Here is a 129,692-nt window from a genome sequence, read left to right as displayed (position 1 = left end):
AAGTCCCCTTTGTATGATCCAGGGACATGCTCTAACCTGCAAGTTGCTAGTGATGAATTTGATGAGGAAGCTGGAACAGCACAAGTTCATCTCATTGGAAGCCAGCAAACAGCTATTAAGCTAGGTCCATGCTGACAAGGTTTCCTAATGTAGTGGTCTTGGCAAAGTCTCCCTAGAATAGATGCTGCTGAATTTGGCCAAAAAATGCTCAGAGGGCTTCCCCAGGTAAAACTGACTTCTGTGCACTAAACTGGGCCTACAGCAGAGCTGCTGTAAGAGTGAAGAGCCTTTGTGACACTGAACCCCAAGTGAGTGATCATTGGTGAGATCTTAGAAAACAGACTGAGTTCACACCTAACAGTACCATCTCATGGTAAGTACATAAATCCAGTGTAAGAAGCAGAGTAGCTGTTGCTAGGAAAAGTTTGAATTGGGAAAACTCTGCTTCTGTAGTACCTGTTTCATGTCCCGCCAGTCTAATGAGCTGTGAGGGCAAAGGGCAGTTCTGCTGCTGCAGTGCAGCTCCAGCAGAGGGTTTTTGACAGCCCAGTCAGTCAGGGATCACACCTCCCACATCCCTGACTCAGGGCAGGGCTGCCACAAAGTCTGTAGCCTCATCTTGGTCTCACTAAAGGTGGTCTCACCTAGGGAGTATTAATCCTCCTTACACTGATTTAAAATGGGCAGTTCTGATTATTAAAACAAAATTCTTATATTTTTGAGGTTTACAGACTCCACTTTCACTGGAAAGAAGCAACATTTCTTAAGCACACAGAATTAACTCAATTGTTTCTTGGCTGTACTGAGTGGAACAAAAAATTTTGTATTTAAAAAAAATATTGTATTGTTGAGGGAAAAGTATAGCAGTATACATTTTGATTTAGTCTATTGTACCTAGGATTTTTTTCACTTGCTAATTAAAAAAGTATAAGAAAACAGCTTGGGAGTATGGTGAGGCAATCAATAAAGCTACAGACAAATGAAAGTTAAATAAAGTTAAATCCTTCCCAAGAATTTCAGATAGCACAATGTGGAAGCATCATCTTCGTGTAACTAAGGAATTTTAAAAATATTTAAATGGCTTATTTGGAACAATAAGTTCTTATTCAACTTGCAGTGGCCTTGCAACTAAAAATACACTCTATTTAGTATTTCTTTCAACTTGTTTTAGAGCACATCAATAGTTTTCTCAGAAGATACTATCACTGTTTGGCAGAAACATTCTTGCAAAAATAAACTAAGTCCAGAAAAAGTTTCCAGGGATGTTTTGGGATGCAAATGTGGATAGTGACTCTGCCCACATCAAAAATAAAACACACTAGCTCTACAATGTTCTTTGCTAAATATAAACATCCTAACATTGATAAGCTTTACAGAAAAAGAAACTGATTGCCATATATTATTACTGTCTCCAGTATTTTAAGAGCACCCTCTACAGTCACAAAACACTAACCAGGAAGAGTTCTTCCTAAAGAAAATAGTATTAGCTGAGAACTGGAGTAGCAGTTTAGCTCATTAGCCTAGTGCCAGATCTATATAAACATATCTCCCCTGGTAAAAAGGAGCAGACTTTGCACAAATGCCAAAGATAGAATCTATTGCATCACCAAAGCCTCCATCTTTGAGAATGCAAAATACCTTATATATTCTGTGCTGACTCATAATTAGGCTGTAAGCTTCCTCTCTTAAAACAATGGATGGCTGTGGGATCTGAAATGGAAACACATAAAATACACTGTTATTTTCAAAGGAGAACAAGGAACAAACCATGGTAAAGGCCAGGATGAACTACTTCCCCTGAGTTCATTTAATTTGTTTGTTCAACTCTTTTAAAAGAGTTGTGAAAAACTGAGCACTTAGTTCATAAATGGAACTTAAAAATTAAAAAAAATACATTTGTCTATGAAATGCTTATTATACACATGTACATTCTAGTGTTGAAAACTCCAATTCTCCAAACCTGCCTTTAAGTTTTCTTTCTGTTTTTCCTAGATTATAGATACAGTTATTTTCTTAAGTATTCAGTGCATCAGTAGCTAAATTACTGCAGGCGAATCAGGAGTGATGTTTTTCTTTCAAGGAGAAGGTGCAGTATCTCTTAAGTTGACTCTTAAACTTATTGGACATCACTAAAATGTTTACATCTCTTTGTAAATATTGCTTCGTGAAACTGCTTAAATGGTCAAATTTAAACTGGTTTAAATGGTACTGCCTCACCCAATTAAGAAAAGTAGCTGGAAATAAAAACAAATGTGAAGATATTAAAGATAATACTTTTTTCCCTGGTCTTTATTTTCAAGCTACTCGGGAACGTGTCGAAGGCCCGAAGTGTTACAATTACCGAGCCCACCAGGTGGTGCCATTGCCCCACGGCACGAAAGGACCGCGGCAGCTGCCCCCAAAGCCAGCCGGAGAAGGGCTCGGACCAGGACGGCTTCAGGCTTCCACAAACGGTTCCTTATCTTTCTCCAAAAGTAGGAAAAAACCCACCCCAAACCGTAATTGCTAACACATCCATTAAGGCGCCTATAAGAAAAAAAAATAGTTAATTTTCACTTGGGATAGTGATGCTTGGATTTAGACCCAGGTAATTTAACATTTCACCTCTCTATTGATATAATAAGAGCTACATGCATAAAGAGCACAGAAGCCATTTCATTTACCACATTACTATTTCTGTGATAAATAAATCAATGTTTACATCTGCAGTGACTGAAACAATACACCCTTAAAGCTTTCTTCAAATAAATACATTGACAATGCCAACAAATCACTATGTATTTGTGGAAATAGAGGCTCAGACTCTTAAAAAATTAATTTGTTCCTGCAGCCTGGGCTTGGCCAAGGAGAGCTGCACAGACCACAGCCAAGCAGGTAATGACTACGATGGTTTCTGGAAGTTTTTTTGGTAGTACTTAGGCTTTTTGCAGGCTCTTTCTGGAAAGAAAAAAAACTTTTTTCATTGCTAGGATTACTGAAATAAGACTAGTGGGAGCAAGACTGTGTCGCTAAGGTGTAGGAAGAAACATGGATTTAGCCAAAAGTTATCCAAGGAGAAGAATGGGAAATCAGAGATCCTCATTGTGCAAGATGCTGAACAGTGTCCAAAATCTTCAACTTAAATTCATGTCAGTTGACTACGTATTTTTTCTTGAATGAATATTGAAACTGTCATATTATTTATGATCAGACTTTCTGTTGTGCGTATTTTTCCCTCAGCAGCTTTTAAATTCAATGGTATCTTCATCTCACTCTTGATTTCTATGTACATAAGTAAGGTTAATAATTGTACAGTCTTATATTCAACATGAAGAGTATTTGTAAACTTGAGCTAAGACGAAATTAAATTCTGCAGAAGATAAGTTACAATTTAAATCTTCATCTCCTAAGTTTTTCGTTACCATGCATTAGCTAATATAAAGTGTTTTCCAGTGTTTAAGTGATCTGAAAATAGAAATCTCTTGTTTCACAATATAATTTGTCATTTTCTACATTTTATTTAATAAGTCTTATTCTCCTGCAATGTAAATATGTTCTTGAATATATGGCTAGGATTATTCAGGCTGTTTTAGAGCCCATGGAATGCTAGGGTTAGAGATAGAGAGAACCCTGTGCTCTGGGTTCTGTCAGCAGTACCCTGTGTTTGACAGCTGCATGTGGGAGAAGACAGAAATGGGAGAAATGTAAAAGATGGGCTACCCCCAAAACAGGAAAGGAGGAGAGGGGGGAAGGAGGAAGGCAGAGCCAGAGAAGAGGACGAGAGAGAAGGTCCCCTGTGAAAAGGGAGGAGAGGTGGGGAATATAAGAAAGGTAGAAAATGAAAGGTCTCCTTTTTGGGTTACTTGTATTTGAGGAAAAACCAGAGATCATACATTAAAAAGCATCTGAGTGTATCATTAAAATGAAAGGTCTCCTTTTTGGGTTACTTTGAGGAAAAACCAGAGATCATACATTAAAAAGCATCTGATATGAGTGTATCATTGCATTTCTTCAAATGCCTCATTTCTTTCTCTGAAAGTAAAGACTTGAATTTTTAAGATTGTGTTTCTTGAAATAAGAAATAGATAAAAATGTCTACTTAGTAGCTTACTGAATATAGTAGTAAGAAGGATAACTGCTATTTCTTAAGCAACAGACACCTAATCTTTGATAATAAAGAAAATTTCCAACACATATAGTAAAAGATAAGTCAGAAACATACTTCAATGGAATTATATACCAGATTTCCCCCCACCCCTACTTTCTACTGTGTTTATTGGATTAGATCCTTTCCTGAAAGGAAACGGGGGACTATAATGAAGTGCCAATACTCAGTTAAGTGTGTAAGGAAGAGCAGAGAGACAGAGCTGCATCCTGCTAGGAGCCAAGCACAGCACTGATACACCAGGCTTCCAACACAGACACTCACTGCACAAATGCAGGAGAGCTGCTCAGCTCCTGAGGTGTGCTGGAGCAGCCAGCAGCTGGAATTCATCTCCAGCACAGGCTGCTGGGGCAGTACTGTTTGTTTTTGCTTGAGCTGCAAACTCCATTTTGTATTGTGTTTCACAAGTGCCTGATAATGCACTGCCTGAACAGAGAGACATCAATCATAGTGTCGAACCAGTTTTGTAAACAAGGACCAAAACCTTTACTTAAAGGCAAGGAAAAGAAAAATAACTGGCTGAGGGGTGGGAAAGGAAATGGCAGCCGGCAAAGGGATGATATTCTGTATGTGACCTCTGTCCTCAGTGCAATTTTAGCTTATTGCTGGGTTTGTATACATTCCTTCAAAAAAGTCTTACCTCACTGGATAACCTTGTACTTTTGCAGTATTACAGCTGGACTATGGCTCTTGCTGAACAGTTCATGCTTGCAGCATTACTACAACTAAGTACCTGCAAAACTCATGTTCAAAGTATGCCAAAGATCTGAAAGAAACTGTTTGACATAATGTTTGACCTAAACTACAGTTTTTATTAAATATTAAAGGCTCAAAGGTTCAAAATAAACTTCCCTCAAAGGCTCAAGAAGGGTAGGATAGAGCTTTAAGGAAATGTAGGATAGAACTCATGAAAATCCAGTCAAAACTTTGGTTTGGGAGGCTCACAGCCAATACAAGTAATTTAGCAATTGTGCTTGTCCCACCTTTTTCTTTTTTTTTCATCCCCTCCATCTTTGATACAGAAAAATAAAGTTAAATGAAAGAAAAATAAAAGAAAGAAAAATGCCATGGCATAGTTTTCTGAAACTCAGTGACAAAGGTTTTCTGAGCAGTTAATGCTGAGCATGACAGATAGCAGCTGAACTGTCTCCTAAGCTGTTACCTGAGAGGTATATAATGAAAAAAATTAATTATAGACTATATATATAGTACGACTAGTAGTCATCACAGACTGGTTGTTTTAGCAAGAAATTATTATTGTTTTCTTCTTTTTCTGCTTTGCATCTAAATTCAATGAAAATGTCTTGTACAACATCATTGATTAAGTCTTCATTAACCTTTAACAATAATGTGAAAATTACAGGTGTATACACCTCTTTAATTAAGCATTTTGTTTTCTATTAAGTGCAATTCCTTCACATCTTACCAAACAACAGTATGAGGCTTAACAAACTGTCAGCATGTTTCTTAACACTCTAATTGTAATAAAATACAGCCATTATAAATGTCTGTATAATATCTGTGACTTCAACTGAAATGTTGCCACACAACTCATGTAACTGAGGGAAAAAAATTTAATTACTTTGTTTTCTGTTCATTGTTTCCCAGTTTTTCAGGTAGGGTGAGGGTATAAGCTTCATGTGCTTTCTCAAAAACTGCAGGGAAAGCAACTAAGCAAACTTTATGCATCTTTTACTTAAACAGTTCCAAGATTACGGGGTTATATGGAAAAAATGCATATGAAAAACAAAAGTTAAATGGCAAAGTATATAAAAATCAGGTGGCAGCACAAGTTTGGGTTGTTCTGTCTCATTAACATATTTTTTGTTAATATTAAGGGCAGAAAATTCCATACATCTATGACTTTCTTCTCAATAACCATTTTGAGGGAGAATTAACTTAGTGTGTTATCTAGACATGTAACAGAAGTCTTTAGAGACCCTGTGCCACTGAATACTTCCATCCTCTCAGCAAACACTGTCAGTTGTCTGCAAACACCTCACTAGCTGCCTCCTTAGAACCGTTTATAATTTGTGCAATTCCTACAGTTTACAGCTCCTTCTACTGATTAACCATCAAGATAGTATTTCATCATGAGTAGTTGCTGCCAGACACTACTGTCTCATTGTTTTGATTTTGACTGTTTCTTCCAGGACCCAACAGATCCTTATGGAATACTGATTTGTAATACCACTGAAATACATATTTTTTAAAAGATTCTTAGAATGCATTTCATTTTCTGGGGTAGATTTGTGAGAACTTTACCTTTTTTTTCCCTAACAGAACCCAAAGCTGGATACAGTGTCCCAGCAGTGTTAATACTGATGTTATGTTTGGACCACTGCCTTTTCCAGTTGGACCTCTTCTGTTTATACATTCTAATTAAGACAGGGCTATTCTCTACAGAAAATCCATACAATTATATAAAATTCCACATCTGTATACACAGTAGTCTTTGCTAATTTGGCTTGTTTTCACACACATATAACAGGTCTCAGAGCAGCTCTGACAGAAATTTGAGCAGTAACTTCCAGCACTGCTGGATTTGAAAAGAGGATGTGTTCCTATCCATGCTCCTCCTGTTGAACAACTTTGACATGGCTTTCATGACTCATATACTAAATTTTTCCTTCTCTTGTTCACTGCCCAGCATTTTTTCTGTAGTAGGCAAGGCTATATCACATTTTGTTGTGGTTTTTTTCTCCTTGTATATTCACTAGAACCGCTAAATTTTTCCTTCTCTTGTTCACTGCCCAGCATTTTTTCTGTAGTAGGCAAGGATATATCACATTTTGTTGTGCTTTTTTTTCTCCTTGTAGATTCACTAGAACCCATCTTCTGACTATGCTCCTTGGTTAAGGTTGTTCAAACCTTGAGAACAACTTTATAAGCATGGAAAGGAACTATCTGATGCCATTTCTTGTGACACGGTTGCAGAGACTGTTTTTTGGGTTTTTTTTGGTCAACACCTGTGAGCCCTCACCTACCTTTCCTTCACTGAGGGATGAGGGAAAGAGACATGCTGTGGGTACGGCACCACTTCAGCACTCTATGTGTAGAATATTCTGGAATCACCTTGTGATATTTCCAGTCTAGCTGAAGTCAGCGTGGAAATCACCCGAAGTGCCCGAGGCACCAAGGTGTGCCCGAGGTGCTTGTGCCGCCGCTCCGGGAGCAGCACTGCTCCGAGCCCCGCTCCGCGCTGCCCTCACGGACAGAGGCGCGCCCGCCCTGCCCCGGCCCTGCGCTGCCTCAGCCCTTCCCGCCGGGCGGGCGGCTCGCCAGCCGCCTCCACACGGCGAGGGAAAACAACCCCGACTGTCAGGCGGCCTCCAGCCGACAGTACCCGGGCCCGGGGCTGGGTTTCTTCTTCAGAGGGCTGTTGTGGCCACCCCGTTCCGTCCCGGCGCGGTTCGCCGCAGCCCTTAGCTCAGCAGGAGCGGGGCGCCCTCCCCTCAGCTCGCGGCTGCAGGCGGCCGTCGGGGGGGCCCGAGCGCGCCGCGCGCTCCCTCACGGAGACCAAAGGCCGCGGCCGGGCGGGGAAGCGACGGGAAGCCCCGGGCTCACCTGCGGGACGCCCCCCGCCTGGCTCCTCCCCGGCCCGGCCGCGGCGCCCCCACCCCCGCTGGAGGGGGCGGGCAGTGCGCGCTCGGCTGCGGCTGGTGGGGCGGCGGAGAGAGCGGCGCGGAGTTGGCGGGGATCCCCCTGCGACACACAGGCGGCTCGGGACGGGTGAGGAGAACGGCGGCGGGCGGTCTGGGAGCTGAGGGGGGCACCGCGTCTCCCGCTTTTCCCTGCCGCGATGGCCGGGACCGGGCGGGCACAGGACTGTAGCGCGACCGGACCGGAGCGCGGCGGGCACGGGAGCCGTTGCCGTGCGGTGCCGCAGGCGCTGCTGCCCACGGCTGTGGCAGTGGCTCCCGGCGCCGAGGCGCTCTCAGCTCCGTTAAACACACGCCTTTCCAAAGGCCGAGGGCGCCGGGCCCTCCCGGGCGTGAGGCGAGAGCACGGCGGCTCTCCCCGCACGGCCGGCGGGTGACGCGCGGGGAGCTGGCGGAGCGCCGGCCGTGCCGGGGCAGCCCTTCCCCCGGGCGCTCCTCGGGGCTGCGCCGGCCAGCGGAGCGGGGCCGCCCCGGGGCCGAGCCGAGAGGGAGCTGCCGGGAGAACAGACTGTTCCCGGAGTGCTTCGTTTGCTCTGCGGCTGTCGGGAGCCAGGCTCTTGCCCCGAGCCGGGCCGGCCGCGGCCGCCCCGGAGCTGCGGTGCCGCAGCTGGAGGTGCTGCCGGCCTTGGCGCCCAGGTGGGCGGGCGCGGCCCGGAGCCCCCGCGGGGCGCCCAGACCGCCTGCTCGCTGCATTCCTCCGGGGATTCCTGGCATTCCTGGGCAGAGGGCACTCTTCACTTCTTTATCTCCCTTTTATTCCGCGAATTAACGTAGTTTTTGCGAAAGGGTGTGTCCGCCTGGTGTGTGTTCTTTTTCATGGGAAAAGTTTCGAATGGCAGCTCTGCCATTTGTTCTTCTTCCAATTAACTTTGCATCTGATATAATTTATATCCTTCCAATTTGATGACAACTTTATGGGGAGATCAGTGCTGCGATAAAACTTCTGTGGTGAGTTTGCCTAAGATTAGCATCTGACAGAACGATTGTTGCGGATTTTATCTTTCCCTTTTTTTTAGCATGCAGATATTTTTAAAAAACTGTTGCAGTGAAGTTGAATGATTATCGGAATAGAAATAGTGGGAACCCGTTGTTGAAAGCTGTTCTGTTTTTCTGAACATCTCCGCTGTGTTTATCTTGTGCAGACTCCTAGAAGTGAGTCCTGTAGGTGAATCAGAAACCCCATGGTGTGTCCTGACTTCTGGTGCTCCCATGGGAACTTGATAGATTCAGTGTCTGACACCTATGCTGACAACCGTCACATGTGTTGTAGTTATAAATCTCTTTATGGAGCTTGTTTTAACAGACCTTTAAAACTTATATAAAAATATAATTTAAATGGCAAAACCAAGCTCCTGTTTACTTTTTAAAGGTGCTTTGTAAGAACTTGTTTGACTAGCAATTATATTTAGAAGTGTCATAGTCATTGAATTGTCTTGGGTTTTTTTCTGATGTTAGACCCAGAAGAAATCTGCTTATGCTCACACTGTGTTCTGAGCCAGATGTGGTTACTGATGATTAATGTAAAAGTGTAACAAGTTCTATAAGTTTTTGTTTGGTTGGTTTTTTTATAATTAGTTTGAACTTGGGTCTTTTCTTTTGGAAAAAGACAATAAATTGAAATGAAAGCTTTCATACAGTATTGAAGCCTATGATTAAGAGTGTAGTTTAGAAGTTATGTTTTAGAAGTTTTTCATGTTATGGAAAGCAATTAAACTGCTTTTTATTTTATGTTATTAATTTTGCGACACAGCTACATTTTTAAAATAGAAAGCTCTGTAAAATAGGAAAGCAATGCTTCTAGTTTTTGTTAAAATTCTCTTAGGATATTTAAGATAATCTTTCACTTAAGAGAAGATGGTTGTTTTTACCAGACAGTTGGTTGTTTAATATTAATGCTTTTTAAAAAATAATCTGAGATAAAAAATGCAGTGCTTCAAATGAAGTATCTTATAAAGGACTGATATTTTTACATGTGTGTTTGCAACTTAGAGGTGTTTCTGAAATATGTTAATCATAGGAAAAGTATTCCTAGTTGGTTTACATACACCTTGAACTGCAACTGACATGAAGTGTTTCTGAATGCCACCTAAATGCAAATGCACACTACAAAGGTAACTAATGTTGTGACAGTACTAAAAAGGCCTTATATTGCTAACCCCCTTGATTACTGAGTTTGTGTTGATATTTCCAAGAGCCTGTCTACTCCATGAGTGTATCACACAACTGTTTGGGTTTTTTGTTTTGTTCTCATTATCTGATTTAGTTACATTTTGCTGTTAAATCTAATGAATCTAGTCTGCTTGAATTCCCTCCAAGCAAACCAGCTTATTTTAATTTCTTTTAATTGCATTATTAGATCTCACTGTCATTACTAAAATGTCTGAGAAGGCACTTAGGTTCCCCTGGCAGGGTTTTTATGGGAGATGTGGAATTGCATTTTCTGCAGAAATAGTCTACAGGATGTCCTGTATAAGGAATTTTACCTCAGTAAAAGATGACAAAGTTGCAGAAGATAATTGGTGACAGTTCCTTCTTCTGGTGTACATTGTGTAATAGGAAGTTGATCTTTCTGGGAGTATTGGTGAAACTGGTTTGTCTGGGTTCTGTAGTGTCATCTGAAATGTGCAGGTGAAACGACATGACCTCAAATGTGAGTTTTTAAATGTTTTGTCATGGAGTGATGCAAGATGAGCATATGTGCTATGTTTATTAATAAACTGCCGAGTTTATTCAGCTTGGATCATAGTGGACACATTTTTATTTAAAAATAGCTATTGAAGTATTTTGAGGCCCAATAATTCTGCAGATGCAAAAATGTAAACAAAAGCAGACCATCACAGTTTCATTCTATAGTCTGCTGCTTTACCATTTCTGCTTTTTGAAGTCATAGTGATGATGATGTCATTATTATTAGAGCCTTTTTACTGTGGAGGTCACCTGAAATCTGTATGTTCATACCAAGCACACAAGCCTGATTATGCAAAACAACATTCAGCCTATGGCAGCATCTACCTGTGCTCATAGAAGGGAACTGCAAAGTATCTGCTGAGGATCACTGGTACTAATGGATTTCTGAGAAATAGCAATGAACACTGAAATAATGGGGCCTTTTTTTCATTTCTGCACCCTCTCTGCAACTCTGAATGGCATCAGAAATGTTGCAGCAACCTATTGCCCATGTGTTCAGATAAGCAGGCTTAAGAAATTTGTGTTTCTTCTATCTGTCCCCCTTTTTATTTTTTAGAGGTAGGAGGAGGTTATCTTCTACCTGATCAGTTCAGTGATACCATTCAGAGGCAGGCTTTGCAAGGAATTACATCCTTACAGTATTGAGATTAACAAATGCTTTGAATGGCCAGGATGAGATGAAGGTGTTAGAAATTCTCTGATTTTGTTGCTAGGTCTCAACAAACTGCACAGAGGAAGGTAGTACAGACTTGACCCATCCTGAACTTAGGTTTGGTAATTCTGTTTTTAATGTATCTTGAATGATGTGTTGGATGTGCAAAACACAATAAATAGGTTATTTTTTTTGCTATTTCTGTTTTTTAATTGGCAGAAGAATGGAGAATCCACTCACTCACTGACCAGGTTAATGTATGAGGAAAGGTGTTTCACGTGCCCATGGAGTGTTTATTCCAGGCATGTTTATCTGGAAACATGGACACATTTCAGAAACTGCTTTGACCTTGGCTCTGAATGGTGTTAAATCAAAATGGTAATATTTTTCAGTGTAGCCAAGTATGAAGATTTAATTTTAAACCCCAAAAATTGACGTGTTAAGAATGCATGTGCTAAAGATTTAGTGGAGTGGTAGTCATGGAGTCACCACTGTTTGGGATTAGAGCTCACTGTATTTTTTTGATCTTGTACCATCTCTGCCAACATAGCTGGCAGCCTCCATGGAGGAGTTTGTCCAAATGTAGGCTTAGAACCTTTCATTTTAGGTGAAATAAAGTGGATAGCAAGATTCATAACCAGACATTTTAGGTACATAGTTTCATTTTTTGAAGAATGCCTCCAAATTTTTAGCCGAATGAAGTATTTTAATTTCTATTGGTTCCTCATTTTGTGTTTATGAGTTTCATTAACCAGGCTGACAGTATGAGATCTGAAATTAATATTCTGTAATAAATTTCCACTTTTTTCTTGATTTTGGTAAAAAAAAGGGGAGCAATGAGGAATAAATGTGATTGGAGAAATGTCTCAGAAAGCACTTAGACTGCAAAAAGCCACCAGGGAGCTTGGCAAGACTGAAGTGCTGCAGTGATTACGCGGTGGCCCCTTTCTGTGAGCGTCCCCAGGCATGCAGGGAGCCATGGCCACTCAGATGTGACTCTCAGCACTCTGAGCATGAGCATACTTTGACTCCAGGCGTTTGCAGCAGTTCATGCTACTTCAGTTGCATGTGCATTGCACACACCATTCAAAAGTAGCTACAGTGTGGAGGTGGAAGCTAAATCAGTGGGAAAAGGAGATGTGTTGTCTGGGCTGCCCATGCTTACCTCCTCATGCTGATATGTGTTTATGTGTTTCTGTGAGTGTATATATAAACTCTCATACACACTTGCAGAAGCCCGGTAAGTAATTACCAGCCTTTAGGAAAGTTTTAACCCTATTCTGAATTCTGTTGAAAGATACCTCTAAGAACTGTTGGAGTTTATTAGAATGGGAGGTGTATTTCATGTAGATAAACATGTGCAAAAGGGGGTAGTTATTTACAATCTGCTTCAACATGAGCATAATGCAGAAGTAGGGTAAAATGTAAGCTTTTCTATAGAGATGGGGGAGTGTTTTCAGTGAGTAAATCAAGCTCAGTATATTTTGTTGGCCTTGTTGAAAAAGGTTGGGATTTGCCTTCATGCATTTATTTGCACACGATTAGCTGTTACATGCAGGGAGCAAATGTTCAGCAGTAGCAGCCTTTATTTACAAAAACAATTGGCATGTAATGTTACATTGTAATTCCACAAACACTTCAAGCTTCATCCAGAAGCAGCCCTACCTCTCTCATTTCCCTGGTAATTATGCTGTTCCAGTGTGAAGGTGAGAAGTGTGGCAGCTGGTTAAACCTGTGCTTGCAGGGCCCACACCAGGCCCCTGTGGCTGCACAGGCTTTGTGAGCCCTTCCAAGTGCTTCAGTCCTGCTCCATGGAAGCTCCTTTCCTCTGTGGAGTTTTTGAACCTCTCTCTTCTATACTCAGCTCGTGTCTCTCAGACAGTGAGATGATATCATCTTGTCTGGTGGGGCCTGGGCTCAGGGCCTGCAGTTCTGACTGCATATTTCAATTTGAAAACGCATGGCTGAGCTAGTTGAAAGAAACTAGATGGGTGTGAAGCCAAGTGTTTAAGGAATACAATGTAATTAAGACAAAGTTTAACAGTACAAAAATGGAAGGCATAACTAGCTTGAATACACATGAAGCTGTGGCCTTATGTTGGCTGTGTAAATATGACTCCTACAGCCTATTTGACATGTAGATTTTGTACTTAAAATACTTAATCTCCATAGAGATTAACCCTGCTCTGTGTGCCTTTGTATAGGTGAGACATGGGTCTTTGCAAGCAGCTGTACTCATAGCTCATTATTAATTTTGCTCAGGAATAAGTTACATGTATATAATCAAGGTCATGCAAGTTGCATCTGTTGGGTTGCTGTAAAAGTAGTTCCTGTACAAAAGATTATAGTTTTTGCATGGGAATAATGAGAAGAACGTCCCCTGAAATGTCACATTTGAAGTGAAGGAAAAATTTTGGAGTGTAGGAACCTTTTACTATTTAATTATGTTAGATAAATTTATAAATAAACATGTTCCTGAAGCACTTGTAAAAGTGCTTAACAAAGGTTGCCCTAGCTCCGTCCATTCCTTTGAGAAGGGCTTTCTAAGAGACTCTTAACAAACTTGAGATTTTTTGCTCAAGCCTCTAAAAGGATACTCTCTTCTGTTTAGACAATAATGATATCATTGGGATGTACTAAGATAATTTCCTTTGGAACAAAATACAGTTTCTAACACTGACAATTGGAGGAAAATGCAATGAAACAACACAGAATCTCTTGTGGAGTAAATGTATTCATGTCAGATGTTTGGATGCAAACCAGCTATTGTATTTGAAATCACAAACCACTTTTAGAATCTGTGAGTAGCCTCATGTCTCTTGGCCACCTTTTCTGTCAATACATAAAGATACTAACATCAAGAATTTGGTAAAGTAGAAGAGTATATATAATAACACTTCATCTTAGTGACTTCATGACTTTTTTTTTCTTGTTTTTAACCTTTTTTGCAAGTTTTAAAGAAAAGTGAGGGAAAATTGAGTATTGTGCATATATAGTCAACTCTGAAATAAATGTTTATAAGGTTTTGTTGTTTGCTTGCTTTTTGTATTTGAAGTTTGTAAATATTAATTATAGTGCAGTACTGTCAGATACAAGATAACCCCAGTAACTGGATCCTGTTAGTGGCAAACCCCAACTTGTTTAGGAGCTTTATCTGAGCCTGTATGGGAGATGAAAGGGTAGCATGCCCCAAATACACTCAGGCAGGTGTTTGTGCCACAGGAACCATGAATAAACGAGTGCAGCTCCCCATCTCCCTCTGTGACTTGAGACTGTCACAGTCTGCACTGGGACTGCTCACTACAGATCACATGAATTTGTATTTCAGATACAAGTTGACTTCTGTTTTAGTATACTTTGAATGTGTTTGATTCTGATTCGTTTTTGTTTATGATTTGGGAAAATCTGGAAACATTACTTCAGTAAAGAAAAAGAGAGCTCTTAAATAATGATACAAAGTATATAATGCTGTGGTAATAGTTTATAATATTACAAGAGAAATTTGGAGGTTTTTTAGCATTTACATCATAAACAAAATGAAGACTTTACTTTGCACTCAGTAAATGAAGTTAGCAGTTCATGTGTTGTTTCCTGTGGGGATAAATCCTGTAAAATTCTGACTACATGAATTCATACATAGCAGATAAAGAAAATTGGATATATGTATTATGTCCTTGTTTTCAATAAAACTCTGAAAAATTTTGAGACCTGAGTATCTGCCAAAATATGTTGTTGTTGACTTACAGCCATTGAAGCAGATTTTGTTTTGGAAAACAAAAAAAACCAACCAACCAACAAATAGGCCAACAAAACCTGTTAGTTGTCACACAGCTCAAGCATTTGGCTGATCTGTCACATACTTTCATAGGACTAACAAGATGTTTTACATTTCAAACACTGAGACTTCCTCACACACAACATTTTTCAGCCAGAGGGAGTATGAACCCAGCTGTAACCAAGTGAACAGTATCTTTTGCTCTAACTGCTTTTAATTGTTCCTTCTACTGGCAGTCCTTATTAAATACAGCCTCTTCCTCTCCTTGAAAAGGTGGCTACTGATACTCTGTTTTGTTGGCTGTCTGAGTAAGGTTGTTCAATACTTAGGTGGAACTGAAACTGAAATTCTCCTTTCTAAGGCAGCAAGCCCAAAGATCATCCACTTTGCTGTACTGCATTTTGGGAGAAATTAATAAAATAATATCTGTAATGCATACTAACTGAAGCATGGCTGTTGGCTTTCCCTAACAGCTATGGAAGAAAAGTATTTTTTGGAATTTTCATCCTGCAGGAAGTTCTAACTTGTCATGTCTAGACTGCCATCTGAAATCAGAAAAGAGCGAGGTTTTTTTTTCACAGAATAAAAATGAAAGCAATTAATTGAGAAATGTTGAAATACTTCCTATAAAAAGGTATTTCTCTGAGTCAGTGTTCCTGGCTGGACTTCATGTTTCATTATGCACCCAAAGCTGTATGACTCCCATACTTAATCACAGCTTGGTTAAAGAGAAAGAAACCAACTCCTGTCGTGTTCATGGCAGGCACAGACCTCCATGGCTGCTGGTGTGGGGCTGGAATTGCTGCTCTCAGAGGGAGGCCTGGCAGTGTGGCTGGGTGTCCTCCAGCAGTCACTTTCTCCATGGCACTGTGCACAGCCTGGGCTGGCAGTGGCTGTGATCTCCCTGCAGCAGCACTGCAGGGTTGGATGCATGGCCCTGCTCCCATGGTGGGATGCAGCAGCTCAATCCTGCTGCTCCTCTCTGCACTGCAGCAGTCACTGATGCAGGGGCATGGGGGGACTGGAGCTAAGGGGGTGCAGGGCATGTGCTAAGTGCATTTAGACTGGTTTTGGAAGAGTATCATTTGCTAGCTTTTTATGAAATATGTAAGACAAATTCTGCCTACAGTGATAGGTCAGCCCTGCCTTGGATGCTGAAGAGATGCCTTGATTTGGTCTTGTGTCTGTGTGATACCAAGCATGTCTGTGTGGTACCTTGCAGTCTAACGCTGGTATATGGAGTTTTGAAGAATACATGCTGTGTGGCTTAGGTTCACAGAAACTCCTGATGGTTTTCAAGTATAGAATTTGTCACCATATCTTTCCTTCCAACAAGTAGAAAGAAAGAGATTGGACATGAAGCTTTTGGGCTGGTTTAAAAGGGAATGAATATTTGAAAACTCAGTGGTTTTTTATTTCATTTATAAAAATTTTAGGTAGGTCTTTGATGCTGACATCAGAAACACCAATAGCAATAATAAAATAAATCTGAGTAAGTTTTTTTTTCCTCACTGATACCTGCAGATATAGAATGACATGATATATTGTTAGAAAATCCTTTTTTATAAACTTTTGGAAGTTTTGAATTTTGACCACTAGACGGGGAGTGGCGGTTTACAGACAGTCCTGGGGAAAACCAAAATGTGACAGTTTCATTGTATACTGTAACTATCATAATTTTCTTTCTAATAACTGGGAGGAGTAACTGCCATATGTGCTATAAATATAATTTTCTATACACAAAGAAACCTCAAGTAGGAAAAAATCTAAAATGGCAATAAGGAATGTGTTGGAAAAATGGCAGGCTGTTTTCAGATGTCTTTCTATTGCTGGATATTGTCAGTTTGCTCTTAAATGACTTTCACTGTCTTTTTTTACTGCCCCGTACATAGAATTTTAAAATTGCACTTTTCTGCCTTCTGCTCTCTGGAAGCAGTAGATCAAATAAATTTATCCTCCTGCAGAGCTATCTTCCACATGGACTAAAAGGGACAGCAGCCCAGGCCCATTTTTCTTTGGCAGAAACAAATTGTCAGTAGGATTGACAATGATGAAGTTTCCCCTCATACTTGCAAGGCATGTTTGTGAGAATGTTTTCCATCAAGTGTGAAAACATTACAGTTTTGGTCTTTCCATGAATTATCCTGTCTGCTTCCTTTTCTTTACCCTCCCAGTATGTAAGTTTTCCTTCCTCTTCTCTCGTAAAGTTATTTCCTGTCCTTTTTCCATTACACTGTCATTTATTATTGACCTAACACCCACTTTGTGTGATGTTGCTGATACTTTCTGAATAGTCAGCTGCACAGAGAATCCATTATTTAGCTTGGAGAGCAAGCTCAGTGTTATGTAAGGCTGGAGAACAAATTTTATAGTTCCTTCCTGACATTTTGCTGTGCATGTGAAATATCTGAAGTAAACATTCATAAATTGTTACATCCCGCTTTTTCAAAAAAGACACTGATTAAATAATGTGGGCCATGAGGATTTTTTTTTTCTTATGGTAATAAAAATTTGGAAATAATTTACATGGAACCAAGTATCATTTGTAATTTAGCCTGAAATAGTTTAAAATTTTCAGAATTCTCAAAGTTCTCTCATCCAAAGAGGAGATAATGGGATATGCCCACATCTTCCTTGAAAGAAAAATCCTCAGGTAATCCAGTCTCAGGAGACTCAGGATTGTGATATTGGATGTGGGGGAGTTCCTGGTTTTCTGGCATTAAGGGAGCCAGGGAGGAGTCCTAGTGCCATATAAAACTCAGATCTCTTTTATTCCTCCATATTCCCTCCCTAGATGTATGCAAAAGGAGCATACATGTGGTGTGAGGCTGTACCTTTGAAGGATGTGTGGCTCCTTCAGGAGGCCAGGGAACATATCCATTGGTGGGACAGTGTGTCCCCCATGCTGGTCACCATCTCTGCCTGGACTGTCTGTCTGTCTGTCTGTCCGTCCAGAGCAGGTGCTTGGCTCACAGGCTGGAGCACAAGGTGAGATGTGCTTTGTAGTGAGGGCGTGTGGGCAGGATACAGGAGAGCAAGCTTCTCATGCAGTTTGGCATTTAACAGGATTGGGAAAGCAATTTTTCTGAATAAATCTGCCTTGTCAATTTGGCTAAAGAACTGAAACGGGTGGTGGAGACAATTCCATGCCTTTGTGATGCTGTAATGTTAAGAAGGGAAGAGACATGTCTGGCACAGGAGTATGTTTCTCAAAGGCTCTCTTTTCTGCCCATGTTTTCAGGGAGAGCAGGCAGGGTTCCACATGACAGAGGTTTTCTTTATTGTGAGCAGGTCTCACGTAGCTCCTGTTAGCTAGCTATAAAGTAGCTGTGAAAGGAAATGTTTTTAAGGAATTAGAAAAAAAGGTTTTGACCTGTTAAACCTTCAGTGTTCATCTCCTGTGGTTCTTTGTAGAGTATCATATCACCACTGAACAACAAAGTGCTACAGAAGAACATGCAGAGTATTGGATTTTCAGGTATGAAAACCTCTGCTGACAAGTTCTCTTTATAAGCAAAAAAAGTTATAGTTTCTGGTTTTGGCAAAAAGAAGTTGTTCAGAAAAATTGAACCATTTCTGAGTAATGATAAAATGTGGGACTTCCATACCCACTGAAGTCAATATTTAGAATGAGTGTTTAAACACCTTTATGAAGTCTTACTTTAGGAAGAAGTTTCAAAACTGAAAGGCTTGAGCAGCTTTGAGTTCCAGTTTTGTTTATTTGTTCACAGAAGTTTTTAAAGGTTGCTATCCCTGATGATGAAGTTAAAACATAAATTCAATTTGAACTTTTCTGCTCACCTCAAGCAGTCCAAGGCCGTGTTGCTGACCAAATAGGTGATCCCATCATTCTGTGGTACCTTACTTGCTGACCTGATAGCAAGATCCTGGTGATTGTGTGTCCTCGACTATATTATCTGTTTTAGCAAGTAGGATATTTTCAAAAGAAAATAATTCACTGAACTAGTCTTTTCTTACATCCTGATTAATTTGTATGTGGTGTTGTAATGATGCTTCAAGATAGGAGATAGGAACTGGTTTCGTAATAGAATGACAGTCTTTCACCTATTTAAAACTTCAATAGAGTCATTGCTTCTGTTTTCTGAAAATTGTATTTTTAAACTCTGAGATAGCAAATAAAATTACTAGCAAGACAGTATGGTTTGAAATTTAAAGAATTACTTTGGTACAAAACCCGGAATTAGGATTTATGTCACTCTCTATGTAAAAAAAAAGCTTTATTTTTTTAACTACAAGTATGTAACAAAGAGCCACACAAACAGGGAAGTTGCCTTCCCAGCTGCCATTTAACTATCTAACCTCTTTTCATAAGCTGAAGAGTAAACAGACTGTTTTGTCATGCATTTGAGGGCTTCAGCAGCCTCCCAGAAGATTAAAACCGGGCAGTTGTAGCTGTCAGGGCCCCCGCTGTCAGCCCCTGCCCTGGATCCGATGTCAGGATTTCAGTCGCTCACAGCATGGAGCGCAAGCTGATTTCATTTACCCGAGTATGCCAACCTGCAGGTTTTCATGGCTGAGGTGTCTACTGAGCCAGCAGAGTTTTCAGATGTTCTCATTTTGGACATGGTGACATCTGTCAGAGGAGTGGGGCAGACAGATGGGAGAGGAGCAGCTTCAGTGCTCTTATCCTGCTCTGTTGCTGTAACCCTGCCAGAGCTGAGATGTGACTGTACAATGCGTGTGCAGGAGAATGACTGGAACTGTAATTAATCAATTAACATAGTTTCAGGATTTCCTCAGAAAGGCTGTGTATGATGAAAGCCAGTAATGCTTTTTCTTTAATTTAAAAATGCTTACAAAATTGCAAAACCACTTTATTGTGTATTGTAAAACAACTATTTGATATTATGTAGTTCATGTGAGTATTGCCCAATGCAGTTCAACATCCTATAAAATAGAAATTCTATGTAAAACCTTCAAATATTTGAATAGCAGGGTAATCTGTCTTGTTTTCTTGTTGAAGTAATGGGAATTTATAAAAGTAATCCTTTTTTCTCAGTTCCAGAAAGATAAAATGTGTTATTTAAAAAATTGTTTGTTCAGCTCTTTTATTTCTACAAGGTTTTATCCTTTTGTACTGTAAAATTAAGAGTTTTGTTGGTACAATGCATGTGAAGAAGACAAATACACATACTTCTTTATGGTTTTAGAGACAAATTAAACATTAAGGTAGATTATTAACCTAAATATTGTTTCCCCTATATAGTAGGGGAGTTGGTGTTCTGTGGTTATTTTTGAGGGGATGAGGATTGTTTGAGGTTTTTTGTGGTTATTTAATATTTTTAGCAACTTTGCAACAAGTTTGAAAGCACTTCTTTTGCAGTCACCCCCAAACAGACATATTGTAATTGTATTGTAATGTATTCCTTATCTGTTCCTTAAGCTGATTGATATAAATCCTTTTTAATTTTTGGCTTTTAGGTTTATTTTTATTGACTCCTTTTTATATTTTTTTTAGTTGTTGCCATTGTTGAAAAATTCAGATAAACTTTACTCTTTTTTATAGGTCTGCTAATACAGCTTGAAGGTGTAGTGTAAAGTTCCGTATACTCCTTGGTTTGTTTTAGTTTTAGGCATTTCTGATCTGGCTGGGATGTTAAGAGCTTTTTGTAAAGATGTTCACATACTCATCCACTACAGATGAGTGCTACCAACTGTGTGTAAATCAGGGGTTTCCACAAATGCTCACATGTGAATGTGCCATGGGAGTCGTCAATGTATAACCCTGCTGCTGAGGAGGAGCTGGAGTTGGTTTTTAGAGAGGAAGAGGCTTTTGAGGGAAACTTTCCTGCTAGGAGGAGGAATTGGGTAGAAATTAGTGTACTATGAATATTGAGCCAAACTTTTTCATTTGCTGTCAGGAAAAAATGAGAACTCTGCTCTCTTGACTAGAGTGTCTGAGGGAGGTGGTTCATGCTGAGATAGACAGGAGGGTGAAACTGGCTGCAGAGGGTTGTTTTTCCATGAGACATCCTGTTGTTTGGTTTCCTCTTGCTGATTACCATCGCTCAGTGATCTTGGGTTTGTCAGGCCGCAGTGATGACTCAACTCCCCAGCTCAGTTCAAAAGTTTATTCCCTCCAGGTTTTGTATCGGGCTCACAGTCTTGTGTTCCATTCTTTTATAGACACACTCGTACTGTCACTGCACTGCCTCTGCCTTTAGACAGTTGGCTCATAATCCACAACAGACTAAAGTAAATCTGCCTGCCAACCCAGCTGTTAGAGAAAGAAAGAATGGCATTTAACATTTAAAACACAGGTAGGGTTGAATTTATTGCTTCCTAGGTTGAAACAATTTTGGCACATATAGGCTGGAGTTAGCATTCCTGTTGGATCTATCTGAAAAAGGCACTGTCAGCCTTGGAAATGCTAGCAGTGTTTTTCCATTTTTGTTGCTCAGCAAATTATCTTGTTTTAAAATAGCGACTGGAGTTTTTTGGAACAAGCTTGCATTTGGGAGATTGTTAAATTAATCTGTAGGAAAGTTTATTCTTAGGGATGACAATGAGATAATAAATGAAAAAGTTTATTTTCAGATGTCCTTAGAAACAAATGTTGAAACCCATAACGTAAAAACCACAACTCAAAGGAATGAGGATGTTGATCTTCCTTGCAGTGCTTTAGTTACCTGAAACTCATAAAACCTTAGACTGCCTGGTTGTGTTTTGCTCTCATGGGCTTATGTTTAAATGTTAATATGGCTGGTACTAAATGCTAGCTTTAAAATGGTCACTGGTTTGTGAAGGGTACAGTCTTCAGTAAATATAGTGGAAATACTCAGAAGTCATGCTTTGACTCAAAAAATAGTACCAGAGTTGCTTATATATATAATTTGATTCCAAAGCAATGAGCACAAACTCTATGAAGGTAACATTCATACAATGACATTACATTGATCAGAATGTGTCAGTCTGACATTGTCTTTGTATCACAATGTATTCACTTTGGGCTTGGTAGAGCTTGGATATTGATTTCCCTGCGTTATTGCCATTAGTCTTCATCGTCACATTGAATGGTAGAATAAAGTAATTAATGAAATAATCTATGAGAATTTTCTCATTCTCTAATTTTTCTCCTGTTCAGATATAATCCTCTGATAGACATGGAGCCATATTTTGCTGGTTTTAAGCACATGCGGCAGGACTATGAAGTCACTCTTGAACTTGCAAGTGAAGAGACTCAAAAAACTAAAAATGTGCAAAATTCTAGGACGGGGTCTTACGGTGTCAGCATTAGAGTCCAAGGAATTGATGGACATCCTTACATAGTACTGAACAATACAGAAGGATGTTTGCCAGAAAATCCTCCTGCTCCTGGAAAAGAGCAGCAGGTCGTTCCTCACACTGTAAACAAGGCAGCCATGGACTCCAATACTGCTTTTAAGTTGGAGGACAAAATCAGTGAACATACAAAATCTGCTGGAACACAGCACGTGCAACCCTCTGTGCCTAAAAAACTGCAGATAACCAATGTCAATGAAAAGGAAAGTGGAATGCCAGATTTTAAAGATGAAACTATGAAATCCTCAAATTTGTTGAATTTTCAAAGACATCCTGAACTTTTGCAGCCTTATGATCCTGAAAAAAATAACTTGAACTTGGATGATTACCAGTCTTCTGTATGCAGTAAGTCTAAGTCTTTTGCAGATGAAAAAACTGAAGCACAGCCTTGGATTTCCTCATCTAAGGTAGTGTCCCTGCAGAAAACAAATACGTACTTTGCAGAGTCAACCAAAGCAAATTCAAAGAAAATACATCTGAACAGGTCAGTAGAAGATCTAAATAAGCAGCTGCAGGAGTGTCCCAGTAGCATGATTGGCCCCGGTGACGCGTGTGCTTCAGAGTCGTTTTCACCTGCAGGAGGATCCCCCTGTGTTAGTCCCACTGCTTATCCCGAGACAAAGAAACCCAGGCCAGATGTTCTTCCCTTCCGCAGGCAAGATTCCACTGGGCCAGTACTGAATGACTCCCGAAGATCCTCCTCCTCATCAGCTACCCCCACTTCTGCCAATTCCTTGTACAGATTTTTACTGGATGACCAGGAGTACGCCATCTACGCGGACAATGTTAACCGCCATGAAAACAGGAGATACATTCCATTCTTGCCAGGAACTGGTCGTGATATTGACACTGGTTCACTTCCAGGGGTAGATCAGCTAATTGAAAAGTTTGATAAGAAAGTTGATGCTCACAGAAGAGGCAGGTCAGGAAAAAGGAACAGAATCCATCCAGATGATCGTAAAAGATCAAGAAGCGTTGATAGTGCATTGTCATTAGGACTTGATGTAAATTCAGGTTATTTAGGTGAATTCAGTAAAAGCTTGGGTAAGTCAACTGAACACTTGCTGAGACCATCTAAAGTTTGCCTTCACAAGCAGTTATCCAGAGATCAAAAGTCACCTTCCAAAGAGACAAAGATTCCTGCTCGAAGTATTGGTAAACTGCAAATGCCCAATAAAGACACTCAGAGCAGCAGTTTCAGCTCTTTGCAACACCATAAACAGAATGGAACAGATACAGAGAGCTTGATGGGTAGATCGGCTACACTCCCAGGACAGAGTAAGAGAGAGGAAGTTAAAACAGTAACTTCTACTTTGTTGTTGCCAAACCGAATTACAATTACACCTGAATCAGGAGCCAAGAAGATTTCTGTAAAAACATGTTCATCTGTCCCTAATATACAGGTAATTTTGAATTCATTCTTTAAGCTGTCCTTTGCACACTAGCGTATGAAAGCTGCCATACTGTTAATTGTGAATTTTTCTGGTCTTCATTAGAACAAACTCCCATCATACAACACTTCCAGATGGGGTTGTTCTGGAGAAATGTAAATATAATTTTTGGTGTTGTTTTAAGTATAGAAAACATGATTGTAAAACAACTGTTTTTTGTATGGGTAAAGCAAGATGGTGAGGCCAAACAGACATAAAGATCCTTAAGCATAGATGCACAAAAGTAGAATGTGAAAAGATATGTATGCAAAATCAAGTTGTTTTCTTTTTTCTTTTGGTGTGAAATATGGTTACTTATTGCACTAAGGCAAAACTGCAGTGGATCTTTCAGAACTTCAGGTCCATAGCACATAAAAGTTTTCACTAATAGGGTAGAATGGGGAACTCCAATTATACTGTTTGTATTTACAACTCTCACAGGATTTTTATCTTTATCTTTTAGGCAACTCCTGATCTCCTAAAGGGCCAGCAAGATCTTGCACAGCAAACAAATGAAGAGACTGCTAAGCAGATTCTTTACAATTACCTTAAGGAAGGGTCAGTAAACGTGTAACTTTTGGATAAGAGACTGCATTTTCTCAATATTTGTCTGCTATTACATTTGAAATGTCAAACAGTAAAGTGAAAGCTATAATTAAATGAAGCATCTCTTTCACAATTCTGTATCTCAGCTGTGTCCTCTAAGGCATTATCTGATCTCAAAAGACCCAGGCTGCCAGGACTTACATAAGGTGTTGTACAGGATATGATTAAATATCCTTGAGACTTGTGAATGAGAATATGGTTTGCCTTTTAAATACATCTGGAATTAAACTTTGTATAATACAGAGGTTACTGCAGAATTCAAATTGTACCTCATGGAACTTTAAGCCTTTGGCTTTTTTAAACAACAATAATGAAGTGTTATTTCCTAAGGCTTGACAGAAACCCTCTGTGCTTTTAATACTTTGTGCACCTGTAACTCTGGGTATTTTCTACTGATAACTTACTGAAATGTAAAGGAAGATTAAATTAATTAAAAATACATGATGCATTTAAATTTCTTTTCATTCCTGATATAGCAGGTTCTGGGACCTGTTCAGGTGTTATTTTATGGTGCAGTAGTCTGGACTTCTAAAACCTAGAACTAACTACTTATTTCAGTATGTCTGAGTAATAGACATGCTGAATATCTGTCTTTCCACAGTCCCAATTTTACAGAAGAAATTTGCACTTCAAGAGTTCAGTGGTCTTTTTTGTTTGGTTGGCTTTTTAGAAAACATTTGGAATACAAAATGTAACTCCTCTCTTTGAAGATTTTTAGCAAGTCACAGTTAAGATAATTTCTGATTTGTTTGTATTATTTTGGGGGGTTTTGTGGAGATTTTTATTAGTTTGGACAGTCTGAATTTGGTCTGATGTTAACAAAATAGTAACTTTGATCATATCATTGCTTATTTGTACTGTCTGTTTTAGAAGTCCTGATAATGATGATGCAACAAAGAGGAAAGTAAACTTGGTTTTTGAGAAAATTCAGACTTTAAAGTCGAGAGCTGCTGGAAAGACACAGGTGAAGAATTTTTAATTTGCTTTGGCTTGTTTCAAAGTGGTGCAGTATTCAGACAGAGCCTTAAGAATCTGAATCCCCTTACTGGCTTTTACTAGGCTATTCATGTAGTCCCTCAGGAATATAGCTTAATTTTGATGGCATGAGAAGGATGAAATGCTTATTGTCTGTTATTTTATTCTGGGGTATAACTAGTGAAAATGAATTTTTTTTTCTTCATATTCTTAATCTAGATGTGCTTTTTCAGAAGATTTTAAATGTAGTTGCTTACAGCACAGTTAACCTTTTAAAGAAATCTCTTAGTATTTGAGAAGGAGCTTGGAGCAATGAAGAAAAATATTAGACACATTCATATATAATTTCTTGGGTAAAGATAAAATTTATTTGCAGAGATAAATGTTAATCTTTTGATTGCAGTGAGACAGATATAGCATGAGAGACTCATGTAGCTTTTGTTATTAATGACAGCATTATTTATTTGCAAAATAAATCCTAGGAAGTTACATAAAAAATGTATATGAAAACTTGTCTTAATGTATGAGCATGCTTTCTTTTGATATCTATTTTTCATAATTAGAGATATCTCAGTGAAATTGACCCAAAGTTCACATGATTTGAGTCATATGTTGCCTAATTTGAATTTTTCTTTACATTTCTATGTTTTCTGTTTTATTGTCAACATGCCTTGAGCAATTTCCAAGAAGTTTTATGAAAACCAAATCATGGTTCCTTTGAAAATCTTACCTTGTCCTGACCCATATGAAAAATCCCCAGTGAGCTCAAGCAGTTGATGCCACGCTTTGTTATTCTTGCTTGTAGCTTTGCTTGAGATTTAAAAAAAAAAGAAACTATTCTCAAAGAACATCTTGGCTTTGTGGGAATAAATGTCTCTATTTAATTGTAGGTTTCGGATTCTTCGGCTGAAGTGAAAGCATTGGTGGAACAAAAAGCAGAACTTGAAAGGAAAGTGGAAGAGTTAGAGAAAAAACTGGATCTGGAAGTTAGGGTACACCACTTTATTCTTATAAAGCTTCTGATTATTTCAAATACACTGTTTAAAATAAGTGACAACTGATCCTCCAGCTAAATACCTTTTGCTTCATATTCTTCTTAATCCAGATATACCTGTGCTTTTTCAGAAGACTTTTTATTTAAGGGGTGGTTGGTCACAGCATTGTTATCCTTTGTAACAAATCTGTTCTTGGTATTTGAGAGGGAGTTTGGAGCAGTGAATAAAAGTGTTAAGCACATGCACAATGCACTTCTTGGGTATCTGCTAAGGTAAATGTTAATCCGTTGATTGCAGTGAGACAGACATAGAGTGAGAGACAAACTGTATTAATCATGTAGCTGCTGTCTATTATTTTGCCTAACTTTTGGTGTACAAAATTCAGAATCAGCAAAATTCCAGAGAAGAGAGAGATGCTACACGAGCGAGTCTGAAAGATCTTCAGTTGCAGCTTGATCAAAGTACATGTGAAAAGGAAGCCTTAAAAAAGCAGTTGGAAGAAAACGAGAAGGAACTCAGGCAAAACCTGGAGGAGTGAGTTAATTCTAGCAAAGTTATCATTGAAATTTTACCTTTTCATAAACTTTTTAGATTAAAAGTACATGTGTCTCCAGAATATGTTGATGGAACTAGACAAGTGACATTTGTTACTGTAGGAAATGTTTCTACCATTTAAGAGTCATGTCTTTAGACTATCTGGAAGGAAGAGAAAGATTACTGAATTTATAATCTTCCTCTTAGTGCAAATTGCATTTAATATTTTACAGTCAAAATATATAGTTCAGGTCTTTGAAATGTAGAAACAGTTCAATGACTAGAGTACCTGTTCTGAAATAAAATGCAACTCCCCACTTAAAGACCTAGTTAGAAGGTTTCTCATTCTTACCCTTCTGACATTTAATTTTTCTGCCTCATTTTAGCCCATTCTCTTGTGGGCAACATGGGAATCTGTGTCTTTTTAGTACTTGAATGAACAAACTAGTATTTCTACAAGTTAAAAAACTCCTGTCTGATTTTTACTGATGAGGCTCTTTCAAGTGAAGATGGAGCAGGAAAAACACCAGACTGAGATCAGAGATCTTCAAGACCAGCTCTCTGAGATGCATGATGAACTGGATAATGCAAAACACACTGATGAAGGGGAGAAAGAGATTCTGATTGAGGTAAGTTGAGAAGTATCAGAAGGGGGATCAGAAAAATTGCATGAAAAGTGGAGACTAAGATACAGAAATACGTGCCTTTGCTTTTCCTCTGCTATTAATCCAAAACAATGTACCATTATTAGGGGTCCTAAGACGGCATGATAGCAACCTTAACCCTAAAAGGAATACAGAGTGTAAGTGCCATTGTTTTATGGAGCAGGAGAACAGGTATCTTAATGGTTGACAGACAGGTGAGTTATCCGCTCTTATCAGTCAGTTTTAGCAATTAGGAGTTGGGGTCAGAGCAGGGAAGATCAGTTTAAAAAAGATGTATGTATTATCAAAGCCAGATGAGATTCAGCTAAAAAAAATTAAAAGAACTCAAGAAAGCAGTCTCTAAATTGTTTACTTTCTGTTGGTGGGACCAGGGACAGAAGGGATGAGGCTGGAGAGGAGCAAAAGAGTTACTGTCACCTTGGGATGAAAGAGGAATTGGCTGGTTATACTGATATACTGATGATGAAATAGAGAACACAGCTTATTAAATTTGTTGATAAGGATGTGTAAGAGTATCAGTGCAGAAATATTAAAGATGTTTGCATGCAAGATCTGCTGAGTAGAATAACTACCTTGTTTTGTATGGGTGAGATTTGATTACTCTTAAATTACTGTCTTAAATCTCAGGCTGTAATTGAAAGCTGAAGAAAAGTAGGGAAATATCACAAATGATGATGATAGTACTGAAAAACATTACCTTTGAAGAAGGGCTTCAATCTGAATGGAGAAGTGAGGGAAGAGTCAAAAACACATCTTACAGAATGTTGCTGTAAAGGTGATAGTGATCAATTTTTCTGTGTTGTGTGGAGATAGAGTAAGAAATGACAGACTTAGCTCCAGAGATTTAAAGAAAGTGTTAGAAAAAGTTTCTCTTAATACTGTTAATTAAACAGAGGAAGATGGTGGCTGGGATGGTGATAGGATCCCTTCCATTGTAGGCTTTTCATGGCAGAGTAGGTGATGTGTGTCAGGAGTGGTTTAGATGTCCTCATCCTCCTTCAGTGCAGGGGAAGCCTGCATTCTTTTTGAATGTACAGTTATTCACAGTTGGAGAAGTACCAAATTAGAGAATTCTTGAAGCAGTACATTTTTCATTGTTTCTGTTATTCTCTGTTTCTATATGCATCTTTAGTCTTCAGATTCACTGACACTCCAGTTTCTTCCCACAGATTTGTAGAGGGGAAATAACTTCTAGGATTACCCTGGTGGGAGGAGGAAGGGGATAAAGACATGGACTTGGTTGGGAAGCACTTGTTTTGTCTTCAGCACTTGAAGAAGCAACTTTATTTATTCTTTCCAGTGGAAAAGAAAGCAAAGAATTATCACTGAGTTTGTTTCTCTTGCAGCTGGGGGAAAATGCTTTATCTTTGTTCTTATCTTCCTCCTTGCTAGTGAAAGCACAATGTAGGAGTGACTCCTGCATTATTTACAGATGGCATAACATATACCATTAAGATATTTTGATAGTTTTGCAGCATCAGATATGTTGACCTATTATGTAAAACATCAGCTATATGTTATACTTCTAATAATATTAGGGTTGAGCAAATTTTCAGCTTACTATAAAAGCTGTAAAAAATATGTCAGTCGTATGAAACCAACTTGTCCTTGGGGAGCTTAATTGCTTTCTTTCTGTGAGACATAAACAGAACATCCACAGGGGCTATTTGACACACAGTGTTTAATTTTGGGCTTTAGGAGCTGATGCAAATGAAGCAGAATCTGCAAGAAGTATTGATAGCAAAAGATCAACAAGAAGAGATTTTGAGAAAGAGAGAGAGAGAGCTCACAGCTTTGAAAGGAGCACTTAAAGAAGAGGTATCCAGCCATGACGCGGAGATGGACAAACTTAAAGAGCAACATGAAAAAGAATTGCTGGATCTACGACAGAGCCTGGAGAGAGCAACAGAGGTACATTAGTGCTAACAATTACCTCTATAGGGGAAGATTCTTCCTCTCTCAGATGCTGTATACCAGATGCTTTCAGATTCTCTTATTTTCTTAGCAAAATAGGCAAACATTTAGGCCAGGAGATTCTCGGTTGCTGAGATTTGTTTTATTTCATACACACCTCATGTTTTGATTGTTTGTCACAGCTGAAGCTGTGGTCCTTTCTTCAAGCACTTACTGCATTTGCTTAACTGCAAACTTTGAGGGAGAATGGGTGGGAGTATAGTGCAGAGAGCCATTTGCTTGTCCTGGGTTAAAGTGAGTCACCAAAACTTGAGAATGCCCTTGAAGAGCACCAGTGTGCTTTGCCTGTCATACTGTTAAAATATTTTCTAGTTCTCTGCAGTTCTTTGCAGGCCACTGTTCCTACATTCAGCTTCTTGTGTCATATCCTGTTCCCTGGTTGCATTGTTCCACCTTGCCCATTCAAATTCTCAATATCAGTGCAGTGTTTTGTGTTTAATTTTGTGTCCTTTTCATTTATTGAACTTACTCTTGTATACTGAATGGTCAAAGGATTGTGAGCACAAGAAAACAGCAGGGATTTGGATGTTTTGAATCAGACAGGAAGAAAACAGAACTGAAGGAATTGCCTCTTCAGCATCTGCAGGAAGTCTTTGTGAGAGGGAGAATAGGAACTGGTTTCAGTTGTGTGTATTTATTATTGTTTTCCAAAATATGTCCTTTGTTTTTCTTTATAGAGGAATTTTCTGTATAGAGACAGCAGGTAGAAACATATTGCAAGATTTTTTTGGTATGAGGACAATTCTCTTAAAGTTTTGAGCATTCTTTTTACAGTGAAGCTTTTTTGTATATTCCCTCATTTTATTTCTCAAATGTTTGAGAAAATTTCTGCAGGCAAACCATGCTTGCCCAGTATGTCAGAACTGCCAAGTTTTATGCTTAGAAATATCCATGCTAATTTATGTCTGTTACCTACACTGGTCTTAGGTGGCTTGTAGTTATCCTGCTGGTTGTGACCTAAAACATAACACAGAAAATTAAGGGAAAGTTAAGCTTGAAGCTGGAAAGAAGTTTCCAAAGCTTTATATGCTCTATGAGCATGTGGAAGATGCTGGATAGGTAATGTATTATTGAATTCTGACAAAAGATTATCCTTTTAAAGGTTTGTTTTAAATGTGCAATTTTCTTCAGAGGTTAGAAAATTTTATAAATGCTAGTTTGTTTATGCAGCCTAGGACTTGTACTAGAGGTTATTCAGCTTTGCTTAAATGTGTTGTTTCTCTTTGTTTTACATCATCATGAAGATATTTGACTTGTCTGAGCTGCATGAACTGAATTAGTTTTCTTCTTTGAGAAACAAGTAGAACATTTAAATTATCATTTTTATTACACAGTAATCGTAGTGACAGCTCAACCTCAATGAACCATCTTTTCAAAGTTAGTGCATGGTAATTTACTGTATTTCAATTATGGAGCTGTAATTACGACTGACAAGAAATGAAAGAGTAGTCTGTTTGGCATAACAATAACACAGTCTGGGAAATGGCTCTGTGACTGGGTTGCTGTGGCTTAGAGATATTTATAAATAGCATTTATTTACTTGCATGACATAGTCTATCTAATGGTAAATTTAATAACACGTACAAAAGTGAAATTTATTTGTTTAATGTTGGTCTAAGTACCAGTTCTTGTCCCATTTGAGTTGAAATTTTTGTTTTTATTTGAAGTAAAACTTTTAACATCTTTAATTGGGAGGTGGTGCTTCCTTTTGGTTTTGGGGTTTTTAAAAAATTTTGCTGGTATTTGTACTCAATGATTTCTTGAAGCACAGCATTATCTTTATGCCTGCTGGCTAAGATTTGTCGTTCAGTTTGATATGTCATTTATCAGAAGAGTATAACCATTCTCTGCAGGAAGTTTCCTGGCTGATCTGCTGTGGTCTTATATATATTGCTAATTGGTTAATAATTAATCTGAAATACCCAGGAGACATAAACAATTGAAGCTACTTGGCCTGGTAATTTAAAAAAAATATATATTACTGCCAGCTGAAAAAATTCATACCTGATGGCAGGACACAAGAAACCTACATCTAAGATTAGTGGGAAGGGCCATTGTGTTGTATTTTATGAGCAAAACTGGAGTCTAAATGCTGTAATAGTGGTTTCTCATACAAAAATGTGGCTATGGATGTGTGATACATCATGTTGTGTCAGGACCTCTATGTACAAGAGTTTGTACTCATGTTGCTTCTAAATCATCCAGATTGGTACAGTCAGTAAAGGTGTTTTGTGATATACAGGCTGTTAAGGAAGTTTTAGCATGGAGAAAGGAAGTAGTTTTTATGCCAGTGTTAAATCAACAGAATTTTCATCTGCTGGAGGTGTCAGATAGGCTGGCAAGTAATGTGCAGTGCATTTAGTCTGTGTGAATGCCACATAGATCTGTTTGCACATAATGTTAGAAACATACTCAAGGCTATCTGATAGAAGAACAGAGCAGGGTTGTTTGTCATCATGATTCTGTTCTCATGCTCACTAACATGCTGCTAGTTTGGGGTTTTTTTGTTGGGTTTTTATTGTTGTCATTATTTGTTTTCTGGTTCTTTTTAATAGAGAATTTGAAATAAAGTCACAAATATTAAGTTGTTCTTTTTCTTTGCTACACTTTACCATGTTAACTTATTTTTGTGTTATGTCTTTTGCTTGGGGTAGTATTGATATGGCTGGGACTGAAGAGTTTTGTTCTTCCATAACATACCTCAGTGGTATAATAATTGCCTTTAATTTAATAATAAATTTTAAAATTAATGTATTTCTGATTAAGAATATATTTCTCCATAACTGCAAGTGCTAGAACAGAGATTAATATGAATTCTACTCCAGTTTTAATGTAATAGAAAAAATTCTATTATTTAATCTGACTTGTCGTGGTTAACCATGAGTGCTCTGTCACTGTAGATGAAGTGCCATTGTTTCAGTAAAATTTGGAAATAGCTTTTGGAATGTAATGCTGCGGGTAAAAGGTTGTAGCACATTACAGCTAATACTGTTCTAATTCCGCTGAAATTGTATCAGCTCAGGAGGGCAGTTCCAAACTTCAAATTTTGTTGCACAGCACTTTAAATTTATATCTGTATTTAGAGAAGCTGGCTGAACGAATGATGTTGTTCAGAAAAAGCTGCAATCATCATGGTAGGAAGAGGCTTATCTAAGCCTGACCTTGACTGATTTATTTGGCATGTCATATGTCTGACCTTGTTCTCAGAATGATAATACAGACACTCAGAGTTTAGAGCTGATTAATTTATCAAGGCATTTAGGAATGCAATGAAGCTGATCGTGTTACCATTAACACGTGTGTGTGTTACATATGATTATGTTATAATTAAAGAGAAGAAGGAATTTTACCCGAGCAAATGTAGGAACAGCAATAGACAGTGGTTGCCTTCTGCACATGTTATGAACTAAAATGGTCCTCCTTTAAAATAAGAAAAAAAAGTATAAATCTCTGGTATTATACATGAGAAGAAGCTCTGGTTTTGATTTTTTTCCCATCTTGTTAATTTAGGTGAATCTAGCACAAACTGTAAAGACCTTTGAAATGAAAAGTAACTATTGAATTATTTTCTACCTAACCTTATAATATGATGTGTCTTCCTCAAAGCTAATAAAAATCTCCCATGTAGAGCAGAAACTTAAAAACTGGCTTAGCATTCCAAATGATACTGAGATATACTCTGTATGCCTTTTTTGTAGAAATGGCTTGGAATTAGTTGAAATATAAAATGAAACATAACTAAATCTAATATATTCTGAGAACCTGTTTTGGAATAATACTATACAGTGAACAGTGGTTACCCAAGTTACTCTGGGAAAAGTGAAGATGTAAGCGTGGAACATTGCAAAACCACTTTGGTATTTTAAGTGATTTAATGTATGTAACTGTAAAATTATATATATATCTGAAAAAACCCCAGTGCCTTGTTTCACACTGAAGTGAAATCTCAGGGCTATAAGGAATCATGCTAAAAACTCATGGGCCTGATAGCAGTAAAAGAAACAAATTATATAATAAGAATTACTTGGGCATGGAAACATCATATGTGCTCTTATCCATACATCCATAACTTATCTGAATCTGCATCCTGAATGCTGTGTCTGAGGCTGGTATGTTCACCTCAAGCAAGATACACAACAATTGAAAAAGATTTAGAGAAGGTAATCTAGGATTTGAAATGCCACAGTGGGTATTTTCTTTTCTGCCTGCCTGAGGCAGCTTTTGTCATGTTGAAATAACACTTTTTTGTTTCAGCTCTAGAAGCTGGTTAGTAACGGGTCTAAACTATGTACAGAGTCAAATGGTGGAATGAGTGGACCAAGTCAATGTTTCATCTTTCATGACCTAACCCTTCTCCCTCTTTCATTTTCTGCCCTTTTTAACCAGCTTTCTAAAAGCCTGGTGAGATTCTGATTGATTTTCAGTGTGGTACAAACACAGATGGAGTGGGGGAAAGAGAAGGAGGGTACACAGACAGAAGTATGATGGTGGAAGGAAAGCTGGAGACATTCCTTAAATAGGTATTGTTATTGGAAACACCTATTTTAGAACTGTATATGGAAAGTTTGGAAGACAGATTTAATTTGTTTTGCCCAACGTGTCTGTTCTGTGTGTGGAAAGGAAGTTGGTAATGGCATCATGCATGCTTTCAGGACCCATTTAATGAAGTACCAGACAAATTATAGAATATTAGTGTTGTCAACAAGAATATAAAATGCGCCTCTAAAGCACTCTGAATACGTAAGTTGGTGACTGTGTCTTTAAGTTCCATCTCCTCCAGTCCTTCATTTCTGTGCAGTTTACTCCTCCATTTATTTGGTGGATACCTGTGTAGGCTTGGGTGCAGTCAGTACCATGAAACTACAGCTAGTGGGTTTTATGCTGTATGTAGAGTCAAGAAAGCTTCTCAGCAAAATTGTCCTCCAAAGTTCTGTTTGAGTTGGATTGGACCACATCTATAGGATAATAAAAAAATAATCCTGTTTATCTGAAATAGTCATTTAACTATTGTGGACCTTCCTCTGCTAGGACTATTTCAGTAAGTCTGGGTTGGGAAGGGGGGTTGTTAGTGTGATTTTTCATTTTATTTGTTTCTGGAGCTTTGAGAGCTTGTACAGCCAGTTGCTTCTTTAATGCCGTCAGGAGAATCTCTAATCCTTGTTAGCAGAAGCCAGTTCACGTATTCAGGTGATTTTTCTCGTGACAGTGTGTGTTTATTTGTGTGTGTATGGGAAGTATTTGACTCTGTCAAACAGGAGGGAGCAATGTGAACAGAGAGTTAGTTAATATTTTACTCCAGTCTATCCAACAACTTCTGACCTTCAAAAGACTGTTAGTATAAGCCAATCTGAGTATGTCATGATACATAGCCAGGGGGATAACATGACATTGATGCAGGTACTGGTTGAGAGGTTAATACTTTCCTGGCCCTGGATTTTATAACTTATATAAATGTTAGGTCATGCCTGTATTGGAAAATTTTGTTTAATATGCTCTGTGTTAAAGAGGGCTGCATTCTCACTCTTCAAATGTAGGTATTTAAATCTTTCATTACACCTCATAAATGAAAACCTAAATGGTTTTGGAAGTAATATTAAATACATGGTACCATTTCAAGCAGTGAAAATGACCTTTTAAGAAAACAAACCTTTTCTCTAAGCTGTCACCAGTGAATTTTTAACGAGTTATAGAGTGGCTCTAGCTGGAATGAAATGAGAGACCAGTCTGACTTGCTTGTTAATTTGTGCACTTGCTTACTGAATAATCTCTCAAAGTACATCAGAGAATTTAAGCTGGTTGCAGTGTACCTTGCAAAGAGAGGGGAAAAAAAAAATCACTGACCCTTTTAATAGGTAACTAATAATAGTTAACTTTCAAAGGCATAGCCATGTGTTAAAGTTGGCTAGGCCTCAGTTTGAGATGATGGGAAGAATTAATATAATCAGTGTCAGGTAGAAAAACAGTAAGTGCAGCTATTTAGTCTTTTTTTTTTTTTCCAGAAGTTTTGTTGTTTTGTTCTTACCTTTTTTTGGAGAGTAGGTAGGATGGATTGGGTGGGTTGGTAGCCTAACACTCAATTTGTAAGGAATTTTGGTACTCCTTTTGTAGAGATACAAGATTTAATTATCCATGCTATCCTAGGGTTACTCTATTACTCATCCCAAGGCTTCCAGCTGCTTTAACAAATAGTGTCTGGGGTTAGAAGAATTGCCTAAAGGTGAACAGTGGGTAAAAATGCTGGAACTACAAGCAGAGGTACAAGCAGAAATAAAGACCTGTTATTTGCATTCATGAACTTTGAAAACTAGATGACTGTAGCTGAATAATACTGATTTCAGAAGCTCCCTTTACAGAAGTGCTAATAATGATTACAGTTAAAGAGTTGTCCCTATATGGAATACTCACTATTTGTGTTTTTCTTCCTCGGTTTCAGTCTTTGGGTGTAGAATGGTTTGGGGATTTTTTCTTTCTTTGGAAATCAACTGCATGTTACTATGGAAATCAGTGTCTAGTTTTATTTAAAATATTTTGTTTGTATACAAAAAGAAAAGGAAAAGACAATAGAAAGACATTTGAAATCTCCATCACTGCTATCCGCTCTGGATCATCTGAGGGAGCTGGGCAGATATGAATCCCTGAAGCTGCATGAAACTTCTTACATGTAGTTCAAGAACTTAAGCTAGTCCAGCATCAACCTAAAAAGATGAGTCCATGAGTCTTCAGAGCTGGTTTCAACAGCCAGTATCTTGATACCTGAAGTGTTCTACACCAGGAATCGAATGAAGTGAGCAGCAACACCATTTCCCTTTTTCAGAAGATTTTGCAAGATTGTCCTGTCATTTATTTAGATTGCACAATTATGAATACAAAAAAAAAAATTGAAAATCTGTTACTTTCATTTAAAAGCTCCAGTTTGTGCCCCAGCTCATTTTGAATGGAGATTTATTCCTCAAATATGGCTGTTAAAGAACAAACAGTTAGTTGGTTGAAACAGTTGTCACAGAATAACAGAATCAATTAGGTTGGAAAAGGCCTCTGACATGGAGTCCACCCTATGGCTGAACACCACAATGTCAGCAGGACCATGGCACCAAGTGGCACGTCCAGTCTTTGCTTAACCACCTACAGGGACAGTGGCTCCACCACCTCCCTGGGCAGCCCCTTCCAGTGTCTAATCATGATGGCTGAGAAGAAATTATTTCTGAAGTCAAACCTAAACCTGCCCTGGTGCAGCTTGAGGACACGTCCTGCTGTCCTGTCGCTGTTCCCTGGGAGAAGGGACCGACCCCACCCGGCTGCACCCTCCTGGCAGGGAGTTGGAGTGATAAGGTCACCCCTGAGCCTTCTCCTCTGCAGGCTGAGCCCCCAGCTCCCTGAGCCATTCCTCATCAGACTCATAGTCCAGACCCTTCCCCAGCTCTGAGCCCTTCTTTGGACCTGCTCCAGCCCCTCAGTGTCCATCCTGGACTGGCCAACCCAGACATGCAGTTCCTGATACTTGGTTGAACTGGATTCTGAAAAGAAATGTAAAGGTTTTTAGAAAAATTTGCTGACTGGCTGATCAACATTGGATTTAGCCAGAATGTAATGATTCTAATACATGGCAATGAGATACTTCCACACACTTTAAGTCTTCCTTTATTTTGTGAAAGGACTCTGAGGATACCATAGTGTGTAGTCACTGCCAAAGGGGAGTTTCACCAGCTGAAGTCAGCCAAAACTATTTTTTAATGATCAGTTACACAACTTCTCTCATGTCTTTGCCAATGCTGAGGGTGTGGTAAAAAAAAAAAAAAAAAAGGTGTGGAGCCACAGAATATTTTCTGCATTCCTATTCAAAAGTAATTTTTTTTGTATTCAGGTTTAAACGGAATGTTTCATTTACATCTCCAGGACCTTGATGGGTGTTCTGTCCAGTTTCTTTGGGTTTACAGAATAATCAGTGGTGGGAAAGATTTTGATGCCTTTTATACTATCTGTTCACTCCTTGCAACACAGTTCAGAGTAGAATGCTGTATAAATATATTTACTTGCTAAGGTTTCTGCAACATAGGAGTTGGAACAATATTTATTGCTTTATTTTAACTTGTAAGTTAAAATGACTAAATTTAATATGTTTAAAAATACTTCTGGATACATATATAAGTATATACAAGGACACAAACCCAAGCTTTATTAGATTAATTTATTGTCAGGCAAAACCCTGAAAGGAGCAGGATGAAAGGTGAGGGAAATGTGTTTTACTGCTGATGTTCCCTTCTGTGCTCCATAGGCCTAGAGCTGAAAATCAAATGCCACATGCATATAAATTCCAGCAGCTGGGACTGTGTGGCTCAGATAAGCAGACCCATGCTAGGTAAAACTTTATAGATCAGGTGTACGTGCCAAATCAAACAATACACACACATATATATGTATGTAAATATATGTGTGCTCACTTTCTTCTCATCTGCTAGGACTTAAGTGGAGCTTGCACGTACTGTTAAAAATCTTCTGGAGAAAGAATTATTGACATTTTTTCACAGATTTTTAATTCTTTTTCTCAACATTCCTTTTCCCTGACATCTTCTATGTAATGTTATTCCCTGTATTAAATACAGGAAAGAGGTAGTGAGATTGGTGTTGAGAGGATCCTTTAGTTTTGCATGTCTGAACTAAAGTACCAAGGTTAACATTGGTAGTATGAACTCCTTGATGTATTCAGGGTACAATTTTTGCTGATTTTAATTGCAACTGTGCAATTCTATGCAACTCAAATCTATGGAAACCAAGCCCCAGTGTCCCAAACACCAGGGAAGTTAAGGAGCATGTAGTTATTGATCCTCTGGAAAGATTTGGCTGAGTGACTTGCCTCAGGAGGTCTTTGGCAGAGAAAACAAGAGACTCCAGATTCTCTAGGGCTGGTTTTGGGTACCTTAGCTGTGAAACTGTCCTTTCTCTTTATTGCCTCACTGATTTCTGCTGTAAACTTTTAACATCTCAAGCTAATTGACTAATCCTTTAAGCTTTAGTATTGAAATGTATGAGAACTATTAAAAAGTCAGTGGTTATTGAACACCATGGATTATATTCTGCCATGTATGATCTATTTTTGTGGTCAGAAACAGATTTTTTTTAGTGCATCTTTCTTTAGGATTTGATAACTTGTTTTATTTGGTTTAAGTCCACTGCTGGACTAATAAGTAAAGTTACTGCATGTGTACTGTGGCACAATGACAACATCAAAATGCAGAAGCTTATCTTCAGTCAGTCACAGAGGACTTTGTATTGTGGGAACTTCTGTACAACTGTGTTTTCTTTCTTGTAGACAAACTTCTTTTTCTTTATTCTCAGCTTTTTATGGAAATTTGCAACCCATTTCCAGCTCCTTTTCCCTAATCTCTGTAGCTTAATGTTGCTGATAAGGTTTACATAGTCTTAATCAGAAGTTTAAACATGATCAAATTTGAGAAAGTATAATAAAATAAGGTGATATGAGTGTAGTTAAGAAGTCTTTGAATGATGTGGTTATTAAGAGAAAAGTATTGTTCCTTCAGAGATTGAGGAGATGAATATCTGAATGTAAAACAGTACAAATGTAGGGACTAGAAGGCACTGAATGCCCTGGAAGACAGAGCAAGGACAGGCAGATTGAACAGAAAGACAAAACAAACGCAAGTAAATAAGCATAATAAGCAAAACGCTATAGGGTATTTACTTACATAAATATAGTTCTGTAATACAATACAGTGAATAGTAACAATAAGAAGTTGGTTTACTAAAACATGCTGCCACAACTAGTAAGCGGGACTAAAAAGAAATAAACATTTTCTGTATCATAGGGAAGAATCTGCAAAATTGAGATTCACATATGTTAATTTTAAGATCCAAAAGAGCCCACTTCAATTTTTAATAAAATTGGGCCCCCCCTCCCGTTTTTTGAGGGGCTTGATATTTTGCAGAGGTGTTTTTTTTTTTTTTTTGTTTTTTTTGTTTTTTTTCTTCTTTGTGTGGCAAATATGTCTGAATATACAGTATTTCATTCCAGGTTTTGTTGACAAGAATCTTGTTTAACCAGTTTTGTCTGTTTTGTGCTCTGTATGTTTATGTGCATAATCTCCTTTAAACTTTCTGAAGAGACTGATCCACAGTTCTTTGAACTAAAGTTCTTATATTAACAATGTCTGTTAATGTTTTATATTCAACTTAAATCATTACTTTATGACCTTCACCTAGTTCTGTTACCATGGGTTAAATTATATAAACTTAGTTAAAATAATTGCCAAAACTTTTCCAACATCCCCAAATAAATAAATAAATGTAAAGGATTTATGAATGGGCACCAACAGGAGTCATTAATTGATGTCGTGTCATTAAGCCTTGAGGACCATTAGTTAACTTAACTCACACTATTTATATGCAGCAAAGTCACATGTGGACTGAGGGAGATGGATCCACAGCACAGTCTCTCCCTGTCTGGCTTTTTCCTCATTTGTACTTACTACCCCTTCAGTGTTCATTTTTCCTTCTTCTTTAGTCTTCATCACTCTAACTCGCTAGTTGAATGCTTTTGCAAACAGCCTTCAACTCCTTGTTTTGAATGTCAGCCAGTCCATGAATTTTCAGCGGAAACATGCATCCCTGCTCATGTAGGAGAGCCCCAGAGATTACCCCTGGCTGTTGGTAAATACTGTAGGACAGTATAACTGTCCTTGTTGTTGCCACATTCAGTTTTAGCCTATGAAGCACAGCAATATCCAGACTTTATCACCATACCTAGTAATTTCCCTGTCATTTCAATGCAGTGATTTTCATATCTTTTACTTCTATGTTTTGTTAGAGAAATCCTTTACAGAGTATAGTGAGCCATCCCTAATGGCAGTGTTGAATTGTACCTGTGGTCTGTACATGGTGATGTGCCTGCTGGCTGTGTGGGACTGCAGGAGCACACTGCCTGTGTGCAGGGGCTCACTGGCAAAGGACACACAATCCCTTTGTGCGTCAGCAGTGGCCCTGTATGATTTGACAGCTGCTGGCCTGAACCTTATGTAAGTGTTCAATATATGGACAGGGATCTCTGTCCACCAGGTTCTCTCCTAATGGTGTTGCTACAAGGTCTGTCAGAACTGCATTTCAGTGCTTGGATGCTTTGTGTATGCTCTGCAGTGATCCCTGGGCTTTTTGCTGTCATGTTCACGTGTCTTCCCAAGAGCAGGCCTGGAGGGGAGGTAGAAGGTGATGTGGGGTGCCAGAGGGGGCTAACAATGGAGAATACAAGGCAAGACCTGTGGAGACTTTTGATACCTTAACTTTCTGTGGTAATATGCTATAGGATATGGCATATATTGCCAAAAGTTTATAATCCAGAAACTTCATTTGTGCCAGTGAAGAAGCTCTGCATGAAGTTCTTAGTGCTCTAGGGAAAAATGAGTATGAACTTTTTACTGTATAAATCCACTGTGTAATTTGACTCTTGGAGAAATGATGCTATGTGTGCTTTTTCTTATACAAGAAACATCTAAACTGTATTTGTATAGCTTGACTTTGTTTAAACTTCACTATCAAATTGAAGATACTTTTGGATTGTTTTGTCTAGTATCCTCCTGAACAACATCCTTGGGGTGATCTTCCATGCCTTATGTGTGTAGTACAGTTGTGTAAAGTAAGCTGATAAGATAGATACTCCTGTGTTTCTTTTCAGTCTTGTCTGAAACAACTTGAAAAGATGTTGAAACAAGGTGAACAGTGAAACCACTTTGTAAAAAAAAAATTCCTTGTATTCTCCCCAGTTTATAAGTAAGAAAAGTGTTCACTCTCCAACTACAATACAGTGCAGCTCTCCATATATACCAAGAGAGTTTTCTACCATCTTTTAAAAGTATGTGTGTGTGACAGAAAGGAATTTTGTCCTTAACATGTTAGAGAATTTGCTTTGGCAGGTGTAACCTTTGTAATGATGCCAAGGTCATTAGAGACTTGTGAAGATCTGCTGGCTAAGTGCTGGTCATTCAATCAGCTGGAACTTCAGCAAGGTTTTATTTATATATCCAGTTTATTTCCAAAATTTTAATTAGGTTACTAAAGACAATACTTGCAACTTGCTTTTTACGCTTCTCTACATTTTACATGTATTTACCTCACTTATATTGAAAAAGTAGAGCAAATAATAGTTCAGTTTAATGGTAGTGTCTGTATCCTGAGATACATACTACAATAAGCAGACTGGAGCAGATCCCTAGATACGATGGCATCACTGTAATCTGAACTTAATGTTGAACCTCTTAGGTTAATGTATATAGACAGGTATTACTTCTGTGGTTTTTTATGTATATGGATATCTGGGGGGGTTGTTGGGTTGTTTGCTTTTGTGCATGTGTGGATCCACTTTTAGGTAAATACTGCTTCCTGTGTTGGGAAAGTAGAGCAAACCGTGGTTGATGTAGTGGAATCTCCAGGTCTGAGTGGGTCTACTGCAGTCCTCTCTTACTGTGCAGCCCCATGTAGGCAGTTGGATGAAAAAGAACAGACAAATCAACATTCCTTTCCCTGAACTCCCCAGCATGCCTCAGCTGCTTTCACTCAGCTCCAGAAAGGAGAAATTAGACTAAAAGGAGCCACTGGTGGAGTACTTGCTAATTAGTAAAACTTTGCTGCTTGCAGAAAGAAAAAAAATTAAAGGAATATATAAATACTATTGAAATTCTAGTACATGAAAACTTAAAGCATTGACAGAGATTTATTTCAGAGCTTTTAACTAGTCCTGTATTAGAAGAACAAGTATTTTCAGGATTTTCAAAAGACCAGAACTCGTCAGCCTGCTTATGCTGCCAGTTTTTGTATAATAAGTTCATTGACCCTGTAGACAGTCTGAGTGTTTTCTGAGTTACTGCTTTATCTAATTTGCATGATTTTAAAGCTGCTGCTTGCTAGAAAACAGTCTAGTGAGGGCACTCTTTGTAAACACCCTTTTATATAACTTTGCTTATTCCTTTTGGGTAAGGAGAGGGGAAGATCAGGAACGACAATCAAAAATAGTGTAAATGAAAAGTGATTTACACGCTTCCATAAAATATTTCACAAAATAGTTTCTGAGTAGTTTGCTAGGATTTCTTTCGCTTTCACCCAGATAAACACAATTTCACATGCAAAAAATGTTGTGCTTCAGTAATGAATGTGTAATTACTTATTGTTACCAGATAATGTAGAGGCCAACAGTATAAATGGATTTGAGAAGGATTAGAGAAATTAATGGATGATACATTCATGGAAGAAAACCAGTGAGAGCTGGACCAGTGTACAATGATGAATGGCTTGCCTCATAGTTGTTCTTCCTCTTTTTGCCTGTAAGCATCAGCCATAGCCATGAGAGAGAATCCTGGTCTAGACTGATTCCTGTGTTTGTTCTGATGTTCTTGCTGTTGTTTGGGGTCTTGGTTTAGAAGACAGTGGGGCTTCACTTGGGAACCAGATCTTTGTACAGAGTATTGTTTTGTATCAGCCCCTGAATGCCCAGAAACAAGAACCATCCATTATGTCCTGACTTCTTTTATGTTCTTTGGAGGTGGCTCTGAATGAGAAGTCAGTGAAGAGCAAAGATGAAATCCTTCCTGCTCTTTACAGAATTAAATGTTTATGAGTCCATACTTGGTCTGTGTTACAAGAGTATAGATAGTATAACAATATGGACAGATACTTCCACTCATGGTTTCCACAGTAAATAGCAGGGTGTTTCAGAGGGTAAATGGTAAGGTGATGATTAGCTCTGAAAAGTAACATGCTGCAGCCAGCTGCACTGCAAAAAAAAGTCAAAAATCCAGTGCCTCAAGTTGTGATGCATTGTTCATTATTGTAATTTGTGTTTGTGCTATGTATTGATTTGAGTTTCTGAAAAAAAAAAGTGTATGTTTTTGAATACAAGTTGAACTCAGTATTCAATACAAGTTGAACCACCACTATTTATTTAGTGTAAAAATCTCTTTATATTATCTGTCATTTACTCTGCAGCCCCACCAGTAGCTGTGTGGATGTAGTGTGTTGCATGTTAGTGCTTGGAATCATCAGTGGGGTGAGGCTGCCGAAATCTTGTGTTGCTGTGGAACACGCTCTTCATAAATATGTTCTTCTTTAAAAGGCCATATGGCTTTTTCTATCTGTTAATTTTTTTTTTTTTTTTTTTAACTTGGAATTACCTAACAATGGAATTTGGTAATGAAATATTTTAGGGCAAAAAAGAGGAAGATGTTAACGTGAAAATATGAGATGACAAGCATGAGACTGTTCAGGTGTCATGTATTTATCTGTTCCTATGCCCAAGGAGAAAAAATGCTAAAGTCTCTGTTGATAATTTAATGTTATATCTTAGCTGTATTTGCTTATGGATCTCCTGTTGGAAAACAGCATAAATTCTTTTTTTTTAAAACATGCCATAATTTGTTTTCACTAGAGTGCTGCTGTCCTTGCAAGTGAAAAAAATGCTGCACAAGAGGAGCGAAACAGTGTAGAAAATCAAATCAAAGAGTTGATCGAGGAAAATAAACAATTGAAGAGAACACTTACTGAGCTAGAGAGGAAAATTGAGGAGCTGCACAAACAAATTGATAATATGAAAGGAGAAGAAAATTCAGTGAAGGAAAAATTAAAGACATATGAGGTAAGTTAAGCAAACAAGCCCCTTGAGTAGTCTTCCTCTTTGCAATGTGTTCATTGTACAATAAAAAATGACCAAGGGGAGGATGGACAATGCCACAGGAAAGGGTAAGGAAACCGGGTTGTCAAGGAGCAGATGTAGTTTGCTGACATGTGTAGGAAAGATTTTCCCATCAAAAACCAGAGTAAAACCAAGTCACACCTTGGGACTGGGGAAATCAGTAACAGGCCAGAGTGAAAAGACTTCACAGCCTTTACTTGTCAGATTAAAGGCCTGGCCACTGTTTCTGAATGTTTCAAATTGCATCATTGCAGGAAGAGAAGCAACAATTAGAAGAAGCTTTGAAACATGCTGAGAAGGAGGGAAAAGAATTGTTAGTGTTAAAAGCTGCTTTGGAAAGCCAGCTGGAAGATATGCAGGTAAGGACAAGAAGAATTTGGATAATTTAAATTTTAAATTTTCTGTTAACCTGAGTCACTACTGCTTTCCGTACAGTTACATCTCATTATTTTTGAAGTACACTCCATTGTAAAGTTTAGACCTCACTTCAGTGTTCAAATGTGGAATAAAACCATAGCATCATCAAATTAAAATAGTTTCCTTAATGAAGTTTTTTTTTTCTATTTCCATGGAACTAGCAAAATTTCAGGGCTATGAATTACCAAATTAATAAACTGCCTAAGGTTTCACAAATCTATTATTTTCAATGATCTCATTCAATTCAACTCATGAAGGTATTTACATGTAAAAAAAATAAAAAGCTGTACTTGAATATAAACAAAAATATTGTTAATGGACAAATATCAGGACATTGCTTCTCTATTTTTATGAGCCTTATTTGCAAATGTTGTATGTATAGAACTGGAATATTTAATCACAAAACCAGAGACGTTTAACATGTATCACTAGGATTTGCAGACTCTTAAATTCTGAATGAAGTCCTCTTTCCACTTTGCTCCTTAGTCCACCTGGTGCCCAGGAAAGGTTATGCTTTCTCTCAGATCAGGCCAGAAATTAAACGTGTGAGGAATGCATCTACTTCAAAGCAGTGGAAAGAGATGTTGGCAGTGTTGTGTATGAGTCAAGATTGGGTGATGCAGATGACATGAAAGTTCAGATCTATTTATAAATGAGGGGAATGTGTATAAGTGTTGAAACTGTTCTTATTTACCTCATATTTTGTGTCTACAAAAGCTACAAACCTAATTTTTCTTCTCTGTGATCCACTTTTACATGAACCAAAGGGTTGATTTCAACATTATCAGTTTAGAATTCTCTTAGTTTTGCTTGTAGAAGCTAAAGTTTCAATTCAAGTCAGTCTCAAAGGTGAGGTACATGTAAATTGCTAGTGCCACATTTTAAACTGAATGAATGTTTTCCCCTGTTATCTTCAACATAAAATTTGCATCTCTGTTTTGAAAACCTGAAAATTAAACTTGTCTCTAAGTGAATAAAAAGCCAAGGAAATACTGTGTTAACCAGCATGTTCTCATGATTCAGTTAATTATGGTAAAAAGAAAAAATAACAACAGCAAGAAAATACTTCTATGTCTTTAAAATTTAATGTGCTTCAAGAATATAAGGTTTGAACAATACGGGTGAGTTTTGTTTCCACAAAATTATGTTTTTAAGCTGTTGTTTCTTGTAACTTCATGAATAAGTGTCTCCTCTGAGACTTTTGGTCAGGCTTGGTTTTTGGTTTTCTTAATTTTTATATTTTTTAATTTTAAACCTGTTTATCTGCTCTCTCTCACTGTTTCTCTTTGTTTGCTTGTCTGTATCACTGATAGTCTGCACAATCACTGCAGGGGTGTATTGCCCATCACTGGCTTACATTTAGCACACTCCCCTAAGAACTCCCTTCTGTCACAGTCTGACTTGACCTTGCTGTGTAACATGGATCAATGCACCATACGCATCTCCTGCATCTTGATTAGCTTTGGGTCAAGATACTTGAAAAGTGTGGGGTTTTTTTTCTGTTTATGCATCCTTCAGGGCATCATGCCAAATAAGCTGCCTCCAAGCAGGGTCTCCAAATGAAAGAATGCTAGGGAAGGTGACAGGAGAGTCTGTCTTGACATTTTATTCACAACTTATGTCTAAATTCTGGCACAGTAAATCGAGTCCTCTTTCTGATCTACACTCTTGTCCACCGGATATGAGCACTAACAGAGCTCAGGATGTAATCAGTGGGCCTTTTGTTTAGAACAATTCAGCCTTTCTGTCTTTAGAGTTGTTCTAATGAATAATGTTGTGCAGTAGGTTGATTTGGCCTTGTGTTACCATTGACAATTTAGACGACAAACTCTGGCACTGTAATAATGTGTATCCCAGTGGAAATGTAATTCCTGACTGGCCCATCTTGCTTTTTTACATAACACAAATTACTTGTAACGGTGGTCTAGTATAAGAAAGACAATGACAATACCAATAGAACTGTAACAGTTACTGGAAACAGCCATGTCTATTCCTCCTCCATTCTGGATTTGTAGTCAGAAAAGTTAAAGCTGGTATGCACTTAATTGTAATAGACAGTTTGCATTAGTGCTTTCATCTAAAATCATCCTCTAGATTTAAATTTTGTTCATGAATGCACAAGTGAGGAGTATTTTTGTAGCATTTTGTGTTGTGTTCTTACCTCTGTTACGGGGTAGCCACCTCTGTGTAGGGCAGTGTTTCAGGAAATGAAATACATCTCAATATTTTTGTACCATTGAGACGGGAAATGACCTAATTATTATGCCCTTTAACCATAGCATATACGGTACTGTGATATCTTAAAACCTAATAATTATACCAACATTATGGATGGCAGCATCAAGTAATCTGTGCTTTTTAAATGAAACAATCAGAACATGGGATCCTTTCAATGGGTGGAAAAACAGGAAGTTTCTTTTCATTGTGGTAGATAATGGTAGGCATCTAGAATTAGCATTGCAGAGCATTCTAAGTTGAAATACATTCTTAATTTTCAGTTATCAGCTGAGATGAATTACTGATTTTGTAAAGAGAACATTCAACTAGTATTGTTTGGAAAAAAATAGAGAAATATCAGAATAATCTTTTAGATTAGTGTGAAAACAAATTACTCCTTTTCATTTCCCCCATTTTGTTCTCTTTTCATATAATAACACTTTAACTTCTTCACAAAGTAATTAATTGCCACTAAAGATTGGCTTTAAATTGGCAACTGACAGGCTGTTTGCCTGACTTGCAGTTGCACTGTGACAGGCCAGCCAATTCCACTGAAAAGTGCTCAAGGATTTTTGTACATGAAGGGCATTCAAATTAGAGATTATACTTAAATTGACCATTGAAGCTGTCCTGTAGGACATCTAGATTTCAAATACTGAAATTCAGTATAGTGTACTGAGCAGGCAGACACTGAGGAAACTGCAGCATTTGGATGGCTGGTAGCAACATTCCCATTGTATTGTGGTTTTAATACCTGAGTTAAGAAAAGAGGTATAAATGGACATGCAGTTATTTGTAGCATGACATATCAGTGTTTGTCCTATACTAGCTAGCAAACTGTAAAACCTGAATTTTGTCTTAATTTTACAGCAGCTGCTGGTATTACTGTAATAAGTAACATACCCTTAAGGCATTAGAAGAGATGGGCTACACTTCATTACATGTACTTTTTAATCTCCTGCAGGGGAAGATCCGTTGCATTTCCCAGGAACGACAGCAGTTAAGTCAGCAATTAAAAGATGAAACTCAGCAGAAGGAACAGTTAAAGCAGATAAAGAATGAAATGGAGAATGAACGATTGCAACTGAGTGAGACTGTTGAGAAGTTACAGGAGGAGGTATGAGTTCATGCCCAAGAGGCTGCAGGGATCTGAATATTTAACAGATAGAAGTAAATGAACTGACAAATTATAAAGAATTATATATTTTTAAACATGTAAAAGAAAGTAAAGTGAAAACTTCAGCATTAATTTCTTAGTATTAGTTTCTTTAACCTAGAGGCTCTTATTAAAAGTTTTCAGGGTCGGAACAATGATTGGAACGCCAATATTACAAAATGGCATTGTAAACCAGTTCTGTACAAACCAGATCCCAGATCTGAGTTCAGTTCTCATGTACAGTACAATAATATTTCAGAGTTTTACACCTGATTCTCAAAATTTCTGCATCAGATTTATCTGCCATTTGTGTGTAAAGTGTACAGCTAAAACTGACATACTGAAGTGTGACTGTGCAGTTCATTGTGTCACTCAGCTGGAAGAACTGCTGACAGACAAAAAAGGAGAATAGTCTTGCCACACATGCTATTAGAAATTAACTTTACTGTTTTGTGTTTTCCCACTTCCGCATAGAAATTAATTTATTTGGGAATGTTTGATAAATTTTCTGTTTGAAAATACTGTGCTGAATACTGAAGCTGGAGGAAAAAAACCTTTTGTTGTATTAAGCACAACAGAACCTTTTGTATATGTACTTTTTGCCCAGATGTCTGAAATGGTGGAGATCTCAAGAACATCAACTCTGGAACTTCAGAGCCAGCTTGATGAATACAAGGAGAAAAATCGCAGGGAATTTGTAGATCTGCAGAGGCAATTAAAGGAGAAAAACATTGAGGTAGAAAAATCACGCCTGATGAACATAAGAATGCAAGATGAGGTAATTACTCATAAGTTCAGTGAGAAATTCTCAACTTTAACCTAGAATTCAATGCAGGTAGTTTTCAAGATAATGAATGTTTGCTGTCATGCTTTTGTGTACTCTCATGTACATCATGAGAGGCTGATCTCAGCATTTTTTTGAGTTTGATTTTCCATGGTGGTGATCAGCATGTTATTTCTGCTGGGGAAATGGGGGTTCCTGTTTAGGACAGATAAATGCAGTTTGTCAAATGAATGCACCTTAAGTGAAATGACAAGGATTCCATTGATGATCTGCTGCTCTTTAACGCCTGCTACCGAAGGAACTGAAAATTCAGAAATCTTTTTGATTAGGGAAAGAAGCCACCAGTTATTTAGGAAAAACAAACAACCATACAAACATACATTCTCCTCTTCTTTCATATGAGCCATGGTGGAGCTTTAAATCACAGTGGGTTCTGTGCAACCAAGAATTAACCAGTCTTGAGTGTCTGCCTCATAGTATGTAAATTTTTCCGTAAAGACAATCCAGTCTTTTAAAAATCTGCATATACCTGTTCTCCAGTTGGAAAAATTATGAGAATACATTGGTAACAGATGTTTTCTCTGTATGGAATATTTTTGTAGTAGGATTTTTCTAGTTTAGAACTCTTATATTGCCCTCTCCCCTTAGAAAACTTGTTTTAAATTAAATTTAAAAGAACAACAATAGAAGAAAGAGTAGTTTCTATATATTGTTGTGTCTTCCTTCTATATTTATTCCATTCAGGGATGGAGAGCCTCTGTATAGGAATGAAGACTCATGATGAAAAATGAAAGATAAAACAGTGATTTTGAGAACATAGCTCTTGAGTTGAATGAAATTGTATGTAGATACCTGCACTAATATATACATCAAATATGTAAATGTACATTTACACAGTGTAAGCACACTGTGTTTGCAGTTATCTCATTATAGGTCATAATCCAAGTTTATTTTCTTGGTGCCATCTGGTGGATAAAACAAAAATTACTGTGAAAAGCCAGGAACTCAGTGGAATTCCTGTCATGCTTCCAGATCTGTGTGTTTGCACTGAGTCCCCTTTGCTGCCATCCCTTGTTTATAGGAAGTACAATCTTAGTGAATTCCCTTGATCTTATTGCTTCAGATGCGTCTGATGGAAGAAAACCTGAAGGACCACCAGAGAGCCCAGGATGAGGCAATAACAAAAACTCAGTTACTGGAACAGACTGTGAAAAGCTTGGAGTATGAACTGGAAGCCAAAAACCACTTAAAAGATGATCGGGCAAGACAAATCAAACTAATGGAGGTAAAAGACATTCTTAAGGGTTTGTTTCTTTTCTGAAGAGATGAACATAATTTTGTTTCACTTGGATTCTGCTTGGAAGGAATCAACGTAGCTTCATGTTTTTGAAAATCCTTGTAGTACTACTGCAGGAATTAATGTGGTATATTTTAAAGGTAATTTGTTAGCATATCTATTGTAACATGATATGTTCTAAATTAGACTTTTCTCTCATACTTTTAATTAACTTATTTTTAATTAATTTTATCTAGCGCTTATGATGCAGATTTGCATGATTTTCATTTCTAGGCCCATCATTCAACTTCAAAAGTATTTAGAAGTGTAAGTTTAGTTTAGCCTTTGATACCAGTTTATTTCAGGAGTGAACTTGTGCCTCTAACTTGTTACAGGGCTTCATAACTGTTCAGTTCAACTAGGCTGTCACTTGTCTTTCATAACCAAACATCTCTATGTCATTGTACTCAGATAAAAAGAAATTAGTCCTCAAAATGTATAATGTAATGCAGACACTCAAAAACGTCTCTGGAAACATTACAGAATTTATCTTATCTTCTTGAAATTTTTGAGAGTGATTAAAAAAAAGGAAACAAAACATTTCTTTTACTTCTGTCAAACAAATTCACTCTAGAGGCTTATCTACCTGCCATCTCTTTGGTTGTGTATTTTAAGAGGCATTTCAGTTTCCAACCTTAGTTTTTCAGACACTTTGGGTCCTTGAAGTTTACAGAAGAATGCCCTGATAGCAATCTGAAGAGGATGGAAAGTACTATATTGAGGTTGCTTTTCTTTGTTCCACTTAGGACAAGTTGTCTCACCTGGAACTTGAGCTTGATGAAGAAAAGAATAATTCGGATTTGTTGTCTGAGAGGATCAGCAGGTGCAGAGAACAGGTACTTGTTCAAGTTTTGCAGCTTTTGCTTAATGATTCTCTAAAAAAGTTTTATTAGGAGCACAATCAGTATTGATCTACTAAATAATAATTAGCAGTATGATTTATACGCTATACTTGAGCAGAGCAGGTAAATCCAAAAAAACCCAAGGTTCACAAACATGATGAAATATGCTTCCTCCACATCATCACAGACCATTCTTTCCTGTTATTCTAACTGGAAAACAGACACAGGATGTATATAAAGACTGAAGACTAGTAAGCTTATTGTGAAGAGTCTCTTATATTGAAAGATCACTATTTTAATCATACTGAAACGTAATTCAGCATAATAGAATCTTAATTTCAAATAAGGAAGAGGAGGAGCTTTAGGAAATTGTGGAATTATTTAGTGAAATCAGCTGAACCAATAATGCTAGCCAGTTTCAACAGAGAGGAAGCTTTATTGTCATTACAAGTAAAAACTGATTAACATATATGAAAGACAACTGGAAAGTATTTTCCACATAAAAACATCAGTCTTTTGTTCCAGAAATGCAATATAAGTTGATAGCCCAGAAAGAGGGGAAGAAGGATTTATTAATGAGGTTGTATCTCATGGGGCAGAAAATGTAAAGATAAAGTAATACTTGCCAAGTTAAGTGAGACCTATCATAGTAACTCAAACAAGTAACAAAAGGGTTTTTGTCTGTATAAGTAGAGGGAAGAAGTTGTGGAGACTGTAGGATGAGGCCTCTGTCAAGATAAAAAGTAATCCAGATATGCCCTGTCAAATAAAAGGAAATTTTACCCCTGTCTTCAGTAAAGCCTGTGAATGTGCAGGTGGGGAGAATGAGAGTGAATATATTGAAAATGAGACCATTGAGTTGGAAATTACCAAGTTTTAGGAGAATTAGGAGTTCATTGGTTTGAAGACAGAGGCCTTAATAATGTTATTCAAGAATTTTGAAAGAACTGACGTAAGAAATTATAGGTCCTATAACAAAGATTTTTAATAAACTAGTAGAGTATGGGGCCTAATTACTGCAGAAGTAGCCAGACATACATGGCTGAGTAGTCAGGATCATGCAAATGTTGTAATAGTTTCTGGAAAAAAATACAGTGATGTGGCTGTCTTGGAATATCATGGTCTAGGTAGTGTTCTTTGCCTTATTTTTGCTTTCTGAAAGATTTGAAACTGATGCATAACTCCTTAAAGCATATCTGCTGCTGTAACTCTACATAAAGTACTACAGCTCACAGTAAATTCCTAGAAGCTCAGAGGACAATTAGCATTGAGTTACCCACAATAATCTGTTCTGTTCTCATTTCTCTTTCTCCAGAAAAAAAAAAAAAGAACTACTGACATTCTTTTGAATAGCTGTAGCTTTAGAGGGAGAACAGAAAGTAAAATCTTAGTTTCTGTGTCTTTTCAATGAAATTTTGTGTTCCACTGAGACAGCTGGAGAGTTTAAAGTGAGGTAGAGCTCAGCTTTCTCTCACACATCCTTCAAGCACCAAGGCAGCATTACTTCTTTGTTTGAACTCAGGCTACTGAGATTCTGTTTGATTGTAATAAAGACTTTCTGCTATTGTTCTGTTGATACTGTTCAGACTCAGAGTCAGTGGGTGAAATAGAATGCAAAGGACCTATAATAATGTGGGGTCATGCTGTTGTTAAATCAGGAAGCCTTTAATACTGGAGTCTGTGCCTGTGTTGTAAACCTGGGATAAATGCACTTCAGTCATAGCTGCCATGGAAGTTAATTTGCTAACTGAATGGAAACCTAAAATACAGTTTGGTAACTAAAATGTTACATAATGGGTAAAAGACATGTTTATTTTGAGGTCTGGAATTTCTCATTTCACACATGAGTTATAAAGGTTGCTTTGTTTTGATTTTATGCCAGAATGACTAAGTAGTCAAATTACTAAAGAGTATTTCAGGGTCTGCTAAGCATTTATAATGACATGAGAAATTATAATGGATTTATTTTGGTAATATCTGTATTCCTCTACATTTTAAAAACTATTATTATAAATATGTTATTTTAACATACTGATAATGAACTATAATACTGAAAATTCCAGTAAAAACAAATTTAAACAACTGGTTCTATTTTACATAAAGCTGAATGTTTGAATAAACATTGGCTAGAATAATAGTTCACATTTCACTTGCCATGAAATGTTATTCTTTTATAATTTAAACACTCTTTTGAATCTGAATGGCTGCATGATACACTGTTCTCATCTCCTTTTGCCTTGTTCTAAGTACCACAGCAGAATGGAAACATAAAAAAATGTTGGGGAAAAGTGGGTCAAATCCTATTAGTTTTTAAATAATAATGTGTTAGTAACTCTAGAAAGACCAAAATGCTCAAACCACATTAACACAGACACAAATGGAAAGCTGGAGCACTCAGCTGCTCTTTGAGTCTAAAGAGTCCCCTGGGCAGGGACAGGCATGGGGAACAGGGACAACCAAAATGATAGTTTAGTAAGTGATTTTTTTCCTGTGAACAAGTAAAATGAAGTATCTCTTGCCGTATTGACTTCACAAATATAATTGAAAAATCCTGACAATACCCTCATCAATTCCTGTGTTCTGTGACAGTGCAAGCAAGAGTCTGGTGACTTCAGAGTTGTTTCCAGTAAGTGTGAAAAATGGACTTATTCGTTTTCATGACAATTTTAGAATAAATAGATAAGGATAAAATTACACTGACCTGCATAATCTGCTTTCTTTTGGTGAAGTGTTCCCTGTGGAGAGCTGTATACCTGCTCTTTACCTGGCACTGGCTGTGGGTAGCAAAGAAATGAAAATCTGGATATGAAGGTTGTTTTTCAATTCTGAAGCATCAAAGGGATTTTTTTAGCTTTAACTTTCTTCTTGATTAATCATTGGGTTTTTTGGTCACATACTTGGAAATTGTCTAAGGCATGTATTATAAATATATATATGTACAGATACACACAGTATTTAGCAATTAACAGGAAACATAGGCTGTAAACCTGTGAGATGATGAACAATACTGATGGCATCTCAATTATTATTAGAAATCAATTTGCTTTCACTGTTATGAACTCAACAGCTGCTTTTAATCCTAAAGCTGGCACAGAATGATAAAGCTTTGTAAAATCTGATACAATTGCTTTTCTCAATTCTTTGTTGTTAGCATTCTTTAAATCCAGCTGTGATAAGTGTTGCCTTAAGCTGCAGAAATAGTTTATTCTTTTAACACAGCTATAATATATTAGACATAGGAAGGGTAGAACATGGATCATGAAGTCCCATGTGGTACATACACAGGGTATGGCCATGAAACTGGTTCATCTTACTGCTGTGAAATAAGTGGAACTTCAAGCATATTTTGGCAGACAACTGTTTTTCTCCTTTGTGCATGTTAATTATGTGTTTACTATTGAAAAACACAAGAAGATAAAACAGTTTAGGTCTCCTTCAGCAAGAATTCTATCTGCTGCCCTTTTCTTTTAACAAGCTCTTGTAGATATTTGCACGTAGCTTGCTGATCCTAATCAGATATAGATCTTTTTCTCTCTCCCACTACCTTTCTGTGAGGTTGCTTTTACCAAGAGGTGTCCAACAACAGTAGCAGTCATCTTGGAAATATAATAATTGTCCTCCAAATAATTCCATAGTTTAAAACTTGGGAAAGCTGCACAAATTTGTTACAGCCTCTGAGCACAGTAAGAGCACAGTGGAACCTCAGAGTGGGTCCATTAAGCAAGTTCCTACATAAAACAAAACCCCTTTCTTCAGTTAACAGTTACATTTTTAATTAGTCATTCATTTTACCACAAATTTAGCTGTATTTTTTCCTATGTCTGTCTTGCTAAAGCAATTACAGCAGAATAAATTCTACGTAATCCCTCACATTATAACTTTTTTCATATATTTCATTAATAAATACAGCTATTGTACGCATGTGATTCTAATTTGTGCCTATAAAGTAATACTTTACTATATAATATTTTATTATATCACGTATAAAATGTTGTTATTAGGCTCCCATGTGACAGTGAGAGCTTTTAAGAAATTACCCAGCTGTTGAGAACACAGCCACGTGCTGCCATTGGTATTCTAGGAGCTGTTATGACCTTCATTTTCAGGAATGCCTTCTGCTCTTCTGTCCCCATCCTGTGGCATAACATATGCAATTGCATGCATTGCTGCCATTATTTGTATTCATATATCAATTTACAAGCTCCAGAAAAAGTGCAAATTACTTCCTTTAACCATTATTAACTAAAAATGTATATTTTAATATTATGACATCGTTAAAAAATAAGACCTGGGGCACATTTTCATCTATTGTACTTGTTTAACCTTCACATTCTTAACATTGCTTTTGGATTTTTTAATGCAAGAATTCCCAATGACTTTTGAAAGTCCTTTACTGAGATAAATTTGTAACTGAGAGCTGCTTAAGTGGAATGATTTGTTCATGCAAGTTCATATGTAACTGATGCAAAGCAGGGAAGAGTGCTGTGGCCACTGAAATCTTTATCAGCCTTTTTTTTGCTGGGACAGGAACTGGTACAGATATTCACTGTGTTCCCAGATGATTTCTATCATAAAAAGCCTGTGCAGTGTAAACCACAAATGCTGTGGTAACATTCTCTGTGCCTGTAAAAGCATTTTTAGAGACTTGCAGGGAGTCTCAGAAAGGTTAGAAGCAAGATAAGTATTTCAGTAGCCCTACAAACTTTGTTCTTCAGTGCCAAAGTTTCAGTAGCAGCTGTTAGGTAGTTTGAAGTTTTACTTTGAGCTCCGTATTTTTTCCAATCAAGTCCAATAGTGAAGTAAAGCAAACTAATTTTGCATTCTTATCTTGAGTCTGTATTGATTAGGTAGCTTTTTAACATCTTTACACATGGAGAATATATATTTCTTGTGGTTGTTGAATACGAAGCAGAAATATTAACAGGAACTGTAAAAAAAGTTACCTTTCAACAAAACAAGAAAACCCACCCCCTCTCCAGATCTGGAGGTTGGTGCTCCTCCAGTACAACAGACATAAAATTAACTGAAGGAGGGGAGCAATGTTTGTATCCATCATCCAGCAGAGTCTGTTGAAAAAGAGCTTTTACTACTCCTATACATACAGAAAACTGCAAGTCTCTGTGGAGTGTTTCACTGGGTTCTGGGCACTTGTCTGCAGGTACCAGTTTGTGTTGAATAAAGAGAAACTTTACTAAGACTAATCAGCAGCTTAAAAGTTTAAGCTGCTGACTGAAAGTTTAAGTTTTTACAGTTTTAGAGGTTCAGACTTAAGTATGAAGAAAACATTTGGAAAAGGTGTTTGAAGATGGATGTGATGTTCCAGAACTCAGTGTTCTGCCACGTGATGTATCTTTTATAAAACAGCTCAGAGTTGAGTTCCTTGCTACAGAATGTACATGGTAAACATCAACACTATCCAATGTGGGTGTGAAATGCCTAGAATGAGTGCTGGGAATAACATGGACTTCTTGAAGCAGAAAGTTTTGTCTACAATTGTAGCTGTAAAGCTCATCTGAAATCATGTATATGTCTTGAGTTATGAGAAAGAGCACATTGCTTATTGCATAGGTATATGTAGTTTATATATATACAACACACAGTATAATATAGATAAATATTATTTAAGTCTCTCATTAACATTTCTGTCTAACAGATTGAACAAATGAGGACAGAGCTACTTCAGGAAAGAGCTATAAAGCAAGACTTGGAGTGTGACAAAATTTCCTTGGAAAGACAGGTAATTATGTCTGGTTGTAAATGACCACTTCCAGAGGAGCTGTTCTGCCACAGCTTAACAGTCCTTCAGGAACACTGTTGAAGATATCATTTAAAGTAATTGTGGTTTTAATTGGGTGTTTTCTTATGTAGTAATAAACAATTCTTCTGCAGTTCAGTGGTCATTGAAAGCAAGGTTACTTATCATAGCTCTTAAGTGAGATCCAGAGGAAAGATATCTCAACTGGTCATAGTATTATTTAAAAATTCAAGAACATAAAACAGATTGTAATGGGAATTTAGAGAACCTGTTAGTACAACACACCTAATTAGGTGCCTTCAATTGTGACATTGCTCTCATCTTAATTGTTTGAGAAAAAAGAATGCCACCTACTGGTATATATTATGTACATTCTTGTACTTTAGTTCTGATCTTCCTGTCATAGTCCTTTTTTCTGTGTTTGAGACCTGAGAGCATGCTTTGAAGTTCTGTAACAAAGAGCTTTATTTTTCTGTTCATCATGTAACTCTTTATTTGTTGGGGTATTTTTTTTCTGTCAATTCTTTGACTAGGTCTCCATTGAAAACCTATATAACCTAGCCTCAGGAAAATATAAGTGTAAATCTTAACAAAAAGTCTCCTTTTACAAATCTTTTTCAAGCTATTTTTGTACTAGGAATAGCATTGGAGAATTAAGAAAGGCAGGGGGACACCCCAGTAATAGCTTTGTTAAATAAAGTGGTATTGGATGTAAGTAATTTGTCTGGTTGTTCTGGCCATACACCAGTGATTTACAGGGCAAGAACACAGAATTTTACAAAAAAATTCAGTGTAGCATAAGACAGATCTGACAGAATATTTGAAAAAAAATTGGCACATTAAAAAGTACTGCTGGAAGGGGCTTGCAACTACCTGAGATTTAAGTGTCCATTTAATCCTAAAACTTGAACTGAAGCTGAACAGTAAATTCTTTTCAATAAGCCAAAGTAGTAGAAAATTTGTTTGTAGTAAACTGTAAAATCTCAATGACTTTCCAAGTTCACTAAATACCATACTGATCACTGTACATACTGATATATGTTTTTCTGGAGACATGAATTTGGTGTTAAGGTGATATTTGTCCATCTGAGTGAGTGTGTATTAACCAAGTGTGTTCCAACCACAGAACAAGGACCTGAAGAGCCGAATCCTTCACCTGGAGGGTTCTTACCGATCCAGTAAGGAGGGACTTGTTGCTCAGATGGAGGCAAGGATCACAGAGCTGGAAGAACGACTTGCAAATGAAGAGAGGTAAAACCAGTCATCTTAAGATCAAAACATGCACATATATGCTTGTTATTAAGGCCTCTTGCTAATATTAAATCTCTCTTACAATTAACCTGAGGTTTTTTTCCAACAAATTAAAATGGTTACTGTTTCATAAAAGTATTGCAAATTTTCTTTTTTACTGCAAACACAGTAGAAGTTTATCTTAAAATTTACAACTGGGCACAGTGCTAACATGATTCCATAGCTCCTTATTTTATAGAAGTCTAATAACAGGAGCATGCTTAGAAATGTTAACTGTTCTGTAACATCCACTTTCATGTTTGCTTTTTGTTTAATCTTGGAGTAATATACTTTTGTTGCTAAATGTTGCTGTGGTGTCAGAAGAAATTCTCCATAGTCATTTCTGCTTATGAGCAAATTTCTCAATACGTTGCATGGAATCAGTAAATCCAAGCAGGGAGCCTAATTATTTATTTAATTCCTATAAGAGTGTTGAAGAATTAAATTATCAGGATTGGGAGCATTTCAGTTGTTTTTTTACAAACCTGTCTTATCCTGGGTTTGGTTTTTCACTAGGGATAGAATCAATTTCCAACTAAGTAACCGCAGACTCGAGAGAAAAGTGAAGGAGTTAATGTTGCAAGTAGATGATGAACATCTGTCATTGACTGATCAGAAGGACCAGGTAGGGGAAAAACTAATATGCAAATATCTGATATTAATCCTACTAGCCTAACCCATCATGTATAAAATATACAAGACAAATGGGGTAGATGCTGATTACTCTGTTGTTTATGAACTTCCATTTAGTGATATTTGCAGCTGCCATTGCATCATGTGCTTTTGTCTAGTACTAAATTGTTATTAATTTTGAAAATTATGCAAAGAAAGCAGTTACAGAAAGCAATGCTAATTTAAGAAGTAAAGCAAATAACAGACAGTAATTGATCCTATAAATACACCAACAGGTAATATATTGTTTTGACACCATAAAATTTTGTATTAAAAAAAGCTGTTTACTGTTAAATATAGGCTGTAAGTCTAAATACACACTGATGTTCCAATAGCAATGTGCTGTACCATTACCATGGTCTTGGTTGAGTAAAACATGGTTTGTTTCAGCACCTGAGCCAACAGTTAATATTCTGGCTGGAGAATGAACAGTGTGTTTCAAATTGCAGACATCCATTTCAGGAATGATCTTAAACAATCCTCTGGGATTTTGAATTTTATTTTATAGTATCTGTTAAAGTCGCTTAACTTAGACACACTTATAACTCTACTCTGTTGTTATTGATAACCAGTTCTTGCTATCACATAATAGTGTTTTACTCTACCAAAGCTCTCTTTGCTTGCTGCTGGTTTTTCGGTATCTAGTTTTTTCAGTAAAAACCAGTATCACATTATTTTTCTTAAAGTCTAATGCTGACTTTCAAATATTTCTGAAGCAGAGGATTACAGTGTCACTACACAGGCAAAGTTTTGTCTTTATTCTCCCTCTCATAGATGCTGGAAGAATAAAATTCCTTTGTTAAAATAGTCCTCTAATCAGGTGACATGTAAATATTGCAGTTGAGTTTGCGTTTGAAAGCAATGAAACGTCAAGTTGAAGAAGCTGAAGAAGAAATAGACAGACTGGAAAATGCTAAAAAGAAACTCCAGAGAGAACTGGAAGAGCAACTAGACATAAATGAACAATTGCAAGGACAGCTTAACACTGCAAAAAAAGAATTAAGGTAGGATGAGTTGTCAGACGTTCCAGTTCTGTATCACACCACTTCTCACACATCTGACCACTTGCTCCTGTATGCCATAAACTGAGAGCTTCCTCTACAAGTTTGTCATCAGCACACACAGTTTGACAGAGACCTGTGAAACTCTGTAGGTGTCCCAGCTTTCTAAGATCTCCCTACTGAATAAAGTCATTGAGGCAAGGAATATAAAATGGAAAAAAGTGGTGGGACTTGACACTGTTACCATTTGTAGCAGTAAAAATTTCCCTAATGGCTGAGAGGTACAGTCATCCTTTGTTAGTTTTCCTTGGCCATCTGTGAACATCCCAGTGTGCAAAGTTTACAGTTTCCTCTCTCTGCCACTTCAGTTAGAGGTGCTTAAAAATGTGATTGCTTGATCTTGTGCATGTTTCCTTCATGTAAGATGTAATCTGTGATAACCCCTGCTGCAGCACTTTGACATCCTTCAAAAATATAAATCCTGCCTGTCAATGTTTAAAGCTTTCTCTAAGTGTTCTGTGTGTAGATGTGCTGTTTGAATAGCAAATATGTGTATTTTTGTTTTAGTAGACTGAAGAAGTCACCAAGCAAAGTGCTGGCTGATTCTGATGATGATGACGACGATGACGATGATTTCAGCACGGATGGCGATAGTCTCTGTGAAGTACCTTCAGGAAATAATTTCTCAAAAGATGATGACACAAAAATCTAAATAAGTATGGGTGCAATTCCTTGAAAGTACTGGAAGAATAACATAAATTATCAAGAAACTGGATATTCTAGAAGCCAAATGACATAAAGGGATTTAAGAGTTGGAAATACAAGGTTTCCATCTATATTGTGCCATTTTCTTGTTTAGATCTCCACTGTTTATTATAGAAAACAGGATTGCATTATAAAACACCTATAAAACTATATATATATATCTATAAACTGCTACTGGAAATGTGAGAATAACATTTCACATTGGAAATGGGATTTTGCTAAAATTCTGTTCAAGTAAAAAACCATTTGATATTAATTCAAAATTAGTTTTTAGTTGTTAAAAGCTTTTCCCTAAAATTAAGGAAACTATAGAAGATAATTTAATAATTGTAAGTAAGGGGAAATTCTGTATAAAATGTAAATATTTTAAATTTTATCTTTTTATTGACTACTTTAGTACTATTTTGTAAAGTTTCAAATATTATATAAATCAGTTTGATATGTAATATCTTTAAGTTTATATTGAATGATTTGGGTTTTCACTAAGAGGAAAACAAATGAAAATGAATACATTTCATGCATTACAGAGCAGATTCATAGTTCCTGGGCAAGGAAGTACATTTAAATACCAGTGTAAGTTTTATTGTATGTGTTCTGTATATTAGAGGTCAAATGTTAATCCTGCCTGTTGACTTTAAAAGGACCATCACATCTGCATGATGAGAGAGACTTGGCTTCAACTTCCGTGTAAACTTCATTTGGGAAGCTTTCTGTTCTTAGTAGGGAAGGGTGAGAATGATGTCAGTCATTACTTGGTATCTTTCATTTCCTGAAAGGAATGCAGTTCTGCCAGAGGCAGAATGTTATAGGCCTGCTGATTTGAGGACATTGGGACAGTCTTATATTGCAAGTTTCTAAAGAGTCCCACTTGTTCCAGTAAAATTACTTGTGGTCTTTGACTTTAAGTACATGCCGTTTATTGATACGAAAATTTTATGCTGCTGGCAAGAAATTGCACCAAGGAAACAGAAAGCATGTTATCTGATTTTTCTTTCTAAGTTCTTCTTGACCATCTACTAGTGATATATTGCAGTGCATGGTCATATCTGCAGATACATATTGGTATTTCAGTTTACAGAAGTATCTGTATTTTAGGTTATCCATCTATTCAACAAACTTTTTGGGAAATGTAAAAGAAAGAGCATTGAAGATTTTATTTTTAAAACATTTTCTATTTCGTTGCTAAAATTATTTTTTGCCATTTGTATTACACCAGACTGGTTTTGCTCCTTTGCAAATCTAGAATTCTAAGGAAAGGGCATTACTACAAAACTTTGTTAATAAACCATAGTTAGGTCCTGTCTATTTATCAGTATTTGTTCTCAGTTATAGGTTAATGAGCACTTGTTCATTGATTTGATGAAGTAATCATGGAATTGTAAAAAATACTTTGAACTGAAGTTGCTGGGAACTTCCATTATTCCCACAAAGGAATCTGCTGCAGAGGACAAATTTAACAGCTCTGACAGTGAGGCTGGCAGATGTGGTTAAGGCAAAAGTCCCGACAATGGCAGTATCCATTTTCATACAGTTGCATGAAATGAAACTCCTGCCTGCGAGGTCAGAAATATATTCCTGCATAGCAGATCACAAACTCTTTGCCATGCAATTCCCTTCAACTTGCTTTTGATCATTTGAGTTATACAGGAAATAACAGGAATGGCAAAGTTGTCTCTGAATCTTGTATCTTTACCAGTAGCATGCACATGGAACATCTTGCAGTATTGGCATTGCTATTTTGACATCACAGGAACAGCCTTTCATCCAAGAAGACCTGTGCTACACTGTACTGACAATCATCATAGAAACTGCTGTGATTTATTTGTTGTTTCATTTGCGTGTTTATGTAGACTTAACTTCAAGCAACTGATTCCAATCCCCAGTACTCTATCCTGTAATGTTCATAGATTACTTATTTCAAACCACTGGAAAAAAATCACTTAATATTTCATCTACCTCCAGTTACACTAAACTGTAAAAGAAAAATTCACTTAAAATAAACAGTCAGTGCTCTCAGTTCTATTTTGTGCATATACCTTGATATGATAATTGAATATTGTAGAAGACATGTTTAAAACATACCAAGAAAATAATTATCTAGGAAATATTGATGCTGTAAACAAATTTCTGCATGTTTTTCTCTTTGGCTATCTACTTTCTTTGTAACTTGTAAAGCAGGTGGCAGGTGTAACATCTAGAAGACTCCTCATTTGAACTTAGAAGGAGGAAGACTATATTGTTGCAGACTCCTACTGGCAGCAGTTCTTCTTAGTAAACCTCCTCTTTTTCAGAAAAAGAACTTGTCTTTAGTTTCTTCACTCAGACTTGCCAGTGGAATTTCCTCTTTAGAGTTCTCAAATAATATGACTGAAAGTCTTAAGACACTGAAAAGGATATTCCAATTCATTCACCAAGCAGTTGGCAGCTCTGTTTCTCAATACTTTTTAACTGTAATGATGGTAAAATCATCTTCATTGGCACAAACAAAATTTATAGTAGTTTAAGGTCATCTTATTTGTTCACTCCACCTCCTCTTTGCTTTCTTCAAAGCTCATGTTCAGTCAAAGTTTAGTTTAGAAACATTTTCCTGGTTTTTTTCATGCAGTCTATTTTAAAATTAATTTCAGAAGAAGCTCTTGACTCATAAAAGGAAGCAATAGGGCAGTATATGTAAAGAAATATGGTTAAAAGACATTTAGTGCCTAGAAGTTGGTATAAACATCAGAGTTGCTAGTGTATTACAGAGACATGGCTTGAATTCTGAGCTGTACAGACCTTCCGTTTTCTTCCACAGTACTACAATAGCTCTTAATTGTAGTAGAAACGGACCTGAGCCAAATAATTTTTTTTCTATAAGCCTAAACTGATGACTTCTATTGTGGATGCTTGTCTTTCAGTATAAGTAATCTATAGTGAACAGTGAACTTTTTGTCCTTTCTGGGATTAATGGCCTTGGTTTTCTGAGTCTGTTATGGTAGATAGGAGAAGACAAATTACTTCTACAAGAGGTTTTTTTTTCTGTTTTAAATCACCAACATTTGGCAAGTGCTCCAAGATCTTTACATGGCAGCTTCTATACAGTTCAAAATATGTGAATGTTAAACAAGTGAAGAAAATCCTCCTGTCCTCCATAGACTCTTCACTCACTAATGAAATTAAAGATACTCATCACAATAATGCATTTTAATGCTCTTGAGTTTGGAAGGCATCCCTTTTCATAAAAGCATTAAGATCTTTCAGACATCATATCTCTTGTAAGTGGCTGAAGAAATAAAAAGGAAAAGTTGTCCTCTTCTTGCTGTCCCCTGTACCTGTTTCCCTGCACTGCACTTTATTTAAGGAAACTCTTGTACTATGCAAATACTTTAATTCATCACTGTGCTTCTTACTGCTCAATCACCAGGCACGTTTTCCCCCCACAGCTCTTGGTGATGAGACTGTAACTTGTTGATTAATCTGTGTATTCCTCTGATTTATCCTCTTTCTTCTCAACTTAATTCCTCCCTTTTCTTGATTAAATAATCTGTTCTGATTTATAAATAATTTTCTAAACTGTTCCAGAAGCCATGTGTTTTCCTAATTTTTTACAGACCAGCTGTGTGCTTTGCTGAGTGAGCTACATAGTGCAATAGCTTCAGCTTTTAAGCCTTTTCTGGATCACACAGCATATTTTAGTAATTAAATGTTGATTCTTTTCGCTTACTGGAGCTTCCTATCCTGTGAGTAGAGCTACACATTTCAGCTGCTTAATTTCTACCAACTGCACTTCTCAAGTCACATTGCAAAATATTCAAAGACTTTGCTGAAAGAGCAACATTCTTTAGAAATTGCCAGGGTTTCTTACACATTTAATTTCTTTTTTTGTATAAGGTTCTGACTAGCTCAAATGTTTAACCTCCTGACCCTACCACGTTATACTGAGGAAAATTTCATTGGCATCTCAAAATTTACTCAGGAGCACTGGGCTATTGAGAAAGAGGTATAGAATTAATAGAAAGATATTTTTGTATTACAGGTTTTTCTTTTAACATGTAAGAAAGGAAAGACGTAAGAGGAAGGGGAGTGAAGTTCAGCAGACAAGGCCAAGTGCAGCAGTCAGTTTGCCTCACCTACCTCACCTCAGTAGCAGCTTGACAGCCCTTTCATGGTTGGTACCAATGACCCTTATGTGAAGTCAGCAGGGACTGTTTTATGTAAGCTGGAACATTTGATCTTTTTTCCATTTCTAATAGCAATTTACTGCTTTATTTAGATCCTGAAACTTCATGCCATTAGCAGAAGAACAGGCAATAAAAAAAGTTACTTAAGTTCAGAGCACAGGTGGAGGATGAGAGTTTAAGCTCTCCAAGTTGTCAGTAGGAAAACTAGGAACACTTCTATGTGAGTGCAGAGGAGGAACTCACTACAGGTAACTCATTACAGGTAACCTGAGTTTTACTTTGCCTTCTGTGTACTTCTACTTTCAGCAGAACGGGCTTTCTGAACAGTGCTTCATGTGTTAGGTTACAAAGCTATTTTCACTGGTTTCAAGTATTCCTTTCATCTTGGTTGTATGCAGGCTGGCTAGGATGGACCTACCAAAAGGCATAATGGGGAGTAAGGAAAAAATACAGACAGCAGGAAAGATTCAAGATCCAGTTCTGATTAATTTGATTTTGACCTTCCCTTCACTTTTAAGGATCCTGGCACACATGTGAGATGGAAGTAAGTGCAGTAACCAGCAGGTTCTGTGGAGTGTCTTTTCTGCAGAACAACAGCCTTAAGTATAAATTTCCTTGCTTTATGGGGAGTTTCAAATCTGGTTTTCTTCGAACAAGAAAATGGTTTATTGTGAAACAGGTAGAATGGCTATGAAAAGTGAAAAGGAAAAATAATAAAGTGAGTCAAATAAAACTATGTAAAAGCAGTAAAATCAGCCAGCCAAAGAAAGGAAGCTTCCTGAATTAGGCTATGTGTACTTTAAACACAGCCCACTGTGTCTTGCTATTTCAGTACGTATTGTGTATGGTGTCCAGCTATTGTACAGATAAGATCAAATTCGTAATTTAGATCACAATGTGCCTCCCAAATGTGAACTTCTTAAGCATTACTGAGTCACAATGGAAAACTGTGGTCTGTGTGGATATAACAAGCCAACTCAAAATTATAATGAATGTGGAAATTCAGTTTTCTAAATGAAGCAGATTGCAATTAGAGATCCTGCTGGGCCAGCTGCTTGCAACACAGCAGCCCTATAAAGGTGCAGGTAAGTGCTGTACTTACTTACCAGGCTGTGCTGTACTTTCTAACACAGTACCGGGCTGATGGTGTCTCTTACCCTTCCCAGTTGTGGTTCTTCTTGATCAGTGATAAGTGCAGACTCTGTTGGAAGACCCAGTGCATGGCTTAGATGCATCAGGCCAGAGAGAAGAGGTCTGACCGCCAGATGTGTGGGAAACAGAGTTAATATTACCTTCTTCACAGCAATGACAAGTTCCCAGGTGCTGACAGAAAGGTGTGGCTGTTTAATAGGTGGCTGTTGGGATATTCTGTGGTTTTTTGGCAAGTTTAGAGTTTTGGGGTATTTTGGTCAGAGGATGGGAAAGAAAGAAAAACTCAAAAAACACCCCTGTCCTGATTGTACTCTCCAGGTGTTTGCTGGTTCTTCTCTTCCTTGTGGGTGAAATCTGTACTGTATACGTGGGATTTTGTTTTACTTCACTCTGCTGACCATGTGTCCACAAGCGAGAGGCAGGCACTATCTGCCGCCTGCTGTGATGACATTGCCAGGGTGGTCGCACAGGAAATGTCAGGACACGCTGCGGCCATGACATTAAACACCTGTCTTTTCAACTTTATTTGAGCAAAATAAGGAGCTTTTTTCACTTGTGCAGTATCTGCTTACCTTGCCTCTTGGTGAGTGTTTGTAATCACCTGGTGGCTCTTACTGTAAAGCCTCACAATACTTTTCCAGGGAATGCAGGTGCTTACTGCTCAAAGCCGGATTACCCAAGCGTCAGGAGGCTGTGTGTAAACTGCAGCACCCATCCATGTCAATGTGCCATTAAATGACATTAGCAGCTGCAGCTGAAGGGCAGTGCAGGTGCAGGGAGGAAATTGGATACCAGGAAGCTCAGTTGGGGATGCAGTCAGCTCAGCTCTGTTCTGTGGGGTGTCAGCACCAGTGCACAGGGTAATTCCTGCATTGAATAGGTCTCCACTCTGAGTGATGAAACAGTCCTGCACTTCATATGTCTGCAGAGCCTAGAGCACTAGATATCAGGTAATTGAGCTTTGATTCCACAAACTTTCGTTAAGTCTTGTCATTTTAGCTTTACTTTTCAAGTATATAAAAATACCACCAGGCACAGAGGAGCTGTGCCTCTTACCACAGTTGTGAGTGTGCCCAGCTGCGAGCCTGGGAGGATGCTCTGAGGATGAGCTGAGTGGAGATAAGAGCCAGATACAAGAAACACCTTTTAACTTTGATTGGCACTTTATCTTGTCAGTGCAATTTTTCTTACCACCTTTACCATTTTTACGAATTAGAAGTAATGTAGAGGGAAAATGGAACATTAACACCCAGTTAACTTTGCTGCTCCTCTGAAGCTATTCTGTGCTTAGCAGAGCTTGGCTCTTGAGGAAAAAAAAAAATACTGTTTTTTGACGGAAGACGTTTGGAAATGTTAAACCTGGGCCCGGCAGTGGAGTGTGGGCTGAGCTCCAGCAGGGTCGGAGAAGCGCGGCCCGCAGGGGGCAGCAGAGCGGGGCCGCGCCGGGTGCGGTGCAGCCCCCGTGCCTCCTCCATGGAAATCAGTACTCTGCCGAAATATGAGGCACAACCGCCAGGTTTCCCTTCAGGAGATAGTCTGTTCAGAAAGTGACGTGCTGCTCCACAAAAATCCTTTTCAGTGTAGAACCACAGTCAAAGTAGCATTCAAGGTTTTAAGGTGCATGGCGTGACTGATGTGAGAAGGAGGATGGTGCTTTTCTATAAAAATGTTGGTGCTGTAAGTACTCAGATACTATTGCATATCTCTGTAAGAAGACAGAAAATTGAGTGGTTCTGAGTCTGAAGAAATAAATTTATGAAGGACAGAAAAAGCTCAGTATATCTTCTTGACTGTTCAGTGACAGTGTAACAAAGTGACAACCTCCAGAATAGAGCAGGAATAATAAAAATTGGTACTTTTAATATACAGCATGATTAGGCACACTGGTATTGATGGTGATAATTTATCAAAATCCGGAAGTTCACAGCTGGTAAGAACACCCATTATTCATGAAAATGTGATGGCTGGAGTTATGCCAGAAAAAGATCAATCTAGCCATACCATCTGCACATGTGCTTGTGTGCCTTTCCTGCACTGCAGACATCCAGCCTAGAGATGAGGAAGTTTATGTCAGGTTCCCATCAGGGTCAAAACTTCTGCCAAATATGTTTTTCTAGATGCTTCCTTTGTTGTCAGAAAATCACCTTTAAACTGAAATTATTCCAAATGATGATGAAATCCTGCTTATGGTTACAGCAGATTTATGCAGAAAAGGCACCCTATTAAACAGGAAGATTTGTTTGTATGGGTAGGATGCATAAAGTGTTCTAGTAATACTCAACTTCCTTTGCAATTTACGCCCACGCTGGGCACAGTCCTTTGCATAAGCCAAGGAGAGGAAAACAATATTGAGAAATCTCCAGAAGTGTTCAGCAGGAATACAATTATGAGGGGCACTTTAACATTTTTTATCCAATGCTAAATTCTTTAGGATCTTTTTGACTGTGCTCTCTTCTCTTGTTAATCCATTAAAGTACTAAATATGTGTAGTAACAGAGGAAAACCCCAAAATTCATAAAGATTCTGTAAATCCAGTCATATAGAAGTGGAACATGTACCAAAATGTCTCAATAAGACCTTGCTAACCTCTCTTCTGTCAGAGTATTTTGGTGTACTTTTCATTCTAATCCTTTAGCAGAAGTACACTGTCGTAGGACAGTGGATTGAGACTTTGAAAATGTTTGTTACTCCTCCAAATGGTTTACTAAAAACAAGCTAGGAAATTAACAACCATCAGGTGTTTTCAATGTATCCAGTGCATGCTATTAATAGATTATAACCTCTGTTCTACAGAAGTGCAAATTACTGGAAATTTGGCTGTGGACTGTAGCGGGAGGAGGATTGGATCTTGTGTTACTATATTAATAATTTGGTAAATATTTCTCTAAAAGATAGGATTATAGAAATTTCCAGGGGCAGACTGATGGTCTAACATCCTGTTTTCAACAGTTCCAATTCCCAGGGCCCCATAGGAAGGCAGATCCCCTCCTTTCCTTCCCCACATGTCAGTTGTGTCAGAGACTACTGTCAGTCTCTCTCAGGTAAATCTGGCTGATAACTCAAGCTGATTTCATGGCAACCACCTCACCATTCTGCCTGACCTAAACCTGAGCCTGTAAAGCCACCCACAACCATGTGTGTATCAACCTCTTCCTTCAGGGCTTCTTTACTCTGTGACCTGTGGCAGCAATGGATCTCCAGGTTAATTATAAAAGGCAGTAAGATATTTCCTTTGTGCTACTTTAATTCTATTAACCCACATTAATATTGAGAGCATCTCCGTTTACTTCTCTGTTATTATCAGGCAGATGCTACTAAAAAATGAGAGCACAAGTAGGGCAATTTTCTTGTTATGATTTTGGTGACTTTCTGTTCTTGTTCTGTACCAGGGAGAATTGGTGTTTCAGACAGGTCTGTTCTAAGCACTCATTGCTATCCATACCCCTCTTGTATCTGTTTTCTGTGCTTACATCCAAACTCTCATGCATGTGACTGTGTATGTGTGAATTTTAAAAAGCTTTGTGAGTTCTTCTTAGAGAAACCTAATGGCCAAAGAAAACCCTTTGCAGAAGCTGCATTTTGAAAATAAACACAGCAGCCCTATACCGTTTGCTTTCCATGCAAAGCTGCAACAGAGAAGAATTTAAACACATCTCTTGATATGCCTTTTCTGTTTACCCCTGCAAGGTGACAGAACTCCACCCCAGCAAGAAATATAGGAAAATGTGCCCTATTAGGCCAACTCAAGGAGGCATAATAGAATTCCATGTGTTAGTCAGTCCAGCCACTCAGGTAGATTTTCAGTCCTTCACTAACTCCTCTCAAAGATTTCCTGAGGTGGGAATGGTGCTCTATTATCCTGTAATAAACTTCTCAAAGAAGTAACTTGGGTAGGCCAGAACTGCAGCAAAATGCCTAAGGATGGGGAAGTTATGAGAAAAAGAATAGCAGCCAATTGTCCAGAGAAATGCAATTTTCAAGTTAATGCTAATGACAGAAGTTTTTATCTCTCTCTGGGCTGCAGCATCCTGAAGGATGACAGACGGGAATTCTGGGGAGTGGCCATCCAGGTTCACAGATACGGTGTGTGACCAAATATATAAGTGGTGAGGTGTGTAAATCCATTTCCTTCCTAGGACCAACGTTAGAGGGGAAGTCCCCTAAGTAATATTTAGTCATGCTGGCTCAGCTATTATTACCTTAACTATTTAGTCCTTCCTACCTTTCCTCCTAATAACTTTAGTCCATCCCCTAAGTAATATTTAGTCATGCTGGCTCAGCTATTATTAAGTACCTTAACTATTTAGTCCTTCCTACATTTCCTCCTAATAACTTTAGTCCGGTTAGACCCAACATTATCTTCTGTATTGATTATGACTTTACTTTTTTCTATTATTATGATGACTTACACACAAAGGAAATGAGACAGTTCTTGGTGAAAATTTCATCATACTGTAGGATTAGAAAATTTCATCATACTGTAGATACAGAGATGTCTGCTAGAATACTTTTAGAGCTGGAGGGACCCAAGTTTCCTGATGAAGGTCCCCTGATTTCACGAGTCAGTATGACCTGATATTTTATGGTTAAAATACCTCCCCTTCCTCCTCTTCCACCTTATTTTCTTTTTATATTACTTCTAATAAACTTCTTTTAGTATGTAGAAAGTAAATAAATAATAGAACAAACAAAAAATCTTTCACTTACACTAAACAACTTTTATGGACAGCTCCCTGTCCCAGCTGTCTGTGTGAACAGGCAATGGGCTGTGAGAGTCCATTAAGGACTGCTAAATTCCCATGTACATCATTCTGATATGAGAGGACATGGAGGTCTTAAACCAGATCTGAAACAAGGGAGAAGCCAAACAGCTGAGAACTTCTGTAGCATCTGTACAGATGTTCTAGACAAATGCCTGGTTTCCATCATCCTCTGCCCCGAAGCAGGGCTGAAGTCAAGCACTTGCTATTCTGGTCTTCTATCACAAGATAGAGCTGAAGCAGAATAGTGGTTTTGCCCTTCTTACTCTTCTATGTTCCCTTTCCTGTGGAGAAACAAAATGAAATCTCTCATCTTCCCCTTTTAAACTAAAAGAAGTCAGTTGTGACTTCTTTTACACATATAGTGATTTCCTGAAATGTGTACATTCCTCACACTTATGGAAGAACTTGCACTCCACAATTTATTTCTGCCTCTAAAATTTTCTTATTTCCTGCCACAGTGACAGTGCTGGAATCAGAAGAGATCTATCATTGGCTATTATCTCTAGGGAGTGGAACATGATTTTAAATGCTTGGCAATATAACAGTGGGTGTGCCTATTTTCTACTCTCCTACCTACCTTAACAGGTTCCACTGCGTGACCTGGCCAGGCCACACCCCTGTGTGAACAATGCTGCTGCTCCTCTGCTGCATTATTTTGATATGACATCTATGCTGAACTGTCCTGCTTGCATGACTGACTAAACCAAACCTACTGCTGGAGAATGAGTGACAGGCTTCCAGCATTTCATGTGCATCTCGAGCCACATTGCCGTGGGCTGTGACCCACTTGTGAACTGATTGGGAGACCTACATGGAAAAGGAGATGCTGAAGATGAATCAGGGGGTGGTACTTTTTCTGCTGAATCAGAACTGCATTGATGCCCTGTATGCTTCAGCAACATCTGAAGTGATGTTATCTAGATCCCTAAGAATTTGTGACTGAAAAATTAGAGTGCTGTATTCAGATACAGACACATGATAAATTAAACTGTCCTATATTTGTCTCAATACATTTCATATTTCTCAGTTCATTTTAAATTCCAGTCTTTTTTTAACTTAATAAATCAAAAGTTGTTACTATAGAAGTGTACAATTATGATTTATTCACATGCTTAATGAAAAGTCCTCCTAAATAGGAGTAAAAAATACTTTTTTATTGAAAAACCTGCCCTTCTAGGGCTTTCCAGCCTTCTTTGAAATTTTAGTAGTGGTAATTTTTGTTTCTCTATAAACAGATTTTTACAGTCTGGCTCTACAGATCACAGCTACCAGATGTAATTTTCATTTTTCCCAGTACACGCTCAGGGTACAAACAGTGTGAAATGCACTGACATGGATGCATGAAGGTGCACAGCAGAATCCTGGTACTGTTGTCATTACCTGGTTGGCTTCAGTGGACTTGCTCTGTGGTCATGCCCAGATACAGCTTTTCCTGACTAACCCATTCCCTTTTGGCCCTTCTGTCTTTTCCAGGGGAAATTACTGTCCATGTGGCATTGTATTACTTATTGACCTGCCTAGCATTTTTTTTACTTTGTTGCTACATAATTAAAAAGTATTTTGAGAACTGAACAGGAAGATGGACTTTAAGTAGAATGTAGGACAACAATTAAAACAGAAGATATTAAAAGAAACATTTTCTACTATTGCAGTCTGTGACTCTACATTATCAGTAAAGATGGAAGCAAGGTACTATTGCAGGTAACTCCAGGAATTTAATTCTTATTCAATTCAACCATAAATGAAATAATTACATACAATACATACTGTGGGCTTTGCTCAAATAAAATGTGTATTCTGCATTTCAAACTCCTGATGTAGGAATTCCTAATTATAGATCTATGTCTGTGAGATCAGCAAGAAAGGCTCTGCATTTTTGCAGTAATCTTGTACTAGCCTTATACCAAGCATGAGAGCAAACAGTTATATCAATAGGTCTGAGAAGTGATTTGATGCCTGTAGCTAAACCAAGCTGAACATTCAGGTAGCTGTACCTTTGTTACATCAAAAGGGTAACAGTAGCTGCAAATGCAGCAAAGATGTATTTGCCAGTGAAAGACAAAATAACTACTCAAGAGAAAAATTGCACAATATTATATATTGGTTTGTATATTGCATATAAGAGCACCTATGGCAACTGACTTTAAGGGCTCGGTTTCTGATATGTGTCAGGCTGTTTTATGAACATTATCAGGCTAAAATTTTCACATGAGCTGTAATACCCAAAAAAGAGAGCCTGAAGTTACGTGGTGCTGAGCTAAATGTGGTTATAGAATGCAACAGTGAGAGCTAGCAGAAAAAAAAGAAACAGCTTCCAGGAAACATCATTGATCAAGCCTCCAGTTCTTACTAAGTCTGGTTCTGAACTGTTTTACATGCATCTGTCCATTTGATAATCTCTGCTATAATGGCTTTCATGCCGTAGGGATGATGAAGGCAGAATAGATCTTAATCCCCCTGGAAAGTGAAGGCTATTAGAAGTTAATTATAACCTCATTTTTGTAGCAATAGGAATGGGACTTTATAACCTTAATGACCACAGGTGTGAGTTCTTGTACAATTTGTGACTGCAATTATTCCCAAATCTCATAGGATTAATATTCCACTTGATAATGTGTTACAGGAACTTTTCTTTTTCCTCTGGACTGTGTCAGCAGTTAGCCTGAAGATGGACAGGAGATTTTGATTTAAAAAAAAATCATCCTTTTAGCATGTCTACATTTAGGCAATTTGTTATGGTAAAACCAGGCTACCCACTCCTGCTGTTTCAGGAGGGCAGACCTTCCTCCTCCATGTACTGCATGGTCTATGTCCATGATCAAGGGCTGTTCACAGAAAGGCATGTTCATTCTGTGCCACCCCACTGCATTTTTCCTACAGCAGAATGGTCTTTGTGCCTCCTGGGAAAAAATATTTCAGTAATGATGGGAAACAGGATAGTTACAAAAAAACACAGAAGGTGCCTACACTTTAAATTTCTTGCTGTTTCTATGTAATTATATTAGCTTTTTCACAATAACTATTGCTTCAGATATTTATACTGTAGAGTAATAATGTAATTAACCTACTGTGCCTTTGGACCATTGTAGTCAGAAAGCACTGGCAGGTTTTGAACTGAAAGCTCTGCATCCTGGTTGGATTTTGTTCTGCCACCATATTGTATATTGTCTATTAGCAGTCTGTATGGTTATGTGTACCATTTGGGCACTCTGTCCAGCTGTAAAAATCAGCAGAATAGGGTTATTCTAGTCAAACTAATTCCCAAGTAGTGATTTACTTTCTATTCCTCCATCTTGTTTCTGTAAACTAGTGCCACATCCCAAGCAGAGCATGAAGTGCTTACAGCAGTGTACAATGACTCTTGCAGGAAAAAAAGAGCTGTAAACTGTGGCAAATCTACTTGAGATTATCAGCACCAAGGAGGTAAGGTCATGGGGCCTGGCAAACAGGGACAAGCTGAAACCAAGCAGAGACTTCTCCCTGAGGTATCAGGGAGTGAAAGAGAGAGGCTGTGGAGAAAGAGGGAAGTCAATCCTGCCCAGGAGAACAAGGGAGTGTCAGAGGTCCTTTGACTGGGACAAAGCAAACCCACATCACAGGGACCTTCTGAGTTGTAGGCCTGTCTTCATGTTTCATAGCCCTAGTAGCTTGTTTTCCATGAGCTTACCCAGCTACTTTTTAGGAGCATTTAAACTCTTCATGATCAGTGATTCTTCTGACATAATTTCACACAGAAATGTTATGCCTGGTTTTCTTCAAATCCACTGTTCTCAAGGGTAGGAAATAATTAATTCGTTGTTCACTTCTGCATACCACTCATGATCTTCTATGCCTCTGTCACCCATTCCCTGCCACTGTCTTTTGTCCAAGCCAAAGATCACAAATTTGCTTCTCCTTTCTAAACCAAAAAATAATTCTGAAGTCCTTTTTTTCAGCTCTGCTGTGTATGTCTTATATTGCTTCAACAGCTTCTCTTGAGCATTCTTTCTGCCACCTGGGGACTACCAGATGTTCACTCCATACAAGTGGTTGGCTCCAGAATCCCTGTAGTGTTGGCAGAGTTTGGGGATGAAGAAAAAGTTGTTCCAAATGTTGCTTTCATGCAGAGAGGGGTCTACGCACGGGCTACGCAAGGGGTGAAGAGACTACAAATGGTTGCATGGTCAAGTAGCAAGGCAGCAAACAAATTACTGTAATTACTACACTTGTGCATCTTGTTGGCAGAGGAAGGGAAGGTGATTCTGAGAGAATTCAAAATAGGGAGACTACTCACCATGCATGTAGGTTATTTTTTCTTGGAAGATATTAATTTGAGGATTAAATAGAAGATGCTCCTTTTCAAACTGATATTGGTAAATCAAATAGTCTTTCTGCTATTTTCCAAGAAATGGGGAGAGCTGCAACTAAAATAGATATAACTGAGAATATAATATTTTTATTGTCTGTCTATTATTCATGGACAAGTCTTTTCCTCACTTGCATTTATTTTTAAATTTTCCATCAAAATGATCAATATTCTCAAAGTTGATGCAGACCTTGCAAATTTTCCCAGAGATCTGATTATTGTGCCTTACTCTCTTATGTCAATGATTATTGTGCCATACTCTTATCATATAGGAAGGGAGGTCCTTTTCCCTAGTGTAGTACAAGTTCTTCTGTGCCTGTTCTTAGAAAAGCAGTTGTGTTTGCACCTTGCAGCGGCTGGGCAGCCCCACATACACACCTTGCTCCAGAGGGAAATGCAGTCCAAAAGATACAACTCGGTAACTAACCAGAGCAATCTCACAGGTGTGTGAACTCCTGCTCAGCTGAAACCACAGAGGTCACCAGCTGTCTGCATACCAGAATTTAAACACACTCACCAGAATGACCACGACACATGCTAAGGGATAACCCTATGGGTAGACAACATAATTGTGAAGGAACATGTTCCTCCTGATGATGACACACCTATTACCCACCTGCAAACCCACAAAAGCAGCATTACAAGCAGGACTTAAGACAGAGGTGACTCATAGGGAAATGCAATTGTTTGTAGGAACAAGACACCTTGCCACAAAAAGAAATGTGTAACACTCAATCTTGCCTTGAGAGAAATCCAAATACAAGTGGATGTTCTGATTCATTTGCCTTGGGCTATATTACCTTCCCCAGGAGAAGAGAGAATAGTAATTGGGAAAACAAAAAAGATGCTGCATATTAAATGCAGACCTTTCATTCATTCCTCTGCACTGGACAATGATTTCTTCCTCTCTTGCTCAGATCCTTGTCATGTCCATAGCTCAATGTCCTGCCTTGGGGACGGAGAGCTGAGAGGCAGAAGGAACAGAAGCATTGTACACAGAGAGGGTGAGGCACCCATAGTTCAGTGCAGTTTCCATTTTTCCAAGGCAGATTTCCTCTCTTCAGCTCTCTGCTCGTTAACAACAGGTAAGGACATTGTGTAGCCATAACTCTGTTTTCTCGTGGTCTTAATTTAATTACATGGAGACAGGAGAAAAATTATTTTTAAAATGCTGTTTAAGTTATTTGTTCTGTCATTTCTTTCAAACAAAAGCATCTCCTTTGCTTATAACTGCCTTGATTAGTGAGGAATGTAGTGCTTGTGACAGATGCCCAAGGCTGTAGATTGAAGATTTTGTGCCTGGGCCGTGTAGGTTGGTGTAGGGTTATGGCGTTCTCTCAGCCCAGATGCGGAAGAGCTGAGCATCTGAAATGCTGAAGTCCACACCTGCACTCTGGCTCGGGGCCAGCCGGCTCGGGCAGACCATGCTCAGCCCGATGGACCTTTGGCACTGAGGCCGATGCTGTCATCCATGCACTGAGCTGCACCGGCTTTGTGCCTGTGAGCCCCGAGGCTGGCTGGGATGTGCGTGCTTTCTGACGAGCCTGGTACCCACTCCTGGGGCACGGACAACTGACAGACCTGGGTGCTCACGAATTGCTGTGGGAAGAAGGGGAGGACAGTGTTCAGCTTCCACGTAACACTCTTTTACAGTGCTCAGAGGTGGGTTCCGGAGAACGGGACTGGGTGGCTGCCAGTGGCCCCCGCGAGCCCTAACCCCGTTTGGCAGTGCCGGGAGGTGGCTGTGTGACAGATGGACCTTTCTGGGTGTCCCCTCGAAGCTGCTCTCCCCAGGCTGCACCCCGACACCCAATGTTCCCGTGAGCAGAGAGAATGCCTCCCTGCGCTGGCGCCTCAGCGTCCCACAGCGCCTTTGCCAGTGTCACGCCACGGGGTGAAATCGGGCACGTCGGTGGCCCGAGAGCCGGCGCGGGGCCGCGAGTTCCGCGGGGCGGAGGGGGAAGCGGAGCCCGCGCGGCCCCGGCCCGCCCCCGCCCGCGGCCAAGTGCGCGGGGGCGGAGCGGCGGCGCCGGCCCCAGGAGCCGCAGAGAGAGCCGGCCCGGCGGCCCGCGGGGATGCTGCGCTACAGCTCGGGGCTCACGGTGACCACCACCACCCCCCGGAGACCGCCCGGCGACGGCGGCCGCTCCCGGCGGAAGGTGCGCGGGGCAGCGCGGGGGGCGGCGGGGAGGTCCCGCGGGCGGGGTCGCGGGCGAAGCGGAGGTTCCACATGCCCCTCGTTAGTTACCTGAGATGCGCCTTTCTCTTTTAATTCCCCCCCCCCCCCCCTTTCCTTATTTTCGGTGTTTTCAGGTGAAGCTTGGGGTGTGCGAGAGCATCTTTTTGTGCGTTGTTTGTAGGTGCGGGAAATTGAGAGTTTTTGGGGAGTCTTGTAAGGATTTTGTAGTTCTAGACCCTGGCCTGTTCTGTAAACCTGCGAGGAAGGTGTACTTGTGTTGAAGACTTCCCTCGCATCATTGAGATGTGCCTGGATATTTACAATGCGAGCCTGCCTGTCCTATCCTGAGAAAGCTCACTCCAATGATTTAGATGGCAATAGTAATTTAACTGTTTAATCAGTTCCTCACATGCAGATATGTAATTCGCTAATTTTAAAAAAAATCATAAATACACTAAATAAGAACTTTCTCTTAAATCTGTTGGGCTTCTAAAAAGTTGTTAAAACTCAGGCAGATATGATAGGAATGTCTCTACAGTCACTCGGCTTTAAATAGCCCTTTTCTTGCTTCTGCAACTACACTGCTGTCATTGTGAATGTTAATTCCACATAAGAAAAAAGAAATTTAAAAAAAAGTTATGATCTTATTGTTACCAAAAATACATCCATGAGGCCATAATGTTTCTTGAATTATGCAGTTACTGTTTTGATGCTTCAAAAATATGAGTTCATAATCTAAAAAATGAAGAATGTTGTGTAGTTCTGGTTTTCCATGATAGCAAGAAAGTCAGAGTGGTCTTCCTGACAAAAAGATCCCTGGTCTTCATAAAAAATGAAATTGCTCATGCATAAGAAAAATTATGGTGACTTGAAAATCATAGTTATGTTCCCTGTACATCTTCTGTTTTCCAATTGAATTTCTCTGTTCTATATTTCTTAAATAAGTTACAGTAAGGGAACTTCTGTTCAGGTGATAAACTTCTTATTTTAATCCTCTTGATAGATTTCTTGGGAATGATGAACTGCATTTGATACATTCTTTTAAGAAAACCGGTAGGAATTTAATTTGTGACTGCAACCCACTGGGAAGCCGTTGTCCCTTTTTTTAGTGAAGTGTGGCTCCCTTACCATGAGTTGTTAGAAAAGGAGAGAGAGACAATTAGAATAACTGCTGAATAAAAGGAAGATGTGTGTCACATTCCTGTGTGCCTGTGGTCACAGGAAAGTGCCCTTTAATTGTGTGTGGAATCTCACGGGAGAGATTTCATAAATGGAGCAGGCTAATCAACAGATAAATGACCAAAGAAAGTACTTTCTTCCTTGCTTTTTAGGACTGAAATTAAACATGCACTGTTTGTCTGCTTTCACCTTCAAAGGTCTAGAGCCAACACTTGACCTTAGTCAAAGGGAAGGATTTTTAGCTATTGAGCTGATAAGGTGTAGGCAGTTATTCTACAAACATGCTGTCCCCATTTCTTTGGTCAGTATCAACAGTATTAAATTCTGGTGATGTAGAACTCCAGGGCTGGTTTGAAGCTAGATCAGTGTTGAACCACATATTTTTTCTGTGGGGGTCCTGTAAAATGTTTAGAGACTGGTTACTAGTAGAATAGCCTGTATTTTTCTGTTGCTGTACTGATAACTTTGATTATTCTATAACAGCATTGCTCACTAATTTGACAATTAATTTTAATGAAAAAAATCTGTAATTATTTCAGCCCATAGTTAATTCTGAATAATGCTTTCTGGGTGCTTTATTTTTTTGGAAAGGGGGAAGAAGAAGCTGAAGAACATTACTTAAACTAAATCTATCATCTGTATTTTTTTTTAAGTTGCATCCTAGTGATTTGAGTAGGAGGGTAAACATACATGTGGATTGTGGACCTGGGCCACGGATTCTCAACATTTTAAACTAAACTAGATTTTTTTTTTCTTAACTGCCATATTACAATAGCTCTCCTCTATGCTGTCCCACTAGCCTCTTAGAAATTTGGTAAAAAAAAGATGCTTTCACCTGTTACTTTTCATTGCAATCAGGAAGCTTCTGCGGTCTGGTGTTGTTTTGAGGTGAACCTGTCCAGTCCTTGTTTTCCTGTCTGTGTCTGTTTCACAAATGATGTCAGATGAGCTTTGGAAATGCCACTCATGGGTTGTTGGTGTCAAAAAGCCAGGAATGAGCATAAAATGTTGGCACAATTAAGATTATTTATAGTGTTGGCTTGCCAAAGCTACAGATGCTGCAAATTAAACAAAAGTCAGACAGTCTTGTAGGATTGTTAGAAAGATACCTCGTTCTTCTTCTGTCCAGTATTTCTTTTTAAAACTTATGTTCACAAAGTTACAACGTTAATGACACGAAGGTAAGGTGGGAGTCATGACTGTACCTGTTTTCTCTCACTTGTTCTTAGTGTCAGTAAGCAGATGAAGGAAATTGAATTGCAGCTCTTTCCCTGTTGGAGTAGTTCTCATTCTCCTCCCCATTTTCTTCCTGCATTACCCAGTTTGTTTCTGGAAATTACTTTTTCATCCTCAGTTGCATGTTATCCTGCCACTGTTTGGCACTGAGTTGAGGCTCTTCCTGTTAGGATTTCATTTCCATTTTAAGGCATCCCTACAGCAGTGTTTGCTGTGGGAGGAGGGCTTGCTGTGATTTCCATGTGAGCCTGCTCATTGATTTGGTCAGTAAACTCACCGACAAATGGCACAGTGTGTTGTTCCTTCAGGAAGCCCTGCAGAGCAGGAACAGTGCATGTACAGTGTTCAGAACTGCTTCTGGGAGCTGGAGGAAAAAGCAGTGCCTCTTGTTTTTCCTTTCCAATCTCCGTAGTGTTTCTGAATTTTAGCAGGTGGGTCTGTAGTGCTGTCCTTAGGTAGAATGCATCCTCAGATGCCTAGGAGGAGCTGGACTGCATGGCTACTTTATACATTTGCTGCTGTTTCCCCAGGGATGCTGAGGAAGTCCCATTGTTGTAAACAATGGCAGAGCACAGCCTGTGTAAGTTTGTTCTAGCAAGGAACTGGGTGGTACTGTGCCACTGCTGTACAAGCCTTGCTGGGCACAATTTCAAGGCTGGAGTCCTTATGATTGCCAGTTGGGGTGGGGTAAGTGATTTGGGGGTGACAGATAAGGCAAGGTGAAAAGGGCAAGAAAAAACAGCTTAAATGATGACAACTTTTTGTTGTACAGTGGTTTTAGTCTCAACAAATGACTGTTGTTAATTTATATTTCCTGTGTAGTTGTGATGACTTGTCTGCTATCTGTACTGGACTTGTGTGATTTCCTTCATAGTAGTCCTGAGACACCTGTGATGTGAAAGGCAGTTGTGTCCACTCACTGGTGTGCAGGTACAGGGATAATTACTTATTTACAATCACTGCACTGTGAAACGCTGTTGGCTATAATTAGCCTCGTACTGATTAATAGGCAAGTTATTTGCTTCAGAGATTCATACACAACCTCATTCTCCTAACTCTGAGTTGCCAGTCATTATCTATTTCTAGTTATTTCAGGCATTCTTAATGTTTTATCCTAGCAATATGTTCATTCCTTTTTGTCTGGTTTTTCTTTGTTTGAAATCACTGCAAGAAAAAGGTGGCCTCATCTATCCCTTCCTGCACAGCACACACTCACTTCTATTTCCTATTTATGGCTCTGGGCTTTGTTTGCCTCCATGGAGGAATGCCAGCCTACATTTCCCTTCTTGTTGTAAACAGGAATGTTTTAAGAGGAAAGAGCCTTAATAAGCTAATGGGAAGAAAGGGCATGAGGAAATAGATGAGGAAAGGTGAAGTTAATTACCTTATGAATCAATGAGTTCTAAAGATGAGGAACTTATTATTATTATTATCTTGAAAACTAATCTGTAAGTAGGAAATACCACCAGCTTCTGTAGTATATGAAGACAGTCTGGTGTTCCTAGAACAAACATAGCAGCCAATCAGTATCAAAAGCCAATGCACCAAGTTTCATAATTTTAAAATGCATTTCATTGTTTCAGTATTCTTTAACAAATATGAAAGCATAAACTGCTTTTAAGTTTTGGGGGCTTTATGTCACTTTGAGGCTTCTTGTTCTAGATTTTCTAGCATATGGATGAATGATAAATTAACAGGGGGGAGGCCACTGCACAAAATATTGATTTCACAGATATGCCTACAGAAAAGGTTATATTTCACCTTGATCACCTTATAGACTTTTCCCTCTTCTTGTTCTTTATAATGCAGACACATCTTAGATATTTTATAAGAACTTTGTCTCAGGACACTGTTTCTTACTGGTCTTGCAGACCTAAAAGACCAAACTGAGAGGAAGATGGAAGGCAGTACCTAATATTTCTAAAATACAGTTGACAACATACCAGTGGTCTAAATGCTATTGACTTTTCCTCTCAACAGATTTAAAGAAATGCCAGAAAAAAAAATTGTGAAGTTGCAGATATTTCTTCCAATTGTTTTTGCTCGTGAAGAAGAAAATGTTAAAGCCTGTTTGAAAAGTTGAAAAAGGTATTTTGTCTGGCAACGGAAAATAGGGATATGATGTTGTGATTCTGAATAGTTGTGATGCTGAATAGTGGTCTCTGAGGAAGCTGTATTGTAAAGAGGCTTGAAAATGCAGTCAAGGCAGCTTAAATGATTTGAAAGACAGTTGGAAGCAATGAATTGTAAAATGGTAACATTTGGGGTGTATGGGAAGGGCTTTGCTGCAGTGCTCTGAATGCAGTGAGCAGAACTTTATTGCCATTTTCAAGGCAAAAGGAGGTGCTGTAATGACCAAGATGTGAGCTGTTAGCTGGGACAAATGCAGTGGAAATGTGGGTGTGAAAGAGGGACGCACATTCAGCATGACTCCAGGAGAAACAGGAGAGATCCACATCAATGACATGCTGGGCTGTAGAAGAACAGTGATGTTGGCCCACAGTAATCCTGAAAGAGATGCTTAAGAGGTTTTGAGGAAGAGTTTTAAGAGCTCTCTTTGTTACCAGCAGACAGCTGGGATTTTACAGGAAGGTATAGTGCAGCTTTGAATTAGGACAGCCAAATTTCTCATTTCATCATTTGCTATGTTCTGCTTAGGACTTAGACTTGGTTTCCACAAAAATGTCTCATGGATAGGACAAGGACCAAAGGTTTTAACCAAGTTTCTTGTATGAAATGTATTGTTTGGAAAACACCATTAAACCAAAGATGTCTCAGCCCAAAGCAAGGCAAACTGCAGCTGGGTACAGAACAGTACCATGCCTGCTGGCAAGAGAAAGGCTGTTCTAAAATCAGATAGGGAACAACACTTTTTTTCTGAAGGAAAACTTTTCTAAGTCTTTTGAAGCTTTACAAACCATTTGTAGTATCAGATTTCAATAATGCTCCTTTTTCACATTTAGTGGAGTTGTAGTACTGAGGTTTCCTTGGATCAAATACTTGGCTATATGCTGAGCAGAAAAGAAGCATTTACTCCAAAATACACTCTGTGTTTCTAAACAATCCCTTTTGAAGAATAAAAGTATGCCAAATCGGCAAAAAAAAATTTCAGAAAGTAGAAAATTATTGTTCTGTTGTCTCAGCTCTCAGTGTCATTTTTGAGTACCTAAGAACAATTTGTTGATTGAAAGGGATTTTTGCTATTTGAGGTAAGTAATTATGGGAATGCCCTTGAATTATTTTTTGCCAGCTAAAAGCCCCTTTAACCTTAAAAAAATATTTTGTCAGCTGTGTGGTAGAAAACATAAAATAGTAAGTTCAAAGTTGAATCTCAGTACAGTTCGTTCTGTACAGCAAATTGTTAAAATCATTTTTGTAACACCTAAATCTTGTTCTTCTTTCAGATGAATGTGTGTAGGCTACGTTTAACAGTGCCACCTGATGAAGTGTCACAGCCTGAACAGGGACCAAAGGAAACTGAAAGAAAAAAAAGTGTAAGTTTTAAAAATCAAAGTTAAATTCTCTATAAATAAGAAGTAAACATTGTTCTCCATAGATGTTGATATTTGTTGTTTTGGCAGCCCAAAGCTAATTTAAGAACATGTGGAAGATTATCAAGTTGGGTGTGAGCTTTGAGCCTAAGCCTTGGAGTCAGGGATGGCAAAACTGCATGCAAAATAGAACAGTGGTAGAGGAATAACAGAGAATACAGGTGATTTGTGACTGAGGTACCTTTACAACTTGATTATTTCATATTTATGTATCAAAGAGCGGGAAACTGCTACTAGGAACACAGTCTTGTATTAAACAGGATCTTGATTGGGATCCTTGTGATCCTAAAAAAGCATTTCATATTTCATGTAGGCTCAGATTTAATGTGCAAGATTTGAGCATTAATGTAGTTGGTGTGCTGGGGACCCTTGATGTTTGTGTGTGACAGCTAATTTCAGTAAAGGGTGATGTACAACTAAGAAATTAAAGAATTCAAGATGGTTCTGAAGTGAAAGGGATTTTGAAGGTCATGTGCATAGAAGGGTTCAGAAGGCCATTTGTTTTGCAGAAGTGAGTAGTGTGCACACAGGAAAAGAATTTACAATCTGCTTTGGTGCAGAACTTGTTCTATAAGAACTGTTCGCTGAAAGAGATGATGTTTAATTAGTCTTAAGGATGAAGACTAAAAAGGGAAGCTGGACAGGCTGCACAACTTCTCACATTTATACGTTGATAAACCAAAATTAAACAAGTTGATGAAGTTTGCCAGACTCAATGTCTGACAATAGAAAGAAAAACAACAATGGAGTTTACTAGAAATAATTTCTTAGAGATGCTTAAAGGCAACAATTACTGCGAAAGTCATTCTAAGCAATAACAATAAATGCAAAGTAAAATTCTCAAGATAAGGATTCCTTATCAGTTGTTTCTTGTCCTGGAATCTTTTATACACGCAGGTTTTCATGCACTGGTCTAGCAGAGTAATTGGTTCTTCAGGATCTAGAAACATTACTTACAGAATAGTTTAAATAGACCTTAATGCAAACTAAATTTGGGCCACCATTAAATAGTAATAATTCGTTTTGTACAGAGGTGTTTAGTTGTAGCACTTAGAGGTAGCTTCTCTGTCAGCCTCTTGTCAGCTTGTATCTGATTGCAGCAACCCTCAGACTGGCCTAAGTTTATGGGCCCATTGCCCTAAGAGGAATCCAAGTTTGCTTTTGAGGAGGATAGATATTTACTCATGCCTTACTCACTTTATGGTTCTGAGTAATGTGATAATGAGAAAGAATTGTTAAGGATTAGGGCTGGACAATTTGCAGTGACTTTCGTATGTGACCAATGTTTTTCTCTGTGGGAGAGATTTAATTTGTATTTAATGAGCTTTTATTTTCCCCCATAATCCAAGTAAAGGCAAGTGGGCTTTATACCAGAGAATGTTAAGGAGAGGATATGGAGATAATAAATGCATTATTTCATTCTATGTGCAAAACAGTGATGTTTAAGAGATGGGTCCTTATAAGCTGAGACCAGGAAAAACCATATGCAATTTAAGTATTGTAAGTTCTGAGTAGTTTCTAAAGTTCAGTACTTTTAGACAATTAAAGACTTAAAAGTCAGGCTTCAGAGCTAGATGGGATCTACTCAGCCAGTTGCATACCAATTAAAACACAGAGGAACTGTGCCAGCTACTTGTATTTTATAATTTCTGTGTGACAAAGAAACGTACCTCACAGATAGTACAGCCATGGTGTATGGAAGCAGCTGTAAAAAAATCACTGCTCATGAACTGGGTTTTCCTCATGTCTCTAAAGCCAGACAGCAGTGTATTACCTGTAGATTTTTATTGTCTGTCTAATCGATTGCTTTATGTATTTGAAGTAATTTACAGTGCACACATGCCTCATGATTAGTCATGCTGTGATGCTTTTACTGCACAGTTTAATTAAAAAAACCTCCTAAAAACAGTAATCAGGTATCTGCTGATCACCTATGTTCAGCTGACTTCATGTTAATGAAATCACTTAAAAGCACTTTGAGAACAAGTTTTACAAATGTTAGATAATCCTTACACAGTCCTGTGCCCCTTTTTGGAAATAGGGATAATAGAAATTAGTGAACTGCTCTGTTTTCTACCTTGCACTTTCCAATTTAAGGTCAAAAAATCCAGCTTCAGCAAGAATCAAATTTAACATCAGATCCTTTGTTGGAATCTAGAGTTCTGTGCTGACTTTAATTGCTGACTCCTAAGAAGATGGGAACAGAAAAAATGCTTTTGGTATTTAAAATACATTAATGTGACTTACAGTAATGAGCTGTAGGGGTAATCTGTGGGATTGCACAGTTTTTGCTGGAGTGCTCAGCCAAGTCAGGAGGTCAGAGCCTAGCTGCAGGTGCTTTCCTGTTTGGGCAGGACAAGTCTCTGCCTCTGCTGCTGAGGGAGGAGAGAAAAGACCTTGAAGTGTTGGAGGGAATGCCAGAAAACTATAAATACACCATGGCGTGACATTTGGTGTAATCTCCCCTTTCAAATCTTTCATTAGAAGGAGGTGATTTTGAGCTGCCCTAATGTGACACGGTGATGGCTCACTGTGTTTGTTACTTTTCTGCATCTCTCAGGCTCAGTACCATTAAGAAGTGTTTCAGTTGCAGAATCAGGTAATGAACTACACAGCAGCTCTTGCTAGTGCTGATCCTGCCAATAACTTGTTTTGCTGTTTGATGTAAGACCAGAAGTGATTCTTTATCAGTTATGTTGATAGCTCTTGCCTTAGCCTTTTTCATTGAAGTCCAAACTTGGAAGGAAATTTATTCAATCTGTATCAGTGCAGTAAATTTCTAGATTAACTTTTTTACTGTTATGCATCCATTGAATAAAAATGAACTAGTGTAAGAGATTAAAAATGAAATTATGGATCTGGGTGGTTTTGTTGCAAGAAAATTGCTGCAGGCAATACTGTACTAGGGTGGCCTCTCCCTGCCTTTTGTGAAAGGCTGGCAGATGGTGCAGAGTTAGACACTGATCTCAGAAACTGAAGGGGGAGTGAGTTTGTGTCAGGTTGGTTTTTTATACTCATATTTAGGATATGAGACCCTGAAAGAAGCATATGAGAACTTAACTCACAGGTAGAGGCTGGTCGGTTGGGTTGTTTGAATTGTTGGTACTGTACGTAGAGAGGATCACAAACTATTCTGAATCTGTTCCATTATTTCTGTCCATGACAGACAATGGGTGACAGTAGTGTGAGGCTGTTTACTTCACCATGAAGTACAAAGGAATGTTGTGCTTGGCAGATTGTATGCAAAATCTGCATATCCTGAAGCCTCTCTTGTCTTGCATAATAAAGGGCTTCCAGACAATTGTATTGTCCCTGTTTGGGATTGGGCTTGTTTTTATCCATGGGTCTCTTTCTTCACTGTCATGGTTAAATTTGGAAGTGTCATTGGAAGCTGCAGCTAAGCTTTTGAGGGCAGAATGTGAAGATATGTATAGACAGATTTTTTTTTTTCATTTGGATATGTGGACAAGAGAATGAAAATGAGATGATAACACTCTGGAAATTTGTGTCACTTTGCTGTCTGTGGCTTTCAGCCAAGATTGAGCAGTGTTTAGTCTTAAACTCAGGTTGGTACTTGGGCTGCATATATCCTCAAACACTTTAAATTTATTGGTTTTTAAACATCACAACTAAGAAGTGAAATTGTTTTTACTTCCTAAGCAAGATTTTTTTAGCATAGCAAACATTTTTTTGCCAGAAAAGAAAAAAAAAAAAAAAGTAGGCTGTAAAGAAGCCAGTAAAGAAGCCAGAAGGGGAATTTGCTTCTGTACATCATGGTGAGAATCAAGCAGAAACTTTTGTCAGGTCTGGTTCAAGAATATGAGTGCAGTGAGTGTGGGGCTGTGGTGCACATGGAATCTAGGACAGTGCTATTTTCTCTGCTGCTGCCAGCCCACTCCTGTCAGCAGAGCAGAACTTGTACCTGAAAAAATGTGGTTCATCTGCTACAGGTGATGGTACTGTTTCTCATCCTCTCCAGCACTGGTCACTTGATTTTGACTCGGACTAATTAAGCAACACCTTTGTTAAAACCAGCACTACATAAAAAATACAGAAAGAATTCCACAGACTTCTGAGGTTGCTGCTGTATTTGTTGTATCTTAGCTTCCCAAGGTGTGTAACCACTGGCATTCTGTGTACAGATTTCAGGGGTTAGATATCACTTTGTATAATGTCTGACACTTCTCTTTTGAGATGGACACCCAAATTCAACACTCAAGGAGCTTCAGAGTTGGCACGTGTTCAGTGATGCTTCTTGCATTCTTCGTGAATTTAAGAACACTCATGTCTGTTGTGGCATGTTTTCCCAATTGTAATACTAATTGAGTGTAAAACATTCCTAAATGTAACATGATTTTTATGGGTAGAGGAATATGAAAAGACATAAAAACAGAGCTACCTTTTGTCAGAGCACAGTAACTTTTCTTGGTGAGCTCAACATTACAAATGTGATGTTTTACTGAATAGAAAATATGTAACCTCAGTAACAGCATGAATATTCTTGTTCCTTGTGTAACTAGTGAACAGGTAAAAGATAACTGGATGTTGTAGAAATGCCTGGAATGTGGGTGTTAAGGGAAAGATAAAACCTTGCTTGACTGATATAATTCTTGTTCAAGGTTTTTTGATGGTGTAGGTAAACAGCAGATCATGAGTCAGGGAAATTTTAAAGGCCACAGGGATACTTAACACAGACTTGTGTTAAGCATTACATTAGATGTCCTTTTTTCTCAAAAAATATGTGTCTTCTGTGCTTTTGCTTTCAATTTTGGGGCAGGAAGAAGTATAATATATGAGCTTATCTGACTCTCATTTATAAAACTGGTAGATTAGGAAGCAGATAATCCCTCAGTGTTATTTACATAATGCAAATTAAAACATAGGCCATAGAAAAATCAGCAAAAAACTTAAATTCAGGGTTTAATTTTGTCAAGTCTTCACCTCTTTCATGTTACTTGTAGTGCCTCCTTGGGCAGAGACATAAACAGGATGCATGGTAATTATCAAGACTTTTGCAACCTTGGGGTGTAGGCCTCTGTTTTAAATATTTATTAGTGAGGTAAAGACAGTCTGTGTTTCTTTGGTGCCCTCGGTGTGATCACACCACGTGCAGCTGTCTGTTCCTGCAGGCTGATCCAGGCCCTGCCAGCACCCACACCGTGTGTCCTTGCTGTCACCTTGGGCTCTCGTAGAACTGACTATAGGTGCAACGAAATATTCACAAGCTGCTGAAGCTAACTCTGCCTTTTCAGATCATTAGCTCACATTAGAAGGGATTTTGCTGATGTATTGACCTTAAACAGCAATGGTTGATTAATCTAATTAACCCTTCCATCTTAAAGCACTATTCTGGTTAGCTTTACAGTATTTACTTGCTCCTAAGTTCTTGCATGTATTTACTTACACTGTTATGTTCACTGAGATGCCTCACTGCAGATAAGAGTGGAGACCATTGAGGACCTGCTTGGAAAAATATCTGAGTTCTGAGGGGGGACACAGAGGAAAATAATGGGATAAGATACTGTTATGTAGTTCTTGAGCATGTGGAAAATCCAGAATTTGTGACAGAGGAAGCATGGGAGAGAGGATGTATTAGAGCAAGAACAGAGAACAAGGCAGAAATGGAAAAAAACAGTGAAGGGAGAATAAATAATTGACAAAGGTGGACAAAGTAGCTTGAGAGGAAGCAGACTGGTAGAAGTATACTCAGTGCATGCTTACTCCTGCAGTTCTGTGGAGATATTTGAGACCTGAGCTACTCAGCAAGGCCTTGTTTAGAGGCAAAGCTGTATTGAAAAAGTAGTCAACAAACAAAGCAATAATTTCAACCTGCATTCAGAGGAATTTTCTGATTGTAACCTTTCTCCTAAGAGGAGATTGCATCAGGTGAGCCCCTTTTTGGCTATTTATACAGAACCCTGAAACTGCTGGTCACTGAGAAGAAATTCAGAGTTACTAAACAGAAAAGGGTGAGTAGAAGATAAGCATGGCTGGAATAGAACAGCACTGAAAAAGGTTAAGGAAACATGAGAACAGTTCCTTGTGTAGCTGTTGGCTCACACATCTTTAAAACAAGCAAGAGCTGAAATTTTAACAGGCACTTGTCTGGGGATTGGGATACAAAGGAAGAATAAGGAGAGGGTAAAAACAATATCCTGTATTTTAAGTAGCACGTAGAACTGGAACAGTCAACAGATGATGGAGAGTCCTTTAATCTTCTGAAAGAGAAGTAACAAAGGCATCTTAGGAGGCTTGTGCACATACAGATAACAGGCAAGTTTAGCATTGTTGCAAGAGACATGTAACCAGTCTGCCTTTGTGAGCACCTAATCCTGCATGTACTGTCCATTATAATGTAAATTTAAGTGTCTGTTCATCTCTGAAATACATATGTAAGTGCCATGGGTGATTCTCCAGCTGCAAACCCATTGGTCTGAATTTGTTGGTCTTTCTTGGGGGGTGAGGGGGGGCTGGGAGAGGGGGCATCCTTCAAAGCATTCCTTAGGAATGTGTTCATAATATTCTAAAAATAAGGAACTTGGTCAGAATTTTTATGCCAGAGCTCTGCAAAGAGCACTTAGACAATTCTGCTAATGTTTCAGAGGCACAAAGGACCTTGGTATTGCTGGTATTCAGCTGTTCACCTCATTAAAAATGAGTGATCATGGGCAAAGGGTATGGATTTATGAATTCAGTGTCTGGTGCCTTGGTAACCTCTAAACAATCAAAGTGATTATTCATTCTGTTATCAGGAAGATGGAAACTTGTGTGTAATCCCTTTTTCCAGATGCAGGGGAGGAGCTGCAATGAACTATGAAAGAAACTGTACAACCCTGGAAGCAAACAAACACAAAATAATTTTGAGTCATGTCCGCATCTTGTTTCTGTATTTCTCTATTTCTAAGTATGAGGTGTAGAGCTTTTGTTTGTGCACATCCAAACAGCAAAACAAAACCCCCAATAATACATAGTTATGAAACATCTCATTTTGAGGATATGAAGTTTTGCGAATAATGTTTTCAAAGTGCAAAATTACAACATGTATAGGTAGGGCTGGTTGCCCAATGTTTTCTTCATTAAGTGGCTTTAAAACTTTCTTCTCAAATGAAGGCTTACAGCTTTGTTATTCTATGCCTGAAATGTTCTTTATTGGGTGTCTGTCTGTGATTGTTCCCCTCCCAGCCCTGCACACACACACCCAGAGCTTCAGCAACATGCTTAAACTATTAATGATGTGATAAAGAAGAGTGTGTAGGATTTACAGTGTTGAGGAAAATCAGTCAGTGCCATGTGGGAAGGACACAATATAAAGCAAATGTCTGTCTCTGTCAATTTTTCTTAATACAAGTAAGTTTTCCTGTTAATTTCCCCCATACCTAAAGAAGTATTTATTCTTATATTGCCAGCATAGTTGTGTTGATTTTGCTTCTAAAAACTGAGAGTGCTGCTGCTTTAGGCTGCAGATGGTGTCCTCTCTTCACTGTCATGGTAAGGATGGAAGATCTCCAGGATGCAGCTGCAGATGGATATAAGATGCTGAGCTTTGTCTCTTAAAGCCTCTGTTTGGTGTCAAAGAGAGCATTTAGACAATGCTTAGAATAAAAAAAAACAAACCAAAACATATTCTAAAGTCAATGTAGTAAATATCCTCAAATGGACCTGTATCTGGTATATCCAGCCTAAGAAAGTAGGTTCAGTAAAACAATCCGTGCCTGATTTTTCTTTAGAACTGACCTTTCAAACAGAATGTGCAAAGCTTATCAGTAACAGCTGTTTCCAAATTCTGCTTTATCTTCAAGAGAAACAGATCTTTTCTCTTTTAAGGAACAGTCTAAATGTTTTAGCTTCAGTTTCTTAGAACTTTCTATGTTTTTTGAGTAAACTTGTGAATTTTTGTTTCCTGCAGCAGGGAGTTTGGGGAATGAGGGATAATTCTGTGGTTGCAAGAGTTTAGAGGGAACTAGAGACCTGACAGTGTTCTGCAAGAATGCAGAAAAGTAACATCTGGTGGTGAATGAAAATAAGCCAGTTTAACCTTTTCTTACATGCCTCTACCTCTCCTTGTACAAATCAGCCTGTTGTCTCTAGCTGTGCCTAGATGACTTCTATTGAAGGTAGTGGTAATTAGGCATCTCTGTATTCTTTATCAATTATAAGTTGGTCGTTGTCTTTCCAAAAACATGAAGGTTGACAGGTTGACTCCAAAATGTTTAGGAGTTAGTGTTCATATGTTCTGTTGTGCTTTCACTGTAATTGGTGTCTCTCCTGGCCCTTAGTTACTGTGGTTTTATTTGCTGGGTTTTTTTAATTCAGATTAAGTAATAAGTACTGATTTTTTTATTTTTTTTTAATTTTTAGGAGCTCTACCATGTTCCAAATGGGATGTCTCCAGGGAAGCTCTCTCATGGGATGGTGTATGGTGTTGTGCACCGAACTGACAACAACCATAAGAGAGAAATGGTGGTTTATGGCTGGTCAGCTGATCAGCTGAAAGAGGAGATGAATTACATTAAAGAAGTGAGTTACACTTTCACCTCAAAATTTGTTAAATACCCTTTCCATATATCCATATGTTTCCATATACGTAGAGCTGTGAGAGTATAATGGGATGACTGATGTCTAGCCCAACATCTCAGTTGGAACTGGGAACCTACTCTGAAGCTAGAGGCTGGCCTTGGTAGTATTTGAGTTGGGAAAAAATCATGCCCCATACCTGTGCTTGCTAATGGAAGAAGCTATGTAAGGAGACACCTGAAAAGATAGTCTCTCTCTTCCTCTGCTTCCCCCGACCCCAAAATCCTTAGCTTTGAAAAGGCTTCTAAATTAGGTGACATAGTAAAGTCATTTGGGTATATTTTGGGGCGGCCTTAAAATAGTCAGCCTAATAAGGATGTCTTTGTACTACTTTCTCTGTGCCTGCTCATTTATCATTTTCAGGCAGAAGATTGCCTGAAAAACACAAAATGCATTTTTGATCCTGCTTGAATTTTTTCTGTTCTTGGAACTCAGCATCTCTTTGCCCATCAGTCTTTGTCCCTCAGGCTGGCGGTAACACCCTAATTACGTCAGGGCAAATAATCTGACCTCTTTCCATCCACCTTCACCACCCAGGAGGCTGTTGGTCAGCGTTTATTGTGTTACTCTGGTTCAAGTGCAAACTGAGTTGGTAGAGAAGGGAGGAACCCTGAGTCAAGCAGCAGTGTAAAGCACTGTAATCATGTAATCATGTGTGCTCCTTGCCTGCCTGCTCTGTGGCTATCAGCACTTGCTTCTCTCCCTCAGTACTCCCGGTTTGCCGGCTCCAGGTGTTCCCCACTCTCAGCTGAGGTTAGGGACTGGCAGGGGCTGGCAGTGCTGTGGTGCTGCTGAGGCACACTGCCTGCCTTGGCTGCTGTTCTCCTGCCTAGGTAGTTTCTCTGCCCTGCTGGGGCAGTGTCAAGGGGCAGGTGAATTGACACACAGCAGGGCCAGCTCCCCAAACTGCACTGTCTGTGGTACCTGGGATTGCTTGGGCTGGGACCATCTCCCTGCCCGTGTCTGTCCCTTATGGAGGGACACATCACACCAGGTGAACTGCATGTCTTGCTTGTGCATTCAGGGTACTGATGGTTTCAGGAAAAAGTGGGAAAGACAGGGGAGGAGACATGCTGGCTTTTGGTCTTCTGGAAGCCGTGTTCAGCTCTGCTACTTTGTGATCTTTGTTCTGCTAGAGTAGTGGCATCTTTAAAAGCAGAATCTTAAACAAGAGTCCTCAGCTTGTGCCATGTATGTGCTGACTCAAATAGACCAAAAATGATGGGCCATGTCAGAGCTGCTGACAGCTTCCTCTGCCTGTCAAATTCCATCTTGCAGGAGGGTGTGTGCCTGTGCCTGTGCGTGGGGAGGCACAGGGTGAGCGGTGCTTTCCTGAGGTGCCGGGCAGGAGTCAGCTCCCTGCTCTCTTCCTCATCCCAAAGGGAGCCACGGGTGGGAGCACTCCTTGCACAGGTCTGGTGGCCAGTGCCCCCCTTTCTGGGAGTGAGGGGATTCCATGCAGAGCTGCTAAAAACATCCCCTGCTGAAGTTTTGCCCTCACCCCACTGTGCAGACACAGTAAACTCACTGACCTCAATGATCTGCAATCAGCCTGTGCTTGGTAGAGGTGAGGAAGGGAAAAAAAGAGGTTGAATTATGTAGGCTGTGGGCAAACATGACTGCAGTGGCATGTAAAGCCAAACTGGAAGCCAATTCGGGGGTTTTTGAGTGTGTTTTTTCCTAGAAAGGCAAAGAATAATTTGCATCCATAGTTCTTGAAATCAAATTGAGTTCTCCATTCTTCAGATTTGAAATTGCATTGGTAAATGTAAGCTAGTTTGTTGTTTAGTTAGATATAAGTTTAAAAGACTGAAATTAAAAGTGTTTATCTGCAAAGGATACCCAGGGGAAACCAATCACTTTTAAAAGTATAGAGGTACACGAAGTCCACGCCTTTTTTCAGAAATAAAACAATATATGATCAAATTATTTTAATTCATTTAGTAATCAGGTTAGAATTAATTACATATATTTAATTGACATTAATTTATCTAAATTATTAATTTATAAATGTTTAGACATGTACACAGAGGTTTGAAATTTCTCATAGTGACAGTTATTTCTGTCATCCCTATGTAGACAAGTCTTGAGACTTAAGATTTTGTCTTTTCCTTGAGAATAAATTGCTGTTGTGCAGTGATAGATTAACAATGGAAATTACAGAAAGTAACAATGAAGAACATAGAGAAAAAAACAATGTCCTACTATATGAACAGTATAATCCAAAATTTTGATAAAGGCATTTGATTTTTCTGACACCAGGTGAGAGCAACTCTGGAAAAAGTAAGAAAGAAAATGTATGGTGAATATGATGAAATGAAACGAAAAATACAGCAGCTTACAAATGAACTGAAAGTAAGTACCCATTCATTTGCAGGGAAAGCATATGGGAATAACTCTCCCAGTGTTATCTAGAAACTTCTCTTTTGCTTTAGCAGAACAGAATTAATCTCCCAAACCACTCCAATTGCTGTTTTATGTGAAATCTGTAGTTTCCTTTTGTTATTTATTTTTCCATCCAGGAAGGTACAGCAGGACAGAGATGCTTTTGCATATGAAATTACTAACTGGCTGGAAATTCTTGGAAATGAAATAATGATTTTGATACCATTGCTAGTGTGTATTGGTAATTAATGGAGATGGATGTAACAGCTTGCAGGTGAATCAAATAAATAACATTGATAATTAGGAGAAACTGATAACTTGGAGTTGTTTCAATACTTTGCTCTGTTTTACTGACTCTGTTGTTTAAACACTAAGTAAAAGAAGTAGCAATATTCATTAGTATTAAAGTGCTAAAAATTATTTACCTTTTGGTTTTTAATGGAACATTTCAACAGTCATTCAATGACCTTTCTTCTGACATGCTGCTTTAGCAATAAAAGCTGTTGCACTCTGTAAATAGCTTTCATATTAAACTGCTGAGTTGTTTGATCTAAAAAATCCCCCTGAAAACTTGCTTTGAATTTATGTTCAGCATTGATTTTCACAGCCCTTGTTCAGAGGAAGCTTTGGCAATCAAAAGTATTCTGACTTCAAGGGACTGGGACCTTGACTTGTGCCCTTCTGCCTTCCTCATTTGGAGGCTGTCAGTTCCCTGCATGCTGTATTAGACACAAAAATCAGAACTTGCTGTAAACTGTTACTTACATTCTGTGCAACTGGTCTCAAAAAATAGAAAACAAATCACCCTGACTTGAGAGGAAGAGAGAGAAAAAACTCAATTTCTGCAAACTGTGTTAAATAGTCATAAAGCCAACAAGACTCACTCTCCCCCCAGTATGCATGTGCTAAATGCTGATTCAGGTGCAGCTTTGTTGTCTTTGTTGCTGATCTTTACTGAATAGCAGTGATGATATCCTGCACTTCCAGAACTTCTGTCAGACCAGTAGAAATCCTGCATGAGTCAGAAATTCTTCTTTAATTAAGGGTTTCTGACCAGCTCTGACAGAATATCTAGTTCTCCGGCAAATTAGCAGTTCATGAAGCTTCCTTCTGACATAAATGGCACATTAGGAGACATCCTTCCTTATTTTAGTACTCTCGACTGCCTGAAAGGAAGCACAAGTGTTGTTCTTCCTAATAATGTGAGCTTTTTGTTTGGTTAGTTATTTAAGAGCTGATTTTGGTTTTACATGACTGTTGTCTTTTGTGCTATTTCCAAATCCTGCTTAAAATCCTTTCTATACTCTTTGCTTCAGCTTTCAATCACTGTGCTTTTATCTTTCCAATTTCCAGGACAACTTTTTGTTCATAAAGTTTGTTTGAAATTTGCTCTTCCAGTATTCTGCCCTGGGCTTCTTCTCACAAGTTCTTACCTTGTAACTTTCTTAATCCATCCAAAGCATTTCTGCTGTCGTTTGTTTTACATGAGCACACATTTATGGAAGGTTGACAGTGACTACTTGGCCTCTACTCCCTATGCTGACCTAATCTGTGTATGGCTTGGTTACTACACCCTTGTCCCCTGTATCAGTCTCTGGTGTTCTTCTCTTTTTGTCAAGAAGCAAATCTGGTCCCTCTAAGAATGTGAGCTGTTTGGCTTTCATTAGTAATACTCTTTCCCTCTTTATTACTGGATCCTTCACAATTATTTACACTGTTTGAGTTTTGGTCTCCTCTTGAATGATGTCATTTTGTGTCTTTCCCCTCCCCCCCTTCAGTTTTTAAGCATGTGTGTGTGTACATATCAGAAAATGACTAATTTTTACACAACAAAGCCCTCTGGCTTCCCCTTCCTGCTTTGTACTGTTTCTTCCTTACATCTTGATGTTGCTTCTCTATATACCTGATTAGTCAGTTCCTTCTTAATTAAGGCCTTTCTACAATTCACAGTTCTTGATTTCCTTATTTCTTGCATTCTTCTGCTTTTCACTCTGAATTTTTGCAATCTGCCCACTTTGTGTATATAATCTGTCTGAATAGACAGCTGCCAATTGTCCTCTTGTCCTTTCAAAAAAAAAAACCAGCTTCTAGAGTGATTGCAGACTAACAATAAACTTAGATACTCATGCCTTATTTCTGTTAGATTATTTGGATTTTAAGTTTTGTTTGTTTGTTTGTAAGATTGTACTTTGAGGCCTGTATATTTTAAGCATCCTAGTAAAGTGAAAACGACCTTGGCATCTTTTTCTTGTGTAGCTCTCTTGGCAAGAATAGGTAAACTTGGTCATTATTCTATGTAATTATTTTTTTTTTCCCCTGCTCAGGTGACAAATGCTCATCAGGAATCCTTAGAGAATCATGTGCGAGTGCAGGCTGCAGCCTTAGATAGCTTTAGTGAAATGAACAGCTCCTTGACATCAGCATCAATAGACTTGCAGGTACATCTTCATAGCTGCTTCCCAGCTCACAGCTGCCTTTTCTAACATGGATTTCAAAGCATGCAGAAAACATGGATGACAGATACAGATTCTAACACTAAGCAACACCGTAAAGTACTGTCTTGGATATCTAAAGCACCTAGTTTAGGAAACAAAAATGTTCCAGAAGTTCTTGTGTTTAAAAAAATTACAAATAATGTACAATAAAGAGATACTGATATGCAGCAGACTAATACCACAATTCATGTCTCTGTGAAGGATCTAAGGTGAAAATGGGATTTGGTCTGTATAGTGCAGAATGGTGCATCTCCTGACTTAGTTCTGCCTTCAGCTGGTAACAGAAAAGAAGTGGCATGTTTGGGTGCCAGACACTTGTGAGATTTTACATACCTGTGAAATGCAGGGGGAGGGAGGAGGTAGGAATGAATTTTAATTTTTAAAGACTTCTAAATTCCCATGTATCTGAGCTGAACAACTTAATGTCTCTGCTTTCTTGTATCTAACAAGAATATTATGTTCTTGTACATTACTTTCATGTTTTCAGTCCACTGCATTTTGTATGCATGGCATGGCCTCAGAGAGAAGGGAAAATTATTCATGCTGAAATGTATCCATGTTCCTTTTTTTTTTTTTTTAAATAGTGTTCCAGGACTCGAGTTCACTGAGTATACTTCTCACAGAAACACCTTCTAGCAACAACAAAAGCCATAATTTTAAATGTTAAAACTTACAAAACTCTTCACGCTGAAGTAATATGTCAGAAAGCTCTTTAAATGTGCTGTCTGTTTCATAATATCTTGCCTATATTAATTCATCAAATTATTTCTGATTTTTAATATGTGCTTTGCCTCTTTCTTCTAGAAAACTCTAGTGGATGTTACATTGGAGAACACAGACATAAGGGAACAAATAAGGAATTTAAAACATACACACGAGCAATCTATGGAAAAGCTGAGAGAGAAGCAAAAGCAACTGGAAACGGCACAAATTGAAAATCAGTTACTGAAGTTAAAGGTGAGGTGTACAAACTCCCCAAAAATACTGCACAGTAAGGGCATTAGGTGGATGTTAAATTAATTCCTTGGCCTTACCTGCAAAGGGTTCTTCATTCTTCATGCCCTTGCCATGCCCTCAAGCTCCCTTATTCCTGTGAATCAATACTGGTTTAATAACAAAGAATCTCAGCTGGCGACAGGCAGTCTTTCCATAACATGGGATGTAACATAAGAGTGAGAGATGTTGGCAGGTGAAAATTCAAACCATTAAATGGTTATTAGTGTCCTTTCCTATTAAGTAAAGGAATGTTACAACTCTGCACATTGCTACCTGAATTTCTTGGTGTTGAGTTTCTTTGGTATTGCACCATTTTTAATAGGTAGTCTGTTAAGTCTTATGAGCATGTGGTCAACAGGTAACAGCAAGCATCTTCAAAAGAGAATTAAGCTATTTCTTTCAGAGAAATGCAAGGCAATAAAACACAAACTGCATGGTTTAATATGACAGAAAGCTTGACCGTGTTCTCCCCTCATCACCCAAATATATTCCTTTAATCTCAAAAAAACCCCAAGCTTACAAAAAAACCCAAATAAGACAAACAATACCCTCTCCTCCCCGAAAGCCTTTGTCTCTGTTAAAATTGCTCAAAGTAGACCAATTGGGATATGGTACTACATCAGAATTAATCAAATTTTGAAAAATTAGTTTCTATTTTTGATAAAGTTTCTGAAATTAAGGTGACTGCAGCTATATTCATGTCTAATCTTGAGAAAGTGAGAGAAGGTGTTTCTTCTCTGTGAGAGAAGGTGTTTCTTTCTGGCTGTTTTGCTAGTGACTAGCACTCATGCTTAATGATGAATGGTTAAACAAGAAAACATAAGTGTATTTCATGTTCTGCTTTCCTCTCACAGTGAAGCTCTACAGGCTATAAAAGTAGCTGGATTTTACACCTGTTGTTGTCAGCAGGAAATAAAAAGAGGGGAAAACCAAGTAACAGAGGCAAAGATGATGCAATTAAGATTTTAAAACAGAAATTTGGGCTTCACTATAATATTAAGGACAGGCCCAAGCAAGTCAGGGAAAGGTATGTCTGCTTCTAAGAGCAAGGAACTGCAGCTGAAGTCTCAGTTCAAATGAATGCATAAGGATTTATTTATCTTCAAGCATGTCAAGCTCTGCAGAATACAGGCGCAGCATTTACACAGCAAAAGTGTAAATTTTGCCATCACACTTTCAGTTTTACTACCAAGTTAGTGAAAAATATACCTCATTACTGTCTTTGACAGTCAAATATAAAATTATGTCTCAAAAGGTGCCAAGAGTTTCTGAAATTCATTCTAGCAGTGAATGTAAGGGGATGGTGTGGGATCTGGGAGGTTGGTGTTGAAAAGCAGTAACAACTGTGTACATGATTACATTCTGGGTGGAGAACACACCTGTGAGGCTTATTAAGGTTTGGTTTATTCATAAATCTGTAATAACGTAGAGTGGAGATGTTGCTTAAGTGTATTATTACAGATGCCCTGATACATCCACTTTTTTTATGCTTGTTTTCACTCATTGTCCTCATTGCACAAGGTGTAAGGGAAGGAGTGATGGAGATAAAAGGCAGAGATCCTGTTCCAATGCAGTGTATCTTAAGGAATCTGGGGTTTAATGATTGGCTTTCTCTAAATGATACAATTCTTTCAGGCTTCCTGAAATGTGGAAGGTTCATTTAACTCCACGCCCTCTCATAAAGTGCAGGTGACTACCTGTGCCCCAGGGTTGTCCTAGGCAACATGACAGAGGGGACAGTGGAGTACAAGTGGAGTCCTCCTGGGCTCATCCCTTTTTAAAGAATTAAACACACTGTTGTTTTTCTACAGGGTACTAAACAAGCTTGTTTCTGCCATGCAAGATGAAACCAAGGGTTTATTAAACCTTTTGGTCCATGAAATAGAAAAAAAATCCAACCTAAAACCTTAATCATCAGAACTCTGTGTTTTGTAGCTGTGTTAAGTGTGGTGATCAGCAGGGAGCACTTTATTCCTCCTCTTCCTGTCACTTTTGTAGCACCCACAGCATTTCACTATAACATTGGCTGATTCACAGCATCTCTAGGAAGAGAACTAAGTTCTGTACTAACTGTTTTACTTCACTTTTATTGTGGTTTACATAGTAGATGGACCTAACCATCTACCTAACCTATGTGAATAACCTATCTGGTGTTTAATTACTGAGGGTGTGTTTCAGTCAGTGTTTTCAGCCAACAGCAGGAAATCCTGTCTCTGAATTACCATTCTGCCTTCTTCCCCATAGCTCTAGTAAAGTTTCTGGTTCTGTTGTTAAAAATTAACCCTTCCACACACCTGAGAATTCTAATTTTGGGTTTGATTGCAGGGAGGGTACTGCAGTAAAGTATTGCTTTGAGTGTTCATGGTAATTCAGAAAGAGGAGTTGAGTCTAGTCCACCTCTAGTCCATGCTTCAGTAGAGCAGGGGGAGACAATATCACTTCAATGGGGAAACAAGCCAAGTGACTTGGAGGCTGTTGTGGAATGGTTCAGCAAAGAGGCATGGCCTGGTCTTGGATCAGAAATGACTAAATGAGCTAATTTCAGACAACATGGAACTTGATGGAACAGTAACTTCTGCAGATTCAAATTATGTGAATACTGGCAGAATGCTGTAAATGGTCTTGATGGAAATGGAAATCTACTTTTGCAATGCCAGATTTATAACAAGGGGGAGCTTAACTTCAAACTCTTGTTTTCTCATCATGTGAACTCTCTTTCTCCTGCTGCCAGCAGTACTGTACTTACTGATGGGGCAACCCTCCTCTCTCACAGGTGGAGTCATCACAGGAAGCCAATGCTGAAGTCATGAGAGAGATGACCAGAAAGCTGTATAGTCAGTATGAGGAAAAAATGCGAGAAGAGGAACAGAAACACAAGGCTGAGAAAGAAATGCTCCTGGTATGTACAGCCAGTCTGTAAGAGCAGTGCTTAGCTTGGATGCCATTTCTCAGTTGCTTCATACTCTGGAGCTGATGCAAGTTCCTTCACTCCTGTCTCTGTGATTAGTTGTGCCATAGTTACTAAGCTTCCCAAACATTTGGGGTTGTAGAACTAAGAAAAATAAGTGTTCAAACATACTAATATCAATGATAATCTAGATCTCAAAACCTGAAATAGGGTAAGTAGGCTTTTTTAACTTCTGATTCTCTAAAAAAGGAAAACATAATGTCCAAATTTAAGAAGTGACAGTTTAAGAAGGAGAAAGGAGAACTTCACTGGATGCTACTGGAGCAAGAACTCTCCTGTCCCCCAATTTCCCTCCACCCCCAAGTTAAACCTTTCTATGAGCGGTATGTTGTTGCATTTTTTGAAATTATAGAATCAGATAATGATGGAGATTGAAGATAGATGCTCCTTTTTATTCATATTGCTTTACATATAAGAAAAGTACAAAGCTGAACATGGCCAACTATGGTGTTTAGAAAGCTTTCTTTTGCAGCAGCATATTTTTCTCATGCTGTTATTTAACAGCATCCTTGGGGAAAGGGAAGGGAAATCAGCTATCTAAGAAATGGATAAAAATTTCTTTTGGATTGTCATAATGATGCTTTACTAATACTTGTGTATCTCAAAGTACCCGCAGTCTTTGCTGTATATAATTCACTCTCAGGGTCATAACTCTTCCAGATTTCTGAGCAGGTGTAGTGAAAAGCTTTGAGCTCTTTAGAGCTATTAGCCTGGCCCTAGAGCCAAAAAGAAGAAGAAATATTCCTCATTAATGCGTTAGGTGCTAATGTGACTGTAAAAATTCTTGTTTGCAGGAGGAAACAAATCGGCTTCTGAAGGCTATTGAGGAGGCAAATAAGAAGATGCAGGTTACAGAAACAAGCATACAGGAGAAAGACCAGAGAATTGGTGAGCTGGACCGGCTGATTGAACGCATGGAAGAGGTAGGAGAGCTGACTGCTGCCTTGACAGGAAATGCACCAGGTGCATGGAGGAAGTTTCAGTTGTTGTTCTGCTGCTCAGCTCCCTGCTCAGTGACATACCATTGCTGTTTGCATCTTAGTTACTGTATTTATATCAGTAAATGCACCTGGACTGCCAGAGAGACCCTGTCATGAGGTGGTTGTTCTCTCTTCCTGATGGTCCTTACAGGGCAGCTTTTATTTAGGAAATGAAACATTATTTTAAAGAGGGAATTTAAAAACTATTCAGTGTCTCTTCAGTGTGCAAGGTGTTTTAAGCCTAATCAAGTAACAATTATAAATGACCCAGAGTCTCTTCTAAATGTTGCTATGGTAGGTCCATAAAGCACAGAGCTTTGTCTGGGGATGGATAAGAAGCTGATGGAGACCCTACAGCGTCAGGATTAAAGAGAGGGCAGGGACAGGTGACATCAGACTGGGGGCTGCCCAGCCGGGAAGACTGAAAGGATGAGGCCCTTTACAGGCAATGAGAGCAGCCTCTTGTTCACAAACCCTGGTCCTCATGGGGATTTTCAATCACCCTGACATCATTTGGAGGGACAACAGATCAGAGCATAAGCAATCCATGTTTCTGGAATGTGTTGATGATAACTTTAGTCTGCATTTGATAGAGGAGCCAGTGAGGAGAGGTGCTGTTCTGGACCTTGTTCTCACCAACAAGGAGGAGCTGCTGGGGAATGTGAAGCTCAAGGGCAGCCTTGGCTGCAGTGACTACGAAATGGTTTTGGATGTACATTGGCATTTCTCATTTCATTCAATAGCAGGCATCTCATCTTTAAAGATTTGTGCCTCACTGTCTCAAATACAGGAGCAGACAGTGTTTTAGTCAGTGGAGGGAGTACAATCTTCTGCTCTTTCAAATGAAGTGGTTTTTTTCACCAATTTCACTTTATTGTAGTACATATTTAATATCATATCTACTGAGAAACACGTTTTTACAAGCCAGTCTTGTTGGCTTGACTCGTTAGTCTAATGTACATTGAGTGCCTTTTGTCTAATGCTTGCAAATCCATTAGTGGAATTAATGATTATGCTGAGAAATTACTCAACCTAATAATATGCCCCTCTAGTGGCTCCATTAACTTAATCTGGGCTTCAGCCTACAACTTTTAAGTATTATGCAGTGAATGTAGGATTGCAGTATAGTTCACATTAGTTCTTTAATCTGCTCTTATCTGGCTCATACTCACCCAGTGAGACTGAATGCCTCTTAAATTCCCATCAAGGTGGATAACACACTGACACTTCTCAGTTAACTTGTTTGACTCAGACCCTAAATCCTCACAGATCTTCACAAGCACTGTGCTGGTGGGCACTTAAAAATAAACAGGAATACTCTGGGGGAAGAAAATGCAGCAGTACCTTTTATGTAAGCCTTGGATTTGGGAGTTCTTTTTGGAGTGATAATGTGGACAGTTTGACTTTATGTAGTTAAAGATTTTGATGACTCATCTTTTTATTGAAAAAAAATCCAGTTTCAAGTACAGCCGTACATCTTCATATAGGAAATTGAAAACTGAACTTGTTTCCATGCATAGCTGGGAAATAGATTTTATTATTATGTATTCTGTCCTTCTTGGCTATAGGAAATGCATGAATTTTGTTTAATCAGTTTCTATTTTAATTTCACAAATGATGTTTTGAATTGCAATGAAATTTGCTTTGTGAAGCCTTCACATTTTGATACATGGAGAACTGAAGGATAACTTTTCTTGTTTAGGAACGTCACCAGCTGCAAAAACAACTTGAATTAAATGAACTACAAATATCTGGAGCAAAATCTGAAAACAACTCTGACAGTGAAAGGTGAGATATGACTTGCCTGTGGAACTTCTGCTATTGCTAGGAAACTTGAGAGGTTTCTTTGTTTTGTAGACATCTGAATTTTGCCTTTTCTAACTTTAAAACTGCAGTCTGGTAGGGATTGTCCATTTGAATGTAGGTTTATTGATATGTAAAATATTAAGACAATTATTTTTTGCAAGAATGACCACCTTCATGCATCTTTTCTGAAAAGTTGTTTGCAAATGTGTGGAGTCCGTTGTAGGTGGAACAAGCTGTGACATATCTGTGGCTTACATTTTTCTTAAACCTGCATTCCCAAATTCAGAAGAGTATGATCGTGACTATGAACACTTTCGCTAGCTAAACTCAAAGTATATGACACTGCTTCAGTGGGTAAAGATGAATTATAACCAGAGACTGAATAACAGTACTTGATTACTACTTATGGCCCAGATATTAAGTTTTAAGGTTTTGGGCTTCCTGCTGTTCTTTGGGAAGCATAAACATGAAAGGAGGTCCCTGCTGAGAGCTTCTCAGTGCCTTGTATTGATCTGTGACCAGCTTCTCTGGTTTCAGAGCAAGAATGGCTTTTCACAGCAGCCTGTTAAAATAATAACTTCAAGGGAACAGATGTCGCTCGCATACAACATAGAATATGGAGATGAAAGATAATTGCTGTTTTCCTTTACCTCTGAATAACACAGACACTTCTTGCTTCAGTGAATCCTTTCCAGTGTGAAAAGTTATGCTGCAGTAAAAGGGTAAAGGCAGTGTTCAGGCAGGAATTTGTGCAATGCAAGCGAGCTCACAGTTGCAATCTATGCCACGCAAGCGATGAATCTGTGTTCAGATGATGCTGGTTTATTCTTAAGTTGTCTTTACCCGTCTGTACCTTATCAGACACTCAAGCTTCACCTTAGGAAGGATGTCTGTTCCATTTCTTCATTGCTATCAATGCTTCAGATCCTGAATCTTCCAATGAGATACAAAATATGTGCTACAATTGCAATTAAAATATAAATTAAAGTTTTATGAGATGTTAATACACACAACTGAAAAACCCGCAGCAATGCTTTGAATTTTTTGAGTCCTTGTCAAAGTGCTGCAGTTACATTTCTGCAGAGTACTTCACTGTTAATAGAGACTCTTTTGGGGGGAAACAGCATACAATTCAGTCATTCACTGGAATCACGTCTTACAGTTTGCCATCTGCTGCTTTGTCTTAGAGTGATTTTTCTATTTGCAGCTTTAACAGTTTTTTTTCTGCTGTGCACAGACCAAGATGAAAAAAGCCTTTTTGTTTTTGATTCCCCTCCTCCCATTCTCAAATTCTGTCCAGTCCTGAACCTAGGAGTACGGCAGTTTATTTTCTAAGCAAGAAATTGCTTTCTTTGACAAATTTTAAGAATTGGACATTCAGATAAAAATGGAGACTCCCATGGCCAAAGAGACAAAACCTTACGGAAAAGCTTCACACCAGTTTCCTTGCATATTCTACAGCTACTTTTCTGACAAGCTGCCAAAACAACTTGAGGCAGGAGTTCTGCTGGAGTTCACTTTCTGTATTAAACAGATTTGAAGAAATGCAGAATCTATCTGAAGAGTTGTATGCACAAATGTAAACCATTCATAGCATTCCTGCTGACTGCTGAGGAGTTAATACTATTCCAGTTAGCATTCTGCTGCTGTTGGCAGCTCTGCCAAATTCTTGACTCAAGGCTCCCCTGCAGTAAGACAGCTTTGAAAGCAGACCTGCTTCCTGGCTTTTGTTTAGCATACATTTTCAAAATATTTGCAGGTAGCGTTAAGTCAGGCTAAATGTGTCTCTCTGAAGCTAAAGATCTAGTGTCTAAAAGCCTTTCACTAAAGGAAAACACATCTTGAGATACGTTTTGTCACATTGTTTAATTGTCAGCACTTCAGGCTCTGAGTAACCACGCCAGTATGCAAGACAAAGGTGAGATAACTTGGGTGGAGGCTGCCACTTGGACTAAGATCACATTAAAATTTACTTTGGACAATTTGACATCTGTCAGTGCAATTTTACTTGCCTGTCCTGATTTATGGTGGATTGTGGGGGTTGTTCTTGTTCTGCTTATACTGCATAGCTCCCCACTTACAGGCTTGGTCTTTGCCTGTTTTGCCAGGTCACAGCACTTGGAGGAGGTAGCAGCCAGCTTGAGAGAGCGGATCAAGCATCTGGATGACATGGTCCACTGCCAGCAGAAGAAAGTCAAGCATATGGTTGAGGAGGTGAGATGTAGTAAAACAACTCAGAGTCTTTGGGGAGCACTGATTCTTTTAGTACGTAACCCAAACAGAACTGTGTTCTTTGTGTAGTTGCCTTATGCCACCTTTGTTACAGTGGAAGTTGAGTTAAGCATCTGGAGCCAGTGAAGCAGAAAGAGTAGATGAAAGCAGTTTAGTGCAGTGGCTGTGGGTTATATACTGTGATCTTTAGGCTGGCACTAGTTCTGTACCCCTTCATGGGTGTTCAGAAAATACAACACAACTTCCAGCTCAATTTGAACCATTCAGAGGGTACCTCTGATATGATGCAGCTTAGTCACTAACAGTCTCCTTCCTGTACAGAATTGGAAGGCAAAAGCTGACCTTTAATGCTTTGTTCTTCTGGTTTTGGGAGATTTTTCTTAGGTTTTTTTGTTTGTTTGTTTAGTATGATTCCTCACAGAAATAGGTGAGCAAGCACAGGCTTTCACTGCTCATCTCTTCTTACCCTGGTCTGGGGACATTGTCTTAGCTGCTGCCATCTCCTGTAAAATTTTAAGTGGAATTTTTCTGGATAGATGCTTTAGGTTACACGCTGTAATTGCAAACATTTCTGTTGGTCCAGGTGGGAAGAATAACATGGGAAATAGCTAAATTTATATTGAAGCTTTACAAAGCTGACAGCTCTATTAGACGAGCCTCCTACTGCACAGAGGATGGGTGTTCATAAGATATCTTTGATTTGTATCTGGACATCATACACTCTAAGATATCAAATGCTTAGAAACCACTCAAATCTAAGGCATTCCTTCTGCCTTCACAATGTGCTATTGCAGGATTTCTGATTAGGCATGGAGATGTTCAATTTTTCTATGTTTGTATTTATATGTATTTATGTATGCTTTGTTTTATAAGATTCTGATGCAGCCCTTCTGTATGATCAGATGTGTGATGCTAGTGTCTTTTACACAGAGGGATTAAAGTTCTTCTCTTGTATCAGACATATCAAGTCTTGAGGTTTTGGTTTTAGTTTAGTTCACCATTATCACTGGTTTTAAACATTCTACCTGGTCTAAAACAGAACTTAGAGTCTTCATGCCATGATATTTTAATAAAGAAAATTTCTCCAGTCCAATTATCCAATCCATCTAATTAATGGATTATGGGAACAATTATATAATGGATTATAGGAACAATTATTTCATCTGCTTTGTATCTCTGTATGCCAGAGTTTTTTCTGAAGGATTTTAGATACATGTGGCACCCTGAATGAATCTAGTAGTACATGAGGATGGTGGCCTAAATTTGCCCGTTATTACTAAATATATTTTAAACTTCTGGTTGTAACTTGACCTCTAGTGGGCTGCATTGGTATAACAAGTCCTTTCAGCTCTGTTTTGTTTTGGAATAAAACCACATATAAAGCTTGAGCCAATGATTATGATTTCATTAATATTAGATTAAATGGGTGAGTTTAGCTTGCTAATTACTTGTAATGTATCTCTGCTGGTGCCTTCATATACACAGAAAGCCCTCCTAGACCATCTGGTTATCCTATTTAACGAGTGTTAGGTGACCAAGTCACTATTAATTGTCAAACATGTCTGCTTCTAACTGCTGTCTGTCTGCCTGCTTTTCAGATTCAGTCAAACCTCTATCAACCTTGACTGCCACCTAGACACAGGGTAGATATTTGTGCTCTTTCCTTTAGTCCCTGTGTGTTTTAATTTTTATTTCAATTCAGCTTCCTTCTGCTTTAACACCTGTGTAGCTACATCTATATTTTCACTAGTGAGCTAGCTAAAGACTCCTGTGCCAGAGGTTTGATCAGGTCAGGTGGTACCAAAAACATCAGGAATTTAATGTCTGGGGCTTTGTTTCTTAATTTTTGTGCTATTTGTTGCTTGTGTTTGTACTGTGTTTGAGAAAATATCCATAATAGAATTGGCATGCCCTGTTTTAAACTAGACTCTTAATTAAAGGCCTAAAAATAGCAGTTTTAATAATCTAGAGAAGAGTAGCTGTTCACCATGGGGCAAGAGAACAAACATTGCAGATATGTATGTCCTCAACTATCCAAGCATGTGGTGCTTTTCATGATTTTGTGCTTTTCTCTACATAATATTCAATAAGTTTTTTTGGCTCATTTTAAGCAAACACTTGCTAACTATGCCATAGAAACTGAAAAGTTGGCAACAAAAATACTGAAAAGGAATGCTATCTGAAGAGTCTGTTCTGAAGTTAGGTTAAAAACTAGTGAGCAGCAGCACTAAAAATATCTGCTAGAGCAAATAGGGAAGATTACACTACTATTTAAGTCCCGGAAGACATGTTCATCAGGGTATATTTAAACACACATCCTCCCTACACTAAATTTAACTGATTGCAGAATGTAATGGCAAGGAATATCAAGAAAAGTGTAATGAAAACCTGCTCTGTTACTCATTATTGCAGTATTTTCATGGCTGGTATCTGTAAAGTAACATGCCATCTTAGGGTTTATGAGGGTATTATAATGATATTGATAACTTGCATTTAAATAATTGTGAAAGAATAACCAAATAATTCAAAAGCTAGAAATCTTGCTTTCTGAAACACTTAGCTTCTCTGTGGCAGTCAATAAAGTGAGAACAAGCTAACCTGGGAAACTCAGGAGAGAAGTGGAAAGAAAGTAAGAAGTTAAAATTGTCAGCAGTGCTTATGTTTGAAGCTGAACCAGGGCTACTGTATGAGCTGCTGGGTGAGGAAGCCTAAACTTGCTTGACTACAGGAGGAGCTTTGTTTACTATGAATCTTCATATATTGGACACAGATCTGAAGTATAAATAAGGGCTTTACTCTTCCAGTGTAAATCACAACGAGTTGATGCAGTTACCATCTCCAATTCAGAGAATTGGAGAAATGAACATCACTTCAAAGGGATGCTGAACAAACAAGATATACTGCTTCAAACTCATATGGAGAACTGTCAAATTTGGACAAGCACTGAGATGGATCTCCTGGCTGAAAAAAATCACAAATTCCCCCGTTCCTGGGAAAAATGACGGATCATTTGCAAATCACAGATGCAGGATATTCTGTAAAAAAACAGCAAGCAGCCAGGAGGAGGTGAAAGAGAAGCTTTAGAATGGAGATTGGTGATGCAGCAGGCAACTCTTAACACCTCTAGCATTGTTTTGATGGCATTTAAAAATGTGTTAGCAGGTGGTGGTCAGTCCTAACTTAGGCATGAAAGGGGATGCTGCCAAAGAAGCATCAGATGTAGGAGGCCATGGAGGTAAAGAATATTAACACCTTCCCTTCATAGATCTCATCATGGTGGTAGTGAATGCAATGATCATGTGATCCAGGGAATTGAGCCCAGGCAGAGGAGGACACTCACAATTCAGTGTGCTTATACTCCTTCACAAAAAAAAATTGCTTCTATTTTTTTCCTCTGAAAAGAAATCCTTCCATCTCAGGCATTAATAGAAGCTTTTTCAACTTGATCTAGTCAAACCAGTCATAAATTAAATAGAAGCATAGAAAATCACTTTCAGAAGAAAAATAAATGGGAGAAATAAAATGGAAATTTTCTGGAGATGGTGACCTTCAACACCTCTGTGTGTTAGCTCTCATGCACACACATTTTTCATCCTCATAGGGATTCTTTTCTGTGAGAGCAAAAATTGCTGCTCATTAGTGCACCATCTGAGCAGAAAGTTATCCTGCATAGTCTTAAAGCCTCATGTTCTCATTAGAGGGAGATTGCAGATGATTTATGGCTGACAGATTTATCCCTGTGTTGAACTTGTTTGTTAAACAAATCTATTTGTTCACAGCTTAGTGTAGTATGTTTTAAATGCAGTGCTGGCAGTTAAAAGTGCAGGACTTGCATTTGGCAGGTGTTTAGAAACCCAGCCCTTTTCTCATACTATTGGTACATCACAGACTTTCAAAAAATAAATGAGGAAGACAGATGGCCAGAGTGGGTCACCCAAGGCTCAGATTTTTTAGCCCTTGCCTTTGTAGCTGTCTTAAAGTATGGCTGGGTAGAGCTAAGGCAATCCAGGAAAAAAGACAGTTTGATGAGAGGAAGAATTTGCAGGGAGACTCACAGGTGGAAGGCAGAGGCACACAAACTTCAGGCCCTTCCACTGAGGAGTTTCCCCTGCAGATGGGCTGGGCAGGCAGATGCAGGCACAGAGGCACCACGGGAGGGCACGGGAAGTGCTACCACACCGTTCCCTTCAGGGCTGAAATTGCTCTTGCTCTGTGAGAGGGGTAAAAGCTTCTCTTCTGAGTATCTATCTGATGGGTCAACCAGTTCATGCTGTCTGTGCCACTGTTGGAAATGAGACTTACATGTAAGATAAATGAAATACAAAACATAGATTTTAAATTAGCAGTATAGTTATTTTGTGGCTTGATCTCAGTTTCAATCCTGGAGAGATTTAAGAGAGGTTTAGTTTTGAGATTTATACAACGCACTTGGAAATGGATTCCAATTTCATTGCACAGTAAGCTTATTTTATATGTAATGTTGTTTCATTGTTGAGAAGCAGGAGAGGGAAGGAAATTAGCATTTACATTTTGTAAGGAAGGCAAGTGGGTTGATGCAGATATAGGAAGCTGTTCTGAAGGGATCTGAAGAAAAAAGGATATTTTATTTCATGTCAAGAAATTATCTACAGAACTTAGATTTCACATGAAATTCCCCTAACTACTGAATTGAACTGTCTCTAGGTCATGGCCCATGAGCTGTTCTCCAGCTTTAGTCTCAGATTCCTTGGATAATAAATGGTGACCAGACACCAGGGAGAAGCTGTCTCCTGTTCTCTCGGGGAAGATACTTGCATGAAAGGACAAAGTGCTAATGAACAAATGATATCCCAAATACAGAAGATATTTTGTATTGCACAAATGGGGTATAAAAAGAAGAATTTTTTTAAAAAAGACTTAAACATCTGAAAACATCTGTATCAAGACACTCCAACTTCAGATACATAGCAAAATTTCCCTCTTTTAATATGGAAGAACAGTTTCAAGGTCATGTAAAAGAAGCCACACAGAATCACAGAGGAGGAGAAGATGGAAGTACCAACAACAGATACCAAACTTTTATTAACCAAAATCTGCATTGCATAGTACCTACCATAAAGATGAAACAACAACAGAAATGCAGACCAAGAAATGTAGAAAGAGAAACCCACCTTGGGAGCTTGGAGGAAGAAGATAAAGGACAGAACATGAATAACTTCCCACACCCTCCTCCCCACCTCCCTAGTATAAGTGTTTGGCATTCCTCAGTGGACTTGAGCAAGCAGTACATTGCTTATCTGTTGGCAGAAGTAGAATCACTGCTGGTGTTTGGTGAGAGGGTTTATATGTGCACAACATCAGCACTTTCAGCTGGGAATTGCCAGGCCAAGTCATAAATTAGAAACTTGCCCATTACTAAGGTAGTGCTTAACGAGGTGGGTTGATGTGCACACAATGAGCCAATGTCTGTAACTCATTAGGACGTGTCAGCCCCTGCTTTAGCAATACATGCACATCAACCACTGGATAATGTGTTCATAGAGCTCATTCATTTAGGAAGGTCTCTATGTTGGTGCATTAACCTAAATCAGTCAGTTGTTATTCTTCTGTAAATGCAATGTGAGGTTTAAAATACAAAACGTGTAAGTTTAAGTGGATAAGTTTTTCACGGGATTTAAGGGGGATTAAAAGGCAGAGGTGTTCACTCCTTTTCACTGCATTATGCTCCCTGAAAAAGTCTCAAATCTTGTCTAGCCTCTCATAAACACCAGTTAAGGTCCAGTGAAATACAGAACCGAGAAAAATCTTGTTCTCCTTGTACAGCAATTACCTCTGTGAGCTCAGGCTGATGTTGCAATGTCTTGTCTGTCTTGTTTTGTGCATGCTGTGTAGCATCTGTTTGTCCTGTGCAGTCATATTTCTGACTTATTTGTTCATGTCTCTGTATTGGTGTTACAGATGCCCGGTCCATTAATGGTAGATGAATAAGGAAAATATAGGTATACTTGAATAATATGATACTTATATTAAAACTATGTTCTGGTAAATATTTTAAACTAATGGATAATACTGTTAAGTGGTAAATGGTGACTGAGTTTACCTAATAGCTGGATCTGTTCCAATCCAGGAGATCACTGTATAGTTTAATGCCTCCAAATCTGTGTCTGAGTTACGTAGAATAAAATAGTTTCCTGTTTCAGGCTTTCTTTATTAAGGCTCTACATTTAAATACAATTTTAGTTTTCTCTCAAGATGCTTTTTCCTTCTGCTTTAATAGCTTTGCAATACTATTGACTTTTCATTCTAATACCATTAGTCACATATCTCGCATTTCTTTACAGACTCTTCCTTTTAGGCCTTGCAGTTCTCCAATTCTTCTCTTAACTGTTTTTCTTAGGTATTCTGTCCATGAGATCAGTTTAATGCTGTTGACTCTTTCATCTCACTTTCCATCTTACGGAAGTAAAGTTTAGTATTTACACAGCCCATTCAAGAGCAGTGACAATTGTCTGGTATTTGGAGAATCTATAAAGTGCAAAAGTGAGAAAGAGATCTTCATTGATGGGATGGACAAGAATTGAATTTTCTGGGACATGCAACAAGATAAAGTGACAGTCTGAAGACTGAGGCAGTTTGAGAAATGACCTCAAGTTTTCTGAAGGAGGCAAAAGTATTGGGGGGGTGACAGAAAAAAGGATGAGAGATCTTAAAAAGAAGTCAGTGACCATATTAATCCTGAGTCAGTGGATAAATTCAGGATGATTCACATTCCATGTTGGCCCTTAGGTGCTGATTCAGATCATTAGAAATTGCAGTGGGTGTGTGAAATGCAAGCTGCACACCCAGCACCACTGGCAGGGAACTTCACGGATCGTGCCAGGATGGGGAGAGATCCGGTGCCCTTTCTCTGCCCGGCAGGGAAGTGCCAGGGATTGAGGTGGGGTGGCTGAGGGGCTGAGAGCACGTCATGCCCCTCAGGTGCTGGCACACCAGATAAATTACAAACTGGAGCTTGGGCCTTGTAGCTTTTCTCTTCCCACTTTTGGAATAGTCAGATGTCTCCCAGCTGGAGAAGGGGAAGCAGGAATGATGGATGCGGTGGGTTGGGGGAGGTGAGAGAGAATACAGTGGTAGGAAGAAGGGTGACTGTGTGGCCCAGGGTTGCTAAAGTCACATTATTTCTGTTAGCAGAACTGGTTTGAAAGGAATGAATGGGTCATTAATGTAACTATTTCTGAGTAGGTTGCCAGTTTTGTTTGAGTGCTTACTGTAGACAGGAAGGTTATAGAAATACAGGTAGAAATGTGGAGTCTAACAATGAAAGTCAGGTCAAGAATTAAGTGCTAGGGAAAGTCTGTCTGGACATTTCTGGAGAAGGTTGGCAGAGAGAGCCTGAAGGATGTACCTAACAGTGCTTGTAGAAAATTATGAAGAAATCTGAGAGGGTAGTTGTGCAAAAGCCAGGTTTGGGAGCAAGTTGCTGAATTCAGGGAGCAGAAACTCTTGAAGTCTGCAGACACAGCAAGGATGAGGTGGATTATAGACCATGAGCATTGACCAAAGAAAAAATAGGAACATCTTGATGATAATTTTATCTTGAACGTCCAGAAATTACTTGTATACAAGAGTCAGTCCATGGAATTTGAGAGTCTTTGGCTTGCAGTGATTTGTTTCTGACCATTCTGACTAGACTGTTCTGGCCACCACTCAGGCCTGGAGCTGAGTATTGTGTTTGACCCATCTTGCTTCTCCTGTTCTCCTCCTTACCTTGTGTTCAACCCAAAGTCAAAATCTATTGCTCTGACTCCTGCTAGATGTTCTCTTGCTTTATGCAGCTTCTAGAAACAAAGAAATCTCAAGATGTGGATTTGTGGGTTTTAGGGTTTTTAAAATTTAATATAATAATATATTAATATATTAATATGATCTCTAAGAGTTATTCCTGTTTTTCCTGGTTCCCTGTGACATACCCTCTTGAGGTTTTTTGTTCCTGGTGTTAATGGCAAATCATGATATGTACTCAAGTCCTTATCCAGTAAATAAACTTATTTTTATAGTAAATTACTGTGCTGGGATGTGTCATCTGTGTCAGGACACTTGTTTCAGCTCTTGGCCTGCAGTAGCTGCTGAGGCAGCTGTTTGTCCACGTGTCTGGGGGTGCAGAATTCCTGCTCCAATCTGAGCCTGCTTTCCTTCTGCAGTGGCCTTGCAGGGTGCTCTGCTGTGTCTGGGAGCAGGACTGCAGGACATTTTTCCTGGTGCTGAAACAGCCTCTCATTTTAGCATCTCAAATGCAGCCTCACTGCTGCCTTTATTTCTCCTGAAATGTATTTGGGATGTGTGGCTGTGTTGGAGTTCCTAATGTTTAAAGAGCCACTAACAGGTTTTATATAGGTTCCACAATCCACAGCCTGGTCATTCTGTAAACCTGCATGGTCTAACCACACCATTCTGCTGACTCCTAGACTGAGACACAGAGCTGGTAATGATATTCTGCATATTCACTGCAGAAAAGAAGGTAGATTTTAAAAATCTGGTGTAATTCTGGGGCAAAGGCATGGTTTTAAAGGGTTCTGACTGGTACTGTGTAAATGTGTTACAGAGAGCCTGGAGGTACTGGTGTGTATGCTTCAGTCTGCTGCTCCCTTGAGCATCCTCACCAAAATACAAAACGTCTCTTTGGAGTTCAGTTCTGTGTTTGGGAAGGGGAGGAAGCTGTTTCTCAAAGTCTTCCTTTTTGTATTCTCTGTTAGATTTTAAGGTGTCCATGCTCATCTTTGCCTTCAGACTACTCTAATTAAAATAACTCAAAAACATCCATAAGGAGCTGTCTTTCTGTAGCCAATGGGAAAAATAAGCAGAACTCTAATTTTAACTTACACAAAATCTATTTGTACATGATACTGGTGAACATAATGGTTACTGTCAGTTTATTTAATGTCTTAGGATCTTTCTATCATAGAATGAATATAAGTTAAGGTAAATGTCTGTGAAACACAAGAGTTGTCTTGCTTTTGGATGACAGATAATCTGATCACTTATTTGGAAACAGAAATATTTTGTGTTTGATGTAAAAACCAGCCTAGGCAGCTGATGGGGTTGATTGTTTTCAATAACAAGCAAGAATGGCTGTGTGGCAGTGTGATCACACAGCTGTGCTTGGCTTTGGGCTTCTTTGTGTGGCACTGATTATTGGTGTTAGAAATATTTCCTTATATGCATAGTAAGAGAATAGTAATAGAAAAGATCCACTTGAAAGTCCTAAGGGAACAGTTTGTCTTTTCTAAAGTGGAGTTTATTGGCAGGACTGAAGCTATTGAACCAGGGAAGACGTTAATTCAGTCATACTATTTAACAAAGTTGTGATTAAATATGAAGATCGAGGTATGTTCTAAGATTCTCTGAAAATGCTACAAGCTTTGTGTTTCTGTCAGTTGAAAACTGAAATGATAATAGCTTTAGATTACATGGGTAGTTTTTACATGGACTTTCAAAGAGGAAAAAAAGGAAAGATCTGATTTTGAGAAAGATGGATGATGATAGCAGTCCTGTATTCTGTAACTGTTCAGCTGAAAACACTGTATGGTGTTTATGTTTTAGCCTTTCCAAGTAACAACTGATCATTTTGTCAGTGACATGTGATACCTGAAAGTCATGGAGACTAAATTAAAGTTCAGTTGGTGTTACAGATTTTCATTTTTCAGTTCAATATGTGTATTTGTTTTGCTTCTTTTTTTCCCCACAGTTCTGTATGTTTTTGTTTAAATATTTTATAATTTCTAGCAGTAAATTTTTGGGAGAGTATTGTTTTCATTGTTGTGCCTTGGGTATTTTATCTTTCTCCTTTAGCAGGATGGGAATATTTATATTAATCATTGTTTCCAGATATGCTGAAAAACTTTACACTGGTGAAGGGGATGTTAGTGTTTGTTCACAGCTTTGATTTTAATATACAGAGTTAAAAAGTGACTGGTGAGAATGCATGGAGAATTTGACCAAAGTATTCAGAAATGGTCATTCTTGCAATGACTGCCAGATAAAAATGAATGTGTTCTGAGTGTTCCTTGATTTCAATTTAGGTATTCTGCAAAATGAATTCACTTTTGTAAAAGTCCACTAAATTTGGTAGCTAATCCAGGGATTAAAGCAGTTTGTGAGTACTTACAGGTATTCTGAACAATAATATTAAATACCTTTACTTCCTGTGACACCTACTTCGTTTTCTGGCATGTCCCACCCCCATCAGACTAAATGTCTTTGTTTTTCTTCATAGATTGAAATGCTAAGGAAGAAAGTAAAAGAAAAGGAATTATTTATAATACAGCTTTTAGACAAAATCTCTTTCTTAGAATGTGAGGTAAGGCATTACATTTTAAGTTTAAATTATTGTGATTAGTTTATGAAACCAAATTAAATTTGAACCAATGTCATCCCATCTGGATGTATAATTACTAAATGTATTTGCTGTTCTTCAAATGGAAATTAAACATATGACACCATTCATACAGTCAGGAGTGTGTGTAATAAAGTCTCAATATTCAGGCTAAGTTTCTTAACTTACAATTTTCTAATGGTTTTATAATGAATTAGACCAGAAGTTTCTGAATAAAACTGTTGGTTTAATTTACATTCTTTCCAGAATTAAGGATTCCTTTATTTTATCGATGCATACTTTTACACTGTTTCCTGTTGGGAGAGGGCAATGTGCAATTTTATTTCCTTGTTTAATTACCATAAATAAAATACACTTGTGATGAAAATTACTGTTTCCCAGAATAAAGAACTACAAGATAAACTGGACTACTTAATGGAAAACCAACAAAAGACCAATATAGAGACCAGAGATACTGGTGTAGAATGTGATCTTCCATACAGGTATTTATTTTCTCTGCTTGTTTGTAAGAAAATTCCTCATAATGTCCCTTTTCAGTGCTGTATTAGTGACCCATTTTGCCACTGAACTGTTTGAGTGGACTGTGGAGTTTAAAAGAGCACTTCACTTCTAGATGCAGTTTACATCAGTGATTTATGCTTTTTTCTTAAAGATACAAACATACTGCAAACTCATGGGGCGTGGTTATTGCCAGTAATGCAGTTTAAGTCGAGAGTCAGAGAGGGGACTGTGAGGTGTGGCAAGTTCTGGTGCAGAGCGGGGCTGGCAGCTCTGCCCAGGCTGCTCAGCGCTGCCTTCGGGCACACTTCAGCTCTGTGCCCGGAGGTGTGACACTGGGAGAGCGGGGACACCGACAGGGGAGGGCAGCAGCAGCTCTGGAGATCTCCTGCCCGGGGTGGAGGATTGCCAGGTAAACAGGGCTGTGACATCACTGGAACGCTGATGCTGCTCCGGGGTGCCAGGCTCCCCAGCCTGGCTTTGGGAAGCCCAGGATTTCTTAAAGATACAAACATACTGCAAACTCATGGGGCGTGGTTATTGCCAGTAATGCAGTTTAAGTCGAGAATCAGAGAGGGGACTGTGAGGTGTGGCAAGTTCTGGTGCAGAGCGGGGCTGGCAGCTCTGCCCAGGCTGCTCAGCGCTGCCTTCGGGCACACTTCAGCTCCGTGCCCGGAGGTGTGACACTGGGAGAGCGGGGACACCGACAGGGGAGGGCAGCAGCAGCTCTGGAGATCTCCTGCCCAGGGTGGAGGATTGCCAGGTAAACAGGGCTGTGACATCAACAGAACACTGATGCTGCTCCGGGGTGCCAGGGCTCCCCAGCCTGGCTTTGGAAAGCCCAGGTGTGGTGCCAGGGCTCTGCAGCCTGGCTTTGGGAAGCCCAGGTGTGGTGCCAGGTGGCTTTGGGAAGCCCAGGTGTGGTGCCAGGTGGCTTTGGGAAGCTTGGTGTAGTGCCTCCCCTTCTCCCCTGCTTTCCCTGCCCTGAGCCTGCAGCAGGGCACCTGGGAGCAGGGCTCTGCACTTGCACTTCAGTGTTCCCCACAAGGCCCCACAGGAAAGGGCAAAACAGGAAACAAACCAGTAAAATAAGGAGGACTGCTTCACATTACTTTTATTACCAATAAGTAAATGTGTTCATTGTAACCACTCTTCAATTGAATTGTTTAGTTTGAAGGAAAGTAAATTAGCATATGAAATCAGCAAGCAAACTAAAATTTCCTTCATAATTTAAAAATACACTAATTTTGGAGTTCAGCCTAGAGCATATTTTAATGGTATGTGTTTTGGAACCTTAAATATACTGTTTTTTCACTCAGGTTGTCAATAGAAACCTATCTGTGTTGCCCTCTCTCGGGCCCCTCTATATGTAAGCACAGCCCCTACTTATCTGATATTTTTCCTCTTTTTGAGATTTATCTCTATGAAGGAATGCACCTCTGTGCAGTTTAGATTTCATAGAATACTCTTAATGATGAATTGTGTTCTTAAATGCAATACCGCTATCTTTTTTTGTTGCAGGACTCTTAATCCTAATAACTTTATTGCTGGGCATTCCACTGTGGGCACCAGCAAATGCTGGCCTGTAAACATATCAGTATCTGCCACGGTTTTTATCAAATACTCTTTGTGGCATTATAGAAAAGAAATATGGAACATACCAAATGCACAGATAAGTTTAATTTTAGCCTGTCAATATAACACAAGGGTGCAAGTTCATTGCCGTGGCATTACAGGCCCAGCTGTGTGATACTCTGACTTTAACACTGAGAGCTTTCTCTTGTCTCTGAACAGCACAAGCTCTGAGAACAGAGCTCCTGAGAGCCCGAGGCCGGCGAGGACGTACACGCCGTTCAAGAGAGTGCTGGAGTTCAGCGCGAGGAGCAGTCCCTCCTGAGAGCTCAGCTCATCCGCCTTCCTAAACACGAGCAGAACTTGGCGCCTTTGCAGCTTGGTTAGATAAGTTTTTATCAGTTTAGAGGAAAGCAGCAGCATGGAGTCTTGCTAAATTTATCCTGAAAGCAGCTCTTTGGTGACTTTATACCTGAAGTTACTACCGATGTTAACTGTGAGGGAGTAGGGAAGCAGCAGGCTGAGGGAAGCAGCAGTCAGGCAATATTGCTTCTTTAGAAGCTGTCTAGTGCAATGTGTCATTTCAAATGCCTGTAAGGACTTGTATAGCTGTACAGTTGGGGTTTTTTTCTTCAATTGTGTTGTAATTCTGTTTGAGTAATGAAGCTCTAATATATTCTGTTGTCAGTACTACTGGAGCAGCACCTGAAGCTGTGCTGGCAGAGGGAATTTGTGTGGAAGCTCTGAATCTGCCCAGACTGAGGGTGGCTCACCCCTGTCCCTGAGACCTGGGGCACTTGAGGGCTCTCTTCACCTGGAGCAGCTCTTTTGTACCCAGCACTCTTTGTCTGGGAGGGAGAGATGAACTGGGCTGTTTAAAACAGTTCCCTCAGCACATGGCAGATGAATATTGTGTTTGCTGCTCAAAACAGTAAGGGATAGAGCAGATTATAATAGAATTTGCTTTGTTGGACTGAGGCACTGGTTTGCACTTCCTCAGTCATGGGACAGAGTGACCATGGGTGACACATTCAGTAGCAATTGTGTAGGAAAATCCCTGACACTTTATTTATTTACTTTTCCATTCAAGGAAGGAGTTTTCATTAAACAAAAGTTTGCCTACTGCAACCTGCAGCAGTCCTTGCAATTCCAACAGCAACAGCAATCCTGAATCAGGATTTGAGGTTTTGAGTACTATTTTTTTTTTATCCAAACCACTTAAAATCTTATCTTTGGCTTCAAAGTAGCAGCAGGAGTGACTGTATCTAGTTCTGAACTAATTTAAATATATATTTAGGGTATTATCTACATCTTGTTTTGATCTTCCACTCTTTGTGAATTTAAAATGAAGTAGGAATATAATATTTTAATTCTGTTAACATGAATGAAGGACCTTTTTTTTTCTTCTAATTGCAGTACCTGCAACAGAAAACAACTTAGATTCTGTATGATCAATATTGTTCTTGCATGCAGTGTCAATCCCAGGAGGTGCTCACCTTGCCACAGAGCTTCAGAAAGGGATTGCTTTTATCTCCAGCCTAATGCAATTCAGTCCTGTCTATTCAAATCAATTACACTTACTAAAGTTGTATTTAAAAATAATAATGTTGACCTCATATTGAATGCACAAGATGAGTAATAACTCTGATTTTAGGGATAAACTTTATACCTGTGAAATCTTATCTCCATCTAGTGCCTTCCTAAACACGAGCAGAACTTGGCGCCTTTGCAGCTTGGTTAGATAAGTTTTTATCAGTTTAGAGGAAAGCAGCAGCATGGAGTCTTGCTAAATTTATCCTGAAAGCAGCTCTTTGGTGACTTTATACCTGAAGTTACTACCGATGTTAACTGTGAGGGAGTAGGGAAGCAGCAGGCTGAGGGAAGCAGCAGTCAGGCAATATTGCTTCTTTAGAAGCTGTCTAGTGCAATGTGTCATTTCAAATGCCTGTAAGGACTTGTATAGCTGTACAGTTGGGGTTTTTTTCTTCAATTGTGTTGTAATTCTGTTTGAGTAATGAAGCTCTAATATATTCTGTTGCCAGTACTACTGGGGCAGCACCTGAAGCTGGGCTGGCAGAGGGAATTTGTGTGGAAGCTCTGAATCTGCCCAGACTGAGGGTGGCTCACCCCTGTCCCTGAGACCTGGGGCACTTGAGGGCTCTCTTCACCTGGAGCAGCTCTTTTGTACCCAGCACTCTTTGTCTGGGAGGGAGAGATGAACTGGGCTGTTTAAAACAGTTCCCTCAGCACATGGCAGATGAATATTGTGTTTGCTGCTCAAAACAGTAAGGGATAGAGCAGATTATAATAGAATTTGCTTTGTTGGACTGAGGCACTGGTTTGCACTTCCTCAGTCATGGGACAGAGTGACCATGGGTGACACATTCAGTAGCAATTGTGTAGGAAAATCCCTGACACTTTATTTATTTACTTTTCCATTCAAGGAAGGAGTTTTCATTAAACAAAAGTTTGCCTACTGCAACCTGCAGCAGTCCTTGCAATTCCAACAGCAACAGCAATCCTGAATCAGGATTTGAGGTTTTGAGTACTATTTTTTTTTTATCCAAACCACTTAAAATCTTATCTTTGGCTTCAAAGTAGCAGCAGGAGTGACTGTATCTAGTTCTGAACTAATTTAAATATATATTTAGGGTATTATCTACATCTTGTTTTGATCTTCCACTCTTTGTGAATTTAAAATGAAGTAGGAATATAATATTTTAATTCTGTTAACATGAATGAAGGACCTTTTTTTTTCTTCTAATTGCAGTACCTGCAACAGAAAACAAACAACTTAGGTTCTGTATGATCAATATTGTTCTTGCATGCAGTGTCAATCCCAGGAGGTGCTCACATTGCCACAGAGCTTCAGAAAGGGATTGCTTTTATCTCCAGCCTAATGCAATTCAGTCCTGTCTATTCAAATCAATTACACTTACTAAAGTTGTATTTAAAATAATAATGTTGACCTCATATTGAATGCACAAGATGAGTAATAACTCTGATTTTAGGGATAAACTTTATACCTGTGAAATCTTATCTCCATCTAGTGGCTGATAACAGCAAATATTTGGACAGTATCTGTTTTTGAAGAGAAGGACACTAAAACTAATCCCAACAGGTATATTAATGTCCATTAGGGATGCAACTTTACGTCTTACAGAATGTTTTTTAGCATTTCTGTGCCCAAACAGTCCCTCTGTAATTCAGGACTTGAATTCTGAATCATGGCTTGTGAAAATTACTTTCAAACTTAAGATGAATGGATGAAGGTGGTAGTTTTAGATAAAGGAAATGCATGTTGTTGTAACAGACATTAACTGACGAGTTTAAAGAAGTGAAAATCCTTTACCCCTCTGATTTTGGCCAGAAGTCAGAAAACAACCTGATGACTGTGAGGTGCTCAGTGAATGGTAGTAGAGGGCAGGGTAAGTATCAAAATGCTGTTTTGACACAGACTCAAAAGAAGTTCATTCTTCTTTTAATATATTCCTGAGGCTCTCCTGAAAATGCTGCAAGCTATTTTTAACTCTGAGACTTGCAACATTATGATAATCTGCTCAAGACTTTACAAGGAATGCAGCAAGGCCTTAAGTTTTTACTGTGAAGGTGTTCTGTGTAAATTTTGTCTTGACTGTTTGATGAAATACAGTATTTTTTTCTAAACCAAAAAAGGAGTGAAGTCAAAGCTGTATTTTAAGAGCATTTTGACATACAGTGAGCTGGATGACTATCAAGTGATTGGACTACTGATCTAAGTTTGGTAACTGTGAAGAACAGGAGGGGAACTGTGTTTATATCATGTTACATGAAAATGTAGAGCTTTCCACTCAAATGAGCAGTAATGTACGTTAGCATAATAATAACAAACCTGACTGAAAAGACTGTAACACTTCTGTATAAATTTTCTCAATTTGAGACTCAGTTAATTAGTACTATCACGTTAGAAACTAGTAAAATTTCTGTAAACAGCAATAAAAGCCATATAGGAAGGTCCCAGCAAGTACACTAAATGCAAGTCAATTGTATGACTACATTTGTACCATGATAAGTATTCTTTTGTGATTTATTCCAGATACTCTGGAAAGTATTTTGGGATACACTTTTCATATATGCTGTACAAATAATGTATGACATTGTATGCTTTTAATACATCCGGTATGTAGGACATGAAAAGGATAAATTGCAATAAACACTGTATTTAAACTTGTTGTTCTGTTGCGTCAACATGAAACATGAACATGAGTCTTTTAGAAATAAACCTACCTTAAAATGTAGCAGACTCTTACTGTTCACAACCTTGTTTGTTCCAAACGTGTGGGAATGGAAAGCGGCGGAGCCTCCGTGTTCTCCTCGTACAGTATTTTTTTCTAAACCAAAAAAGGAGTGAAGTCAAAGCTGTATTTTAAGAGCATTTTGACATACAGTGAGCTGGATGACTATCAAGTGATTGGACTACTGATCTAAGTTTGGTAACTGTGAAGAACAGGAGGGGAACTGTGTTTATATCATGTTACATGAAAATGTAGAGCTTTCCACTCAAATGAGCAGTAATGTACGTTAGCATAATAATAACAAACCTGACTGAAAAGACTGTAACACTTCTGTATAAATTTTCTCAATTTGAGACTCAGTTAATTAGTACTATCACGTTAGAAACTAGTAAAATTTCTGTAAACAGCAATAAAAGCCATATAGGAAGGTCCCAGCAAGTACACTAAATGCAAGTCAATTGTATGACTACATTTGTACCATGATAAGTATTCTTTTGTGATTTATTCCAGATACTCTGGAAAGTATTTTGGGATACACTTTTCATATATGCTGTACAAATAATGTATGACATTGTATGCTTTTAATACATCCGGTATGTAGGACATGAAAAGGATAAATTGCAATAAACACTGTATTTAAACTTGTTGTTCTGTTGCGTCAACATGAAACATGAACATGAGTCTTTTAGAAATAAACCTACCTTAAAATGTAGCAGACTCTTACTGTTCACAACCTTGTTTGTTCCAAACGTGTGGGAATGGAAAGCGGCTCCAGCGGAGCCTCCGTGTTCTCCTCCGTGTTTCCTTTGGCTCTCGAGAACAGGAAGGCACTCCCTGGCTAAAGACTCTCAAAGCCAAGTCACAAAAGTAGATGAACTCTTTAATGAAATAAAAAAACTATTGACTTGCACAGGATAAACAAAAACTGGGCAGCAGAGCTCTTGGAAAAAAGCCCAACAGCTTCAGATCATCCGGATAACATCTGAATCCATCTGGGATGATGCTCTCCAGGCTTCAGCAGGATGAGACCAGGATGGTTGTTGCCCATCTTTATTTACAGTTTATATTCACTATTCACCTCCTGATAGTGGAGATTTATTTTTAAGACTTTAAAAATAAAGCAATCTACGTGTCAACTAAAGAAGAGGTTGTGCAAACACGATAATCACAATGTCACAGGTTTGTAATGCTCACAGGAAGAATGGCAAGTTTTTAACTCAAATAATGCTTTTCTATTTATGTGTATTCAGCTCAGATTGCCAAGCAGCCCTGATAAAATCTTGTTGAAATGGGCAGTGCTTGTGCTGAACCTACAGCATGGGATTCTGGGAGCAGGATACAGATGCTTTTCAGAGAGCTTGAAATATTTTACATCTAAAAACTTCTGCATATGGACAGATGAGAAGTAAGTTCTCTATGCATGAATTCTGTAATTCTGCACAGGAGATCCCTGCTCCACAGAATGGAGATGTACATGCTGAGAGTTTCATTCCACTTACATTTTACTTCATCCTTGTTCAGCCCCTGGGGCCATTTGCATGTGTAAAAGAAGAAAAGTGCATGAGAGACCTGAGTTAAGGTCCTTCCAGCCCTGCCTCAAGCACAACATAGAAGGAGCACAAGACAAGAAGGACACAGGAGCCACTTACAACTCAAGGTATGTGAATGTTTTCAAAAGAAAAAGGGACTTGGTGATTTAAAGGGAAAATACAAAGTGAACATCTGTGAGGTTACAATATTCTGTAAAGGCACGTGGTATGTAGGCAATGCAGTGATCTGATGGTTGCTTCCCAGTATGTTTATAGGTAGAAAGACATATAGATTTGCTTTTAAAATGTTTGGGGCTTTTTTTTGAGAATTTAGGTTAAAAGGAAGAGGTTGTTTTTGGTTTTTTTTTTTTTTTTTTTAAGGAAAATAAAATTTTACAAAGGAATTTTAAGGAAATTTTTATTTTAAGGAAAATAAAATTATTACAAAGGTGCATCATGCAGATAAGAAAGGAGTTTTTTTTCCTAAAAGAAATAAAATTTATTTAATTAAATTCCAAATACTCATACCATTTTTTCTTGTTATTTTGGGGGTAATTTACATTCTATGTGTAGCTTGTTTCTTCTTCCCCTCCTCCTCAATATTCCTGAGCAGAGAAACTGTAAAGGCAGTTCCCATCCACCCCCCCAAAAATCCCTACAATCTAAAGTTTCTTTTGCTCCTTTTCCAAATGAAAAGAAGTAGCATTTTATGAAGTTGAAGAAAGCAGAAAACAACAGCTTTTCTTGTAGAAATAACACTAAATTACTAAATCTATATTTCCTTCTTCAAGCTTGTACCAAAGTTGATGCTGTCTCAGTTGCATAGCATCTAGATACTGCCCACCTGTTCACAACCAAGAACGTTTTTGTTCCAGCACCTTCCAAATTTCACCTACTTGTTCATCATTCTGGAACTGTGGGTTACATGTAAACAGAAAATGTTATTCCAAAATTTAACACTCCAGAACTGTAAAGATGAACAATATTCCTTCCCAGTGAACTTGGACAAATACAGACTTAGTGAACAAAGTGAGGTACAGAATGATCAGGTATGATTCTCAGAAACCATGTTATTAACGCTTTATTCTCTTCATTTTTACTCTACTTTTTTCTATGTTTATGCAGTTTAGCACATAAACTGAACCCACTGTAAATTGCTTTTCTGTACACGTCATAAAGCAGCTGAACATTTTGTGAGAGCAGTGGTCTAATGCGATTGTTCCTTCTAGATCCTCAGTTCCCTGCAGCCAGGAGCAGTTTCCATGCCCTGTCCCCCACTCTCTCCTACTGCAGGATGAAGTGTTCCCCACTCTCTCCTATTGCAGATTCAGGTGTTCCCCACTCTCTCCTAGTGCAGGATCAAGTGTTCCTTCTGCAAGAGGCAGAAATGGGACACGGATGCGTGACTTAAACCTGCGTAAGAGGCAGCAATTCGAGGAACTTGTGTCCTGTAACTGCGGGGCACCTCCCGCTGAGAAAAACTCAGGGATTTCCCTGAATCTTAGGCAAAACTCCCCCAGGGGATTTCCCACGGATGATCCAGGTAGTGCGTAACAGACAAAAGATGTCGAAAAATTTAGATAGGATACCAGATTGGTCTCTGGGGAGGGGGAAAAGTCAGAGTCTGCTGCAGTGCTGACCCCAAACATCGCTCAAAAGATGTCGAAAAATTTAGATAGGATACCAGATTGGTCTCTGGGGAGGGGAAAAGTCAGAGTCTGCTGACCCCAAACATCGCTAAAAGGTGTCGAATTGCTCTCCAACTCAGAGCCACAGGCTTTCAGCGCTGCCCCGCGCGTGTCACGGGGCACACGGCGCAGCCTTCCCAGCTCCGGGTGCAGTTCTGGCAGGACGAAGGCGGGCACACGGCGCAGCCTTCCCAGCTCCGGGTGCAGTTCTGGCAGGACGAAGGCGGGTCCCCAGCGCTCCCTCAGCGCTCCCTTCGCGCGCCGAGCAGGTCGGGCCCTGCCGCCGCGCCGTCACTTCCGGCGAGATGGCGGCCCGCGGGGCTCTGCCATGGCGGCGGCTCCGGGGCTGCGCGGGCGGTGCAGTTCTGGCAGGACGAAGGCGGGCACACGGCGCAGCCTTCCCAGCTCCTGGTGCAGTTCTGGCAGGACGAAGGCGGGCACACGGCGCAGCCTTCCCAGCTCCGGGTGCAGTTCTGGCAGGACGAAGGCGGGCACACGGCGCAGCCTTCCCAGCTCCAGGTGCAGCTCTGGCAGGACGAAAGCGGGTCCCCAGCGCGCCCTCAGCGCTCCCTTCGCGCGCCGAGCAGGTCGGGCCCTGCCGCCGCGCCGTCACTTCCGGCGAGATGGCGGCCCGCGGGGCTCTGCCATGGCGGCGGCTCCGGGGCTGCGCGGGCGGGCGCTGCCCGAGCTCCGCGAGATGCTGAGGCGGCAGGAGCGGCTGCTGGCCGACCGGTGAGGGCAGCCGGAGCGCCGAGCAGCGCGTCGGGCTTCCCGCCACTTCGCCCGTCCGCTTGCAGGCGGCAGAGGGCGAAGCGCCCGCTGGGGCCGGGAGGGCGCGGGCAGCCCCGCTGCGGCGGCTGGGGCCGCGGGCAGCGCTCGGGCTGTACGTGTCCGTGTGGCTCGGGGATGGGCTCCTGTCCTGTGAGGAGAGGCTGAGAACGGGCACTGTTCAGCCTGGAAAGGGAAGCTTTGCGGTCACCCGGCTGCGGCCTTGCGGAGCCTGAGGGGAGCTTGCAGGAGCGACAGGCAGAGCGATGTGCGGGAGCATGGCGTGACGGAGGGAGGGAACGGGTTCACGTGGAAGAGAGTAGGTTTGGATGAGACACAGGAGGAAGAAGTGATCCCCGGTGGGGCAGGAGCTGCGGCTGCCCCGTCCCCGCGGCTGTTCAGGGCTGCAGGGGGAAGTGTCCCTGCCCCTGGCACGGCGTGGAACGAGGTCATTTCTAAGGTCCCGTCCCACCCAAACCACTTCATGGCTCGTGTGTTCCACTGACAACACGTAGGTAGTGCTGTGCTGCGAGTGCTTTGCATCTTGCCTCGTTTCAGAAGTTTAGTTTGTAAATAAGCTGATGTTGCAATGTGAAACCTGCCCCCTTAGCTATTCTAATAAAACTTTTGTATCTCAGGTTGAAATAGGATTGTTTATAATAATGTTTGTTTGTCTGTTTGTTTGTTTTAGGAAGTTCATTGCTAGGCTTCCAGATAAGGGTAAGAAGATCTCTGATTTTGCTGAAAAGCTCAAGCTTGCCATTTTGCAAGAGGAAGAAGTAGCCAGGACAGCTGAGCTGTTATCTGCTGTCAGGTTGGAGTTTCAGGCAAAACAGGAGGAGATTAATACAAGCAAACAGGGAGTTGTCCTGACTGAGGACACAGTGGACAGTGCAGATTCCTCAGTCGTTAATGAAAACTCTAACATTAAGGACATTTCTGACACTTCTGCTGAAAGGCAGGAGGCAGAATGTGTTGAAGAAGATGCCACTAATACAGCTTTAGAAAATCAAAGGACTCAGAGGAAAAGTAATAAAGTAAAGACTGTTATTTGTGAAGATGTCTCCAAGTCAGCCACAAGCAATCACCTGAACAATGATCAGCAAGTGTCCCAGAGCAATGCTGAGGATGGGACAGAAAGTAGAGCTGCTCTGGACAATAGTAAAGAAGCCTTGGTTGATGCCTTTCAAAGAGTTACAATTGCAGATGGGGAAAACAGTGAAAAAATACTGGAAAAAGAGCAGGATGTGGCAAAACACAAGGGCAATGCATTTGGAAGGCAGCATCCCAAGACTCCACATTATATTGAGGTTCTAGAGGCCAGAGCCAAGAATCCAGTCATGAAAAAACCCAAATTTAAAACAAATGCGTGAGTACAGATCTTTTGTATGTGCATAAAATTGAAAATAGTACAGAACAAGCATGATGGCTTTATTTTCTAGTGGTGATTAAAGAGATTTGAAGTCTCATGACAGACAAGGTTCATGTGTTAGCTCTGTATCTTTAAATGCCACAATCTCAGTACTGAGCAGTGGCTTCTTTCTGCCCATCTGAAACAACTGTCATGAATCTTCACAGAATTTCAGAGCTTAAGGTGCAAAACTACTAAACAATTGGTAAAACTTTGGGATCAGTTCTAGAACATGTAGAACTTTAATAGCTGGAAGTGTTTTGATTTTTCTGCACTTTTAGGAGAATTACATTTACATTGTCTGTTCTGGTAGCAGTGACAGTTTGTACCTTGTGTGACTGACACAGCATTGCTACTTCAGTCTGCTAATAAATCAGCAAACCAGTTTGGTTCATTGTCAGCAGTAACTTTTCTATCTCTGCAGAGAAATAGTTCTGTTTTCTCTGAGTGCTGCTTACTTTTTATTTGTCTGTGTTTTCATAGCACTTCAGATTTATTTTCAACTCTTAAAAGTAAGTTTTGAAACTGGAGTTGTTCAGCCTTGTGGTGCAAATTTGGATCACAACACAGGTTGTTTTGTGTTTCCCAGACTGTCAGGAGAGCAGAGTGGATCATCTCATGGTTCCTCATCCAGTCGCTCTCCCGGCGGATTTGGCTCTCCAGTTCCTCCAGAAGAGAGAAGACTCAGAGATAAGAAACACTTGGATGACATCACAGCAGCTCGACTGCCACCACTTCACCACTCCCCTGCCAAGCTGTTATCCATAGAGGAATCCATAGCAATTCAGATACAGCAAAAAGAAGCTTATGAGGTATGAATTTACAATTGGCTCTGAAAATTACATAACCAGGATCACTCCCAAGACAGAAAAGATAAAGGGATCTTTTCATAAAGGTGAATTGAGATGGGCAGACTTTGAGGAAAGGCACTTTGTCTTATATTTGATTCTTTTCATGATATAATTAAAGAATGTATTAATGCTCTCTGAAAGTGTTGATCCTCCATGAAACAAAATCTTTGTGTGTTAATGTGCTGACCTGACTGCACTCACTTCACCTCTGACTAGAAATTTAAATGTACACCTTCCCTGTTAGTGATGACAGAGCTTTTGTCCCTTGCATAAATGAAGGCCTAGCAGTATTTGTTGTTCTTAAAATATGCAAGTATCTGCATTTGCCTTTATTTATGCTGTGTCTGAAGAATCCAGGTTCTGAGGTTCTAAATTCTGTTATAATGGAGTTTGACTTTCCAGGCAGTGTCAGGCTAATGTCTAAATTAGGTACTATTGTAGAAGTGTTCTTTTAAAAGTGACATTACTATACCACAGGTGGGGGCTGCCACTTGGAGAGTTTCAACTGTTATTAAAAAAAGTCAAATATGAATAGCATAGTTATGTATAAGTGTGAAAAGAAACTTGAAATTTCTTTGCTAATTGCTAAAACTTTTAATTAAGCCCGCTTTGGAATTATTATTATTATTATCATCATCATCATCATTATCATTATTATCATTATCATTATGTCAAGTTTATATTTTAGTACATTAGCTTATTCATGAGAATGACAAATGAACACTTTCTAACCTGTGTCCTTTTTTTTCTGACATAGGAAATGCAAGCCAAGCTTGCAGCACAGAAGCTTGCAGAGAGACTGAATATAAAAATGCTCAGGTTTGAACCAGAGTGGGAGGCCTCAATGCAGTACAGAGAAGTGAGAGATGAAGATTATTTTTCAGCAGAAGACTGAATGCATGAAAGAGTGTCTGTGGATGAGCTGTGTAACTGATCTTTATGCAGTACTTCTTAAAACCCAAACCTGAATATTTAAAATGCTTCATCTAGTCAGTTTTTTCTTAAAATTTTCACATGACAGCTCCAGGAAGGGTTCAGTGTAGACATCATAAACACACATGTCACAATTATTTATCAGTCTTCTTTGGGGACTGTTTTTTGAGCACTTGGGGCAGTTAATTCTTGTGGAATGCCCCACAGTTCTCAGATTTAGCAGAGTAAGCTCTCTGATACAGTTTTGCAGGCTAGGATGGGTCAGCTATAAGATCAAGTTTCCTCTGTGCAGAAATGTGATTGCAAAGGACTTTGGCACAAAACATGTCCATAAAGAAAGCTGAGGTGCCTGTAAACTGCTGACATGGATGCAAGCTCTTGTCTTCTATAAATTTGAGCTACTTCTTTTACCTATTTAATGTTACCTTTCATGGTATGGTGAAAATACCTGCCCAGAGAGGTACAATAAGTA

At 38.9% G+C, this 129,692-nt stretch overlaps 2 protein-coding genes and 1 long non-coding RNA gene across 14 annotated transcripts; 2 read left to right on the top strand and 1 right to left on the bottom strand.

Annotated features, from left to right (window-relative positions):
- Positions 1-7,431: 7,431 nt before the first annotated feature.
- On the top strand, positions 7,432-62,619 carry CGNL1 (cingulin like 1). Of its 6 annotated transcripts, none has more exons than XR_005629158.1 (20): positions 7,432-7,876; positions 18,336-18,399; positions 22,027-23,626; positions 24,117-24,211; positions 25,130-25,223; positions 26,125-26,226; positions 26,615-26,763; positions 27,257-27,392; positions 29,127-29,339; positions 43,825-44,031; positions 44,343-44,447; positions 47,687-47,839; positions 48,486-48,656; positions 49,786-49,947; positions 50,745-50,834; positions 56,494-56,577; positions 57,722-57,846; positions 58,402-58,510; positions 59,332-59,561; positions 60,126-62,619. XR_005629158.1 is itself a non-coding variant. In XM_039723391.1 (20 exons), the coding sequence occupies exons 3-20, from the start codon at positions 22,046-22,048 to the stop codon at positions 60,268-60,270; spliced, it is 3,882 nt and encodes a 1,293-aa protein (XP_039579325.1). In that variant the 5' UTR covers positions 7,433-7,876; positions 18,336-18,399; positions 22,027-22,045; the 3' UTR covers positions 60,271-62,619. The 6 variants fall into 6 exon arrangements, 5 of the variants coding, with proteins under 5 accessions (XP_039579325.1, XP_039579328.1, XP_039579324.1 ...); XM_039723391.1 differs by having other exon boundaries at positions 7,433-7,876; positions 59,398-59,561; positions 60,129-62,619; XM_039723394.1 differs by lacking the exon at positions 18,336-18,399 and adding an exon at positions 21,069-21,202 and having other exon boundaries at positions 7,434-7,876; positions 59,398-59,561.
- A 2,817-nt stretch (positions 62,620-65,436) lies between these two features.
- Positions 65,437-129,324, top strand: LOC120508858 (myocardial zonula adherens protein). Of its 7 annotated transcripts, XM_039722842.1 has the most exons (15): positions 76,583-76,902; positions 82,742-82,831; positions 91,247-91,405; positions 93,725-93,817; positions 96,172-96,285; positions 97,147-97,299; positions 100,112-100,237; positions 101,101-101,229; positions 102,989-103,074; positions 105,201-105,306; positions 115,577-115,660; positions 116,078-116,178; positions 126,717-127,394; positions 128,026-128,248; positions 129,045-129,324. In XM_039722842.1, exons 1-15 carry the CDS (start codon positions 76,819-76,821, stop codon positions 129,180-129,182), a joined length of 2,364 nt encoding a protein of 787 aa, XP_039578776.1. In that variant the 5' UTR covers positions 76,583-76,818; the 3' UTR covers positions 129,183-129,324. The 7 variants fall into 7 exon arrangements, with proteins under 7 accessions (XP_039578772.1, XP_039578773.1, XP_039578771.1 ...); XM_039722838.1 differs by lacking the exons at positions 76,583-76,902; positions 126,717-127,394; positions 128,026-128,248; positions 129,045-129,324 and adding exons at positions 65,437-65,568; positions 117,989-118,091; XM_039722839.1 differs by lacking the exons at positions 76,583-76,902; positions 126,717-127,394; positions 128,026-128,248; positions 129,045-129,324 and adding exons at positions 66,455-66,585; positions 117,989-118,091.
- Positions 118,406-122,091, bottom strand: LOC120508860. The gene is made up of 2 exons (XR_005629108.1): positions 120,793-122,091; positions 118,406-119,435 (listed from the first exon to the last, which is right to left on the bottom strand). It is a non-coding gene; the product is annotated as an uncharacterized LOC120508860 (long non-coding RNA).
- Positions 129,325-129,692: the final 368 nt, after the last annotated feature.

Source organism: Passer montanus, unplaced genomic scaffold, assembly GCF_014805655.1.
Source record: "Passer montanus isolate IOZ18808 unplaced genomic scaffold, ASM1480565v1 scaffold5, whole genome shotgun sequence".
NCBI lineage: Eukaryota > Metazoa > Chordata > Aves > Passeriformes > Passeridae > Passer > Passer montanus.
This window is presented reverse-complemented; position numbering and strand designations above follow the sequence as displayed.

What these genes read in the sequence shown, in the direction of transcription:
- CGNL1 (XM_039723394.1), top strand. Translation starts at nt 22,046, where the DNA reads ATGGAGCCATATTTTGCTGGTTTTAAGCACATGCGGCAGGACTATGAA. An exon ending in AGAAAGAGATTCTGATTGAG is followed by an intron (nt 27,393 to 29,126) that starts GTAAGTTGAGAA and finishes TTTGGGCTTTAG; the next exon opens with GAGCTGATGCAAATGAAGCA. An exon ending in ACATAAGAATGCAAGATGAG is followed by an intron (nt 48,657 to 49,785) that starts GTAATTACTCAT and finishes TTATTGCTTCAG; the next exon opens with ATGCGTCTGATGGAAGAAAA.
- LOC120508858 (XM_039722842.1), top strand. Translation starts at nt 76,819, where the DNA reads ATGCTGCGCTACAGCTCGGGGCTCACGGTGACCACCACCACCCCCCGG. An exon ending in CTGAGAAAGAAATGCTCCTG is followed by an intron (nt 100,238 to 101,100) that starts GTATGTACAGCC and finishes TCTTGTTTGCAG; the next exon opens with GAGGAAACAAATCGGCTTCT. An exon ending in TCTCTTTCTTAGAATGTGAG is followed by an intron (nt 115,661 to 116,077) that starts GTAAGGCATTAC and finishes ACTGTTTCCCAG; the next exon opens with AATAAAGAACTACAAGATAA.